The sequence below is a fragment of the Malus domestica genome, chromosome 16 (genome assembly GCF_042453785.1).
Source record: "Malus domestica chromosome 16, GDT2T_hap1".
Taxonomy (NCBI): domain Eukaryota; kingdom Viridiplantae; phylum Streptophyta; class Magnoliopsida; order Rosales; family Rosaceae; genus Malus; species Malus domestica.
Window position 1 is genome coordinate 13015292 of NC_091676.1, and position 121749 is coordinate 13137040.

The window sequence follows — 121749 nt, forward strand, 5'->3', positions numbered from 1 at the left end:
TGCATAATGTAATTAGAAGATATTGAAGCACATTAAACATAATCCCTGTAATATATAGTATATACTAATGAAGATCCATCAGAAACAAATTCATAAGGTGATCCTACTCAACAGTCAACAGAATCAGATCATTCTTTGAAACAACCATGCACCTAACATAATAAAATAAACTTGTCTTTTACCCAACCTAACCTTATATATAGATACAAAGTGAAGACCAAAGCAAAAATTGCCACAACTTCATTGTCATAGCTTCCAGCCACAGAACAAGAAATATGTGATGGGCCCTACAAATGAAAGCATAAAAAAGGACGGTTAAGAATTTGCATTACCATGTCCATATGTTGTAGAGTTAAAAATACCCGCTATTGTAATTTACCATGGCTATAAGAGCTGCAGCTGTTAGTCCAGCACCAGCACCCTTAACTTCCTGAAGAAAGAGACAATTGAACACCATCAAGAAATTGGAGGAAGATAACCAAAATCTACAAAAATAACTAAGGCAAGAATACGATACAAATACAAGTTACTCTCCTTTTGATTACTGAGAAATGTAATTACGAATGATAAAAATTCAAAGTCACAACAGTTAGAACACAACAATTTACAGAATAACACAAAGGTAAACTAATATGAAACACCATTCGGTTCAATAATTCACAAGAGTAAATAATCAATTGTAAAGTTGTATGATTTGCACAATAATATCCATATATATGTACATCAATAGATAAATAATTTCAACACTGATGCCTTTTCCTGCATTTTCTAGGCTGCCAAACAAGCAACACCGGATTTTGACATCAATAAGCAAGAGCTCACATAGAAGAGCCGGATTGAAAATGCGAGAACGCCGATCAGGATGAGGATGAAGAAGGAAATGACATTTCCGAAAGCATGCCTCAAGGTCGTCCCGTTAGGCTGCCATTGACGGCCAAATCAAGTTGCGAGCTTCTGGAAGAGCGATGAAGGAGACTGAGGTCTGAGGAGAGGAAGGGCTTTTGCGGGGGCAGTAACGAAACCAAGTAGGGGAGAAGGCCTAGAGGCTTAAGCTGGGATTGAAGTTTCAGGTCTGGTTCTGCATGGGTTTTGCGAGAGGGCGTGCGAGAGTGGAAGTGTGAGGAAGGCTGGAGAAAAGAGGGCAATGTTGGTAAATTGAAAAATTCATTAATGAATTTACTGTTCATTTGGTTTTTCAAATAAGCTGGTTTTTGGATTTTTTTTCATCCTAAACTTTGAAAAAAAAAAAGCTGGTTTTGGGTGTTTACCAAACACCAAAAACTCTTCCAACTTTCTTTGATACCTATTTTTTTTTTTAAATCACCTCAGTAATAAATTAGGGCTCAATAACATGATTTATCAACCATTTTCTTGAAATATCATCTATGTCCTTATATTTCTTGTTTGTATCCTCAATTGCACTAAATTAATCATAACCTTTACCCAGCCTTAAATGATGATTCCAAATTAGTACTAACATTTACATAATAAGAAGGCGTTACACCCTTGTTGGAGTTGATTCAGCCTCATATACTCGATCGCTCAAATATTAGGATTTACTTAACATCCACACAAATGTATGTGTTCAATTTTGAGTTTGGTCGTGTCAAAATGGTCACGTAATCTTTCTTTTGCCTTTTGAGGTTATTTGAGCTCATTCAATTGCGATAAAACTAGTATCAACAATGAAAACTTAGCGCAATGATATTTTTAATGTTTTTACCACCAAATTTATTTTCCTTTTCCAGCTGCCCAGGACAAATATGAAAATTGCATTATATGACTTTAATTGTCACACAAATTTCACGAGGATGCAAATAAAGCCAATAGAGTGTTCAAGTATTGATTGACAGACGTAACTATTAAGCGAATAATATCATCACTCTGATAACAATTGTGTGGAACGCACTACGCCATTGTAACGCTCATATGTAATTTTTTAAATAAAAAATCAATGTATTTTGTCGAGCGTATCAAAGATTAAATCTCAACCGTCAAATTATCATTGGCCCACTCATCATCCATACAACTCAAAAATGTTCAAACGTTGTCTAAAAGCACACCAAGCCGTGTCAATCACCCCCATAGACTCGACCACAGGAAATCAATTCCTCTTTTAATTTGCATTGATAAAACAAGTTACCGTACGTAAACGCTGGAGAAAACCCAAATCGGTTCAATTTTTGCTCCCTTCAGAGTTTTTCCCACCTCTGCTTTTTCTGCTCCTCTTTACGTAATCTCTCTCTCTCTCTCCCTCTCTCTCTCTCTCTCTCTCTCTAGCAGAGCGTAAATGGATTCTCCAACATCGTCCGTTTTGTCATCGCCCTCAGCCGTGAAATGCTCCATCTGCATGGAGGGTGTCTCCGACGACTGTGGCCGCACTGTCGTCAAGCTTCAGTGCTCTGACTTGTTTCACCTTGGTGAGCTGATTTTCACACCCTTTTTTTCTTCGCATGCATGCGCGCATTATTTCTGGCCATTCAGTCGAACTGAGTTTGAAGAATCAATGAACAAAAAGAAACCACGATGTGTTGTAGAAAGAGAAAAAAAGCGTACAAAAGTCACTTTCCTTAATTTGATATCCTGTAATTCATAAAAAAGGCTATCTGTGTTGTTTGAATAAGGATTAGGAGAACACTGGAGGGTTTCGAAAAATCGGGATGTCTAAAATTTGTCTTGTGACTCTGTGTGCCTAGGCTGTTCGACGAACTAGCTGTTTTAACAGCATTGATGTAAATAATAGAACTTAAAGTAGTTTAAATTGAGTTAATTAGAAATTATAAGATTTAACATTTTTCTTGGTGGAGCTATAGATTGCATTGGTTCTGCATTCAATGTAAAGGGTATCATGGAATGCCCTATCTGCGGCGAGATTGAGGATGGCGTATGGAGGTATTTTATATCTGGTAGCCCTGACCGCGAGCTCAACGTATCTGAGGAAGAGATGGATTATGAGGACAGTCCTATGGAGTTCTTTGACATGGTAAAAGCAATGACAACAATTTTGAAAATTCTTTTTTTCACATCGAACAAGCTTCACGGAAGGTTGTTAAATTTTTCATGAAGCACGAGTGTCGCCAATATAAAATACGATGTGCGCACACCTGCACAACAAGATGTAATAGCTAATGTGCGTAGTTTATAGATCTGTAAATGGATAAAACCATTTTATGTTGTAGACTGTAAAATTCATCCATTTTTTAGTTCATAAATACGTTTGTGACTGTTTCAGGGGTTACAGGGAACCATGTTACGCCATTTTCATCATGGTGAATGGTAAGCATTGTTTCTACTGTGCAAGCTCCTTACTTTCCTTCTGCTGCATTTGTGTTAGATTGCCCTCATACGATCTTAAGTGTCCTCTGACTATACAAAATCGTTCTGTTTCATTGACGTGAAAAATGTGTAAGTTTGTGTTGTTTAGGCTGTTTATTTAATAGGTAAGATTGATATGTTAACTCGTGTCCCGTTACTTTAGTAAGCGGTTGCTAGTTGTGCTTCAATTCTTTCCTTTTGATAGCTTTTATATGAAACAGCAATGATCAAATTGATGATATTCTGATTCTTCTCCAGAGACTATGGTCCAAGAGGTAGGAACATAAAGAGAGATAGTTTCCGTTTGCACTTTGAGCGAAAACAGAACTACCGGAAAAAAGTTGACGTATGTAGAAAACCTCGATTGTCCTAGGATTTGAACAATCGTAAAACTCATATCTATTTCCAGGCAGTTTATTGAACTTCACAGCATGATTAGTGCCTCTATTGGTCTTTGTCTTACATCTGTATGTTTCAAAACTTGCAGGGAAATGGGATGGTTACCGCCTACCCATCGCGGTAAGTTCATCTTTTTTTTTTTTCACCTGAAATTCAAATTACCAGTTGATGTAAAACTAGTTTCATGACAGGCTCAGAACCTCATTTTGGAGGGAATTTGCTTGCCCCCTATTCGGTCTTTCCTGGCTATCCTTATACCAACAATCGATGGAATGGCCCTCCCATACCCAGCGAGGTATTGCCTTCGAATCCTTCCCAGATTTTCTGGAGACCCGAACCTTTACTTTGTGATGGCTATGCCAATTTGTTTTCAACGGGCAGCTATACTGGTGGTGCTAATTGGTCTTCAGTTCCTTCCGCAACCTTGAGTTCCGGGGTTGATTTTACTGGCATGCCAAATGCACCATTTGTTCCTCAAATTGCTGACTGCGGGTAAGCTTTTGATAAACTTAAAGCCCCCCGAATCATTTTGAAAGCTGGATTTTGTTCGTTGTTCTTCATTTTTCTTAAATAGCGTATTGAATCTTCAATCGCATGCTCATTTTCTGTGTCGCATGCGTGTTCAAACCAGTTATGAATCTCCATTTGGTCTTGCTTATCAAGGAAGCAATGATCCACTTCATCCCAACTTCCAAATGATGCAGCAGTCGCCAACCAATTTCCCTTCACAAGCGGCGCAAGCTTCCATGGGAAGATCAAATGACGCGCCTTCACTTGGAAGTTGGGCAGGGCAGCCTAGCTTGATGGAAGTTGGAGTGTCCGTGCAAGTGCAACCTAGCTTGATGGACTGGCTTCGGGCAGGGCAGCCAGCACCTTCACTTGAACAGGCTGCAGACTCCAATTCATTTTTCGTCAACATGAACTCTGGCCTGTCGGAATCAGCAACCGACGGCCATCGCCTTGTGCAGGAAGGAAACGAGGTCCAACCATTCCATCTTTTTCCAGAAGACAGCGGTCCTTTGACTTATTTTTTCCCTGACGTGAATCAGTAAGCCGATATCGTAGCAGAAAACGCCTGAGTTGCAACCCCGTCAAAAATTTATTACCGCAGCCGCATTGCCTCTTTCTATGAGAAGCATAAACTTCAATGATGAACTGAAAAACTATAGATATAGTTTATGAAGTTGTTATTTCATGCTTGTTTTATGCAAGCAACCAAAGTGAAATTAGTATATGTTGAAATATCTCTCAAAATCTCGAACTTCAACCCCAAATCAATCCTTTTGTTTTTTTTTTGGATACGAACGATATCGAAGGACGGCCAAACAAAGATGGAACTTCGGATCCTTCCGCCAAGGGCCACGGATTCGGCATGTTTAGCCTATAACTAGACGAATGACGATCCTCTCTGAATCCTCCCCTTTGTGAGGATCATCTCTGGATTCTTCAATCATATTCGTTCATCGTGCAATCAGTTTTCCTCAGGTATTGTTTATATTTAATTTTAAATATAAAGATTTACAATGATTTCTGACCGCACGATATACGATGAATAGATGTAATTGAAGGATCCTTGAGACCCCCACAAAAAAGAATCCAGAGAGAATCCTCATTCACTTGTAGGAAAATTTTTTTTAGTGCCAATGTGGGATTTAGTAAGGAGTGAAGAGTCATTCAACCCTCTTAAGTAGCTCACGGTTGTTCACATGATAAATGTAGATGAAATAATAGATGAAAATTTAAAAATCTAAATGAGCATCTCCAAAGGCTAGGCAAATGAGAACGGTGCGTAAAATTTTTCCCACGTGATAAATTCGGCAAAATGTCATATCAGTCCTCACTGTTACCATTGCCATTATAGAACGGTACATAAAATTTTCGCTTTATACGGCTTCTTGGGTCAAAAATAAAGGGAAGAGATTTCCTCCGGATCTCTCCCACCAAATCCACATAATCAATTAATCCGGACCTTTAAAATTTGATTCAACGATTATAAACAGAGAGTTCCTTTAAAGTTATAATAATTTTAACCATTATATCAAATTTTAAGGGTCCGTGTTAATTGATTATGTGGCTTTGGTGGAAGAGATTCGAAGAGGATCTCTTCCCAAAAATAAATATAGGGACCACGTCAATATTCTTTTTTTAATCTAGTTATGTATGTAGGATGAATAACTATCGGCTAGAAGTTAAATTGGTTTCAAGATGTATAATTTATGTTGAATCACTGTTTAGCAACGCTACTAGGCCTTGATTCTCTTTCTTGGACAGCTCGAAAGTACAACATTCCCTCAAACAATTGCCTAGCCTTTGGAGATGATTAGATTTTATTTTTTTTATTTTAACAAACGATATTATTAACATTAAGGAAGATGTGGATGAGCTTAGCCTCCCAATGACTAATAATAATATGATTCAAATTTGTCTTTGGCGACAATTGAACCTAAAACCTCTTACAAAGTAAAGAGAAAAATATCACTAAACTGTAGTATTAAGTAGCTGAAGATGATGAGATTTGACTATGGTTAAAAAATTAAGAAAATTAATGAAAAGACTTGAAAAATTTGAGTTTTAACGATAAAAATAAGATAAAAGATAAAGTGAATAATATTATGATTGAATTTTTAATGTAAAAATATAATTTTCATTAAAATAAATAGTAGATTAAGTTTTTCGTTAAAGTTTCTTGAAAAATTAGATAGTAATTAGGAGTAAATAAGGAAATAAATAAAAAGGCCAAAAAACAGTTCGCTTTCAGTTTTATTTTCCCGAGGAAAACGAAGACCAAATTAAGCGGGAAACCCAAAATTTGAAAATCAGGTCCAACCAGAGAGAGAAGGGACCAATTTTCTTCAGACACCTCCACACCAAAGCAGCCATGGAGGAAACCATAACCCGAATAGTCACGGAGCTCGAAGAACTCCGCCGCTCCGACAACCCCTCCGACCCCCAAATCCAACCCATATCCGATTCCACCCTCTCCGACCTCCAAACCCTCTTAGACATTGCCCTCTCCGACGATGACCCCGAACTCATGGACCGCCTCTACCACGAGCTCTCTTCCAAGTCCATCTCTCTGTCCAATCTCGTCCGTCCGATCACCTCCGCCATGGATTTGGGCCGTGCCCATCTGGCCCTATCGGCTTCCAGTGTCTACCTCTCTCTTCTCCTTTCTCCCAATTCCCCCGTCTGCACTCTCTTCACTCCCATGGCCTTTCTCTCTCTCCTCCAGTCAATTCGCCGGTCGCTCAAGCACCGTCCTGCCGGTCAATCGAGCCATGGGTCCCACGTTGCCGGTAATAAGAAGAGAAAGGGCCGGTCCATAAATCAGGGTTCGAAGAATTGTGCCAAGAATGCTATTGATGAGGATTGTGAAGGCGAAGAGACGGAATTCGATATTCGGGTCTTGTTTACTGTTCTTGAAAGGTTAGAACTTGTAATTGGTTTGATTCATTTGGACCGGTTTCCAGATAGTTTGAAGTCTCTGGTTCAAACTGTGGCTGAAATTCCAGTAATGGGGCTCGAAGTCTGCGGTAATTCAGGTAGCTATAACAAACTAACCGATTTGTGCTCACGGATTTTGCTTAAAGTGTTCATACCTGAGCATGGCGACCAAGCTAACATTGCAGCCGAGGTGTTGAAGTCATTGTCTCCAATGATTCTTCAGTATAAGTTGCAGGTTCGGTTTTTTGCATTGGGGTTTGTGACAAATCAGATGATGAGTGCGGCTAAAACACTTGAAGGCGTCAAGAAAGCAGTAGTGAATTTTCCAAGGTATTTGGTACAGAAGTCGCCGGAGAAGTCAGAGCCTCGGGCTTTGGCTGTGGAGTCTATAATGGAGGTTGTAAGAGTAATGGAGTTTGAGGACCAAATTGGATTTGTGGATTATGTAGTGAAGATGACTCAAGGTAAGGCGAGCTTGAGGCTTTTGGCGGTTGACCTTATTCTGGCGCTAGTGACATCATTGAGAGATACATTGGGATTGAATTCGGAAATTGAAGTGATTGATTCATTGGGGTTCAAATGCTTGGAGGCTTTGATTCAACGCTGTTCGGATTCAACCGCTGGAATTCGAGGTCGTGCTTTATCAAACTTGTCACATCTCGTGGGCTTGTTGTCAAGTGATGAGAGGGGCCGTGATGTGCTGAAACAAGTTATGGGGCTTGGCAATGCAAGTGACCAGAGGCCTGACGGTTGGGTAGATGAAATTTTGATGAAGAGGTGCATGGATGAGAAGGCAGGTGTGAGGAAGGCTGCACTTCTTTTGATTACCAAGTTGATAGCCATTCTAGGCAGTGGCTTTGATGGAGCCTTGCTCAAGACAATGGGAATGGCTTGTTCTGATCCACTTGTTAGCATACGCAAGACGGCAATTTCAGCTCTTTCAGTGGTAAGTTTCCCATTGTTCTTCATCAACCAAATGTTTTGGTTATGGTTTCTAATTGGTTTATATATTTTGTGTAGTTAGTTAATGTTCAAAATTATGAGCATGTAATTGGCTTGGAATGCTTTGTTTAGCTTCCCATGTCCCATAAACCATTCAAAAAATGTGTATACTTTTGGGAACTTATCTTGAGTTTATCAAAAGGATTGCCATGTTAACTTCTTACCAGCCCCAGGACCACAATTTCTAACTCACAATGGTTCTCTTAGTATATAAAGTTTCATAAATCCGAATTTTTATTTGACGGAAAAATCTCAATTAAATTTCTGTCAACCACTTTGTAGAAGCACATCTGTATTTGCTGACAATTTTTTATCAAGTCGTTATAATATTCTTTTAGTGTACACTTTTGGCTGATGGGTAAGCTAAACAAATGAGATATTATTGATTTCAATGAGATACATAACTTCTGAACTAAAGACCAAATCAGATAAATAAAGGGAAATATGCTTCATTAAGTTTCTCTTCGTGGAAATTATTTGGTTTGAAAAACCACATGGATGCCTGCCTTGGAGTTAGTGCATATGCTCGTGATCACTTTACATGTTCTTTTTGACTTGTAAATGTAATGGACTTATTTTTGTGCAACTCCTGATATTATTTGTTGGACCTCTGCATTGACCTCTTAGGCCTTCAGAACATTCCTGGATGAAAGGGTGGCAACTGAGTGGCTACATTCTGTTCCACGTTTAATAGCTGATAATGAGTCTAGCATTCAAGAAGAATGTGAGAACTTGTTTCTAGAGCTGGTATTAGAACGGGTATCTACTGTTGATTCTGTTAGTTCACTTCACAATGAATCTGTAGCAAAAGGCACTGAAATGGATGTTGATTCGGTGTTTCCTGGAGGTGTTTTGTGTATATTGAAAGAGATTTGCAATGGAGAGGTGACACCTTGGGTGAAGAAAATTTGCACAAACCTGGGAAAGAAGAAACTGATGAAGCCCAAATTTGCTATTTCACTTCAAAATATCATACGAACATCTGAGTCTCTCTGGCTGAGTCAATCCTTGCCAATAGAGAAATGGACAGCCCCACCTGGTTCTTGGTTTCTTCTATCAGAGGTGTCAGCATACCTTGCAAAAGCAGTGGACTGGGAGTTTCTTAATCATCATTGGCAGCTCTTTGACAAGTATGGAGTGGGAGGAGAGGTTCAAAGGCCTACAGCGCAAGGATATGCACATGAAGAGGAAGAGGGTATTGATTCCAATTCCGTTGCTTGGGCGGGGGATCGTGTTTTTCTCCTGCAGACAATTTCTAATGTTTCTGTTGAGCTGCCCTCTGAACTTGCAGCAGACTTAGCTCACAACATGCTTAAAAGAATTCATGAGTTCAACATGCATTCAACAGAGGTAATATCTGCTGGTGTGAGCATATTGTTAAAATGTGCTCTTTTATTTAGTTGCTTTATGTAATGACAGGTTAATGCTCATGTAAAAGCACTTAGAACATTGTGCAAGCGGAAGGCTTCAAACCCAGTAGAGGCTGATGCCCTTGTTGAGAAATGGGTGGACAGGCTCATCACAGAAGCTTCTACGATTTTAGAGAAGTATATTTCGGGTGATTCAGATGCAGTCGGAAAAGCTGACTTCTTTACGCCACCTAGAAGCGAGACTAGAAAGGGCAAGAGAGTATTGGCCATGTCCAGGTCATTGTCAAAAGCAGTCACAGCAGTTTACACCATTGGGTCCGTGGTTATCATTTACCCATCTGCTGATATGACCACCGTCATTCCACTACTGTACACTATCATCACTTCCGGAAATCCTGATCCAAAAGTTAATAAATTAACCGGGCCTGAAGTCTCTCTAAAGCAGACAGCCCCTTCGTTATACATTCAAGCATGGCTTACTTTGGGGAAGATCTGCCTTGCAGATGGAAAAATTGCAAAGAGTTATATTCCGCTGTTTGTGCAGGTTTGTTCATTGACTTTGCATTTTTTCTGTTGTACAGTCTTTAAATGCTTTCTGGAAAGAGCTATGCTTCAGATTTCTAGGGTACTTAAAACCTAGAAACTGTTTTGCTAACAATTGTACTCACCTGCAGCCTACCAGTTTTACACCCTTATCAATTATTCTGACATACGTGCACTTACATATATGTATATTAGTCATATCTGCGTGTGTCAGCAGTTTCAAAACTGTTCATTCTTAAATTCTTTGCTTCTTGTGTCTATATAAGTAATTGAGTTCCAAACCTCACAACATTCTATAGGAACTTCAAAAGAGTGATTGTGCTGCACTCCGCAACAACCTGGTAGTGGTGATGGCAGATTTTTGTGTTCGCTACACTGCTTTAGTTGATAGGTAAGACCTGTGAAACTGTACCTTAAAAAACTTGAGTTGAGTAATATCTTTGACATTTACCTTTGTAACTTTATTGTTTGCTTTATAAGTTTCTCAATAGTTTTTCTTGAATCAACAGTTATATACCAAAGATCACAAAGTGTCTCCGTGATCCATGTGAACTTGTAAGAAGGCAGACATTTATACTTCTCTCGAGATTATTGCAGGTATATGTTGGTTCTGCGTCCTACATTTCCATTTTGATTGAAATCTAGGCATATAACTAATTCTGTGTTTTATTCTGTGCTGGCATATTCAGAGGGATTACGTGAAGTGGAGAGGTGTTATGTTCCTCAGATTTCTCTTGTCAATTGTTGATGAGTCAGAAAAGATAAGGCAGCTTTCCAGTTTTCTGTTTAACAATATTCTGAAAGGTTAAAGGGCATTCTCTTGCTAATCAAATTTCCAGTTGTGAAATTGCGGATGTCTTTGTTAATGAGATTTGACCGTTCTGTTTGATTTTTTGTCTTTCAGTGAAGGCACCTCTTCTAGGATATAACAGTTTCGTAGAAGCAATTTTTGTTCTGAATGATTGCCATGCCCACAATGGACACAGTAATGCTCAGGTATCACGAGCAGAGGGCCGACTTTTTGCCATCAGGTAAGGTGTGTCTATCATCAATTGAAAGTCAGCAAGTATGAAAAAGAGATTATTATCTTACATATAGTTTATGTGATTGTCCCCAGGGGCAATGATGAAAATTCGAGGTCTAAAAGAATGCAGATCTATGTTACTTTGCTAAAACAAATGGCTCCAGAGCACTTATTGGCTACCTTTGCAAAGTTATGCGCAGAGATTCTCGCTGCAGCATCTGACGGTATGCTCAATATAGATGATGTTACCGGACAATCTGTTCTGAAGGTATTTGCTGCCTCACATGTTCAAAATCTTCTTTCAATATTTCTCTGTATGTCTGTGGAATATGTACAACTGTAATACGTTATACTGACACATTTGTGTATGTAATGGAACTTATACAATCTGTGTCCTTCCAGCTTAACCTTTTGAGTCTTTTTATTGAGTTTCTTAGTAAACATATTTCTAGATTTCTGATTGATCTCCTTTTTTATACGTGCTTTCTTAATTTTGAGAGCAGGATGCTTTCCAAATTCTTGCCTGCAAGGAGATCCGAATCCCATCCAACCGCGGATCACCAACTGACACTGGAGAAATGGACGAAGATGGTGGTGATAACAGCGGGGCATCTGCTAAGGGAAGGATAACTCAAGCAGTCAAAAAGGGGCTCATCCAAAACACAGTACCCATCTTTATAGAGCTGAAACGGCTACTGGAAAGCAAAAACAGCCCCCTTATCGGCTCTCTCATGGAATGCCTCCGAATCATTCTCAAGGATTACAAAAATGAGATCGAAGACATATTAGTCGCTGACAAGCAGCTCCAGAAGGAGCTCGTATATGATATGCAGAAGTATGAAGCATCAAAGGCCAAAACAACAGCTGCAGAGGCTGTTGCCATCAGCAAAAAAGCAATCAGCTTCAACTCCCCCGGCATGTCTAAGATTGCTAGCTTGAGACATGCACAAAACAAGTTCAGCAGCAAAATGCAAGGTGACACACAACTGGCTTCAGCAATGGCAGATGCTGCAGCTGAAGCCACCGCACGGTCAGTGCTGAAGGAAGTGAACAGGGGGCTGCAGTCGCCCCCTCTTAGCGCGCTGAGCGTGCCTAAACTCAAGACATGCGAAGGAGGACGCAGCGCTCGCAGTGACCGGCCCTTAGATGTGTTAGAATCTGTGAGGAGAAGGCAGAATTTTGACCTTGATGAAGTGAACTAAATTAGGATACCAGCCCATGAAATAAAAGGCTGCTAAAGTTGAATTCTTTGTACTTCAATGTAAATATAAACAAAATCAACGTAAATTCAGTTTTTCATCCCACTTGTGAATTGCTTCCGGTTGACTGCTAGTTTGTTATGTACTTATTTCATAACAAAAATGTGAGGAATTTTTAGCAATGTTTTTGAAATGACTAAAAGCGTTGTTTTTTTTTTTTTTTTTTGTAATACCAAACTAATCCTAAGTGCTTGCAGTGTTTTCAAATGAGTATTGATAAAAATGTTAGACGTGCATATAAGAAAAAGTGCTTCTTATGCATCTTGTCATGACTCATAGTCAATTAAGCTTGTATGTTGCCCGAATCATGATTTTAATCCCTGTGATTTCACCCTCACATTATGACACTCATGAGCTAATTTTTGAAATATTGAAATATTGTTCAAATAAAAAATTGTGACGATTAAAATCTTTTTTCTTTGGATAAATTGTAGCAATGGTCTCTTAATTTAATCAAATTGAAACAATGGTCCCTCAACTAGAAATCTATTACCATTGGAGTACAAAGACCAAAAACCACATAATATATCACTCATAATAAATTGATTCTCAACCGTTTGTTTGAATTCTCTCTCTCGTTTCTCATCTTCTCGATGTGCAAGTTGAATCAAACCTAGACGATACCAAGCCAGCTACCACCATCACTCTATTGCCATTCTCCTCTCATTCTAAACGACGGGTCAACTACTACCACTCTGTCTACTCCATTCATAGATCAACCACCACCGCTGCACCAACACCACTTTCTATTTCTCTCTCAATCTCCAACCTATTCCTCCATCTCTAAAACCAAACAAATCCTGGTTTGGGAGGAAATTCACCTCAAAATCCAATTTTTCACCTTCAATTACATCAAGGATTCAAGATAAGTGTTTGAAATTGTGAAATTTCAAATTAGAGTGTTTGATTGTCGAATTAGGGGTATGAATTTGTCTAATTGAGGATCAAAATTCCCTGAGAGCGAGTTAATTTTTTATATTACCGAATTTTGGGATCTGAAAATTTTAATTCGATATCGATATATAATTTGTTTGAACTGAAAATTTCGATTCATTTTGATTTTTGGAAGAATGATTTTGGTTTGGTTATCGAACCAAACCGAACCCTAGACTTGGTCAAAAAAGAAAGGGATCTTTTGATACAGGCGCCTCAGTTTTAAATTTTTTAAATCAAACATCCATGCATTTTAGTGAGTTGATTAAACTTTTTTTGTCATAATTTTGGTGCTATATGCACGTTATATTGTAACAAATTTCCTATAATCTAGCCTTTTAATTGTAACATCCCAAATCGCCCAGGAGAGTGGATCCTGTAAGCCTTATATGTATATTCCAATCTTTACCTAATACGAGGCCTTTTGGGAGCTCATTGGCTTCGGGTTCCGTAGGAACTCCGAAGTTAAGCGAGTAGCGTGCGAGAGCAATCTCGGTTACCTACTGGGAAGTTCTCGTGTGAGTTCCTAGAAACAAAATTGTGAGGGCGTGGTCGGGGCCCAAAGTGGACAATATCGTCCTACGGTGGATCGAGCTCGGAATGTGGTAGGGGCCCGGGCCGGGATGTGACAATTTGGTATCAGAGCCAATCCCTGACCGGAAATGTGCCGACGAGGACGTCGGGCCCCTAAGGGGGGTGGATTGTAACATCCCACATCGCCCAGGGGAGTGGATCATGTAAGCCTTATATGTATATTCTCATCTTTACCTAGCACGAGGCTTTTTGGGAGCTCACTGGATTCCAATTCCATTGGAACTCCGAAGTTAAGTGAGTTCGCGTGAGAGCATTCCCAGGATGGGTGACCCACTGGGAAGTTCTAGTGTGAGTTCCCAGAAACAAAACCGTGAGGGCTTGGTCGGGGCCCAAAGCGAACAATATCGTTCTACGGTGGAGTCGAGTCCGGGATGTGGTAGGGGCCCAGGCCGGGATGTGACAATAATTACACTCTCCTCCGTTAGAGATAATTGTAAAAAACAAAGAAAGTTGGTTAGATTCAATTTATTTTCACAATAATGCTACAATTTAGCAATAATTATCTACGATTTAAGATATTTTCTTTCCAAATTTGTTTAAAATATTTTTAAATCCCACAAAATCAAACGTACTGAAATAAGTTTTTCTTTTAGTATGTTAAGAGAAAATAGGATTGAGAATAATATAAACGTACCAATACACAATGTGTAGGGCTGGGTTCGGTTTGTTTCGGTTCGGTTTTTTGCCAAAACCGAAACCAAACCGAAATTTCGGTTCGGTTCGGTTCGGCCCAAATTTTTTTCGGTTTTTTTCGGTTCGGTTTCGGTTTTTTTTTTTTTTTTCCTCCAAAAAATGCAAAACAACCCCAACATAAGATATCATGCATCTTTTCTGCAAAGAAACAGCCACTACTTGCTAGTATTTGAAGTTTTGAAATTGTAACTTAATCTGTATTTAACTCCCATTTCTTTGTTTATAGAACCACAGACCAACTCAAACTGTTGAGGATATACAAGAAAACATGTCCATTTAGGTTTAGCTTGCCATCAAATCAGGCAAAGGGATTTTTACTTTAGTAAGCATTATTTCGCAATTATGCCCGTCTTAGCTCAATCTGCAAGAGCCAGTAAATTTCTCATTAGAATTGAGGTGGCAAAGGAAGACTATATTCAATTAATTCAAAACAACAACAAAAAGGTAAAACCAAAAACACCCTAGACAGATCCTCATTTCAAGCCAGTTAACTGGCAATAACACATTTACCAGATTTTTTAGATACTTTGGGGGATGCAGCCTTCCCTTCCACGAAAAGGAAAAAGTTTGTTACTCCAATAACCTTATGATAAAAGATCCATGGCAAAGTTTGCTCTAAACCAGCTGAAGTGCTTGTTTGAATGGATATCTGGCACACACAAAAATACAGACGGGTCATGAGATGGCTCCAATGTCATGGTTGTATAAATTTATAAACATACAGCATGGCAATCAATGCAAAATCAAAGATCTAAGACCAATTGGAAACACGATTCCATATCATTTATACAAATAGCAAACTGGAAACACGATTTCATTAATAACAAATATTCTTAAGTCTGACAACCAATTCAAGTTCAACAGCAGATCAGCTAAAACAAAAATATCTTCTTAAAAGTTTATGAGAACTCAGAAACCACTACTACTAGTACTCATCTTGGGCCAAATCATCGACTCCTGCAATGTTTGAATATCAGCCACTTAACGGTACTGCAAACAAAAAGTTCGAAAAATGAAACCCAATTACATTGTGGAAACGGTGTAATCTCAGCTCAGTAAACGGAATCAGAACACAATCAGTAGCTAAGGGTTCTCGAAGCCTTTACCTTGATGAAGCCGATTTCCTTGGCATTGCTGCGGAAGCACTGCCTGCAGCACATGAGGCCGTACTTCCTGATCAAACCATGAGGGTTTCCACACACGCAACTTGCAGGTCGCTGTGAAGGAAGAAGACGAAGCAGGAGAGCGGCGGAGTTGGGAAGGAAGGAGAGAGGGTCCAGACTCCAGAGTACAGAGAAGAGGGATAAGGGAAAAGGGTCGCGCCGCCGTGGGTTAGGGTTACACTGGAGGAGAAGAGGCAGGGAACGAGAGAGACAGAGCGAGAGAGAGAGGAGGCTCGGCTGAGGCAGGGAACAAGAGAGAGGAAGGGAATGAAACATCAATCTGAAAAGGTATGGCTGCTAGTGGCTAGGGTTAAAGGGTTTTGTTAAGTTCTCCAAAAAAATTAAAAAACATCTCAGACATCTGGAGGTTCGAACCCGTGCGCTGGGGTTTTAAAAGGTTCACCGAAACCAACTTAGCAACAAGGTGTGTTTTATTATGATTGTATGACTAAACTATTTATAATATTTTAAAAAATAATTAAATATATATATATCGGTTCGGTTCGGTTCGATTCGGTTTCCGAACCTCAAAAACCGAAACCGAACCGGTCAGATTCGGTTCGGTTCGGTTTGACAGTTTCGGTTCGGTGTTTTTTCGGTTCGGTTTTTTTCGGCATCGGTTCGGTTTGGTTTTCGGTTTTTTTCGGTTTTCGGTTTTTTGAACCCACCCTGTGTACAAAATAAAAATAATGTACCAATATTAACAATATGTATCAAATCAAACGTACCAAAATTGCAAATAACATACCAATTAATGATTTTTGTAAATTCAAACGTACTCGCTGATAATATATACGTAATGTATTATACATAATAATAATTCGTCAACAACTATACTTAAAAAAAACAGCAAAAAATAAAAAATAAAATAATTTGACAAAAAAATGAAAAAATTACACGGAGGTTTTATGTTGATCGCCAACTATTTGAAAAAAAAAACCATTGGGAAAAAGAAATAATATTAAATGTTTGCATAACAAAAAAAAAATTGTGATCGAAAAAACATATCTGGAACAAGAGAAAATATTGGTTAATTACTACTATCTACACTAAATAAGAAAAAGTGCATCATGAAGATAAAATGATAAATTTAAAAAGCACAAATGTTTAATCTAAATGATATACAAAAATTGTAGAGAATTCTAATTTTCTCAACAAAAAAAAAAAGAAAGAAAAAAAAAGAAAGAGGAAGACCCTATTTAACCCAACCCAACCCTGGCCCCCTAAAAAAAAGAAAAAAAGAAAGAGGAAGACCCAATTCAAGTCCTTGTGCACCATGTGCCTGCGTGGCGTAGTCCAATTGGACGGAGATCAAATGAGACTCGCTGTTGAGTCCCTTGACGCACCACTCCTCTGCTGTTGTGTTGGTACCGCTTGTTCGTGTCCCAAACTCGAAACCTTGTCTCTCACACGAATTCAAGCACTCACCTTTCGAGGTTTCGATCCATTTATCAGGTGATTTTTTCATCAATTAAAACCTTAATTTTGTTTCAATCTCTGTATATGTATGTCTGCATCAGAATCTAATCTGCATTATTCCCTTTAATTAGGACGAATTGAATTCACGGACTGGATAATCGGAACCGAAAGCCCCATTTGTGGATTCGAATCGAGATTGGAATTTGCTCAATTCGAGCGCTGGTTTGTCCATGCTGGCATTTATTGTTCTTGTTATCGAGTTTTGGGAATTGGGTTTGTTGAATTGTTGAATTAGCAGTAGGTTTTTGACAATGGAAGGTAATAAGGATGAAGCTTTAAGGTGTGTTCGGATCGCCAAAGAAGCAATTGCTTCCGGCAACAAAGGGCGTGCCTTGAAATTTATTAAGATTGCACAACGGCTTAATCATAATTTGCAAGTTGATGAACTTTTGGCTGCGTGTGAGGCAATTAATTCGGGGTCTTCCGCGTCTTCTGTTGATGAGAAGGGTGCTGGTGAGATTAGGAATGAGCCGGGCGTGGAGAAATTGGGCTGCGGTTTGAATGGGGAAGTTAGTTATACCGAAGAGCATGTTCAGTTGGTTAGGAAGATTAAGAGAAACAAAGACTATTACGGAATTCTTGGTGTGGAGAAGGCTTGCTCGGTCGAGGACATTAGGAAGGCTTATAGGAAGTTGTCATTGAAGGTTCATCCTGATAAGAACAAGGCTCCCGGTTCAGAAGAAGCGTTTAAGATAGTAAGCAAGGCTTTCAAGTGTTTGAGTGATGGGGATTTGAGGAGGCAGTATGATCAGACTGGATTGGTTGATGAATTTGAGTACAATCAGCAGCACAATAATACGAGGAGAAGGAGGAGGAGAGGTGGGAATGACTTTTTTGACGATGATTTTGACCCCGATGACATATTCAGGGCGTTCTTTGGTCAATCAGACATGTTTCGGTCAAGTCATGTTTATAGGACTAGTAGAACAGCTGGTCATCAGAGGGAGGAGTCTCAGGGAGGGGGACCTAACATCATGCTTCTTCTTCAAATAATACCTTTCTTGGTAATTTTGTTGTTGGCATATCTGCCCTTTTCAGAGCCCGTCTACTCTTTGCAGAAGAATTATAACTACCAGATTCCCAAGACGACAGAGAAATATGGAGTGGAATTTTTTGTTAAATCGCAAGCATTTGATGAGAGTTATCCCATTGGAAGTGCTGGTCGAGTTAACGTTGAGAGCAGTGTTATCAAGGATTACAAAAATGTGCTTGCACACTACTGTCGGGTTGAGCTTCAAAGGCGCCACTGGAGTAAGAATCTGCCTACTCCTCACTGCGACAAACTAAATAAGCTTGGAGTAGCATGAAGGTAAGCTGTGATATTTTCTTTTTCAAAAAAAGAGATCTGTAACTTTTACTTGTTCGTTGTGTCAAATGGTGCCAATGTTTTCTGTTCATTGTGTCCTTGATTAGAACGTGTCTTCCACTTTCCTAACCTTAGCTTTTCCTAACCTATTGTATGAATTGCATGATCCTGTACGGGAGTTTAATGTTGCTCTTTCCTTTTGGTGCTATGTGTGTTTTCAGCACAAATTCATATTAAGCACAAGTTACTGACCCCTACTTATTTCTCAGCAACTGTAAAGTTGTCAAATTTAAGTCCTTTGAAGCATAAGTTGTGGACAATACCTAAGTTGCAGGGCCAAACACGAAAAGCAGTTTTCCGTGTTTGAGTACTCTTTGAGTGCTTTCATTTTAGTGTAGAACTGTATATGCTTCCCAGCCTTGTTTCTACCCATGGCCAAAAAAGTTAATTTGAATCCATGTGTCCTGTTTCTTTGTTGGTTGGCAATATGGTATCATATTTCAAGTTAACCATTTTAACTGACATTCCGTGTTTTGACTTTTTATCAAGCAGAGGCTATATGGCTGAAGTGGATGTTTAGTGCCACAATGTTGAGCCTGGACTTCAAAGTACAGTGGGTTGATATTGTAAATGCTCCAGTCGACTTCTTTGGAAGTAACCCAGGATTGCTTATCCTCTCCAATATGACTGGCTGGCCATACAGCTGTTCGGGAATGTCATCCAGGATAGTGGTAGCGAGGGTTTTCAGCACCCTAATGGCATATCATTTGGCTAGAAATAATAGTGGTAGCGAGGGTTTTCAGCACCCTAATGGTAATACTAGTTACGAAAGTTTATGAAAAGTTGAGCAAGAGGTTTGTGATAGTGATTATTTTCGCTTTATAACACTACATTTTCTATGTATTCTTTTTATCAGACTATGCGGTTGCTGTTTAAAGTTTTGTTTTATTTGGTTCAGATATTAAGCATGCATATATGCAAGTAGCGAGCCGGGCAGCTTAAGCATCAGCCCTTATCGTTCGTTATTTGTTGTTTTGAAGAATTTATATCGTTTCTTAGCTGACTGTTAAGCATATCTTGTCCTTGACCAATGCATATAGTATGGAGGAAACTATGTTGCTTTGATTTAGCTCTTTTGTCTTATGCCAGTGTCTTGATTTTCAATAGAGTTGTTAGAGAACAGTTTAATCCTCAGTGTTGCAGACTCCCAGCTCCATGTACCGCATAGACAAGTCCTCGTCCTCCGAGGATACATGTGATGTATAGCGCAAGAGTCTGCTTGCCTCGGAGTCGTTCAGGGTATCGAAACAGAAGGACACTGGTGTCCTATGGATGAGTTAAAGAACATCTCTAACGGGAATGTAGGATATCTTTACAGTTTTAGTTCTGAATGAAAATGCATGGTTGCTCCTGTTCATTGCAACTTCATGAGATGTTCAATATCAGAAATTGAGATACCTCCCTAACTGACTTCTTTTACTGTGCTCGGGTCATCCGTCCAAGTAGGGGCGGACGCACGTTAAGGCAAGAAAGGGCAGCTTCCGGTTCGGAGGCCGAAGTTCGACCATTCATTCGATTAAGGGTCTTTGGGTCTGAATTTCTATCACATGCCTTTGTAATGTTTATATGATACATTCCTAATCTTTCACATATAACATTTTGTGAGCTGTTCATTATTAACACGACATCAATCCCTTGGCACTTGAAAATTTGTCACTCAAATATGTCATCGTCATAACGCAAAAGGGGAAGCGAGCCATGAGGAGCGAGAGGTGGCATTGCCCTCGGGGGCGGCTGTTCTTTATGTTTTTTTCAGTTTAAAAAAAAAAAGTTTTATGATTAAGCCACGTGTCACCGTTTGATTAGATAAGTGAATTCACTTGTGTGTCACATCAGCACTCTAACAAAATAAAATTGACATAAGGTTAACAGAAGGACCAGAATAATTTGGAGAGTCATTTTTCAAGACCAAATTGATGAATTCCCTATTTGAGAGACTATTTTAATTGGAATGGTCAATTTTAGAGACCAACTGTAAAACTCACTTAATTATAATTGGGTTTTTATCACAAATAGTCTTTGAAATTGACTCTCACTATTAAGATGGTCCCTGAAATTGAAAACCAATCAACGTAGTCCTTAAAAATAAGTGTCGCAAATCAATATGGTCATTTTTTCACAATTTTGTTAAAAATTCCATTAAGTGCTGGTCTGACATATAAATGAGTCCCATAAGTCATTTTTTCTCACAAATGGTCATTGAAATTGACCTGTGATATCAAAATAGTCCCTGAAATTGACTTGTGACATCAAATGGTCATTGAAATTGAAAATCAATCAATGTATTCCCTCAAGTAATTGTCCCAAATCAATTTAGTTATTATGTCACAATTCTGTCACAAATTTTATTATGTGCTGATGTGACACATAAATGGATCACACAAGTCTAATTAAATTAAATAAAAATTACAAATATGTTTAATAATTTAATAGTTAATAAAAAGTTATGAACCAAAAAACCCAGTCCTGCAATCACCTCCGATCCCAGTCCACATTTCTCTACCTTCTTCATTGTCTATTCTCTAAAAAAAATCTCAATACACTCATCTTTACACATTTCGACACCCTTCACCGAATTGAATCTAGATCGAGATCACCATTGGTGAGGGTCAATTTCATTGTGCATCCTAGATCGACACACTTTGACACTCTATTCAGAGTAGGTCCTACTATAAGAAAAAAAAATTCTATTGTGCAAAAAGGTATTTGGACATCTCTTTTAATTAATTATTAAATCTACATCAACACATAACAAATTTTTTTATAGAATTGTGGCGGAATGATCATATTGATTTGCGACACATATTTTCAAGGACTACATTAATCGATTTTTAATTTAGTGACCATCTTGATGGCGTGGGTCAATTTCAGGGACTATCTTGACAGTGTGAGTCAATTTCAGAGACCATTTGTGATTAAAAAAAAAACCTGTAAATCTTGTGGGACCCATTTATGTGCTACTTCAGCACTTAACATAATTTTTAATAGCATTGTGAAGGAAGAACCATATTGATTTGCGACACCTATTTTCAAGGACTACACTGACCGATTTTTTACTTTAGAAACCATCTTGACGATGAGGGTATTTTCTAAGAATCATTTTTGATAAAACCCCATTATAATTTTGTTCAAAGAAGGAAGGATCTTTTGCTTCTTTCTCCACCAATTTTGAATTTCGTATCATGTTCCACTTCACTTTCTTCAGGATCTCAGATTCGCAAAGATCCCCATTTCTTCACTACTTCATTTATTGATATAATTACAGACTAATGAACTTAAAAAAGAAAATCATCAATCTTGAGCCCAATGCATTCAAAACTAAAAGAGATGAGATCAAAAGGAGCGTCCACGTGCACTCGTGAAAGAAAGAACAATTGACGTAATTTCTTTCCATCATTTTTCACTTTTGAACACAATTTTTTAGCCGAGCGATTGAACAAATCTAATAAAAATCAAGAACCAAAATTAAAAAGGCGTGCGAAACGTAAAAATGAATGTACAGAAATTACTTCCTTCAACACAAAAGTACAAGTCGCAAAGAGACCGCAGGCAACACCGCGTCTCGCACCGGCACTGTCCCTCAACTATTTTCAATGACCAAAATATCCTCATATTATCACCCCTTTCCATTTGTCACCTGGTTATTCCCTCTAATTACAATTCAACCCCACTCCATGTTTATTCATACATGATAAGAAGTTCAAGTACGTATCCCAATACTAGTACTCCTGTATCCCTTCCAAGCTGTATAATTCTCTGTAAATAAATACACACTTACAAGCATTAAAACTCGGCAGAATCCACGCCGTAACTACTCCTCCCCTTCGTCGTCGCCGCCGCCGCCAAAGATCGAAACCTTGTTGTAAAGAAGGAATAAAACGAGGCAGAGAAACAATGCAACCCCAACCGGCGACGGCGAGCCACTAATGCTGTGGGTGGTGTAGGGATCCCCGGTCGAGAACGAGGAGACGAAGGAGCCGCTGGAAGACAGGAACTGAATGATGATCACGAGGAGAATAATGGGGAGAAGGAGAAAACCCAACTGACTCAAAAGCTCGCTGAAGGCTTCGATTATGGCCCCCCCTTGTTCACCTAAATAGGACGGCACCACGAACAAGGCCACGACCACCAACGCTAGTAGAATCCCGTGGGGGGCAGTTCCGGCGTGCCTCTCCTGATGTATCATTTTGTGTGTTGTGTTTTTTTGGTAAGACTTTTGTGTTTTGGTTGGGCGGGTTGGAGGGATTAAAATAGGGTGGCTGTGATGCGTTTGGCTGAGGTTGCGACTTGTGAAGTGGTTTTCTAAGGAGTGACTGGAGACTGATAAAATTGATGTGGATGGCATGTGTTATTATATGTTTGCTATTTGGGTGACTCTTAGATCTAAATTTGAGTTTTTTATTTGGGTTGATGATGATGATGGATTGGAACAATCAAAATTCAAATGGAACTTTCTTTTTGTCTTTGGTTATAAAAAGAAAAGAAAAGGACTGAATTAGGTTAGCAATTTTGTTTTGCTCCGGTGATTTGTTTGTGTCGCTTATGCGATTTATGTGGCCTCATTGTCGATGGTTTTATGTCAGGTACCAGTGTTAGGATTGTCGCGTCTGCCTTCTTTGTGACAGTTTTATCCGGGGCTTCTGTTCGTGGTGGTCTATTGTGTAGACGTATAGGGGTTTAAAATTATTTGTATCTTTTGCAAACTATTTCCAGATCAAGAAATTCATCACTGGAGAAATTGTACCCATCTGGCACCTCTTGTGTTTGGTTGTTGATAGTAATTAAACACTCTATTGCTTATGTCAAAAAATAAAAAATAAAAGAAAAGAAAATGATTGAATTATTATTTTGGCCCCTGTAGTTTCAGTTTTCACGATTTGGAAATTACAAAATGATAGTTGTAGCAATTCAAGGACAATAACTTGTATTTTATTTTAAAGAAAAAAGGTCGTACCCAGTGCACAAGGCTCCCGCTTTAGGCAGGGTCTGGGAGAGGTGAATGTCGGCTAGCCTTACCCCCATTTATGGAGAGGCTGCTCCCAAGTCTCGAACCCGAGACCTACCGCTCATGGGCGAAGGCACTTGCCATCGCACCAAGTGCGACCTCTTATTTTATTTTAAAGAAACTATAAAAAAAATGGGCACATAAAAGGTGTTATCTACATGTAAAAGTTTATCTTATCCTCACGCATGCTCTAATTTTATCGGAAATTAATTTATTGTCCTTAAATTACAATATTAGTAAGCAACATGCATCATGAAAACGATATGGATGAAAGTAAAACTCCGCCCAAACTAAAGCGACCAAAACCATAATTTAGCAAAAGAGAAATATCAAATAAAAGAGGCATATGGTGTGGAAGAAGAAAATTACATTCCTTTCCAATTTTCAAACAAATGCTAAGGGACATATTTGTTTCTTGTCAATTGGTAATTAAGTGACATGGTTTTAGACTGCTTTTTTTGTGTGGGAAGAAATTCTCAGAAAATGTAATGGATTGTATTTTGATTTTACTCGCCTGACCGAGTAACCGAGTGACGAGTCCGCGTATGGAATTGTGAAATTACACAGAAGGTTCACACCGTTTAGGACCAGACTAAGAAGGTACCTGCAGAATGCAGGTTGCAGCCATTACCACAAATGTTGGAGTCACATTCAAACAAAAGATCTGGGAATTGGGAAGTGAATGCGGGAATCAAAAGCATCAAACATTGGGATTTCAAGGGTATTAGCAAGGAGGTGGAGCTTCACATCTTGGACTCATTTGAGACAGTTTCTTCCAGAGACCTCTAAAGCAGTAAGGTCGAGTTTGTTCAAATTCGACATATCCATGTCACAAATTGACAAAATTGTGGTTAGTGCAATGGAGACAAAATTTATCAATCCATTCATGTAGGAGTAGAACATTCAGGATCTATTAGACATGTGTTGGTTTAAATTTTCATGAAAAACTTAGGGTTTTTCATGGGTGCAATGTTTTAAGAAAACATCGGGTTTTCAAGCACATTCAAAAACTTCGGGTTTGAAAAATATATGAACTTCAGGTTCATGGGTTTCTGCAAGCAAACACAATATATACATAAAAGTATGCAACAGATAAATGCACGTAGGTCTTCAGGGCCTACGACAATAATTTTATGAATTGATGATTTTTCGTTATTGAGCTTCGGGCCAATAAAGAGTGATGATCAATAAGTAATAAAACCCAATAGTCCTCAACCTGTGAGGTCTTGTTCGACGATCTGCTTAAGATGTTGAACTGCTTGTGGAACCCATGTAAGGGTGAAAGTGGGAAATGTAGTGAGCTACTCCCAAACATTCTTCAAGTATTGCGCCATCCTTGGATGATCTGTCATGTGCTCTTTTGAGGCTTAGTTGGTGGCCAGCTGAAAATCTAAATGGATTGCAAGTTTCTTCATCGCTAAGTCTGTTGCTAGCCAAGGGGGTTGCTGGTTAAAACCTTATGTTTTGCTTCGTCATTGAATGTTTTGAAGCCTAGAGTGTCATAGGCCTGGTTGGCGCAGCTGGGAGTTGCGGAGCATGAGTCCACGCGATGGGGAGCCGTAAAGCATGATCTAGCATGACAAGGAGCCGATGTGCATGATTGGCACGGCTGGGAGCTGTGGTGCAAGATCGAGGGCATCCAGGAATTATAGAGCAGGTAGGCACGACTGTGATGGTTTTTCCCTGTGCATTTAGGGTTTGTACGCGCATCAAAAGTTTACCAAAAATTGGTGGAAATTAAGGTATTTATAAGATGAGGTGACCGACCATAGTGTTAGAGTTTTGCCCACACATGGCGACATCCTATTGGCCAAGGTGTGTCAGTCATTGGATGAATGAGGAAAGAATATTCCCAATATATTAATTAGGAGGTAATATCTTGGGATAATGGTGGAAGTATCCTTGATTGGTTATAAGGAGGATTCCTTACTTCATGTGGTTGATCTTCAACTAGGAATGTATAAAAGATAAGATTTGGTGATTAATCCTATCTTTAATGTCTTTGACTTTTCCATGCCATTAGCAGAGGAGCTTTGAACAATCGTAGTCTATTGCTTGAACTTCCAAGGATGTTGAGCTGCATGTGGGACTATTTGTGTGTCTGCCCATTTATTGAGGGCAATCTTGTCTTCTCGGAGATAAAGTCCACATGTCGTCTTTTGGATTTTTGACATTTTTTTTACTCCACAATAGCCACGGGCTGGTGTTTAGAGCAACTCCACCGTTGCAAAAGCCTTATATGGCTATTCACTATTTAATCCACCCAGTGAACAGTAACTGTCTTTTGATTCTCCATCCTACACTGAATAGCCCTGGCAATAGACAATAAAATATTAGTATTTTATTTATTTATAAAATAATACAAAATAATTTTATTTGTAATTTTGAATAATATTTTTAATTGTTCTCATTGCGTCACGTGTCATTATCCGAAAAGACAATTATTGGTGATGGATTTCGATAAGATTTTTATCCAATGTCGTCGTGCCACGTGTCATTACCTTTTCAAAATCATTAAGGATAGATTTCTGATAAGATTTTTAACCAATCACGTCGTGCCATGTGTCACAATCTGTTTACAATATTTGAAGATAGATTTCGATAAGATTTTTAACCAATGACAGCATGCCACGTGGCATTATCTACAACCTAATCCTTTATGAATCCTCCACATAATCCACTGTCCATCCTCATAAATCTCACACCAATTTTCTCAAGATCTCTATCATTATTCATAGTTTTTGCTTCTTTCTTCACCAAAATCAAAATTTGTATCATTATTCATGGTTTCTTATTCCTTCTTACAATGTCTTATTCTTCAAGGATGATGTGGGAAATCAATCAGTAAGAGGAATAATTGTTTAACCAATCAGAAGGAATGTTCAATCTCCAGGTGGCCCAAAATGAGATGGAAGATGATGAGAAGTGTAGAAGGAGATATGACAAAGCAAGAATGGCCAGACCTTACATTCCCGTCGAGTCATCCAAGCTGTGGCTCAGATCTGCAGGCCCAGCGGTTCCACAAACCTTGATAGAAGCAGACAACGATGAGGTACGGATCTTTTGGATGATTATTTTGTCCGTAATAGTGCATTCCTTGATACGTACTTTAGACGTTGCTTTTGAATGGAACAACATTTGTTCAACAAAATCATGATTGCTGTTTGCAACCATGATTCTTACTTTATGCAAAAGAATGATGCTTTTGGTGTTATGGGTTTCCTTCCTAAGCAAAAAATAAATGATGTCTTGCAGATGCTTGCATATGGAGCATCTGCAGACTAAGTGGATGAGATAATAAGGATGGGGAAATCAACCATTCTTAAGTCCTTGATGAGGTTTTGTGGAGCAATCGAATCCATCTACACTGCAAAGTACCTCTAGAAACCTACTGAGATGGACTTGCAAAGGCTTCTGAAGAATGGCGAGATGCAAGGTTTTCCTGGGATGATTGGAAGCATTGACTGTATGCACTGGACCTGGAAAAATTGTCCAAGTGCATGGCAAGGCGCTTATGAGGACAAAAACAATGAGCAAAAAATATCATTTTGGAGGCGGTGACATCTTTTGATACATGGATTTGGCATGCCTTTTTCGGGGTTCCTGTAGCTTAAAATGACCTCAATATCCTTGCCAATCCCCAGTATTCAACGATGTCCTGCAAGGAAAAGCACCAAGAGTCATGTACTAGGTCAACATACATAAGTACCACATGCCATACCACCTAGCAGACGACATTTATCCAAGGTGGTCATTGTTTGTCAAAATAGTGCCACGTCCGCGAAGTGCAAAGGAAAAACACTTTGCAACCTATCAAGAGGGGTGCAGGAAAGATGTGGAGCATTGTTTTAGTATCCTCCAAGCTCACTGGGCGATTGTCAGGGATGTTGCCAGAATGTTTGATTTAGAGTCGCTTCGATCCATCATGATGATGTGCATCATTCTTCACAATATGAGTACGATTATGATGCCGTTGATGAATATAAGCCAAACACTTTGCAAGCTATCAAGATGGGTGCAGGAAAGATGTGGAGCATTGTTTTAGTATCCTCCAAGCTCACTAGGTGATTGTCAGGGGTGTTGCCAGAATGTTTGATTTAGAGTCGCTTCAATCCATCATGATGATGTGCATCATTCTTCACAATATGATTATGGAAGATGAGTACGATTATGATGCCGTTGATGAATATGAGCCAAACACGATAAACAATTCCAGAACACAAATATATTGTGTTCATGACGCCATCGAAGAACCCGTGCAACATTAGCCATTAGAAAGGGATGGACGTTACAATGAAAGACTCATTCAATGATATACTGCACTTCAGGAGTCATATATGCATAATGCCCGTCAAATTGACTTGATAGATCACCAGTGAGAAGTCAAACAAGCTCAAGATACTTAAGTTCATTTAGTGTGTTTGTTTTTATTTGGTGTGTTTATTTAATTTTATTTGGTATATTTTTTAAGTTCATTTAGTGATTTTTTTATTATTTGGTATGTTTATGTAATTTTATTTGGTGTGTTTATATCCTTTGAATAAAGATTGTCTTAGTTTAAATAAATTACCAAATTAAATAAATATACTCTTAGTTTAAATAAAGTACTCTATTCAATAAATAAGAAATTACAACCCAAAGTGATTGGAAAATTATGAGCTCCGATTACAAACAAAGTGATTGGAAAATTATGGGCTCATGAATGGAAAATCATCACCTAAGCAATTTGTGGTGCTAGGATCATCTCCTCTTGCTCTCGCTTCTCTTGCACGCCTCCTTCACACCACGTTCGCTTTCTCCGAATTCCAAAAATATTTAGATTTCAAAGACTTCCCTTCTAAAGGCGTGTTCATAATGTCACTATCTCGTTGAGCCCTTCTTTCTTCTCTAATCTCTCCCATTTCTTGCCTAAGTAGCTATCTTTCTCTCTCATTAACTTGAAATTCTCTCTCAACAGCTGCAGCTTTTGCCTCATCTCTAGCCTTATCAACCTCAAATTTAGCCATTTCCCGCGCCAAAGTCAATTCACTTTGGCGAGCAAGTTCTTCTACTTTGCATAATCATTCTTGGAAGCACACCATTTTCTCTTTAAAGCCTTCTTACCTTGAGGCCTAATTGGATAATGGGTAGACCTCGACGCTTGTTCAGGGGGGCATATCCGGCACTTCTTCTGCGTCATCTTCATGAACATGCGAGGCATGATCGGGCGTAGAGTGTAGAGGGGTGTTGTTCATGACAACATCTGAACCGACATGCACAACTCTGAATTTAGGACAATCTTTAACAACATTCCAACATTCCCACAGGGTGAATGATTGCTTTTTGTTTTTGGATTTGGCATTATACCAAACTTGTGCTTGAAGTGTCTGCACAATGCAGAAGAAGAAATAATTATAATCAAAGTAGCTAATGTAAATTTGGGTATAGTACAAACAAATAAATAAAATATTGTTACCTGATCTGCTAAATTTTCCCCACTTCGAAGATTACTGCTCGCTTATGCCAAGGCGTCTCTCCACATACTAAACGATTGGCTGAGTATTCTCCAACGACTGGACATCGATTCTTTAGTTCTTTTCCCACCAATTTTCTCAAGATATTTGGTATGAATAAGACTCCACATTTCTCGCAACTGCATCTCTTTACCCGTAATCGGATCATGAGTAACTTCAACCCAGCTAGTGCACAACGTAACATCTTCAATAAGCGTCCAATTCGTACCTGCATCATTAGTCATTTTGTTAGGAAAAAAATTGGATTGAAACTTTGAGAGAAAGATAGGGATGTGGTTGGAAGTAGTTGAGAAAATATGAAATTGTGGTGTAAGGTAGAAGATAATGAGAAGGTATTTATAGAAAAGTAAAATCAATTTTTTTTCTTCGGATTTTTATTAATTTTTTACATTTTAAATTTTTTTTATTCACATAATTAATCTATGCTGTTGGATTAAAAAAATTGAAATCCAACACTCCAGATTGTGCCATGTGGCACAATGGTAAGATTTCAGAATTTTAAACAGCTTTTTCTTTTTCTTTTTTAATTTATAAAGGCAAATAACGTGGACCGTTGATCTCAGATACAACGGCTGAAATTAAATAAGGTTTTAAAAAAATTTACCAATGGAAATCCAACAGTCCATAAAATGTTGCCGTTGAAATCCAACGGACATGGGGAAGCCATGTGGCCTCCCCAACGGTAACATATCAGAAAAGTGCCATGGGCCCCACGTCTAAAACCGTGTCGGACGACACATGCCAATGCGTGCTTGAAGCGCATGCGCCTGATGCAAAAAAGAGAGAAAACATGGCTGACGTCGCCGACGTCAGCCTTGCGTCACCTGGCCATCGGGCTCTCGGGCCAACTACTCTCGCCGGGCCTCTCCCTCAGGTCCCCTCGAGCTCAATCGCCAACTTGGGCTGGACCTTCTTGCTCGGGTGTTTTAGCACTGTTTGATAGCCAGCCCATCGGGCTATCAGTTCTGGTGGAGCTGCTCTTATGGGCTGAGCAAAAGAGATGCAGCGGGCCGCTACAAGCGAGCTCAATAATATTTTTTTTTAATTATAGCTGCTGCAGGCAGAGGTACCATGCCTAGTTTTGGGCTCGGGCTGACTAGAAAAACACCCTAGCACATGTTGGGTGAGTTCACCAGAAAAAAAAAAGACCGGTGCCGCCGCTATAGGTGGCCGTGTTTTTTTTTTTTTTTGTTTGACTTTTGTGTTTTGGTTTGGTGGGTTGGAGGATTAAACTAGGGGTGGATGACGAGTTTGGCTGAGGGTGTGAAGAGCTTTTCTAAGAAGTGATTGGAGAATGAGAAAGTTGATGTGGATGGCATGTGTTATTATATGTTTGCTATTTGGGTGACTCTTGATTCTACGTTTGAGTTTTTAAATGGGTTAATGATGATGATGATGGAACTTTCTTTTTGTCTTTATTTGGTCGATTTTGTCTTCTGGTTATAAAAAGAAAAGGACCAAATTATAATATGTCTTTTGGTTAGACAAAGAAAAAGACTTTAGATTTATTATTTTGGTCAATGTAGTTTCAGGTTTCACGATTTTAAAATTACAAAATCATAATTATTGCAATTAAAGGACAATAATTCATTATTTTATTTACAAAATTATCACAGGTGGGCACATATTTGTTGTATACATGTAAAAGTTTATTTTATTCCGACGCATGCTCTAGTTTTATCAGAAATTAATTTATTGTCTTTAAATTGTACTATAGTACGCAGTATGTATCATGAAAATTATATGAATAAAAATCAAACTTGGTCCAAACTAAAGAGACTAAAACCATAATCTAGCAAAAGGAGAAAACATCAAATAAAAGAGCATATGGTACGCAAGAAGAAAATTACATTCGATTCCAAATTTTCAATAAATGTTACGTGACATATTTGTCTCTGGTAAATTATTAATTAAGTGACATGGTTTCTCAGAAAAAGTATTGCATGAACTTGTTACTTCCAGACTAAGAAGGTACCTGCAGAACGCAGGCTGCAGCCATTACCACAAATGTTGGCGTCAAGTTCAAACGAAATAGCTGGGAATTGGGATGTGAACGTGAGAATCAGAAGCATCAAACTTTGGGCTTTGCAAGGTTGTACCGTTGGTCATAATCGGTATTTTATTTTATACAAGCGAAACTTATGGTTGAGGAATCGAACATGAGAATTGGCATAAAATTAAAAGGGCATATTTTTATTTAACTGAGCTGTTAACATTAATGTTCCAACCAAACCCAAACATATAATATCCATTATATGCCGCTTTCATGTGTTATGTAGTATTTTGAAAGAAATTGATGTTCTATTATAAAACTAATTGACAATATTGAGAATGATGCACTTATAATCTCAAAGCAAGGTTTCTCTTTTCGCCGATGTGAGATTCTTTTACCTTTGCATCCTCACACGTCCTCTCATGTGTGGTGAATTTTCAAGTCAAACACGTAGACAACACACACATGGATAACACAAATTGGCGAATTGGAGCACATGTAGCCATTGGGATTCACACATGGGCCAACTTGGCTTTGACACTATGAAGGAAGTTGAAGTTCTACCATGAAACCAATTGGCAATATGAGGAGTAACTCAACTTACTTATAAGTTCATACAAGATTTCTCTTTTCTCGGATGTGAGACTTTTTTACTTTCACTTCCTCATAGTGTCACTAATTCAAAAAGTTTCACATAATTAGGGTTTTGCTTACTTGAAAATAAAACAAACGTTTGGCTTTCACTACTTAGTAATAAACCCTAACCACATAGTGCATATTAGGATCAGCAGAAGTGCAGCTATTATTATCACATCATATGTATTTGATCTCTCTAGCATTTTTTGTATATTTTTACTTGTGCAGGAACTTCCTCAAACACAGGAAGGTCAATAATTTTGAATCAAAATAGAATAAGAATAGTGTTCAAAGCAGCATGTGCAACCGCAGCATAGTGACAGTGGGATCATCAATATATGGAAAATCAAATGCCAATTACACTGGCCATGTTACATCACATAAAATAATTAGAATTTAGATCAACAAGGCAATTCTAAATTCTTTAATTACAAAAACAAGCTTGTGATGATTACGATGAGATCGGTATGAATTTGTGCTCATAGAATTTGATTAATTTGACTTTTTAAATCACAATTACAACCTATTATTGAGCAAGATAATACAATTTTAAACAATGGTGCAACTTTGCTTAGTTTCACCTTGCACCATCCTAGTTAGGGGTGGGTTCGGTTTAAATCGGTTCGGTTTTTTGCCAAAACCGAAACCAAACCGAAATTTTGGTTCGGTTCGGTTCATTTTTTTTTTCGGTTCGGTTTCGGTTTTTTGTTTTTTTTTCTTTCAAAAAATGAAAAACATTGAAATTTTAAATTTTAACATATCCAACACAATCATAACATAAGCATTCTAACTAGAATCAAAGACAATGAAAATAAACATTTAAAGTTGAACTAAAATCATCAATCAAGTCTTCCAAAGTCCAAACTAACAACCTCACAACACAAAAATCGTACAAATGACTTAGAAAAGTTAAATTGTATGATGTTGTTCAAATATCAAGGTTGTTTGCTTGTAACTGCATGTTGACAACTTGATTAGTAAAAGTAATGTGTGGGTGGATTTATTTAGTGTGTGTTGGATTCTTTTCCATCACAAATTACCCAAGTAATCTACCCGAAATAAATGTTTATGGATTCTGTTACATGTTATATGAGAGTAGATTTGGAAAAGAAAGCTATGGCAGAAGTAGACAATGCTATGGAGATGGATGTAGGCACTTCAGGATGAGGTTTGATTCCGGAACCTTATATGGGGGATAAATAATAGGTTAGGGTTTAGAGTTTTTATAGGCCTTTTTTTAATATTTTGAGCTTAAAGTTTGGCAACACATTGGGTTTAGCACATTTTAACTTACAAATTGGGTTTAGAAAATAATACCCAAAACAAATAATTAAATAAAAAATTTAATTTAATTAATTTGGTTCGGTTCGGTTTCTAGATCACTAAAACCAAACCGAACCAAAAGAATTCGGTTCGGTTCGGTTTTTTCAATTCGGTTCGGTTTTTTCTTTCGGTTCGGTTTTTTCGGTTTCGGTTTAGTTTGGTTTTCGGTTTTTTGAACCCACCCCTAATCCTAGTTTAGGCTTTTAGTACGTAGCAATAGTTTGGTTTCTGTCTTTTTTTTTTCTTTTTCTAAATGACAATTCATTATACAAAAATTACGAATTCTTACACTATTGGTTCCTCCATTAGTGTAACAGAAAGCTAGCTATATTGTATCACTTCTTTTTTTTCAAAAGGGAAGATAACTGGTGGCAATCCACAGTTATCCATCCCTTCTGAATCCAAAGAGGTCATGTGGAGAATTTCATCTTACTTGTAGCAACAGTCAAGCAAAAATATATTGTATGGTATCACTTAGCTTGGCCCTTTTTTTCTTGTATAAAGTCATATAGAAGAAAAATAACAAAATTTTCCCATAAAATTTCAGCTTTATTTGGATTCCCGCGCGCTGTTGCCATCGACAAAGGAAAGTTGGAGCGCGTCGACTTAAAAAGTTTAATCTTGCACGAGAATTTATTTCTTGCGCGATACCTTGATCATCCATCCATCACAATCTCTCGAAAACCAAGGCCCCATGCGAATAGCAGTCCCTTTTTGCAGCCATTAATTCAGTTGCACGAGAGCTTAGATGTCATCGGCTTGGTTCCTTCCTTCCACCTAGCTTTTCATATGACCAGGTTATAGACTGAAGTTTCTGATACTATCCTAGTCCAGCAGAGGTCCAACTGAAAAAGGTCAGAGCCCATCCTAGCCTGGCTACATATACTGGTGCATTTGTTACACTAGATTATTTCGGACTAGACTAGTTTCAGAGATTAAGTTCGATTGGCTTGACATGAACTAAGTAATATAAGAATGAAACGTATGATGCAGTATCAGCCTAAGTCACAGACTAACTTATTTTTAGAACTTAAATATATATTTTTGTTACTTTTTAGTCATCTTATCAATATTTTATAAATTTTAACCCAAATATTTTCACTTCATTTAACCCGATTTCAACTCCGCTTGCGCACACGCGTTCGTAGTGACAAATACTACACGAATACGCTAAAATAATAGCTCATACGTGTCACGACATGAGGGTCAACCAAAGTCAACATTCTCGCCTATAAGGGATTTTGGTAAATTCCCACCTTTCAAAATAAAATACCATATAGTTAGAGATGGGTCCTAACAAGGTACTTTCTGGAGGTAATAGCTTCATGGCTTCAAATGGAGTTACTGAAATCCTATACTGTCTTGCAAAATGCATCACGACTTTAGGGAGCATGCCAACATGTTAGGGTTGTAACTTTTAAAATATTGGATTCTACTGTGTTATACATAGTAAGGTAAACAAAAGCTGGGTGAAATATATATGCAATCTTTCTGGCAGATGTTCGCATTTTTTTCTTTCCAAGTTTTCCTGTTGATGTGCTTCTGGCAGCTTTTCAATTTCGGTGATTCTATATTCTCAAAACAAACATTGATGTAATGATGCTGCTGCAAGAGTTCTATTTGCAACTCATATGTATCCCTTTTCATAATTTCTCAACTTCCAAAGGTGCTTGCATTGACTAAATACTTGCAGATGCAGGTTGAGAGTTTCAAATTTGTCTCAGCTGCAGGATGTCAAGGAAACCGAACCGGGTTGTAATAGCAGCATTAAGTTCAGTAACAGTTATTCAGGAGAACAAACGGTGCTTGAATATAGTGCTTTGCCGATTATTCCAGTTACTTGGTTCAGTTGAGAAATGCAGATGTGTGTTGGAGTTGATGAGCCTCACAAAAGATATCAACTTGAAAATAAGAATGCTTGAACACAGTGCAGTTTGTAAGCTCAACTCAGTTAACAATGAGTGATGCCAACGTATTCCATTTATAGGGATTACAAGGTATTCAGTTACAAGGAGATTTATCTCCTATATCAAAACATTTACAAGACAAACATATTTGATAATTATCATGATCAAAATTGCGCAACATACTTGATAGAGAAGAGGTTGATGTTTATCTAAACTCTACTTGCAGGTTTGAATGTTATACGTGGGAAATGGTGTTGCTGTTAACAAGTTTGGCTGACTGGATTGCTAATGTGGATTGGACTGTTGACATGGTTTATCACGGCCCCTCAAGTTAAGCGGGCGGGAATAGATAGGAAGCTTGGATACCAGAAACAGAAATTGTTGGGATGATAAGCCGTGAAAAGATCAGCGAGCTGATCGGTGGAAGCAACATAACCAACAACAATTTCTTTTCGAGTAACTTTTTCACTCACATAATGGTAATGAACTTCGACATGGCGCATCCTAGCTTGATAGACTGGATTAGAGGCAACAACAATAACACTTATATTATCACACCAGAGACGTGGAAGAGAAAGATGAAGATGAAGATGAAGATCACGGAAAATGTTTCTGAACTAAGAAAGAGTTGCTGAAGTGTAAGTAAGTTGACGGTATTCCGCTTCTGTGCTAGAGTGAGAGACCCCTTTTTGTTTCTTAGAACTCCACGAAATGAGATTGCTGCCAAGGAATATACAGTAGCCTCCAGTGCATTGTCGATCATCTAGGTCCCCAGCGTAATCAGCGTCGGCATACGCAGTAAGAGTGAGGGGACTGGCAGTGTAGACAAGGCCATGATCATGCATTGCTTTTAAGTATCGAAGGATACGTTTGACAGCAGCCTAATGAGTGGTTGTCGATGAATGCATATATTGGCAAACTTGGTTAACTGCAAAAGCAATGTCAAGGCGTGTGACGAGAAGGTATTGAAGAGCACCAACAACACTTTTGAATTTTGTCACATTAGAAAGAGGTTCCCCTTCATGAAGACTAAGACATCAACCAGTAAGAGCAGGAGTTGAAGTTGGCTTGCAATCGGTCATCTTGGTGCGACGGAGAAAAAATTAAGTAGCCCAAGATCCTTCATAGAGAATAGTCTTCCAAGTTGAGCAATGAAACTTGAAATTTGAGCAGCATAATTCCCAGTGACTAAAATGTCATCAACATAAATCAAAAGATAAATGATAGTGGGACCATTGAAGAATGTAAACAGGGAGGAGTCAGCAGTGGAAGCAATAAAGCCTAAGTCCTCAAAGTGATGAAAGAAACACTGAAACCACACCCAAGGTGCTTGTTTAAGGCCGTGTAAAGAACGACAAAGCTTGCAAACATGAGTAGGGTATTGAGGATCTACAAAGCCTGATGGTTGTCTCATAAACATTTCTTTAACCAGTGTGCCATGAAGAAATGCATTTTGGACGTCAAGTTAACGAATAGGCCTATTGAAGTGAAGAGCAATGGACAGTATGAGACGGATTGTTGCATGAGTCACAACGAGACTAAAAGTTTCCCCATAATCGAGACCTTCATGTTGATGAAAAACATTGGCAACAAGACGTGCTTTGAACCGTTCCGTTCAATGAAATCATCAGACTTACGCTTGATGCGATACACCCATTTGTTTGGAAGAACATTGAAATGTGGCTGACAAGGAATGAGAGTCCAGGTACCTGTGCGTTGGAGTGCATTAAACTCATCTGCCATTGCTTACCGCCACTCAGGATACTTGTTTGTTTGACTGAAACATGTAGGTTCAACCAGCTTATCAACATTAGTAGCAAGTAAAACATACTTAGGATTGGGTTGTTGAATCCCATCCTTACCACGTGTGACCATAGAGTGAGAGGAAGTAGTTAGTGGTTGGTGCTGACTTGTTGAAGACTGCCTTATATTCGAACTTGGGAAAAAGTTGGTGGGTGTGGGACCTAACAGGGATGGGTCTAATGTAGTGGTGATAAGATTGGATGAAAGGGTAGGAAGATGAGGAGCCTGAGGACTGGTGTGGCAGGATATGAGAATGGCAGTGAGAGTAGAAGTGGTGAGGTTAGTAGGTAGAATAGGGGGAGTGAGGTGTGGATTGATGGGATAACCTGAACTAGGATAGTGTGGCCCTATTTCAATCGTGGCAGGAAGTGTATCAGAGGAAGAAGACGGGACAATAGGAATGGAGTCTTTGTATGGAAAAGAATTTTCATAAAAAACAACATGACGAGATAAAAATATGTGACCTGTAGATGGATCTAAACAACAATAACCTTGTTGGTTCAATGAATACCCGAGGAATATGCACTTTTTGGAATGAAATTGCAACTTGTTATTGTTGTAGGGACGTAAGTATGTAAAACATGCACAACCAAATACTTTAAGAAAATCATATTGTGGAGATTTGGAAAATAATTTGTGATATGGAGAATCATTTTGTAATACTTTTGTAGGCAACCAATTTATAAGGTAATTAGTGGTATGAAAGACTTCAACCAAAAAAGATGCAGGCAAAAAAGCATGGGCAAGAAGTGTAAGTCCGATTTCGACCAAATGTCGGTGTTTTCTTTCGGCTAAGCTGTTTTGTTCCAGATGATGTGGGCAAGTGAAACGATGATGTATGCCATGAGTAGCCAAAAAAATTTGAAAATTATTATTGATATATTTTCCACCTCCATCCATTTGAAATGATTTGATTGTGGTACTGAACATGTTTTCCACTAATTTTTTAAGAGTAACAAACGTTGCAAAGACTTCAGATTTTAATTTTAAAGGGTAAATCCAAGAATAACGAGAGAAATCATCGATAAAAATAACATAATATTTGAATCCATTAATAGAATGGGACGGTGACGTCCATACATCAGAGTGTATCAATTATAAAGGAAACGACGACAAAGAAGTAGATAATGAAAATGGTAATTTATGACTCTTGCCAAGTGGACACGAGTGACACACTTCATTGGTGACTTTACCAAAAATGGGCAATTTATTCCTAGCTACAAGAAATTTAAATAGAACTTGATGGATGTCCTAAACGAGAATGCCAAATACTATATGACACACGAGCACCGATACATGCAAAAACGCCATTAATGTTTGAGATGGAAAGACTGGAAAAAGGAGAGAATCCATTCCTACTCTGGCCGTGCAAAAGGATCTTCCCCGTTTGCATGTCTTGAACATGATAAGAGGTAGGAGACAAAGTTAGAGAACACTTGTTATTGGTGGTAAAACGATTGATGGAAATGACATTAGTTGTGGTAGTAGGGCAATATAGGGTGTTTGATAATTTAAAGGTTTGATTAAGTGTTCGAATATAGGAATGTCCAACTTTTGAAATATGCAAACTTGTGCCAGCAACTACTCCATTCACATGATCAGTTCCATGATAGTCACGAGCATTAGGGACTTGAGCTAAGTCGTTGGTGATGTGGGTGTTGGCGCCAGAATCAAAGAGCCAGTTCTGAACAGTAGGGGCACTGCCAGTGCCTGAGGATGGATCAGCTGTAGCAAAAGCTTGAAGATGATAGCCACAAACATGTCCCTCGTATGCCATATTCAGATGATTGAAACAGTTAATGGCAGCATGGCCGTGACGATGACAAATTTGGCATTGAACTCTCCCAGAAGAATAAAAACCATTACTTCCAGAACCACCATTGGAAGGTACAACGCCAATGACTCCATCATTGTTGGACCAGTGTTGAGGAGCTGAGGGATAAGCAAACTTGATCTTCTAGGTTTATGGTAATTCCCAGAGTCAAAATTACAACCACCAGAAGAAGATCCATGTCCACCTTGATAGGAAGAACCACAGCCCTGGAAACCACCACCGAAACATTCTTCTCGCTAAGCAACAAGAACAGTCGGTGTAGCTTCAGGAGGAAGAATGTGTTGACTCTTTTGGCATCGCTTAATGCTGAGAAGAAGGAACTCTAATGCAGCATATAAAATGGCTTCCTCTCGAGCCTGTGCAGATGCAATAGTACTCTCATAAGCCGGGCCAACGTTATTAAGAACAATGGCCACTAAGTCCGCATTAGAGATAGGATAACTGGAGAGGAAGAGAGTATCGGTGATATAATTGACATGATCCAAAAAATCAGCAATGGATAAGGCGATAGGTGTTCATTAACTCACTTCGAAGCTGAAGGAAACAGCCAGTAGACGGGGAAACATATCATTCCTTAAGAGAGGTCCAGGTAAAGTAGTAGCTAGTCTTACCAATGAGAGTGGCAAGAACTGTAGGATGGACAGAACTATTTAACTAAGACATCACCATGGCGTCTTGTTGGATCCAGGCCTTGTAGGCCGGATTAACTTCAGCAGTAAGGTTGACGGCAATATCTTTGAGGAAGGCAGAAGGGCAAACATTGGTTCCATTGACAAAAGGAACCAAGTTCCAGCTACGAAGAAAAGGCAACATATGTGCTTGCCACATAGGATAGTTACTACAGTCTAACTTGATAGTGAGGAGATTGGAGACATTGGGAATGACTGGGGAATGGATAGGTGAAGGGGATCCAGTTTCAAAGGCCATTGAAGAAAAAAAAAATTAGGGTGTTTTGAAGTTGTCGTTAGACTGGGCTCAGTGATACCATAAAAGATATCAACTTGAAAATAAGAATGCTTGAACACAGTGCAATTTGAAGGTTCAACTCAGTTAACAATGAGTGATGCCTTCCATTTATAAGGATTACAAGGTATTCAGTTACAAGTAGATTTATCTCCTATATCAAAACATTTACAAGATAAACATATTTGATAATTATCATGATCAAAACTATGCAGCAGACTTTACAAAGAAGAGGTTGATGTTTATCCAAACTCTACTTGCAGGTTTGAATGTTATACACGAGAAATGGTGTTGTTGTTATCAAGTTTGGCTGACTGGATTATTGATGTGGATTGGACAGCTGACATGGTTTATCACCTCACTGGTGGACGCCGGTCTCCCCAATCATTAGAGGACCTTTATTGTTTATACAGTAGATGATATCAAACTCTTGACCTAGAGAACAAATTTTTTTGTTGTATGGAAAATTGCCTATGTTGGATATAGTTGTTGGGTGCCCATCTTCTATAATTTAATTTAAATCTTAGTGGTGAATAATCACACCTTTTCACTTCATAAACCCTACCTCAAGTGGCAACTAAGTAGAATATGCACTAGTGGAGCTAAGGTGGGTGCAATGGAATTCATTGACCCCAATAAGTTTGTTGGGCCACTCTGTTTTTTTTTTTGGGTGGAAAGAAGAAAAAAATGGGAAGAGGCATTGCTTTGGTTTTTCGAAGAATAAGAAAAAGAAAGGTTGATGAGTTTGGTTTTATAATGGGAGAGAAGGCATATCCTTTTGTTTTGGCAACATCCAATATATATTAAGGCATTTGCTTTGCCCAGGGCCGGTCCAGAGATTTTTGAGGCTTGGGGCGACGTAAAAAAAAGTGCCCTAACTTCATGTAAGAAAATTATTTATTTTCACACATAAGACATCGAAAAAAATATACTTAGAAAAACACTTCAAACTCAATAATTTAGAAACATAGAAGGACTAATTTATTTTGTATTGAAAGAGGGAAACAAAAAAACTTACAGGCTTACAAGTAGATAGATGATGAGTTTTGTTTTCCATTTGAACTTTGAATGTGTTTTTGAATAAATCGTGAGGTGTTTTTTTTCTTATTTACTAACCTTGTCAATATGGGACTAAAAAATAATGATGTTTTTGAGTCTTTAATTGATATGTATTATTAATGAATGGGCACTAAATTAAACATTTTGATGACACGTCATATAATTTGCAAATTTGGTCTACATATTATTCTTTGTTGAAGATTAGACTTGAATTAAAACGAATATTTAAAAATAACAACCCTACCTACTAGATAGTAACTAAAAATAAATTAACAACCAAACAAAAATTTGTAAAAATTGAAAAGAATAAACATGTACATAACATTTCGAACTTAGGACCTCTTGTTAATGTTAAACAACAAAAATCATTGTTTCTAATTAAACTTCTTGATCCTTTAACCAAATTTTATAAATTTATACTCTTATAAAAAGAAATTTGTAAAAAATAGAAAGTAAATAAGCACACATGGTGTTTTGAACCTAAGACCTTCTCATTATTTTCAAATGACAAACCACCATTTCTAGTTAAATTTATGTGTCTTTGAACCAAATTTTATAAATTTATACTTTTATAAAAACATATATAAATATACCGCCCTAATAATTTTGGTGCCCCTAATTTTTTTGGGCCCTGGACGGTCACCCTGCCTGGACTGGGCCTGGGCCGACCCTGGCTATGCCTTTTGGTTTTGAACAACAACAGAAGAGAGAAGAGCTATCTATCGACAGCTCCAATTTGTGAGCAAAGAAAAGAGATGAGAGCCACACCAGGGAGAGCATTCAGCTCTCCCATTTGAAAAAAAAAGCTCATGGGCCTACCATTTTGAGAGAGAAGCAGATGCAAAGAGTGAGAAAAACATGGGGCACTATTTAAAGAAGGCAGCAATTGCTGATTTAGTGTTCTCGTTGGATTACTTCATTTTTTGCTCTCCTTTGAGTAATCACTCATATTGGTGCTAGAGAAACTTGTTATGTATTTTTGTATTCTTTACTTGTTCTTTGTATGAGTGAGAGCTATTGGTGTATGTGGGATTTCATATTTGAGTTTGAAATCTATTTTTAAATGAAAGTATGATCGATTTTTGAAAGCTATTTTTTTGACCGCATTATTGTAAATTCCTAGCTCCGCCACTGAAAATATGGTCACTTTTTTCGCAACTCGTCATGTGTGGCCTAAGAGGTTGGGCCTTACATGCGAGATGGTCTATTGTCCAAACACCAAACAAAAGCAAAGACATGAGGTAAGACAAGAGAGTATGCCATGGTGGATCTGAAAATTTCTCCTTCTTGCAAAGGTAGAATTAAGGAACTTTTTGTATCTAAGTCAGAGGAATATGTTGATTCGACCGTCAGACGTCAGAATTTCTTCTTACCCTAAGCCCCCAAACGTTAATAACCTTTCTCGTGAGTACATTTTTGCTCACCACCCTCAAATGGTAATAATGCTCACCACCATATTTATCACCGTTAGATAAGTTTGAATTTCGATATTTGTGTGGTGGTGAGCATACACCATAGTGTATGGTGATGGGCAAAAATGCTCCCTTTCTCATAAGAACTTCCATAGTAGAAAACATCACCTTCATGCCACGTGCCTTAATACAGCAGACTCACCATAGAGTGTGATCTGCTTTGTTGAATGTAACCGTTACAAAAGGGACGGCCCAACGGATCTTTCTACGGCTTTTCAAAATTTAAAATTAGAAATTAAAAAGGTGAACAACAATTTATTCCCTACTTTCGTTATCTCCATCACGCTATCTCTCATTCATCATCGAAAACCCAAAGATTTTCAGTCTCACATCTCTTTCTCTCTCTCTCCCCCATCATTGCCGTGTCCATCTCCGATTTCAATGGCTATGGCTCTCAGACCCATCGACAATGCTCTCCCAACCACACCGGAAAGACCCAAAAAGCAAACCAAAGTTGCTGTTCCAATCCAGAAGCAGAAACCCGAATTCGGCCTCATAAATGACGAAAACCAGGCTCCGCTTCCTGCAACCGCTGATGCCGCCATCGACTACATCTCTTCCGAGAATCTCAAACCCATCTCAGACCCTGATCTCAAGATTCAGGTAATTCTCCATCTCATTGGTATTTTTCCCTTTCTGTTACTTTGAGTAAAACCCGATTGGTGTCGCCCCTTGTACTCGAGTTCGATTCTCCTTACTGGTGTATTAATGTCGCAGTAAAATTTTAATAATTTTTGAAAATTTTCAGAGCTTGAATGAGGGATTGGAATCCAAGGATTGGGTGAAGGTGTGTGAGTCTCTGAACAATGTCAGGCGTTTTGCACTCTACCACTCTGCCCTTCTGGCTCCTACTCTGTAAGTGCTTTTCTTCCCAGTTTCAACTTCCGATTCTGTGCTGTGAAGTCACTAAAACGACGTCATTTTTGTATGTACAGAGAGAAAGTTATGGTGGTGCTGGTCAAGGCAATGAAGAATCCGAGAAGTGCCTTAATCAAGACCTCGATTATGGCTTCTTCCGACATCTTCACCGCCTTTGGCGATGGTTTACTTGAGTCCGCGGCCTCTAATGCATTTGATCAATTGGTGTGTAACCCAGACGGTTTTTTTCTTCTTCTTAAATTTAAGGATCGTTTGACAACCATTTCGTTTAGTTTTCAATTTTTTTATGTTCTGATGAACGGCTTGGATTGTTCGATGCGTTCTTCACAGCTGCTGCAATTGCTGTTGAAGTCATCTCAAGACAAACGTTTTGTGTGTGAAGAAGCAGACAGGGCACTGAGCTCAATGGTGCAGTCCTTGACCCCTCTTCCTCTGCTTCAGAAGCTTCGAGCCTACGCTTCCCATGGCAACCCTAGAGTCAGAGCCAAAGCTGCCATTTCCGTCGCATCTTGCGTCGCCAAGATGGTATTTACTATGAAACCAAAATGTTCTCTTGGGCTATGACTTTGAACAATACCATTTTTCTTGTTAACCTTGTTACGAAAAATGGGATTTTGGTACCGATTTTCAGGGGCTTGAAGGAATGAAGGATTATGGGGTGGTTTCTTTGGTGAAAATGGCTGCAGATTTGTTGAATGATAGGCTGCCTGAGGCGAGAGAAGCAGCGCGGGGAATTGTGATGTCGGTATACAATGCCTATACAGAGAATGAAGAGGAGAAGCTGCGGGAGAATGAAGAGGAGACGCCAGAGAAGCAGGAGATTTGGCTAAGCTTTTGCCAGTCTAATTTGTCAACAATCCATGCGCAGTCCATGGTCAAAATTACTTCTTCTCAGTAGAAAGAAGACTATGATTAGGGTTGTGTTTTACTGGTAGTAGAAGCTACAGTTTGGTTTGTGATTCTGCTGGTAGCCTTATAGCAGCATATATAGTTTGAGAGTGCCATGAGTTTACATCTTCCAGCTTCGTCTAAAAGCTGTTTTTACATAATTTTATGTTGATGAAGTTCATCGTTTAATAAAATTTTCGTTGTTGATAATGGAAGAGTTGACGAAAGAGCTACAGAACCGTAATATACCAGCAATGCAAGTAACCAAACCAACCCCTCTGAAAATTCGGAAAAATATCTTTGAGATGGCAGCAATCTTACGGTAATATCTTTAGGGTTTAGATCTCTTTCTGAGCCGGCGTGCCATACACATACGGACAGTGAAACAATCCGGTGGTTAATACAACTAGTTTTCAGCTGTGTTCTGGTGTCTGCAACTAGAACATGCCACATAAATAACATGTATACAATTTGAAGATCAATACAACTAATTTTATGCTCTATTCCCACCATATCTTGTCTATCAGTACGAACGAATACATGGATTCCTACCTTCGAACTATTTCCCTCGCATCTACCAAAACCACGAGGAGACCTTCAGTTGAGATAACGGAGACCCAAGCCAAAAGCAATCCTGATTGGAGGAAGAACTCGAAAAAGGAAAGAAGTCAATTTTCAAGCACTTCAATCTTGTTCAACAAGAGAGCACAGCGCCGTCCCAACTTCTTCAAAAGGTTGCCCGGCATACAGCTGAATCTGCGCTTTCTTCACAAAATCACCCTCATGTTATCTGATTTTATGGCGTCGCCAAGTTCCTGCAAAACATAAAGTCCCTTTATCATCTTAACACTGATGACTTGAACGAAGGAAAATACATAACAATTTCATGGTTGGTTGGAGACAAAACCCAAACCAAATAAGACACAGAAAGAAGATCTCTTAAATGGAAACAGAAAACAGAATGCGATGAAGTTGCATATAGTTGTTCCATTAAAAAGCAAATGGAAGACGTGATGAATAAAAATGAACAAAAAAAAAAGTTTTGGTTTCTGTAAGAGTTAGAATCCCACATCGCCCGCGTGAGAGAAGTGAGCAAGCAAACAAACCTATAAAAGCCACCTTCCAAAGCTGAGAGAAGCATACCTTTCTCGGCCTTTTGGCTAAGATCAAGTGTAGTATCTGTTCTTATCAGTTTAATATCTGATACGTGGACCAATGGTTCACATGATATTAAATTAATTTTTTTAGGGGGAGGATCCGCTACAGTAGCTTGCTACTGGGATCCTTGCGTGTCGCTCAAGCGTTGCACTACTGCTCGGGCAGGCGCACCCTACCAATTGAGTTCAAATTTGAATTATTTTAAGTTATTAATTGCTAAGAAGAGACTTAAAATTATAATTTAATGTTTTAGTTAGTGGATATAACGAAAATAAATGTTGTATCTGATAAAAATAAAGAAACTAAAATTTAGAGCTTATTACTAAATTTGGGGTCTGAATTTATTTATTTGAGTAAGATAAGAAAATGTCAAAAGTTAACATCATAATATTTAAGCTAAGTGATTGAATTTGTTATTCATAAAACTGCGATTAAAATGTTTGATGTGTTTGGACTAGGCCACTAATCGGAAATGTTCAGTATCCTTATTCATCGTAACAAATTCGAGTTTATATTCTCTCGTCACTCGTTGCACTACGCTAGTACCCATTAAAGCTAGCCATTGCTCACTAGCTTGTGAGGTGCAATTAACCATCAGAAGTTCTAATTCACTATTGTGGCTGCCCACATTTTGAGTCACAATTTTTTCGGTTTTTTCTTGCAGACGAAGTGATGACGACAATTTCTTCAGTTTTTCTTGCAGACGAAGTGGTTTTCCTTTCAAATTTACGCTCAGATGGTGTTTGAATGGTTAATTTAGATGTTAGGAATTTAGGTTATTATCAACGAACCCGTTTGGTAAGCTGAGGGGTATACAGATTATGCCAGGTTAGGGCTCTACATCTTTTCCCAAATTGCTAGCAGCCATGCTTTTGCTGTTTACAAACATCTTCAGCAACTATTTGGATTGTGGTCCAATTTTTTATTTTCCATTCAGGGTGAGCCCATTCTAATTACTAAACCTAACCAACAAGAGGACGAAAGGACGAAAAAGAACCAAATAGAGAACTCACTTTGTCAACTAAAGAGAGTGAAATATCAGTTGCACACTTTTTAACATTAAAAAGGTTGTATCAATAGTGAGTTTGTAACCAATTTTTTTAATACAACGATATATTTTTACACTAAAGGGAGGGGGAGTTCGGCTAAAGTCACACAATGGGCAACCTAATTTGGCATCGAATTCACCATCCACGAATTCGTAACCAAATTATTCGTTCACCCCATTAGTGTAGATATATTATTGCATGAAAACATTAAAAAGGATGAATAATAAATTTTAGAACTGGGCAATAAACTAATTACACTCCATGCAAAATATATGTGACTCCTTCTAGTATCCTTGAACTAAATAAATAGCTACTATCAAAGTTTGATAATTGTTAAAGAGAACATTAGAAGAATATTTTATTATGTCGTGTATGAAAATAATCAGGGATGAAACCAGAAATTTAACTAAGAGGGGCATCTTAAAAAATTGAAGCTTTTTTTTTTTTTTTTTTTGTGACAAATAAAGCTAATTTTTTTACGAATGCTGAAAAAATAGTTACAAAATGCCTAATTTTATTACTCTATTGTCTAATTTTGATTTAAGTGTTGTATTAACAATTTAATGCTCATTTGTACAACTAAATATATACAACTCGACAAGATTGGGGCACTTAAGATCTAAGGGAGGAATTTTCACTATTTTATGATTAATACAATTACAAGGATAAATGCATATTCAGCATCTCTAATAGTAAATACTATATTTGGGTACCATAATATATTTTAAGCCAAATGCGAGATGTCTAAATGAACTAATGCAAGATATGATCAAATTGCTTAGGGTATCAGAAAATAGGAAGTGAATAAAATGATAGAATATTGTACCGAATTTTGCACTTCCAACTTTTAAGGCATTAGGGTGCATTGTAGACGTTCAAAACTTCAAGTTCCATCTTACAGCATAGCAATTAACAACCCGAAAATCGACACATTGGAGAAGACCTAACATTAATCTGGGTGCTAGTGATGTTTTTTCAAGTTTGTATAAAGTAAATGTCAAATTTTTTATGTATTTTGAAATTATATCTAGCGCAAGGACTTGTATCATCATAAACAATTTTTCTGTTGATAGGAAGCTGAGGGATTGTACCTTTTTATTTGCCAAGTTGTAGAAATTATCTTTGTTTGGTCAATTAACATTTGATCACTGTCCACAAATATATATATAACCCCAAATTTAATCTGGCTATAATGGAGTTCAAGTCAGAGATGATTCACATGTAGCAGCTCTCGCGGCAAGACGTTTTGCTTTTTGTAAAGTTAGAATCCCACATCGGCTGCGCAAGAGAAGTGAGCAAGCAAACACGCCTATAAAAGCCACATTCCAATCCTAAGGAAGGAAAACTATTCTCAACCTTTTGGTTAATATCAAGTGTAGTGTATGTTATTATCAGTTCTATGTCTTACACGCAGGATAATCCCTCACCAGAAAATGTTTGTGCTGGCGCACCCTTCCAAAACAAGATTAAATTTTAGTTAGACGTATAGACAGGTCTGAACCGTAAATAAATTATTTAAATTTTTGTGCTAACGGGATATCAAACATTAATAAAGTGGTGTTCTGCAATGTGTTTAGCAGGCTAATTTCCAAGATCTGATTCACTTGGCTGCCTCAATTTGTGTCACAATTTTCGTTTCTTCTTGGTCTTCTTGCAGACCAAGAAGAGATGACTACAACTGGTTTTCGTTGCGAACTTATTGAGTGATGGGGTTGAATGGTTAATTTAGACACTAGGAATTTAGGTCAGTGTCAAGGAACCCGTTTGATAATCTGAGGGGCTACCTCGTCCCCCTAATTGTAAGCAGCCATGCTTGTTTTATAATTCGGTGTATGGGTTTAATTTCTAACGTCTTAACATTGTAGACAAATTGATGTATCTATCTACAGCCTAATTTCTTCATGCTGGTTGTTAGTTCGAGAGTCACAGATTCAATGGTTCAGCTATTTGGACTCGGCCCTTTTAGTAATTTTTGCTGCTTACAAACAAGCGTCTTCAGTCCCATATCGACGGAAGGAAGAAAGCGTGGAAGTAAATGCTTGCTGTTTACAAACAACTGTCTTTTTCATCAGTCACAATTTGTTACTGGAGTAGCTTGGTAGGTCGATGTAACTATACGATGAGGACGATACTCACCAAAATTAGGCGTGTGCCCATTGCGGCTTTAAGCTAATTAGCCTTGCTCGCAAGGTCACACAATTTAAAAACATAGAAATTGTCGATAGAAAAGAAAACACGAATAACACATTGAAAAGTCGTTGAGGGAAAGAAAAAGATAAATCCAAATTTCTAAAACCCAACAAGCAAAACCCTTTTGGCTTTTGGCAGCTGCTGAATCTTCCTTCGGTTTTGCTTTTTGCAAGCGCAGAAGCTCGGATCTATGGACTCCTCAAAGCCTTCTGTCCGTCTTTCCGCAGCACAAGGGACTCTGGTATCCACCCAATCCAGCAACCCGCCGCCGCACAAGCTTGCTCTTTCCCGCACCTCTTCACTCTCAGGTTCTCTCTCTATCCGAGCTCCTCCTACCCCTGATTCCGATTCCGATTACGGTTCCCAGTTCCAAGAATTGGGTTATAGCTCTAGTGGTAATATTAGTAGCAGTGAATCTGATTCCGAGGCCTTCGTGACTGGGGAGGAGTTCGAAACGGCGTCGGAGAGGCCGCTGTTGGCCGACCCAGATGAGGAATTTCTCGGTCCTGTCGAAAGATACGAGCTTTCGTGGCCTTTTGTGGCTGACCCGGATGATGGGTTTGAGCCTGTTGTTGAGAAAGTTATGGTGGGTGACTCTGGGAGGGTTATGCCCGTTGCTCAGTTGTCATGGGAGAGTGATGATGATGGTGTGGTGGGTAGTGATGGGGTTTTGAGTGAAGTGGAAGACGGGGAGTTTTCGGTTCGGGTTAAGGTTCCGGGTAATGGGGTTGTGGAGAAGCTTAGTGTTGCGCCGAGGGTCAAGGTTTTCGAGATTGAAGAAGGAGAAGAAGAAGATGAGTTAGTGAAATCGAAAGAGTCTTTGGTGGTTGAACAAGCTGAACCTGTTGCAAAGGTAAAGGGTTTTAAAGCTGATGAGGGTTTGGATTTGAATAATTTTTTCGAAGCCAAAAATGGGATTGAAAATAATGGTGTTGCTGCTGCTGAGATTGAAGATAACCGTCGAAATTCTGCGGAATTGAGCGTTAGTGTATCGGAAAAAGGGGAGAAAGGCAAGTATGTGGCAGAAGAATGCTTTGTGCATTGCCCGAATAGCGAGAGGAGTAATCGTGTTGATTTGGGTGTTGAGGGGAATGAAAATCAGAATGTGGACTTGACAACCAATTCACACCCGAATCTAGTTCCCGAGAGTTTGTATTTGGAAAATTGTAATTTATCTGAACTTACCAAGGATGATGAATTTGAAAATGCACTGTGTAGTGATATACTTAAATCAATCACACTGAGTTCGCTATCTGTACCTCTCTTATGCGACAATGGGGCGGAAAATGTAGGTGCTGTGCAATTTCAAGGTGATACAGCAGCATATGGAGCCAAAGTGGAAGTGCTTTTCAAGGAGAAGGAATTCCCTATAGAGAAAGAACAAATCAGTTTCGGTCTGTTTGGGGAGAAGATTATTATCACACCTAGAGTTTCAGTTCTTGAAGGGGAAGAATCGGGGCCGGTGCTGTCGAAAGAGTCCTCGGTCATTGAACGGTCTATTCAAGCGCAAAGGATTGAAGATAATGGTCTTCCTGCTGCTGAGATCAACAAGGGACTTGGAAGAGGACCAGAGAAAGGCAAGTATGCGGCAGATGAATCAGTTGTGCATTGCCCTAATGGCAAAAGGAGTGGTGTTGATTCTAGTGGAAGTTCTGAGGCACCCGAAAGAGGAAAGCATTCAAGAACTGATTTTGGTGTTGAGGGGAATAAAGATCAAATTGGAGACTCAACGACATATTCAGAGCCAAATCCAGTTCAGGAGATTGTATGTTTGGGTAATGGCGATTTGTCTGAAGCTACTAAGTGTGATAGATTTGAATATGCACTGTGTAGGGATTTCCTTAAATTGATCACGCCAAGTTCCTCCACGACACGCAATCACATCTTTAGGGATGAGACCAAAGTCAAAAGTTTCAGCGTAAATGGAACAGCAGCTGAGGTAACTGTAACTCTTTCAGATGAAAATATGGTCACCGGACTCAAGTTTGAGGACCAGTTGGCTATTGGGGAGCGATTGGTTTTGGCCGGAAGTGCTGGAGCTTTGCAATTTGAAGGTGATACAGCACATGGAGCCAAATTGGAGGTGCGTCTCAACGACAAGGATTTCCCTAGAAGGCAGGACCCAACCAGCTTGGGTTTGTCTCTGATGAAATGGGGAGGTGGTCTTGTTCTAACAGCCGACATACTGTCTCTGTTCTCTGTCCGGAATTCTCAAATGGCTGTTCATGTTGTACTGGACAGCAAGCAAAGGGGCAAAATTGCTATAAAGACGGGCAGTTCAAACCAACTCCAAGTTGCAATTGTTGGGATTCTTTCAGTTGCGGCTTCAATCTTTGGGATTTTTCGCCCGAGATTCGGTGTTCAAAACTCAAGATAATAGGTGTAGTTTTCCTTTTGCTGTTGGTTGTACTTGTCACTAAATTTCAATGTCCAGCACTCTATGTTTATGAAACCAAAACTACGTATTGAAGTTGTTGTACATCATGTCTGAGTTCAGTCATTCCCAAAATTATCTACTCTGTCGTCTCTTCGAGGACATCTGATAGAACTGAAACGACAGAGAAAAGATTAGCATGGTCCATGCGCGAGGATGATACACATAAATCATTTCAATTGAACTTTCAAAAGTAAAGGGGTCAAAGTTATTCTGCCTTGCACTCCAAGTTTCTATTTGTTTGCCCTATTTTTCAGACTTGCACCCCAAGTAATTAATGTGCCCTTTTTCTTAATTAAAAATGATTGAAATGAACAAGCTCTCTGTTTATATAAACCAATCTTTAATGCACCATTGTTTATGTTGAAAAGCTTTAAAGATTCAAATCCCAATTCCCAATCATAAAAGTGTAAGAATTCTTCTTCTTAATTATTCAAATTCTCATTTAATTGTTGGTTCCTTTTGCAAATTCTTCTAAATTCTCTTAGCACTTGGCACACAAGTTGGTATCGTATCATATCGTGTAGATCGATTCTCATTATGCAATTGGGTTTAATATTTTATGTAAGTTATGAATCACTTCCGCTCATAAATACAATAAAAATTTATATATATATATATATATATATTTTTTTTTTTTTTTTTGTCAAACTTGCCTCAAGCTAACGACTTCCGTGAAAGACACGACAACCACTCAATTTTTCTTTAAGAAGTTAAATGTTTAAATTTTTATAAACAGACTCAAGCGTAGCCAAATTGATATGTAATCTATAACCATATTTAAATTTCTCTTCTCATAATATAGATTAATTTAGTATAGAATATTGTTTGTATTAAAAGACACTTTTATGAAGCTAGGAGAATAGAACCATACCCATGTTAATTTTTGTCTCATGATTTTTAATTACTTTGTGATTTATATAATACAACGATATATTTACATTGCGTGTTGTATGTATTTTATTCAAGTAGCATAATAGGTCAACAATAATAATTTTGTTTGAACTCGCCATGAACGAAAACAAAATTTAACTTTTCATGAAAAGAAATATCTTTAAATCGTACTACTAATTACTTGATTTATTTAATTCAAAAGCCAAAAATAAGAAAAGCTATAAGGGGGAAAAAAGCATACTACTACTAAGAAACAATATGTGAGGTGAAAAAAAGAAAGAGAAAGAATACGTGAGAAATTAAAAATTAAAAATAAAATGGGTTGAGCCGTCCACCCTACCCGTTTCTTTGACGGGTTCGAACCGGAAAAAAACAAACGGCTGTAACTTTTGGCTGGTTTTATCCGCATTCCGGATGGTGTTTCCCTCTTTCTGCTAACACTCCTCAGTCCCAGTCCCCAAAAATGGAGAAGAAGCTGCTCTTCCAATGAACTTCAAATCCTTCGCCGCCCACTCTTGGGCGCTCCAACCCAGGGAAGCCGCCATGGCTGTGATTCAGACCTCCCCCTACAGGGTATATACATATACACGCACGAGACATATATATACATATCTGTATTGGATAAAATGCGCACACACGCAAACACTTGTTTTGAGTTCGCAGTTGCGTTTCCAATTTCTGTTTGTTTCCCGAGAAAGTGTTGGGAAAAATTAGAGAGACTTGGAAGTTTGGTTTGACATTTCAAGCTTTGTGTGTTGTTCCAACATTTCTTTTCGAACCAAGTTCTGAAGTAGTTGAAAAGGGTTTCCCGATCAGTAACAATCAAAAGCGTCTTGTTTTTGTGTTTCCTTTTTGAAGTTGTAATTTTTGCTTGTCAAATGGTTCTGGTTATGAAGTGATAATGTGCTTGAATTCGGATTTTTTTAGTTTGAGTTGTGCCCGAAAGTGGATTACGATTCCGGTGTGTTTGTTTGCATAAAGTTAATATTTTTACCGGCATATGGGATTATGAGGCATTTTTGGGCTCTTTTCTTGTGGTGTGCACCAGTTGCTTGATGGAATGTCACAGAGAGACGTCTCGATTGTGTTCTCTATGGTTGGAGTTTTGAGTGAATTTTGATGCAAATAGAAGAAAAGATTATGAAATTTCTGCTGTTCGTAGCTATAATTCAAAAAATAAAAGCAGACAGAACTGATTCTCCTAAATCTGGAAACTGGCTCTTTTTTTTTCTTTCTATATGACAAAGTGCAAAGACACTATAAATTCTCTTAGCTTCTAATTGGAATTCGATAACCGAACTGAATCACTGGTGCCAATAACTAACTGTGAACTAAATTGTGACTTAATATTAACAAAGAAATTTAGATTTCCTTCCACACGTCTTACATGACCTTCAGAGTTCTGAATTGTTCTTTTCTTTTCTTCTTCTGAACTTCTTTCGACGTAGTTATACTTGAATAAACTGTTTGATTCATAATTGAGTTCAATTGGTCATTTGAACATTGGATTTGTATCTCATCTAACTCCATCTTAAATTGTGTTGTACGTGATCAGGTTCTGTCACAAAGAACTTGCTCATCTTTTAGGAGCACAGCTTCTGTTGGCTTATTTTATTTCAGAGACAGGTCTTCAGTTAAAGTTTTCTCTCTCTTTAACATGGCGCACTACTCTGCTTTTTCCAATGATGAGTTTGGTTCTTCCTCAAAGCGAAGATCTCGAGGACCTGTTATGGCCGCAAAGAAAGTAGCTGAAGGTGTTTTGTGTGTTATTATTCGTTTTTTGAAATTGGGTGCTTATAGTGTTGATATATCACATGATTTCAGAGAATTCCTTTTCAAATATTTAAATTTTTTGTCTGAAAACCGAACTAGTTGTAAATTTTGTCTGAAAGCCAAACACAATACTCCTTTTTTTGTTTAGGGAAAAAGCAAGAAGAGGGAAAATACAAGCACACGGTTGAACTGCCAAAGACATCATTTAGCATGAGAGCGAACTCTTTCACACGAGAGCCTGAAATCCAAAAAATATGGGATGACAATCAAGTTTTCAAGAGAGTTGTTGGTAAAAATACAGGGGTGAGTTTCATACCATGCCTTTCTTGGATTTAGGTATTTTTGACCTGGCATGACTTAATGGCAAACTTTTACTTTCTTGGTCAGGAAAATTTCATTCTTCATGATGGTCCTCCGTATGCCAATGGAGATCTTCACATAGGCCATGCTTTAAATAAGATTTTAAAGGATTTTATCAATCGTTATAAGGTATATATTCCTCCTCTACTTATCCATTCACTATGATACGTTTACATATATTTGGCATTTCATCACAAACAAAACAACCTTTTTAGTAAACAAAGGGGGTGGGAACACCCAACAGAAAGAAAATTACCTTGTTAACAGCTTGGAAACTGAATAGTATTGGTAAACCAAGTTCTAATTAATAAATAATGATTGTTCCAGATCACCAATTGCTTGCTAGCTTTTCGTATTCATGCTAATGTTCTAGCACTCTTGAGTCTTGAACAACAAAATGAATTGAGGGCTTGCACAACAATTTTAGCTCTCATTTGAATAACATGATGATATCTGGATTTCATTTGTTCTACAGTTCTTTTTAAGTATCAGAATAGGTCTATACATTTCTACTTTGGGTGGTGGTTAAGAAAATAAAAAAGCATGAGAATTTCATGCTGCTTTACAGTTATTTATTCAACTAATATTTTGATGAATTACTCTCTTAACATACTAAAAGAAATAAAACAAAACAGCTTTAGTTACGTAAACCCAGCTCCTGTCCTCTTTAAACATGCAAACTAAGCTACATTTGATTGGCTGTCAAACTCAACGACCCTTTCACAAAAATAAGTAAAGTTCATTCCTGTATTCTTTTTCTGTGGGCAGCTTCTTCAAAATTATAAAGTTCATTATGTGCCTGGTTGGGATTGTCATGGCTTACCAATTGAGTTGAAAGGCAAGTACTGCTTCGTTCATATTCATTTCTGTATCATGAAAACCACTTTTAGAGGGAAAACAAGTTGAAGAAGCGTAAAATCCTCTCGGTTTCTCTTAAACTTGCCTTCATTGGTAGAAACCAAGGTTTTTATTTTTTATTTTATATTTGAAAGAGAAGTAGAAAAATCCAGTTAAGTACAATAGGTTTACTTTCCTGGGTGCATGTGATGATTGACTTTAGCATCATTTCGATCATTTCAGTTCTTCAATCACTTGATCAAGCTGCTCGAAAGGATCTAACACCAATAAAGTTGAGAGCAAAGGCAGCCAAATTTGCTAAGCAAACCGTTAAAACTCAGATGGAATCATTTAAGGTAAATACCCTTTATTGTGTCTCATATTATTTGTGTGTGTTTTGGCTCTATTAGAGTGATTCTTTGGAGATGATTCTCTTGCCCTTTCAGGATAAATTGCAATTTAGTTATGTTGTTAGGATGTTGAATTTTCATTTTGAAAAGGAAAAAGAATAATAAAGGATTTAGTATTTAAACAGAGTGGAATATTCTTGAAGATTAATTGTTTCATCTGATTGCAGCGTTATGGAGTGTGGGCAGATTGGAATAATCCCTACCTCACTCTTGATCCAGAATATGAAGCTGCTCAGGTAGTCACAATGCTCATGCTTTGTTTGTAGACAATTAAACTGAATGTAACTTGTAGAAGATTGTCAACAATCCTATACTATGGTAAAGTGATTTCGAGACTTCATATAGCATTTCTTTTAGTAATAGAAATTACAAAAAAAGAAGAAGAAATATATGAAAAACGACCTAAACTTGCTCATCATTCTGTTAAGGATATTGATCCTATATGTTGCTGAGTCCGTACAAGTTTATCTCACCTGTGTCATATCATTTCCTAGATAGAAGTGTTTGGCCAGATGGTCCTTCAAGGTTTTATCTACAGAGGCAAGAAACCAGTTCACTGGAGCCCCTCATCACGAACTGCTCTTGCAGAGGCTGAGTTGGAGGTAAATCCACTTTTTCTGTGATCCTTGTGTAAAAGGACGTCACTTATCATGTATTATCTGATTTTGCTTTCTACATTGTATTGGTATAGTTCCTATTACTTGACTGAAACTTTTATATACAGTATCCGGAGGGGCATGTTTCGAGAAGCATATACGCCATTTTCAAATTGGTCAGTGCCTCTCCTACTTCAGGTGGCTTATTAAATGAGTATTTCCCAGATGTGTGCTTGGCCATTTGGACAACTACTCCCTGGACTATTCCAGCCAATGCTGGTGAGTTTCTTTGCTGCCTTTTTCAAATTGCTAAAATATTGGTAGCAGCATATTATTACAGTTTTTATTCATTATAGTAGTTTCTTTTTTTATTTTTATGGATTTCAAGGCGATAACAGCCTACTAAAGCATAAGTATTTGTTAAAACTCATCAGAAAAGTACCACAACTGTGGTATATCATTGTGTGTGAATAAGGCTCTACAAATAGAAAGCGCTATGTTTATGTTCATCTCTATTCTCTATAAATAAGCTGTTTACTGAAGCTGCCTGTAGTTATTTTGCTAAAATTTATTCAGCCTTGATTTTGCAGTACAAACTTCTTGATCTTAGTCATTATTAATCAGTCAATTTTTTTTTTTAATCTGTTTACATTATGCCTTGTGTATGGGACAAGGTTAACTGTTTGTAATTAAGCCTTAGCTTGATTTGGAATATTGGATGAACCGACTTTGAAGAGAATGTACCATTATAATCTTTGCCACTTCTCATTTATAATAGAACTTGCTAGTTGCTACATAATTAAGAATTCTCATCTTGCTAGTAATTCGTAATAATTAATATTTGTTTTCTTTCCTACATAATAAAGCATTCTCACTTGTAGATATGAGCAACTGCCTTGATCATTCTAAGTAATAATTTGCTCCCTGTTTCATTTCACAGCTGTTGCAGTGAATGCCAAGCTTTTATATGCCATTGTTGAAGTACAGTCACTCCCAGAAGATTCTTTATCTGATGGAAATAAAAAGGGAAGGCCTGGAAATTTTTTGAAGGAAGAAAAGAAGCCTTTCCTAATTGTCGCTTCAGATCTTGTGCCAGTGTTAGAAGCAAAATGGCGTGTGAAGCTTCTTGTTAGGAAAAGGGTGTCAGGTTCAGATCTGGAAAACTGCAGGTTACGAATTTAAAAAGATACCTATGAAGAAGATGTATATAACATAGTTATCTCCCTGTTTCCGTCACAGATGAAACTGAAAACTATTGACTGAGGTGTGATATCTAATTTTCATTTCAGGTATGTCCATCCGATATTTAATAGGGAATGCCCGGTTGTCATTGGAGGAGATTATATTACAACGGACTCAGGAACAGGACTGGTCCATACAGCTCCTGGACATGGTCAGGAGGATTATGTCACTGGCCAGAAGTACGGACTACCTATGCTTTCTCCTGTAGATGATGATGGAAAGTTCACTGAAGAAGCTGGAAAGTTATGTGGGCTTGATGTGCTTGCGGATGGTAATATTGCTGTTGTGAAATACTTGGATGAACATTTATCAATTATCATGGAAGAATCCTACAGTAAGTTTCTTTCCTTCCACTTGAGCGGATAATTAGGGAACTTTCCTATTATTTTTTCTTCCGGGTTATACCAACCTGAGTCAGTGACAAGCTCTTCCTTCTGCTATGCAGAACATAAGTATCCATACGATTGGAGAACAAAAAAGCCAACAATATTTAGGGCAACTGAGCAATGGTTTGCTTCAGTAGAAGGGTTTCGCGACGCTGTTATGGATGCAATTGGTCATGTAAAATGGATTCCACCTAAGGTATTGGTCAGGACGGCATAATGGACTAGTCTTCTTTGACTATTTATTAGATAAATAATAAGGTCATATTAATTATCTTGGACTCTTACATAATTAATTGTGCCCTTTGCTAGCTGCTTGTTTTCAACATTGCTTCATCATCTAGCAGAATTTGAATCCTTGTATTTGCAGTGTTTCTCAGTACTGATATGACAACTTCAACTGCATTTCCTCAACTTACACTAAGTTTAATAAATATTTCACTCATATTTAGGACAAGTAACCCGATTCACCTTCATTAAACTTAATAATTGATCCAGTTCCACCTGCCCAGATGGAAAATGTGCTTGGAAATATGAAGCTTATGCATTATGTTTTCCTAGGAGTTTTACTGATTTAACAGTTGTAGAATTAAACATTATTCATAGTTCTGGATTTACATTAGTTTGCATGGCCATTGTTTGTTCAGGCAGAAAACAGAATATCTGCAATGACTTCTAGCCGCTCTGATTGGTGTATATCGCGGCAGAGGACATGGGGTGTTCCAATTCCAGTCTTTTATCATGTCGATTCAAAGGAACCTCTGATGAATGAAGAGACTATTGAGTATATCAAGTGTAAGAGCCATATAGATATCACTTCCACTTTCTGTCTACTCATTGCCAAAAATATTGTCTAATGAAGATCTTAAAGAAGTTAATATTTGCTTTAGTTGAGCATCAGTTGGGGTTTATCTAACTGCATATGATACGAGGGTTTCTCACTTTAGCTAATGCATGTCTGTCCGTCTGTGCCCACACGGGTCTGTATTTGTGTTTTTTTTGTACTTATAAGGATATAGCTAGATAGATCAATCAATCAATATCCATATAAACAGACTGCTCAATTGATTAGCTTACTTTTAATTTTAAAGATGAATGGTGTATTTTGATTCTGTCAAGTCACCTATTTTTGCAGCTATAATATCCGAAAAGGGTAGTGATGCGTGGTGGTACATGAAGGTGGAGGATCTCCTCCCCGATAAATATCGTGATAAAGCATCTGAATATGAAAAGGGGACTGATACAATGGATGTATGGTTTGATTCAGGTATTATTGTTGTAATTATTTAACCTATGTCAACTCTATCTTCTGCTGCTTTATAAGAATATTCTTTATTGCTTGCTATGAATACATATAGATAATTTCATCATTGGTGTTTTTATTTTCCTTACAGAAGGGCAGTCTTGAAATATCTCATTTTGCATCTAATCCATTTGTATCGCCATGGTCATTTTTATAATGCTCATGTATGTAGTTATACTTGTTTGGTTGAAACACAATTGATTGTTTTGCTGGTATGTGGTACATATAATGGTTAGTTGTCGGTTTTGATGTATAATTGCCTTGCCTATTTGTGAACATATTTTTTTTAGGGTCAAATATTCCAGAATATAATTGAACTTTGCCTTTTCCCTTACCATAGTCTATATTGGGATCGGTAAGTGTTTACTACTTTGGATGTATGTGCATAACTTGCGTTTAACCTTTTCAGTGCTATAATTTAATTTAATTTTTTATGTTTCTTTACATGGATTTAAGTTAATGGATACGTTCTATTTTCAGGCTCTTCTTGGGCTGCAGTATTGGGAAAAAGAAATAGCCATAGTCTTCCGGCGGATTTGTACCTTGAGGGTATGGATCAGCATCGTGGGTGGTTTCAGAGTTCTTTGTTAACAAGTATTGCTACTAAAGGTAATGAGAATCAGGATATATTCATTTATCTTCACTATGCAATATAACAATGAATCTGGCTGTTTAATTTTTAGTTTTATTTTGTGTAAATAGCACATTTGTGCATTACTCCTTGTGTTTGAATTGTTATTAATTTTGGGGATAAGTCACACACATTTTCATTGGAAGTAGTGTTCTTTATTTAAGACAAAACATCCTGTGGTTCTGTCTGTCACCCATACCTGATGTAGTTTGTACTGTTATGTAAAGCAGTTGAATCTTTTGACAGAAAAAAGAATCACATATGTTGTAGGAAACATATGCGATTTTTTTTGGGTGCACGATTTATGTAGGATAAATATGGTTAAAAGGCCACATTAATCCTTCCATTGCATTATCTTCATACCCTTGCTCTTTCAGCATTGGCATCATAGTTGAATAAGAATAGTACATTGTTAATGCAAACCAGACTTAGATTGGTTGCTAGGTTATATCTTTGGAATTAAATATCTTGACTGCAGCATTGTAGTGACTACAATGTAGCCTTTAGTCTCTAACAACAGTAGTTGAACGTAGAGGGAAATGGTATATAATTTGAAAGGGTTCAGCAATGCATATACTTGTTTATGCGCAGGTGTTCATTCTTATGTATGGATTCTAAGCCACGGAGGCTGATTTCATTTTACAGAGAAGTATTTGTTTCAAACAGTGACACCACATGAATTTGTTACTTTTCTTTGTTACAGGAAAGGCTCCATATTCCAGTGTTATAACACATGGATTTGTATTGGATGAGAAAGGTTTGAAAATGAGCAAATCTTTGGGTAACGTAGTAGATCCACGGACTGTGATTGAAGGAGGGAAGAACCAAAAGGTCAGTAAAGTAAATTTAAACCAACTCAGTAACCACCTGAACCAATCTTCAACTGTATCTGGATACTAAAGTCTTGGTTCTTCTTCTGGCAGGATGGCTATGGAGCTGATGTCCTGCGTCTCTGGGTTTCTAGTGTAGATTATACAGGCGATGTAACAATTGGCCCCCAAATTCTCCGTCAAATGTCAGATATTTATAGGAAGATGCGAGGAACATTGAGATACCTTTTGGGAAATCTTCATGATTGGAATGTATGTTCAACATTCACTATTAATGCTTTTGAATTAACAAGTTTCACTCAATTAAAAGTTCTACACTTTTGTTATCTTAAGACTTTCAATCTTTTCTACCTTTTTCTGGATAAATATATGGGAATTTTAATGAAAAGCTCCCGATACTGTTCACTTTAACGAAAAACCATATTTTTATACTAAAAAGTCAATCCTGGTACTATTCACTTTACCCTTTATTTTGTCCTTATTGTTAAAATGCAAAGTTTTCAAACCTTTTTCATTAGTTTTCCTTAAATATATTTCATTGAAATATTGTAATTGTCCTCTCTCTCCCTCTCTCTCTTATTTAAAAGATGTTTATTTCTTTTTGTATGTTTATGCTGCAAGTAAGAATTCAGTTTCAGACAGTTTTATCTTAGTCTGTTGTTTTCACTTATATATAATTACATCCTCTTGGCAGGCTGATAATGCTATCGCATACCATGATCTTCCCATGATTGATCAGTACGTGCTGTTTCAGCTCGAAAATTTTGTGAAGAACAGTAGAGAGTGCTATGAAAACTATCAATTCTTCAAGATATTTCAGGTTAACTTTTTGTTTTTCTTGTTGGTTTGATTTAGTTGTGTTTCTGTTTAAAGCATACATTTTTATGCTCAATTAGATGATAGCATTGTTAGTGAGACTTTGTTTCTCAAAATGGCTCCTAGAATATTATACTCATGTATGTAGCAACTTTAGAGATCATCCCTCTCTGAAAATTGGGAGTTGAATGAGAAAGGATAAATCACAGAGATTTACTGAAACTGAGATTGTGCCAATTCATAAAAGCAGCATACAATTGCCAGTATGGCTGACAGTTTGGTACATAAACCAAATAATTTGAAGAAAAGCTTGTAAATATATGGTGGGTTATGTCCCCTTTGAAAGAAAGCTTAGAAATAAATCCACCATTCTTGGTTTCATACTGAGATGCCAATCTGAGCCACTGGAAAATTCATTTAAAAAGCACAGCACTAGATAGTCTCTCAGGGGTTGTTGCTACTGATTCCTGATTCTGTGTCAACTTAGCCCTTAATTTAGCTGGAGAACTTTTCTTGCAACTATTTACTTAGTTTTCTGCTTATTTTCAGATCATACAGCGGTTTGTCGTTGTTGACCTCTCAAATTTCTATTTTGATGTCGCCAAAGATCGCCTTTATGTTGGGTAATTCTTCCCTTGCTCAATGTACTAGTTCTATGCATGTGCATAACTCCTGCATCCTCATTCTGTGACCCTCGTGATATTCATATGCTTTTACATTGCAAGTTTTCATTTTCTGTAGACTTACTCATCTCTAAATTTCAAACATTGGCTTGCGATCTTGTAGTTTTAATCCCAGAATAAGTGAGGCGCATGGTTTATCATTTTCAGGGGCACAACAAGTTTTACTAGGAGAAGTTGTCAAACAGTTCTTTCAGCACTTCTCCTATCTGTAGTGAGAGTGATTGCTCCAATATTACCTCATTTGGCTGAAGATGTATGGCAAAACCTTCCGTTCCAGTACACTGATGAAGGTGGCTCTGCTGCTGAATTTGTTTTTGAATCAAGATGGCCAGCTTTGAACAACACATGGCTCTCTCTTTCGAAAGAGGAAACTGATTTCTGGGAAAAAGTTCTTGAGGTAATCACCATTCTGTTTAATGATCACACATTAGTACAATTTGGGGTTCGTACTATGCATGGCCTTGTGCTATATTACAACTGAATTGTTTAAAGGGAAACCTTGAAAAATTTAAACTATTGTGCCTATTGGTTTTCTTTCAAAATATAATCAATATTGTAAACTTAGATCTTCTTATTCGTTTATTTTATAGAAAGCATGTATTCACCTGTGAAATAATGCCAGATAAATCTAGATTCTTAAGTTCGAAGACGGCTCTTAGAACATTGAAAAAAATGACATGTTGATATCTGTCTCAACGTGTTTCACTTGTTTCTAATGCGTATGCACTTGTGACCAGTTGAGAACTGAGGTGAATAAAGTTCTGGAGGTTGCTCGTACGGAAAAGCAAATTGGCTCTAGTTTAGATGCCAAGGTCTACCTCCACACTTCTGATTCCAGTCTGGCCTCTAGATTAGTTGAAATTTCTGCAGCCGACAACGATGCAGACACATTGAATCGGATTTTCATTACATCTCAAGTAAGTATTTTGATGTTTTCAGCATACAATGGGTTCTCGTGATGGTCAAGAACAAAATAATTACGTTGTTGAGGAACTCAATTATAACTTATGTGCATATTCGAAATATATGTTTATATGCTTGCAGGCAGAGGTTCTCCCGTCCTTGGAGGAGGAGCTGATTGCGAATATACCGCACAAAGGAGAGTACCTCATCGAAGAAAACATCAAAGTCTGGATTGGAGTGTCTCGCGCTGGGGGCCTAAAGTGCGAAAGATGCTGGAATTATTCACCTCAAGTTGGCTCCTTTCCAGAGCACAACACTCTTTGCAGCCGCTGTTATAATGTGGTTGATATTCAACAGTCTCAATCTCCAGCTGTAGCTGTGGTCAGTTGATATTCAACCGCAAAATCTGAAACGTTCCAACCAACATAAGTCGATACGATATGCATAAGAATTATATTCACCACAAGTTGATTTGTTCTCTGTGTAGTATTCCGGCATTACGATATTTGCTCCGATTCCGTTTCTTTTCGGGTTGAGCAGACAAGTAGCTTTTGTACAGCATATTGTTGGAGCTGCATTTGTGCAGAGCACCAATTGAAGATTTTGATGAATATTTCAACCCATGGTAATTTCCCAACCTTTTTGAAGAAACTATGGGCTCCGGCTATAATCGTACTTTCTATGTGAGATTAAACTAACCGTTGCAAAGATCCATTTGATCTATACGCAACATCTGATTGTTAATTTTTCAAGCAGGGCGCAGCGGATAGAAACAAATTAAAATGAAATGAGAACATAAACGAAATAAAATGATAAATATGATGGATAGGTAGGGTCCACTATCTCCTAGTGCGAGGAGAGGCCTGAAAATCCTATAAACTTTGGGTCTAGTACCAGCCTACAATGTAGACACTAGAAAAAACAAAGCAACAGATTCTTAAACAAGAGAAAGACACGTAAAAATGAGTTTACAACTCAAATATCAATATGATAATTCAAACAACTTCTCCCCTTCTTCTTTACAAATACAAGTATTTATAGGCTTACAACTTAAAGTGAAAAATATGAAAGGTCATAAAAAATAAAGGCTTACAATATAACTCCTAAAACTAAATGATTTCATAAAATGTCGTTAACCTATGAATTCCATAAGCCACAAATTTAAAGCTAGATACATGCATTATAACTCTAAAAAATGCGTGTATTATATTATAAAACTTAAATCCCAGCTACCTGTAATTTTATGTAATAACACCTTTAGTCCTTGGCCTACATCATTCTCGTGGGGTTGGAGAGAATTCGTCCTCAAATTCGGATCATCATCTGATTTGGAGCGATAAAATTGAACACTACCGGTCCAAACAAATAGATATTTGGAGCATTTAATATTGACTGTTGAAGTGTGAAAAGCACCCTTAATAGCATACCTCGCAACCTTGACATTCTCTTTCATTTGATTTATAATGTCAACCAAAACTTTGGAAATTCTGAAGTAGAAGACATCAACCCCAATTAAATCAACATATCCAGAAGTTTCCAATGAACTCATTAAATCATGAAACTCCAACTTCACAAATTCTTTGTAATCAGCTTTTTTAATAATTAGACAAGATTCCATATCAACATTTCGTTGAACCACACAAGAACTTTGACAGCAAACGTGATAAGTACCATATGGAGAACGATCAAACTCGGGAGGAAGATCAAGATTTACGAGACAATCACCTGAATAATTTTCACAATATATTGGACATGAACTCTCCAAGCAATGATCAAATATTGGAGAAAGGTCCAGATTAAGATCTTCATCTAATGGCATCTGCGACATGGTGAATATAGCGTCACCTTTGGATCGAGCTGACGCTGTGATACCAACTGATGCAGGGTGCAGCGGATAAAAACGAATAAAATGACAGATAGGATTGATAGGTAGGGTCCAGTATCTTCTTATGCGAGGAGAGGCCTGAATACCCTATAAACTTTGGTTCTAGCCTACAACGTAGACACTAGAAAGAAGAAAGCAACAAACTCTTAAGCAAGAGAAAGGCACATAAAAATGAGATGGCTAAAAGTTTTTAATATTGATGCATTCTGTTCATATCCTGACGCTATAGTTCGATTCTAAGAGAAGGCTAACCTCTGTATATTCTATGCAAAGAATATGTATGTAAGCGTGAAAAAGAAAACAAAGCAAGGCAAGGCAAAATGGTTGCAGCACCTTGCGGTTTGGATACTTGTTCTTACAAACAAAACTCGAGGACGAGTTTTGTTCGAAAAGGGGAGAATGATGCAGGATGGGAAATAAAAGATTCATTTGGCATGGAGCACAATAAAGTATTGGAAGATAAATTTATTTGGTGGAATAAAGAGGGTGGTTTAATACATATAGGCTAATCAGTTTACTTCCAGGATGTTTTATGGCTGATATCATTACTTTAGTTATGTAATTTTCAGTTTTATGTGACTTTAATTCAGTTTTATGTCAATTTAATCATATTGTCTTTCAATTTCTAAATGTAAATTACAAAATGGTTATAAAAACCATTTCTTGCTGTAAGATGAGGGTTGGGCATTTTTGTTGGTGAATGAAATATTCAAAGAGATTTGGTTCTCAGTTTGTGCCTTTCTCTTTGTAAGATTGTTATGCTTTGTTCTTCTAGTGTCTACGTTGTAAGCTGGTACTAGAGACGAGATTTGGGAATTTCAGGTCTCTCCTTGCACTAGGAGATAATGGACCCCATATATCAGTTTTCCTTTCCGTTTTATTTCGTTTCTATCCGCTGCGCCCTGCATCAATAAGTGATACGTACCATGAAATTAAATTGGTACGTAAGCATGCATCCTTAATTTTTCGAGTCTATGACCTAACGTTGAACAAACTATGTTCGGGGAAGCAGCCATAGTGGATAGAACAGGTTGTCCGAGCCTTCAACTCGCAACGGAGCCACTCCTGGTGCCTCGGCATTTCAAATTGACATAACCGGTTAGGAAGCGTATCTGCAGGTGGTCGATCGCCTAGAAAACAGACCCGAGTCTCATTCATAAGCTGGTGAAAGCAAGATAAATTTGCATAACTCTGCTGCACAAGCCACTCAAATGAATATCTAATTTACAGGGGTTAACACTAGGACATGGAGGAAGTGAGATACCAGTTAAACGGGATGCGGTGGACGACTGACAGGGATCCCTAGCACTTGCTAGAGTTAAAACAGTTTATGTTACAAACAAACAGAGATCAAACGTTCTTCCAAGCCCCCGCAGATTTGGCAAACTCTTCCAGTAAGATCTTTGTCCCTGAAGTTGGTGATGGTGGTTGTGGAAAAAATTCAGAATCATCCAAATCCTGGGAATGAATGGGTATATCCTGTAACAACATAAACTGCGTTAGCATTCGCTCTTGACATGCAGAGCAACGGCGTTTTTTCTAGTAAACGTTTGCAGGACAAAACCTGGTATGTATACTTTTTTATGTGCACATAGAGGCCCTGGTGATTTAGTTAATCATTATGCTTTAACCCGAAAAACAATAATTCAAATAAATCGGAAGGATAGGGTCCAGTTGGCAGTGATAGCCCCTTACCTGCGTCTGTATTTGCTGATGTGGTTGCGGATCTTGGGCAATTGTGTACGCTTGCGGTTGGGACATTCTATAGTAGGGCTCTTTGAGATCAAGTTTACAAGAAGATTGCTGAATTATTCCTCCTTGCTCGGCACCAGGGCCCCACATTTTAGCTGAAGAGTGAAACCATAAACTCGTTAGAAAACTGGAAAAAAGAAATCCGAAGCCAAAGCAAGTGTTATATTAGACATTGACCTGCCAATGTGAGATACATTGTGTAACTTTGAGCATTGTGGGCAACCATGTGGAGTCGGCCAGTGATTTCTTGTCCTGCCATCACATAAATTGGCTGAGCGAGAACGCAACGTAATTGGTACCAATGGGTGGTTGGTGCACCAGGCGCGGTGGTAAGCCACCTTTGTACGGTACTGTAAGTAAGCAATGTTAAAGCAGTTATGAGACCAACAAATCTGTAGTTGTAAATGAAATGCAGAAGATTATATTGATTCCACAAGATCATTGATTCATTACCTCCCATCAAACAAGACATCGAACCAGCATGCTAACCCATGCACTCTAGTGCCTACTGCAGCTGTAAACCGTAGCGGTATATCAATTTCATACAAGTCCTCTTCGCTTATTTTGGTAAAGTCAATCACATGAGACATTGAAGGAGCCACCAGTAATCTTGGATCAAAAGCATCTACCACTGGCTGTACCAGAATAAAACAGAATAATTCAGCACATCACCAAATCAGAGCAACCAAAACAACCACCAATCAAACATTTTGTAGACATAATCTTAAAACATTGAAGTGCTAAACGGCCACCCAACAAGGCAACTCAGCCATATCAGTCTAAGGGAATTGGAAAAGCCTTGGTCATACAAATACCGATGTGCCATATGTCCATTGGATTCATAAACCCGTCGCTCCAAGGCCTAAGCAAATCCATACATTATACCAATCAACTAAAAAGGAACAAGGTACTTTAATTGTGATGGCATAGGGTTGTAGCTACCCCTTATTTCACAAGATCATGGACAGTGAAGAGCGTGCCAAGAGTTTAACCGGATAAGAAAGAATGGGAAATGCAGAGAGTTTAACATGTCAAGTTTAACATGTGAAGAGCATGCCAAGAGTTTAACACGTTAAGTTTGACTTGGTTTGTCCTCTAAGGGTTTGGTTAAACAAACCGGACAAGAACTGGGATCGGGTTATTTTACCCCAATCTAAGTTGGGCCAAACTAGGTGCTATTTAAGAACTGGATTAATTACCATTACACCTTCACTAACAGGGCTCATTTTAAGCCATTTAAAAGGTGGGCCATAAATAAGCCCAATCCAAAACAAGCCAAGCCTATCCAGACCAGTCCCTACAATTGGTCCAAAACAAGCCTATCGCAAGCAACAAATGCCCCCCTAAGGGTTCAATTTGTTTTCTCTCAGAAAAGAATAAAAAAAAACAAAAGCAATGTTCATTTCAAAATCCTCTTTTCTTCAAAAGCCTAATTTCGTGGAATAGGAGATAGGAAGATACCAGGAAATCCTACAACAAAATTTTGATATAAATTTCGAAAGTAAATCTAAAAAAAGGATAAACTTCTATTACTCGAGACCTTATTTACCCTAGACATGTGAATCACGGTTGCAAAACCAGATCAATATCTCAATGTGCGCACATAATATCTGTTGCAGACAATACGCTTTCGTCAACCAATAAATGAATGCAATATTTTTTAGGAATCTATAAGAAATATTAGACCTGTGAAAAATATCCCTGGAATGCAGATCCATACAATGGTTGCAAATCAACACCATAATAATTTGGTTGCTGCCAGAAGAGGGCCTGTATACATGCAAAACAAGAACATTAATATACATCAAACAAGGGAGGAAAGTGAGTGTGCTATACGTTCATAACACCGATCTAATATTCTTTTAGACCAGCTGCACTATACATGGCTCGTAGGTTACATGTTAATGGTTATCCATGCATAATGTCATTCCTTGTATAAATTAACGGAAAATGATGACGACATACGCACCTTATTTGCAATTTCAACAAACAAATATTCATCACTGAAAGGTGCCATGTGAATCCTGCAGGAGTAATCAACTTGAATTTATGAGAAAAACAAAAGGAAAAGATATAAATGAAAGAATCTCATATTGCATCACCAAACCCAAGAGAAAAATAACATGATCAGGCAACATGTAGGTATATAGAATATTTTGTCATGAATAGTGACTAAAGCACTGCAAGAATTTAGTCCTGATCTGAACTGATAAAATTTTTATTGCTGGGAACAGATCTATTGTCTAAGAAAATAAAAAGGCGAAAGCTGATTTTTTTTTTTTTTTCCGGATAAACTAAAGTTGATATTTTGATGTAGGCACCAATCAATTTCACTGCTTCATGGTGGAATTAGAGTTCAGTATGTAAGCTGTAAAAAATATAGGTTTTTACCTTCCCAATGTGGGGAACATTTTTCCATTTGGCTGAAGAAACCGATCCCTTGCAATCACATAGGTTTCCAGCATTCTTTCATTAATTAACAAGGTGCCTAAAGCCATGACAGACAAAATGTTATATTAGGTATAGTATCATTAGAGCAGATGTTGCCAAAAATAGAACAAAAGCAGAGGTAGAAAAATATGAGTTTAACATCAACAAGAGCAGGACAACATGCTCGTGAATGTCTAAAGAAAATATATAAAGGCTTACCCATTGGCTCCGAGATAAGGATATCTGCTTTCTCAGGCAATTCAACCTCCTCGACTTTACCTTTGATTACCTATATGTAGATGACATATGGCCCCATTAGAAGACAGGAATAATAAGTAAAGAGGACAGGAAAGTTAAAAATGACATCAAAAGTCTCACAGTTATCCTTTGACCCAGTAATGGGTTCCCTGCAATTAGCTTGCGTGCATATTCTGCCATTTCAGATGCTTCCACAGCATAAACATGTTTAGCACCAGCCTATATGGGGCAGAAAATAAATAGAAGACTGTTAATGAGGAGAAAATACGTATGCCAGAACAAAAAGCGAACGATTTCTATAAATATCCAGTTAATCAAAGAGCAGAGTGTACCTGAGCAGCAAATAATGACAAAATACCACTACCAGCACCAACATCAACAACCACACGACCATTAAAATCCACACGATTTTCTATGACTGCAGCATAATAGGTTCCTGAAGAAAGATAAATAGGACATCACAAACATATTCAACATCAGCCCATATCACTTTTTACTGCAAACTAACAAATTTGGTATAAATTTACAGTGTTGATTTTAAAGCTCAAGAGAACTTCGATGATCCAAATTCAAATAACCATGAAGTTGAAAATGATCAAGAGAGTATATCTAGTGAACGAACCTGTCCTCACATAATCTTGTAACATGTTCTGTTGATGCAGCAATTGTCCATAGTAATGGAAATACATTTTAGCAGAAGATGGCTCTATTTTGTCGTCAAACTTGCTTTTGGTAGATGATAGTTCTCCATTTGGTAATTTTTGTCCTGCAAGAGTAAACAAAAGCAGAGTAATTGACAAGCATGCAACGCTGCACGACAAGGAGCAAGACAGTCAAAGTATACGAGTATTTGTATGGAAGGACTCATAAGACAAACTTAAATCATGCCACAACAGTATAGCTATGTTCTAGATGTGCAACGATATTCATTTCGTACTTCTTCGGTCAGTTAATCCATAAACAAAAGAAATAGTTAAAATAGTCGTAAGTAAACTTCTGGAACAGCACCTTGATCAACAAGGTCCTTCTTCCATTGCTCAAATGCATGATGGAAGGCTCCACTGTCCACCTCATTATTAAAATGAATAGTGACTCCCCTTGAATACGATTTCTGGTTCAAGAAAAGCAATGTTAACGGAAACAAACATCTGACAGAAATTTAATGAACCGTATAACAATTTTGCACATAAAAGTACAACCAACGTACAATGTTGCACAGAAAAGTACAATCAACGTACAATGTTGCACAAAAAAGTACAATCAACGTGAAAATCCGCTATGATACATATTTGGCACCGTGAAAGTTTGCAAAGTAAAATAATCAAAATGCAAACGCGTAAAGATGAATTATTTCGATTACCTCTTTGTCGGTATCAGAACCTTCCGTTATGCAAACTGACTGCACCGGACCTAACTTGAATAGCTGCAGACGGAAAAACACATACCAAAATCAAACAACAGACCGAGTTACAACATTGTATCAAATATTCTACTACGGAGAAAAATCAGCATACTCATATATCTATGTATGATTAAATCTTCAAAGCAGTAAGCACACACCACGTACAGAGTAAACTGTGACTAGATTTTCTTTTTCATGTGATTTTATTTTCCTTCACTTTCTCGGCATCCAAACAAAACTTAATACTTTTTTTTTTATGAGATTTTATCTTCCTTCACTTCTCGGCAACCAAAAAAAAAACTTAATACTTCTTAACTTAGAAAGCTAAACTAAAACAGCATACTCCAAATCAAAACCAAACCTTAGCAGTTAGGAGATCGACATTGAGACGAGCAACGGACTCGGCCTCCTGCTGAAACCGAAGCTCTGCAACTCCGTCTTCGGCGCTGAACCGAGCCAGCGCCGGCGCAAGAGTAGAAGAAGACGACGACGAAGCGAGCTCGGAGGCGGATGCCAAAGCAAACACCTGCTGCTTCTTCGCCGTTTCTGCTACAGAGCCCTCCATTATCGCCTTCTCCAAGCTCAATCGGAATATTAATTAAACTAAATAATTTAAATTAAAAAAAAAGAAAAAAAAAAGGAAAAAAAGAAGGGGCAGCGACTGGTTATTCGAAGACAGTGGAGGAAGAGTGAGAAAATTAGGGTTTACTAGAGAGAGAAAGTGAAGGGAGGAAGGGATTGGAGAATTTGGAGAGCCGCCAGAGCAAAAAAGGAGGAGGAGAAAGATAAAGAGCTGTTGGGCTTTTATAGTGAGAGAGCGAGATTTGAGGAGAGTCGAGCTTTGAGAGGGAGAGCTCACACACACTATTGACTCTTCAGTGAAAGGTTCCAACGGGGAACACGTCCTGACGTCTTCGTTGTGCTGGTGATGACGTGGGGTGTTTGAGAGGTTTGGATTCGGTTGTCGACCCAAGGGATGTCCGTGGGCTGGACCCACCGCCACTAAAACAATACATTGTATCGGGCCGGGTCGGGAATGATAGCCCAAAAACTTTGAATAAGTAAAGTTAAGCACGTAAATTTAAAGCAATTGGTGTTTTGAAAAAGGGAGATTCTCTATTTGGTAAATTTTGTTTGTGTCACTGTTAAAATTGTTACGAACTTGTTGCAAATTAGGGTAATTGGTGTTTTGAATAAGGGAGATTCTTTACTTGATAAATTTTGTTCGTAACTGTAAAGCCGCAACATGGTGTTACCAGTTCATTTAAGAACGAATATGCATATTTTATGCGTGTAATACATTATCAAACACCAAAAACTGAAACTCAACTCCCTACCTCTCTACATCAAAAGACACAACCAAACCTACAATACAGAAGATGGCTTCTGTGCCTAATCCATATTAGTGTGCCATTGACTTGAATTGCTATCACAATAACGTTCATGTTGCATAGAAATTCTCACTATAACGGTGTACGTTTGTTTGCATTATACTCTTTTAAGTGTAAATTTGCCTGTCACTCACTTATAACATGTGAATTATTAGATTTAGGACACTGCATTTATGAAGTATTAAAATTGCTAAACAAACACTACTTCGTTCACATAATCTCTATATAGATGCATTCCTCCCAAAAATACACGAATCAATCCGATACCAAAAGTTCAAAGTTTAATATTCCTTCTAACACAAAATAATTAACAAAAACCATCAAAAGTGAATTACAAATTAACTGTGTTATTAACTTAATCCCAACAAATATTAAAAAAAAACAAAAATTAAGCAAAAAAAAAAAAAAAAAACATCAGGAAGATGATGATGATGGCTTGATAGCTTTGAAAGCAGGGTGCAGCAATCCAAGCTTATCCTTCACCTCCAGGGGATTACTACTCTCATTCCTCACCCTCTTCACTCTCCTACTCCCCAGCGACTTATGCTCGAACCCGTACATCTGCAGCACCTGATTATCCCCAAAATTATATGCCCGGTCCATCTGCTTCAAGCACCGCTCCACCGGGTAATCCCCGAACTTCCCGCACGGCTTGCACCCGACGAAATGCGTCACCAGCGGCCACCGGTGGTCGCCCAGCCCCGGGTGGTGGTTCTCAATCATCTCCTCGTATTTGTCCACCAGAATCCCCCAATAACCGTGGAGATAATACCCGTTTTCCAAATACACCTTCTTCCCCCAAGTGTCCCTCCCTTTCGCTAATATATAAACCATGGCGGACTGATCGTCGGCCTCGAAAACGGGTCGGCCTTTGAGCTCCCGGGTTAGGACCTTACCCGCCTCGTCCCGGATCTTCCCCTTCGGACCCATCGGCGCCCAGACGTCCAGAATGTCGAGCGACCACTGGCAATTTCTGAGCAGGAACGACCCGGTGTTCAACCCGATCCAGTTCTTGTCATCGTACACCATCTCGTTCCATCCGTGCATAACGAAATTGTGATCCTTGTATCGCTCCCAGGGGACCTCGAACGCCATGTCGGTGAACATGGCGTCGGAATCCATCCACCAGAGGAACTCCACCTCCGGGTGGGACAGGAGGAGCTTCCGGATCAGTGGCAGCTTGGCCCAAAACCCGGCCATTTCCGCGTCCAGAAGGGCAAAATTGTAAAATACCTCGATCCCGTGGAGGCGGCAGTAGTCGATTTTGTTCTTGATCGATTTCAATAGGTAGTGGTCGCCGACCGGGTTTTCGCACGGTTTGGGCGACGACCCGGTTACGAGCAGGACCCGGGGCTTATTGGGTCCGACAAAATTGGGGAAACCCGGGTTTTTCTTCAGCCAATCGGACCTCTGCTCGTCCCAGTCCGATATTTTGGGGCCGAGACTGTAGGGCTGGTTCGGGTCCCGCTTCTCGTCGTCAGTTGCCGGTTCGTCTTTGAGGATTTTGGATATGTCGAACTCGGCATAGTTGTTGGACTGGCCGGCCGGGTCGGCGTCTTTTTGGTTGGTTTCGGGGGTGGCTTCCTCGAGCACTCGGTGGGGCTCCACGCGCCGGTTGTGAGTGTAGAAGCGTTCGCGGATATCGTTGAAGTCCTGCTCTGGCGTTCCGAACTTCCCGGCGCCGATTGTGCCGCGCAGGACGACGACGGTTAAGAACAAGCACAGAAAAGTCACCGTTCCGTGCCGTAGCGCCCTCTGGATCTGACGGGCCCGGCGAGGCCCTAAGAACCGGTCCAGCATTCTGACTCGCCCAAGTTGAACTGGAAGGTCGATCGGGAGAAACTGGAGCTTTTGAGGCTGCCCGATTTCAGCCCGCAGGATTTTGTAATTTTGAAGGAGGTTAGGGTTGTAAATATGGGGGAAATGGTGGGCGTTTAGAGGGGTGAGCTTTTAAAGAAGTGACTAGTGAGAACGACAAACGTCGGTGCTCGTCTGGGGGAAAGAACATCAGAAATGTATGGCTTCTGACAAGTTTCCTTATTTTCTGAAATTATTTGTAATTTTTTTATTTACGCTCTTCTCGCATTTCATCACGTTGGAGGGAAAAATACTCTGCGGTCGACTTGGTCGGGACTCGTTATATTCAACATTCTATGTGTAAAAATCCTCATATTCTAATTCGCGAAGCTTTAATATTTTCTTGAGAAATGGAGTTTTTGTATCTTTGGAGCGCCCTCGTATTCCTTTGAGTTTGGTTATTCTCGTGCATTTCTCATCCTTTGATCCACTTGTACGATGAAAATTAGTTTAGCCAAATTAACCTTTTATGTTGTGTTTAAGTTTTATGGAATTAAGAAGCTTTAAATATAGGGAACTTTAACGACAAGCACCCGGTACTGTTCACTTTAACGAAAAACCACATTTTTATACTAAAAAGTCAATCATGGTACTATTCACTTTACCCTTTATTTTGTCATTATCATTAAAACTCAAAGTTTTCAAGCCTTTTTCATTAGTTTTCCTTTAAATATACTCTTTGATATTTGTGTCAATATTATAATCAAACCGGATCGTTTCGTATAGAAATAAAGTTCCAATGATTTCTTGTTTAATTTAATGATAGGAATTTAATTAATATTTATATCATGTAATAAGCTGTTTTCCCACTTAAGATGTCTTATGCTTAGTGAGTTTCATATTAAATTATTATAATCGACTCATACTGTGACTTAAATCGTATTTCTTTCTCATTTTTCAACAATGTAGTATATACATATATAAGAAAACCACTATATATAGTACCTAAAAAATTGCCATAAATTAAGTTTATCAAAAGAGAAGCATCAAATTGGGTGATCATTATTGATTTCATAAGTTGCATTAAATCTAACAATTAAATGCACTTCCACTTTTGGCGTGGTTGAATTAAATCTAACAATTACTGTCTTTTTTTTTAAAGCGAAACGACTGTGTTTTCTTGTTTTTGTTGGACAGTACACTTTATAATTTCATATTTTTCTTACTTTTGTTAGGTGCTGAGCAAAAATAAAATACTCTATTTTCCGTTTTGGTGATTTGAATACTATATATTTTAATAGAGCAATACACATTCTTTAGGTTTATATTTCAATAGATGAATATATTATATGTTTTTTTAGTATAATGGTATGCTTTTATAAAATATAAAAAATATCTTTCGAAAATATCCACTATTTAAAACCTTGCATGTAACCACTCAAAATATCTGTTATTTAAAAAGAAAATTAATGAAAAGCGCTTGAAAACTTTGAGTTTTAATGATAAGGACAAAATAAAGGGTAAAGTGAATAGTATCATGATTGACTTTTTAGTGTAAAAATGTGGTTTTTCGTTAAAGTAAACAGTACCAGGTATTTTTCGTTAAAGTTCCCTTATTTAAAATCTTGTATGCAACCACAAGAAATATCCATTATTTAAAATCTTGTAATTAACCATGAAAGCGAGACTCAGCGAAAGAAATCATGAGGCCACATTTGTTTACGTAGAGATCACGAGGGTTCAGTTGACAATTTGACAGAATGTGATGCAAATCAAACTCCAAATTAAGTGAAGAAAACCAAAGCATGTGTTGTGAGCCACTCGAGTTTGACATCACGTAGATGGAATTCGATCTTATTCGGATTCATTTTGTGCAGATCTAAGAGATTTTCACATCTTAGTCATTCATCGTGTATTTTACAGTCAGAAATCATTTGATTTTTTTTATTTAAAATTTAACACAAATAATATCTGACAAAACTGACGACACGATGTACGATTAACGATTAGAATATAATTTCTTAGGATTCTCGTAAAGTGGATTTGGAAAAAAAATCCTCTTCTCACGTAGATATATAGATTAATCACATCACATCACATGGATGTCCGCGTGTGTCGTTCTAATAACAGCTAATAATACACGAGTTAACAGCTAAATATGTGTCTGATGTGAGAAATACACGGCCTGCCCTCCACCCATCTTAATGGAGCCGGATCCATTCCCTCGGATCCTAGGGATCCCATAATCTTGTTCGTTCATCGTATATCGTGCTGTCAGAAATTATTTAAATTTTAAATTTTAAAATTCAAAAGTAAATAGTACCTAACGAAAATGGACCCGCACGATATACAATGAACAGATAAAATTACGGGATCCCTAGGGAATGGATCCGGCGAGGATCCTGGTGCCATCTTAATGAAGACAAAACCGAGTTTTCACATTGATCATTCATTATTCCATTGCATATCTACATCTGGCAGCTGCCAAGCACTACGCGACTTCACTCACTTTCTAACTTAGATAATTAAGATAATTCTAGTCTTGCAAGCGCTGAATTGTTTTGATGATTAGGTTTTATTTTTTAATTCAACCTCGACGTCTGTATTTAAATTTCTTCTATAATATAAAATAGTATAAAGTAATGCAATAAAATAATTATATAAATTCTAGTGGAAGTTTCTTATTACCTGTTATTAAGAGTTGGCACTTTTTAATCATCTTTTCTCTTCACTAATCTTTTTACTCAATTCATGTTTTTATTATATTGAAAAATCTTTTGGCATTGGATGTAGAAACCTCAGGTGAGGGTACCCACAATATCGAAGTGGGAATAGATCTGTGACATTATGTTTTTTATACAATTTTTTACACATACTTTATGAGGATCACTCCATAAAGTAATTATACGATCCAAAACGTTTATCTTTTAGGTCATCTCTTAAAGATCAGGTCTACGAAAAATCACCCAAATTTGAAATCATATAATTATTTGATTAAGGATTTACGATTTCTTTTTAGGACCGTATTCATTAAATTTTTTCAATGCAAATGAATGTTTTAATGATTTTAAATTTATCTTTTGTTTTTCAAGAATGATCTATAAATATTGTTCTAAAATATAAATAACTCGGATCGTTAAAATACATTTATGAAATAAGGCACACAAAACCTTTTTAAAAAATTATATAGAAAAATAATGTCACGGATCTGCTCCCTTTATACATTCCCAATATTAAAAATAAGGAATTGAGCGTAGGAGTTATGGGGTAGCATTTAATATATTTTTAATGTCTTGAGCTATGAATTGAATTAGTTGTCACACTACTTCGTTTGTTAATGTGGTTTAAGATCGAAGTTACTCCCTCTCCCTCTGAATTATTCTAATTAAAAAAACGTTCATGTACTCTGGGGAAGTGAGCTGTGGCATCGACGTACAGAAAACCTTTAAATTTTCTTCCAAAATTTTTACAACATTGATAATTTCATAAAAAAAAAAATTATGGACAAATATTAGAGTACATGTTCTCATAAAAGCGAGGGTGGTTCTATTGCACAATTCTCTCAATTTTCAATCGTTAAATCGGATAAATTGAAGATATTCAAATGACAAATATTGTGTAGACGGTAAAAATTAATGTGTGGACAACACACCAAAAAACTAATGGTTAAAAACCCCAGAGTATTGCCTAGTTCGGAGCACCAAGTTTTATTAAAACAAAGTTTACACTTTGTTGTGTTGCAAACTACAGTAAATACACGAATTTGTATATGCGTTATTTTACACCTGTTAGGATCATGGTCTAAAATATCCATAATATCCTGATATTTCCATCGAAATTTCCATGTTTTTGGATTACCGATATTTCCGATATCATCGATATTTTAGACCTTGCTAAGTCACTCATGTATCTTACCATGCAATGTATAAAGGGTAAAATATTATACTAATTCATTATATATAAATGATTATGGTGTGTTTAAACTTCTTTCATTAATTACTACATATTTTCTACACTCACAATGTTTGCTAGCTAGCTATATAATCAACTTAAATCAGTTATATCTATCATGCAATGCATTTCCTTCCAATTTTTTGTGATAAACTAATAGATAATTGACTAAATAAACATCCTGCAAAGTTTCAATAAAAATTTCCAAGTTTTTCTTACAATTTCCGTGGTTTTTATTCAATTTTTATCGATATCAATAATATCTCGATATTTCCATCGAAATTTTCGTGTTTTTGAACTACCGATATTTCCGATATCATCGATATTTTATACCTTAGTTAGGATAGATATATTCTTGCATACAACCATTGTATACAACATGTATCTAACAAAGTTTAAGCGACTAGCATATAAAAGATTATGCGACTAGCTTTCTTATATACGACGATTTTGGACAAGATATCTTCCCGAGGGCACCATAGAGTTTTTCCCATTGTATCGCGTAATTAAGCCAGCCGCATATTTATATACGACGATTCATGACAAGATTTCTTCCCCAAAATCCTAAAACCTAACCATGATCATAATTTGGTGTGTACAAATCAAAATCCAAGACACCCAAGCCACCCAAGGTTTTACAACATCTTTGGCAAATGGATTCACACGCCGAAAGCACTTTATAGCAGACGAAAAGAACTCCAAAATGCACCAAACAAAGGAATTGTCCAAGCCAAGCAGCCCCAATCCGGAGCACAACAGGATCCCACAAAATGCTCAATGAATTTTGAGCAACGCATTGGACTGTGCATGGAATCCGCCGTCGGCCCAAACAAGCCATGCTGAGAGTCCCATGAGGAATGAGGAGGACAATGAGGGCAGGTTTGAGATTGCATTCAAGGGGCTAAAATTAATTTCCTACAACCAAAAGGGTTGTTGATATGTTTGATATAAAAGTTTAAAAGTGATTTTAGGTCCTATAAGTGTTTTCTGGAAAAGTACTTTTGGGAAGCATTTAGGTATTTATTTTATTTTTTTCCTAACATGTTTATAGTAAAACGCATTTCTAGCAGAAACACTTATTAGCATAAGTGGTTTCTACTTTACTCTACACATTTTGAATTAAATAATTCCATACATCAGCCTAGGGGTGGGCTCAAAAAACCGAAAAACGAAAAAAATGGGACCAAACAATGAATCGAAACCGAAAAATCGAAAATTGAAATAAAAATTGAACCAAACCTTATTGGTTTAGTTTCGGTTTTGGAGGTTCGGAACCGAATCAAACCGAACCAAACTAAATCCCTTTACACTTTATGAATGTATGCCCATGATGTTTCTTTTGTGAAACTTTGTTGCCAAATTTGAAACCAAGCCTAAGGCTTTATCAAGGAGCATACTTGGTTCAATTAGGGAGGATATTTTATTGGTTATAAAGGAAAGTTTTGGAAAAGTTTATCTATTTGTTCGTTTTTTGAATGGATACAGTGATCATCTTTCTTTGCAATTAAGGTTGTTGATAGAATAGAATTGGTTTATATGATCTTGTATACGTACAACTACCTTCCCACATTCCCACTTTCCCCATTTTCTTATTATTAGTCTACTAATGCAAACCTCTTTTCTAAATTCCATATTAAAAAAATCAAGGTTTATAAAACAAAAAAAACCCTAAACCGTACAGAAACCGAACCGAATAAAACCAAATCGAAAAAAAACCGAATCGAAAAAAATTGAAAAAAAATTGAACCGAACCAAATGAAACCGAACTCACCCCTACGTTAGCCTATATAAAAATACTTATACTAAGGGGATGAGATGGACTTAGCCTCACAATAAACTAGTAATAATGTAGTTCAAATTCGCCATTTGACTAAAATTGAACCTAAGACCTCTCACTTACAAGTGGAAAGGAATACTATTATACTGTAGTACTAAATGACTACATTTACTTGAATTAAAATGGTTATTTTCACTTGAGCATAAAATTTTTTGCTTTTCTTTTTCTTTGCTATTTTTACAAAGAAAAATACCACTAGTAAAATTCGCCCCGGATAAAAAAAAAAAAAAAAAAACTGAATAATAAGCAGTAGGGACAAAATGGTAATTTGGTAGCTTCACAAGGCTTGTGTTCCAGTTCCCCTCCTCTTCCAAGTTGCGAGTTGCAACCAAAAATACCACACACAGTATACACACACCTTTCTCCACTCTGTATACTCACTGCCCTGCACAACCGAGGGTCTCCAAAACCTTCGCAACAGAGACTTCGAACATGGTAATTTCCCTTTTACTCGTCAAATTTTATCCCCACGAATTGTGTATTTTTCACTGATTTTGATCATATGCAGATTGAATCCCTTAGGGTTTTGAAAATTATATTATTATTTACCAGAACATACCTTGCTAATGAACTCCGATCTGTTATTCGATGCTGTATATTTCAATTTTAGTAAGCTTGTTCTGTTTCACTGCCTTGAAACTTTGAACTTTTTCGATTTTTCGAGTCTTTTTTGTTTCTTATTCAGTATTCTGTTTGGTTGCTGAGAAAATTCGAGAAAATTAGTGAAGATAATAACTTATGTTGTGTTTTGAAATATCTGCATTGTTTCTGAAATCTTTAATTTGAAGATTCATTTTGTATAGTATAGCAATTCCAGTCCTCGAAGGAGGGTCTTGGAAGCAGCACTGATGTTATGCTTCTGATTATTTTCTCTTTTTGTTATGCACCAATTTGTACTTCGACTTTCGCTAGCATGTCTATATGCTGTGATGAAGTTCACTTTCAGCTGCCCACTATCAGTTCATCAAACGTACATTTGGCATTCCTTGATGATGCGAAATTACAATGTTAAATTGAAATAATATGGTAGTGCTTAACTATAGGAACCTAATACTATATGGTGTTTCGTTGGATCGTTTGGGTTTGTCTCAATCTTACTAGCTTATCGGGTATTCATTGAATTGTAACTAGTAGAAGACTTGTTAAGTGGTGTTGGGGGGGGGGGGGTCCCAAAAGTAATGAGAGAAGCTCAGTAGTGTCTTGCACACGTCTTTAACTACTTTAGTAAGGAGGACCTGGTAAAGGCTGGATGACCCTACAATGGTGTGGGTCAATGGCTTGAGATACACCATTGTCTTCCTCAGAGTGTTGATACAGATTCTGCAAACTTATTCATAATGCATGCATGTGTATGGAGAAAATAATGGATGTTCATTGTGGAAGCTTGACACATAAGGACCAGAGAACCGTGAAACAAGTACTTTTACCATGTTATGGTTAAAGACAATTGCATTGATATGCATGTTGACAAGAATTTCAATATTCTTTGTAAGAGTATAAATGTATTCTTTGGTCGTCGAATCCGGAAGGAAGAAGTGGTTGTAGCTTTGAAGAAGATGAAGCATAGAAAAGCAATAGGCCCAGATGATATACCAATCGAAGTGTGGAAAGTTTTGGGAGAGACAGGTATAACATGGCTCACTGACCTTTTCAATAGGATTTTGAAAACGAAGAAGATGCCAAATGAGTGGCGAACGAGCACTTTGGTGCCTATCTACAAGAATAAGGGCGACGTACAAAATTGCATGAACTATAGGGGTATTAAGTTAATGAGTCATACAATGAAGCTCTGGGAGAGAGTCATTGAGCATAGATTGAGGCAAGAGACACGGGTTTCGGACAACCAATTCGGGTTCATGTCAGGGCGCTCAACCATGGAGGCAATCTATCTCTTACGAAGATTGATGGAAAGATATAGAGATGGGAAAAAGGATTTACACATGGTCTTTATAGATTTGGAAAAAGCGTATGATAGGGTCCCAAGAGACATTCTTTGGAGGATCTTAGAGAAGAAAGGAGTACGAGTAGCATATATCCAAGCTATAAAGGATATGTATGAAGGAGCAAAGACTGCCGTAAGAACTCATGAAGGACAAACCGAAAGCTTTCCCATAACTGTAGGATTACACTCATCCTTAAGTCCTTACCTTTTTGCGTTGGTAATGGATGAGTTAACAGGACATATTCAAGATGATATTCCTTGGTGTATGCTTTTCGCAGACGATATAGTGTTGATAGATGAAACTCAGGAAGGGGTAAATGCAAAGCTTAACCTTTGGAGAGAAGTGTTGGAATCTAAAGGTCTTCGCCTAAGCCGATCAAAGACAGAATATATGGAGTGCAAGTTCAGTGCAGATGGAGGCCAAAACGAGTTAGGGGTGAGGATCGGAGATCAAGAAATACCAAAGAGCGACCGTTTTCGTTACCTAGGATCTATCTTGCAAAAGAACGGAGAATTAGATGGAGATCTCAACCATAGAATACAAGCTGGATGGATGAAGTGGAAGAGTGCATCTGGCGTGTTGTGTGACCGCCGTATGCCACTGAAGCTCAAGGGAAAATTTTATAGGACGGCAATAAGGCCGGCGATGCTGTATGGCACAGAATGTTGGGCGGTGAAGCATCAACACGTACACAAAATGGGTGTAGCGGAGATGAGGATGATTCGTTGGATGTGTGGGCACACGAGAAAGGATAAGATTAGGAATGAGGATATCCGGGGTAAAGTAGGAGTAGCCGAAATTGAAGGAAAGATGAGAGAAAATCGGTTACGGTGGTTTGGACATGTGCAAAGAAGGCCTACTGACGCTCCGATTAGAAGATGCGACTATGGGACAGAGGTTCAGGGCCGAAGGGGTAGAGGAAGACCTAGGAAAACTTTGGAAGAGACTCTAAAAAAAGACTTAGAGTACTTGGATCTAACGAAGGACATGACACAGGACCGAGCACAATGGCGTTCTAAGATTCATATAGCCGATCCCACTCAGTGACTTGGATTTTCCAAGTCTCCAACCGAGAAGTTTTCCTCACTCGAAAAATTAAGGGAACACTACCCCAACCTACATGCTCCACTCAGAAAGCTTCAACATACAAGCTTCAACAAAAGAAAATTCAAAGAACTTAGTGAAGAAGGCTTTGGTGTATTTAACACAATACGTTGAAATGAAGGAAAACTTATTTATTGATATCCCCGATAAGCTACAAATATGTACATATACATGAGTCAAAATAAACAAACAAGATGGAGCCTTCACAAAGGTTGCTTAGGAGAAGTCTCAGCAGTCGGTAGAGCCCCAGAAAGAGAAGGCATCGGAGGGGGATCATTCGGAGTCTCAGTACTGGACAGAACCCTAGAAGGAGGAGGCATCAGAGGTTGATCATTTGGAGCTTCATTACGCGGTACAGCCCCAGAAGACGAAGGCAATAAATGCCTTTGGAACAAACCCACAAATCTCTGATGATCAAGTAAAACCTGACCATCAGTTTCCTTCATCTGGTCAAGCTTCCTCTTCATGTTTGTAGTATAGTCATGTGCGAGCCGGTGCAACTGTTTATTCTCATGCTTGAGCCCTCTAATCTCCTGTTTGAGACTCATCACTTCGGCCGCCAATGATTCAACTTGGCGGGTTCGAGCAAATAGGCGTTCGGCCATATTAGACACAGAACCTGCACACTGAACACTGAGAGCCAGTGAATCCTTAACAGTTAACTCATCAGACCGTTTGGAAAGTAGTCTGTTATCTTTGGGAGTGAGAAGGTTCCTGGCCACCACCGCATCGGTCATATCATTCTTCATCACGGAATCCCCAACGGTAAGAGGACCAGTAGGGGAGACGAAGGATGGGCGCCATATGTTGTCTGGAGAAGGCGGGGCTGCCTCTTCAACAAGGTTCAAGTCAAAACGACGGTCGGAGGGGCCAGACATTTTCAAAGGTATTGAAGAGAGAAGAGGTCGGACAAATCAAGATCTTAGAAGTGCAAGAATGGAGCTTCTACTGGTGGAGATTCAAGTGTGCTTTGGAACTTAATGCCAGCCCCTATAAAAAGCTGCACTCGACGGAGCTTCAGACATCGAAGAGGCGCCTGCTCAGAAATCGAAGAGGCGTTTGCTTTCTCAAAAGCTGGGCTGCTTAGAGACCACGAGGGTTGATCTCATAAATCGAAGAGGTGTTTGCTTTCTCAAAAGTTGGGCTGCTCAAAGACCACGAAAACCGATCTCAGAAATCGAAGAGGCGCTCGCTTCCTCAAAAGCTGGGCTCCTCAGAGACCACGAGGGCCGATCTCAGAAATCGAAGAGGCACCTACTTTTCCAGCCTTGTCAGCACCTGTCACACGCACACTCAGCTTTGCGGAAATTATGGGTATTCTGTCGAAGACTTCTGGGGAAGTAGAAAACACATGAATCTTACTGTCCAATCACCCACTTCCCACACGCAGCAATAGCTCATGGGTACCACAGATAACTTTGCCAAAGTTCTCTGCCAAAGTTGAGCACGTGAAGCTTGCAGCTCCCACTACATCGCTCTGACCAAGAAGGGTAAAAGAATAGCAAAGAAACAGCACTAACAAAGTTTAGACCCATAAATTTTGAAGGTCTAGCTACCATATTATTACCCACAAGGGTAAAGGAACAGTACCACTGTTGGATAATTGGAAAGTCCCTGTGTGTCAACCTATGTGCCTCGTGGCAAGGTAGACTAGCAAACATGCCCAACCTTTACTCACATTCGAGAAAACACTCCCAATAAGATTGCTTGCTCCAAAATCGAAGAGGCACCGTCCTCCGAATCTCGAGAGCCAGACTCCCAACATGACTACTTTCTCAAAAATCGAAGAGAGGGTAAAGGAACAGTACCATTGCTGGATAATTGGAAAGTCCCTGTGTGTCAACCTCTGTGCTTCGTGGCAAGGTAGACTAGCAAACATGCCCAACCTTTACTCACATTCGAGAAAACACTCCCAACAAGATTGCTTGCTCCAAAATCGAAGAGGCACCGCCCTCCGAATCTCGAGAGCCAGACTCCCAACATGATTACTTTCTCAAAAATCGAAGAGACACTGCTCCCCGAATCTCGAGAGCCAGACCCCCAGCATGATTGCTTTCTCAAAAATCGAAGAGGCATCGTTCTCCGAATCAATTGAAGAGGCGCTCGCTTTCTCAAAAGCTGGGCTGCTCAGAGACCACGAGGGCCGATCTCAGAAATCGAAGAGGCACCTTCTTTTCTAGCCTTGTCAGCACCTGTCACACGCACACTCAGCTTTGCGGAAATTATGGGCATTCTGTCGAAGACTTCTGGTGAAGTAGAAAGCACATGAATCTTACTGTTCAATCACCCACTTCCCACACGCAACAATAGCTCATGGGTACCACAGATAACTTTGTCAAAGTCTGCCAAAGTTGAGCACGTGAAGCTTGCAGCTCCCACTACATCGCTCTGACCAAGAAAGGTAAAAGAATAGCAAAGAAACAGCACTAACAAAGTTTAGACACATAAATTTTGAAGGTCTAGCTACCATATTATTACCCACAAGGGTAAAGGAACAGTACCACTGCTGGATAATTGGAAAGTCCCTGTGTGTCAACCTCCGTGCTTCGTGGCAAGGTAGACTAGCAAACATGCCCAACCTTTACTCACATCCGAGAAAACACTCCCAACAAGATTGCTTACTCCAAAATCGAAGAGGCATCGCCTTCCGAATCTCGAGAGCCAGACTCCCAACATGATTACTTTCTCAAAAATCGAAGAGACACTGCTCCCCGAATCTCGAGAGCCAGACCCCCACCATGATTGCTTTCTCAAAAATCGAAGAAGCATCGTTCTCCGAATCTCAAGAGCCAGATACCACATACCACTTTTTCAAAGTGCTCTGACAGAGTTAAAACATGTGAAGCTGGCATCTCCCACTACCGTGCTATGACCAAGCAGGGTAAAGGAATAGCATTACTACTTGTTGTTAGGGAGACTCCTATATATGTTGACCTCCATCCCCAACGGACAGGCAGACCTGCAAAAATGCTCAACCCTTCCTCATATCTGAGAGGGCACTCCCAACGAAGCCTTTCGAAATATTCAGCTTTCTTTCCCCCCGATAATACCTCTGCAAACAAGCTATACTAGAGCAAGAATATCTCATATCATCAGGGTTAAAAGCAAGAGTATCCCATATCATGCTTTTTCCCTGTCTTTTCCTTTGGCCTTGTTTTTACCTGCAAGACAAGGAGAAAGAGAGCAATCAGTCAACACTTGAAATCAAGCTCCCAGCCAGGAACTGACAGCCTGGAACCCCTTACCTGATTACTTACCTGGCATTGCTTTCGAGTACTCATCTTCAACATCTTATGTTGCCAGGGAAGATACTGTATCTGCTTGAGGAACAGATAGGGCAAGTGCGAAGGATACAAGGAAGCATGTGGAGACAAGCGTAACAGCACACGTGCCGATCCATCCATTACTCTGTCAAAAGCAAAAGTATCCCATATCAGCAGGGTCGAACGTACTCTAGATTTGATGGACTTGTTTTGACCCTCAAATTCTTCAGTCGGCCTTATACTCTGGAGGAAACCAGAAAGCCCTCCAGCTCAGTTCAAGAATAAGCCTGTGGAAAGTTACTTCTTCAAAAGCAAAAGTATCCCATATCATCTCTTCTCATTTTTCTTCTCTTTATCCTTCATGCTGCTGCAAGATGGGGAGAAGGTGAACAATCAGCCGGAGCTCTGATTGCTTACCTTGTCTGTCACCTCTTTCAGCAAATCCCCTAGCTCGGCGACTTGGGGGACTCCTACTACATGGTTTGTATCGCGCTTGACCAAGCCTGAAACTACAAGTAAGCTTCAAGTGAAATTGATACATTACCTTGTGCATCTCCACCAGTTAAAGATACCACCCCTGGATGGAGGAAGAGTACTTCCAGAGAAGCTGCCACATCTACCTATGAGACAGATAAGGCAAGTCAAGATGATACCACACTCCGATACTTAGAAGTTTCGTGATTACGAGATCATTCTCCCACAATATTTCCTAATGTCATTTGTACTCTAATGTCATTTGTACTAAATCATTCACTTGTACTCACTAAAGGAGAGCTTGAACCTATGTACTTGTGTAAACCCTTCACAATTAATGAGAACTCTTCTATTTCGTGGACGTAGCCAATCTGGGTGAACCACGTACATCTTGTGTTTGCTTTCCTATCTCTATCCATTTATATACTTATCCACACTAATGACCGGAGCAATTTAGCGAAGATCACAAAAAGCACCGTTTTCGCTACCTAGGATCTATCTTACAAGAGAACGGAGAATTAGATGGAGATCTCAACCATAGAATACGAGCTGGATGGATGAAGTGTAAGAGTGCATCCAGCATGTTGTGTGACCGTCGTAGGCCACTGAAGCTCAAGGGAAAATTTTATAAGACGGCAATAAGGCCAGCGATGTTGTATGGCACATAATGTTGGACGGTGAAACATCAACACGTACACAAAATGGGTGTAGCAGAGATGAGGATGCTTCGTGAGATGTGTGGGCACACGAGAAAGGATAAGATTGAGAATGAGGATATCCGAGATAAAGTAGGAGTAGCCGAAATTGAAGGAAAGATGAGAAAATCGGTTCCGGTGATTTGGACATGTGCAAAGAAGACCGCTGACGCTCCGGTTCGAAGATGTGACTACGGGACAGAGGTTCAGGGCCGAAGGGGTAGAGGAAGACCTAGGAAAACTTTGGAAGAGACTCTAAGAAAAGGCTTAGAGTACTTGGATCTAACGGAGGACATGACACAAAACCGAGCGCAATGACGTTCTAGGATTCATATAGCCGACCCCACTTAGTGGGAAAAGGCTTTGTTGTTGTTGTTGTTGTTGGTTGACGGAGATTTGGAGCATGTGTGCCTTTGGTGAATTTTGGAATGTTATACAAGGGTGGAGTTGAGTAAGGACTAGAGAGTCGTGAAACTAAGTTTACCATGTTATGGTTTAAGACGATTGCATTGATATGCATGTTGGTAAGAATTTCAGTAATCTTTGTAAGAGTTTCAGTACACAAATGTATTCTTTGGTTGACGGAGATTTTTTTGGTGAATTTTGGAATGTTATACAAAGGTGGAGTTGAGCTCGTCTTTCTTTTGGTACATGGGATGTCAAGGTCACATTCGTCAACTTGTTGGATGAAGATGAAATATAATATGCACAATATATGATGTGAAGGTGTGTTTGGAGCGAGATTTAGGCTTGCATGTCAATGACATGTCCAGTTGGGCATAAAAGAGCCCATACCATGCAGCCCTTTTGTTGCCTTTGGGGATCAAAATAGAAGCAGTTAAACTACAGTCCCTTCACATTTGTCAGCTGAGAATGGTTTCTTCCTGATAAAATTGCTTTCATATGAACTTACTATATATTTCATCTAATTTAGCACCATAATATGTACAATTGTTATACTATTGATGACAATTTGATGAAGTAGCTCATCCATTTCTTTTTGGCAGGATGATACAGATGACCCAAAACAAAGCACTGCTGATATGACTGCTTTTGTGAGTTCTGGTTCTACTTTCTTTTGTTTATTCATGTTAATTTGTACTACTTCTAATTGCCCATATGGATGAGTATTGAGCATGTTGAGGCTGATGAGTATGTGGCTCTAAGTAATGGGAATCTTGACGGCAGAAATATATTTAGAATTGAATGATGAAGATATTTTCAGTTAGTTAATATGATTAATTTGTTGGTTTTCCCACTATTCATAAAACTATCATATGTTACAATGTTAAGGGTTTATTTTTTTTTTGGTTTCTCAATTATTGCGTTTACTCCATATACTTGGTGGCTTTGATGGCCATATGTGTACATTAATATTGTCAATCCATTTGCGTAGTAGTATGATAGCAGAATTTTATACTGCAATTGAAGTCCCACCCTTTGCTGAAGCTTTCGTTTTTTTTTTCAGGTACAAAATCTTCTTCAACAGATGGTGAGTTTGTTATTCATTTGTGATGTTTTTTATTTGAAATGAAGTTCAATGGACTGTGTGGCTTATGTTTTGAGATTTGCAGCAATCCAGGTTCCAGACAATGTCCGACTCCATCATTACAAAGAATATCCTTTTGTTCTTTGGCTTACTAATTTCAAAATTGATCATTATATTATTGTACTCTGATTTTACAAAGTATTTTATTGTAGCTTTGTTTTATGATATTAGAGAGCAAAATTATTAAGTTGGTGCTGGCATTTGAATTTGGTCCATTTGGCTGTCCTAGATTTCTGTTCTGCTTGCTTGGTAGCGTATGAGAACATCACATAAGAATCTTGAGGAATGTTTTAGATTATGATTAATCCAATCATCTTTAGTTTTTTTCTGTCAAATTATTCAGTTGGTGGACTTTGTGATTGGTGATACCTGTCATATTTAGACTTGATTAGTAAGGTAAGATATGTTCTTTTAATTGTTGTGGGAAGCATGTTTGTTTGACCCTTATCCATTTGTTTATCACATATGACTTATTCTATGCACATTGCGCGGGACTTGTAACTTCATAGATCGCATTGCTTTGGATTAAGCTGGTTCTTGTTTCCTTGACATTGATGCACTTGATGAGATGGGCAGCAGGATCGACGAGCTGGAGCAGAGCATCAATGACCTCAGAGCTGAGATGGGAGTGGAAGGATCGCCATCTCCTTCAGCCTCGTTGAAGCCAAATATAGAGCCCAAGTCAGCGGATGATTCAGCCAAGGAGTAACTATGTCATGCTGTGTTGTTACTTGTTTTTTAAATGATAGGATGTGTCTGCTGCCTCATTTTAAGTGTTCGCTTTGCTGTTTTTGGTTCGAAACCATACTCCATGGATTTGTGAACAAGACCAAATTTGATTCTCATTTTCTGACAGCAATGTAGGATTCCCTTTTTACTACTATCCGTCTTCAAATTTCGAATTCCTGGTTCGTTTGCCTGAATTTTCCCCATTTATATTTGAAAACCCTGGCTTGAGGTGTCTAGCGCAATTCTTAGTACTTGACCTAGTTGTGCTTCACACGATCGAATCCCCCTTATTATAATACTATTGGACTATCCTCTTTTCTAACACACAACTTGTAGGACTTATCCAGACGTGGTATGTTACTGTGACAGTATTCTAAACGAATAATGTAATCTTGGTTTTTAACTTTTCAACCATAACGTAATTGATTATTGTGGTCCTGATACCCAAATGCTGATACTTAAAGAAAATTGTAGCAATGATATCTCAACTTTAACCCAATTGGAGCAATAGTCTATTGACTAAAAATTCATGATTATTGGTCCATTAACTCGTTAAAACGTGTAACTATGATCGTTTTTGTCAACTTCGTCAAAACTTTCATCAAAATAAGTCACATGTCATGCACATGAGGTTAGAATCAAGGAGCAAATAAGAAAAACTAAATGAAAATTGTAAAATTGGTCCCTCAACTTTAATCCAATTGGAGAAATGGTCCATCAACTTTAATCCAACTGAAGCAATGTTTCCTGAACTTTTAACCCAATTGCAGTAATTATTCTTCTAACACGACTCATTTTGACAGAAGTTTTGAGGGAGTTGACGAAAATGACCATAACTGCACGTTTTAAGGAATTAAGAGATTAATAATCATGAATTTTTAATTGAGGGACCATTACTCTAATTAGGTTAACATTAAAGTACCATTGCTACTATTTCCTCTTATGCTTATGGTGGTTTATGGAAGGCTAATGCGACAAAGACATATGAGGTGTCGATTTGATTAGATTGTAGGAGTGTGCTATCCACACACCCCAAATTACTTCTCACACACTCCTTGTTAATTTCTGTCAGTTGATTTTCTTCAATTCATCCGATCCGACGGTCGAAAATTAGAAGGATGTGTGAGAAGTAAAATTGGGTGTATGAATATCACACCCCTAGATTCTATTGCATCTCACAAATGGCTTAAAACATCGCCATAATTGACAATTGTGTGCTCTCACTATCACCGAGTTCGACCTCCCTCGAGTGCTTTTACTGCATGTGGATGGCAATGAGATTTCCATACCATCGTATTAAAATGCCAATTAGAATGCGCTGGCTTTGTGACCGTTGGCAAACACTATCATCATATGATTAATGCTTTGACAATAACAATTTTAATTGTGATCCAGTTTTCTTCAATGGAGCGTATAATTATTTAAAAGTCGTGGAAATCAAATTTAATGATTTAAACATCCTTTAGTATTACTGAGCATTAAAGCTACAACGTCCAGTTGTTGCCCTACTTTTGAAATTTAATGGATAAAAAGAAATGTTATTAATAGTTCAAAATACGGGATAGTTATTTTAGAGTGCTGATAACAGTTGTTTATATTAAATGTTTGTTTGTTTGTTTTTGAAAGAAAACATTTCTCTTGATAACTAACTAGATGAATAAATGAAGTCAAATTGTCTGGTATAAACAAATAAATTCATTTTGGTGAAGGTTTCATCACCTTTCATACTAACATTTTCCCAACAAATAAAGTACCTACCTTTTAATTAATATCCAACCAAATTTGGTAATTTCCCATCATTTCTTTTTTTTTTGTTTCTTACAAAAATAAGTTTAGGGCAAGATTTGGCTATTCTCACTGCCAACGCTATAACATACACACAATCTCAAGGCAAAAAGACTTACGTGTAACATCTAATTTTAAGTATGAATTTATAGATTGTGCACAAATGAAAATTGCTATCAGCAAAAATCAAACTTGGATTAAGAATTAACCACAAGCAAGCCCTTACCAACAGAATCGACTCTCGTCCGGTGTAAAAAAGAGAAATCTACTATATATAGTATCACCAGTAATCTATAATATTATTCGACACGTGGCACTCAGAAAATATGCCACTAAAAAAACCACAGCCGAAATTGAAGATTTGAATCAAAGTCTCATTTGCTTTTATGAAAAATCCAATCATGTTGTTAGATTCTTGTCTGCACCATACCAGGACAGTTGTACACTGCAAGATACACATCACACACCGCGTTATTGCCTTCCAAAAAGTCACATCCCGCAAATGCCCTTTACAACCCATTACGCGTTTACTTGAATCCGAGTTTTTATCACAAATAATATCATTATTTTCTCTAATTTTCATCACACATAATCACCTGGGTACCAATAAAAATGCGAAAACGAAAAACCAATTAAAATATAAAAATAGATGACCAACAATGCACACATAAATAATTAAATAAATAAAAATGAGTGGCAAATTGGTATTTCAACATTACAATAAAACAATAATCTCTTCATGTATTTAACACACAATCACCAACTAAACCCATTAATTATATCATTTTAAAAAAAAATAATAACAAAAAAAAAAAGGTGGAAATTAAATTATAAAAAATAAAAATTGAAATTAGCGCCTGCAGCGAGTAATGGAGCTACAGCCGCGACGGTAGGGATTGGCCGGAGCCCCAGGTCGGCAGTTGTAGTAGGACGCGCCACGTCGCGAGCAGGGGATAGTGTTCCTCCTCAACGCACCGTAGCTAATGTACCTGCTCGTGGCTAAGATGCGCCGGTTGATCTCCGAGTCCATCTGCATCTCCGCATCCTCGTCCTCGTCAGTTATTAGTCCCCCCGCCGCCGATCTCGTCGAAGCCCAGCTCAGGTCGCCCAGCTGGTGGCCCCCGCTGAAATCAACGGCCGAAGCTGAAGCAATCACTACCAAATGGGCGGCCAGGACTGCGCAGATGAAGATGCAGCCAAAGAGTGATGGAGTTCTTGAGCTTGAGCTTCCCATTATTTTTTTTTTTCGGTTTTTGTCTAAAATCTCAAGTTTCTGAGAGGCAGTGGTTTTGCAGAGTGGTTTGGGGGTTTTAAACTTAGTGACCGTTGGAGAGAAAATGCCACTGGGTTTGGGAGTAATTACGGGGCAATGCCACTCTGCTGACCGTCTTTGTAAGAATGTCAATGACTTTATGGCCGCCCATTAATCACGCTTCTTTTGACTTTATTTGTACATTTAATTTGGAAAATTAATAAAACTGCCTTTTATATTCTTCTTAATTTGGGTTGGTGGACACATTTATATTCCTTTTAGATATCGTTTGGTATGCAGACGAGACGAGACAGAACAGAATGGGACGGAACAGGATAGGACAGAACAGGACGGAACAGAGAGGGAGCAAAGATGCTCTCGGATGGAAATAAGGAGGAAGAAGAAGGAGACGGAGAGGTTATAATTTTGTGTCCCACAGATGTGGAACGAGTCGTTCCAGGGGGTACGGTGGAAAGAAAATTTACCCAAAATTCATCGTGTAGAACAGCTTCCACTCTTTTTAGGCGCACCCAACGTGGGACGGAACGTCTCGTCTGACTCTGTTCCGTCTCATCTCACGTACCAAACGGTACCTTAGGTATCGTTTGGTATGCAGACGAGACGGAACAGGACGGGACGGGACGGAAAGGGAGCAAAGATGTCATTGGATGGAAATAAGGAGAAAGAAGTAGACGACGGAGATGTTATAATTTTGTGTTCCACGGATGTGGAACGAGTCGTTCCAGGGGGTGAGGTGGAACGAAAATTCACCTAAAACTCGTCCCATGGAACAGCTCGTTCCACCCGTTTTAGTTTCACCCATGGTCTAAAATATCCATAATATCTTGATATTTCCATTGAAATTTCCGTGTTTTTGGACTACCGATATTTTTTTGGACTATCGATATTTCCGATATCATCGATATTTTAGACCTTGCTAAGTCACTCATGTATCTTACCATGCAATGTATAAAGTGTAAAATATTGTACTAATTCATTATATATAAATGATTATGGTGTGTTTAAACTTCTTTCATTAATTACTACATATTTTATACACTCACAATGTTTGCCAGTTCGTTATATAATCAACTTAAATCAGTTATATCTATCATGCAATGCATTTCCTTCCAATTTTTTGTGATAAACTAATAGATAATTGACTAAATAAATATCCTGCAAAGTTTCAATAAAAATTTCCAAGTTTTTCTTACAATTTCCGTGGTTTTTATTCAATTTTTATCGATATCGATAATATCCCGATATTTCCATCGAAATTTTCGTGTTTTTGGACTACCGATATTTCCGATATCATCGATATTTGACACCAAACGTGGAACAGAACGCCTCGTCCCATTTCATTTCGTCCCGTCCCATGTACCAAACGATACCTTAATTAACAACAGCATCGTAATGAATGGAGTGTTCAAAGGGACGAAAATACACGCTTCAACGTTAAAAAAAAAACACGTGAAAAAATATGTTGAAAACGTCATATGTCAGACGATGAAATGATGATGAAATATTACGTGGGTTAAAAGATGTGTATAACCATTTTCAAATGAGTTTGGGTTGTTGGAGAATATATAAAATCTGTCAAGTGATTAGATTGATTTGCTGCAATAACTGATAGAAAGAATGGAGTCATAATATTGAATTCAAACATTCAAATCAAAAGACTGAAGCCAACAAATTTGTTTGAGAAATACTAAGGAGATTCTCTCAAAGTGGAACTTTTTATGAATTTTCTATTACCTTACAGTTTAACGTTAATTTCTATACCAATATTATAAAACACTATACAAAAAATATAATGTGACAGAGAGTAATAGTTATATTTTGGGTAAATTACATAGTAGCCCCTCAGGTTTGAGGTCTATTACAACCTCATACAACAACTTTAAAAAATTTCACTTTCATACATCCAATATCATTTTATTTCAAAATAACACCTCCGTTAGATTTTTCATCCATTAGTCTGTTAAATGCTGACGTGACTGCCACATTTGTGCTTATGTGGCTGCCACGTGGAAAAAAAAAATAATTTTTATAAAAAAAAACCTAAATCTTCTAAATATTAAAATTAAAAAAAAAAAAAAAAAAAAAAAACTGAAACCTTCCCTCATCCTCCTCTCTTCTCCCCGCAACCCTACATCCCACCTCCACCCCCTCACCTCTCTGCAACCCACATGAAAACCCACATCCCACCTTCACCCCCTCACCTCCCCGCAACCCAGATCCCTTTCTTTGTACGACCTACCTGAAAACCCACACGACCTACTACCTCCCCCCCCGCGACGACCCACATCAGATCGAGGTCCCCATCCAAACAACAATCCCGACCCTAACCCTAAACTCAAATCGAGGTCCAAACCCTCCATACCCACATCGCAATTCGACTCAATAACCCCAAAACTACGATCCTCGTCGTCAATATCTTTATAAACCAAAAGAGATTGAGGATGAGGGGTTGGGTCGGAATGGGCTCAACGTTCAGGTCGTGGCGGTGAATTTGGGTCCTGCGCTGCATCGCGGCCTGTACCGCAGAGCTCTCTCTCTGATCCCTCTGCTCCTCATGGAGGTCCTTCGTCACCACCTGATCTCGCCATCGACCGGGATTTCTCATCGTCGCCCTGCTGCTCCTGCTCGTTGTCGTCTTCGACGACGAAGATGATGCAGGTGAGGATGACGTCCTTGCAGTTCGGGGGGGATATGGGTTTCGCGCCGGAGGGGTGGTAATGGGATCTGGGTTAGGTTTCGCGCCGGGGGGGGGGCGTGGTAATAGGATCTGGGTTGGGGGGTGGTCGTATGGGGTATGGGTTTCGCGGGGATATGGGATCTGGGTTGTTCTTTGGTGCAGGTATGGGGTGTGGGAAGATGGGAGCAGGGAAGAAGAAGGCTGAGGGGGGTTCACGGGGGTGGGGTTTTGTTCAGCTTCTGGGTTTTTTTTTTTTATTTTTTATTTTTTTTTAAATTTAGAAGATTTAGGTTTTTTTTTTAAAAAATTAAAAAATTATTATTTTTGCCACGTGGCACACATTTGGCAGCCACATCAGCACAAATGTGGCAGCCACGTCAGCATTTAACAGATTAATGGACGAAAAATTTAACGGATGTATTATTTTGAAATAAAATGGTACATGATGTATGAAAGTGAAATGTTTTAAAGACGTTGTATGAGATTGTAATAGACCTCAAACCTGAGGGGCTACTATGTAATTTACCCTTATATTTTTGAGAAAATCTCTTTATCATCTCTCAACTTGTAAATCAAGATTTAATAAGTTCGGAAATCTCCAGCACAAGTCTTAAATGGCAAAAACTCCGTACAAGGCTTAAATATAAGGTAATGAATAAGTAATGATCCATGGTAAATTCCATGCTTACCATGCTTATAAGAAATTTACGTCAAGGGTTAAAAACTTTTTGATCACTATGTTTTGGATTGAAATCGAAATCTATATTGGTCATTGTATACCGAATTTAGTTAATTTGGTCATTTGAAATGTCAAATTGGTAATGTTTGACAACAAAATGATGAAATTGGTTTAAAAACACACACACCATTTTTTTTTGTTTCAAAACAAGGCAGATTTTGAGGTTTCGCCCGTCAGACTACGTGTATGTCCAGATTTTTCTTTGGATGTAGGTCATAGTGTAAAAACTCAAAACTTTTTTTAAGACTGATCGAGTTTAGTTTATTATTGTGAAGTTCTGTCACTGAGGCATTTTGTCAAGAATTTGGTGTCCCTATCGACTTTTGTCGAGCTATGTTGTCGAGCCTTGCTAACATATGTTGAATAATGATGTTGAGGCCCATCAAGTATCACGTTTCAAGCCTTGTCGATATATGCTAAACATGTATTTTATCGAGTACTTGGTGGGTACTACCAAGTCTCATGCTAAACTAACATGGAGTTCATGAAAGACCTTTTGAGTTACTTCCCGTATTTTAGGGTCATGGGAGACTAGAACCCAACTGGTCCCTTAATGGAACCGCCATTGTCCCACCTAATTTTAGAGAGACGACATTGTACACACGATTATCTTCCAGGGTGGTGCTATTCACATACCATTTTTACTTTCCACACACCCTATGTTTTCCGTCCGTTGACCATCTTCATTCATTCAATTTGCCGACAAAAAATTAAGAGAGATGTTTGAAGTAAAAAATGGTGTGTGGATAGCATCACCCATCTTCTAAAATACAATGCCTACAAAGATTTTTAATCGCCGATTTTTGGGCCAATAGGATTTCGTCTGATAGGCCCAGTTTATAGTTATCACTGTCGCACTCCTCCTCGGCATATAACGAACGCAGATTTTTGTTTTGGGATTGGGAGTTGAGGGTTTTGGATTAAATTTAGTGGTGTTTGTGTGTGGATGCAGCTCGGCGACGAACAGGCTGATCACCTCCAAGGACCACGCTTCTGTTCAGATCAACGTTGGGCATTTGGATGAGCATGGCATCTACACCGGCCAAATCTCACATGTTGAATGACTGGCTGCGGTCGAAAATCCTAAACTATGCCAAAACAATGACCATTTTTTCAGCTATGATTTTCTTCATTACATCAGGATACATCGCACTTGGTGCGATGGCAAGTGCCTTCGCCCATGAGCGGTAGGTCTCGGGTTCGAGACTTGGGAGCAGCCTCTCCATAAATGGGGGTAAGGCTAGCCGACATTCACCTCTCCCAGACCCTGCGTAAAGCGGGAGCCTTGTGCACTGGGTACGACCTTTTTTTTTTTTTTTACTGAGAAATTTAAACTAAGTATGAAGTTGTTCGATTATTCTGATATTGGGTTACGGCAAGTTTGTTTGATTAGGTTTTCATTCGAAAAGGAAAAAGAAACACAAAAAAATATAGGCACTACTTCTAAGATAGGATAACAATAACAAGAATTGCTTAAGAAACGATAACGCCTTCTTCCACTCCAAGCTTTCTTCGAGTCTCGGCTCTCCCTCTTGACTTTACTTTCTTTTTCACCATGTTAATTAGTGTGTATTTTTATTTTTGAATCCGTCATTCGCAATTTGGCATTCCATTTGTTCTGCTCTGATTTCCTTTGCACACTTTCTCCTGGCAGAAGAAGAAAACCCAAGTTAAACAACAGTAGAAGGAGATGATGATTTTTCTTGCTTCCTCGAACCTTCGGTTCTTGGGGATGGAAGTAAGGGGTGGATATTTTTGCCAAATTGCCGTACCAACCGAATTGCCAACCGTGTCATACTGATTTTGTGCCAATCGGTAATGGTACGGTATTGTACCGTACCAAATCTTCATGGTATGGTATTAGTAATAGATACCATTACCACGGCGTTACCATACCATACCGAAAATATAATATAATATATAATTATATTAACACATATTTGTAATATTCCATTGCTTGCTTGATTCCTATAATGAGTATAGGAGATTAAAAAATGGTTGCTTGATTTGTATAATGAGTGTAGGAGGGGTTCTTCTACAACTATTGGGGCTCCCTTGGAATATGTGGAACTAAATGAGGAGTTCATAATTCAAGCTTGTGGGGGTGATGAGAACAAAATTGAAATGATGAGGGAGCTTATACATAAAAAAAGACCTGTTTATGAAACTTATTATCTGGATGGGAATCAAGAACAAGAAAATTCAAAGTTAGAAATATTAAAAAAAAGAAAAAAAAATAAAAAAAATGAATACATAAGATACATACACTAAAAGATAAGATAGCTTATATGCCATGGGAAGGTTACAATTTTGAAGATGCGGTACTCATTAGTGAGCGTCTGGTATATGGAGATATTTATACTTCTTTTCATATACGGAAATATGAAATTCAGACTCATGTAACAAGCAATGGCCCTGAAAGAATCACTAACGAAATACGGCATCTAGAAGCCCATTTACTTTGCAATTTAGACAAAAATGGAATTGTGAGGTTGGGATATTGGTTAAAGACATGTGATATTTTAGTAGGCAAATTAACACCTCAAATGGCGAAAGAATCGTTGTATGCTCCGGCAGATAGATTATTAAGAGCCATACTTGGCATTCATGTATCCACTTCAAAGGAAACTTATCTAAAATCGAAACTTAATAAGGGATGAAGGATAAACCTATATACATACATATAGTACTGAAATACTATCTCAAAATGATTAATGACGACCCAAATCTGTATTTTTTTTATATTTATATGAAAAATGAAAGACTTGTTGTGAATCAATTAAAAATTGAAAAAAGAAGTGAATATTCATTGATCAAATCATTCACTCCACCGTAGTCTGATAGATCTTTTTAATAATTGATTAATCGGACGAGAATAAAGATAGAGTCCCATTATACATGTTAATATCGACAACAATGAAATTTATAGTAAGACGAAAATCCATTGACTTTAGAAATCGTGATGGTTCAAGTCCCTCTATCCCCAAAACGACCTGGTTGACTCCGTAACCTTCATTATTTGTAAAAGTTCTTTACTTGGGAGGTTGGAATATATCTATTCCGGACATATATGTTTTTGAGCTTTTTGAAATAAATAAAACATGTCTTTTGTGAACAGAGACATCTTTCTTTGTATCATTTCAAAAAAAGTTATTAAACTGGCTGGGTACGTAAAAGATATTCTTTTTTTCCATCACTTTGACATGTAGAAAAAATATATTGTGACATTTCATTTCTTATAGACTTTTCAAATCGATTGTTTTTATATATCGCAACAGACAATTCCAATGTTTATAGTCGAAAAGAATAGTCACAATAGGTTTTTCAAACCAGAAGATATCTCATTTTTTTAATATTTCTAACTTTGAATTTTCTTGTTCTTGATTCCTATCCAGATAATAAGTTTCATAAACGGGTCTTTTTTATACCGTGTTTCATTAAAGTGGAATTGATCCACTGTTTTTTCCTTTCAATTCACTCGGATCTCTTTCGTTTCATCAATTTTGTCCGTGTCCGCCTTTTCTTCCGAAAAAAGGGAAGGGGAAGGATCTTCTTCAGTGGATCCCTCTTGTTCCTGTTTAGTCCCCTTCGTTTCAGAAGTTGTTTCTATTTCTACATCTGTTTCTTCCTCACTTCCCCCTTTCACCGCTCCTAATATTAGCATTGTTGTTAGTGGCTTTGATCTCTTGAGTTGGTGGAAATCAAACACAAAGATTTCTCAATTCTTTCACAAATAGCCAATGATATCTTTACAATCTCCACTTCTACTGTTGCTAGTGAAAATGCATTTAGCCTAGGAAGAAGGTTGTGGACCCTTTTAGGGCATCTTTGACTCCTAGAATGGTAGAGGCACTAGTGTGTACTAGTCATTGACTTAGGACAGATGAAGTAAACTTCTACAATGAACCAATGAAGATATGCTTCAATTTTACAAGGAAATAGAAGTGGAAACAAGTAATCTATGCTTAATTTTTCTAGTAAATTTGTTATTAAATGGTTTTCAACGTTAATTCTTCTTGCTATTAATATGTTTTCTTTGTTTGTAATGTAGGGTTGACACAAGCTCAATCTTCTACAAGTTCAATGTCTCCTTCAAAAGTTTCGACATCTCAAACTTGAAGAATTGATCAATGGAGTTTACTTTTTGAAATTTAGTTCTAATTTTCATTTGGTTTGAAACTTTAACTTCTATTTGTTTTGGTTCATAACTTTTATTTGGATTGTAAGCTTAATTTTCATCATGAATCTTGATGCATCATTTGAATTATTGTGTGTGTGAATTGTGAATGATGAATAATAGATGAATTTAGGCTACAATGTATGAGATAAAGGTACAAAAAAAAGTTTTGCCCTTGAATTGAGTTAAAAAAAAAACAAAAACAGATTTTGTCCCAAAACAAAGTGGCACTTACCATTGCCATACCATCCCAACCGAACTTCGGTATACTGAAAGATTGGTACAGTAATGGTAATAGATTTTGTCACACCGAAAGTTTGGTATGATAATTGATATGAGAGTTTTGGTATGGTAATTGTACCAACCCACCTATAGATGGAAGTGTTTAATTTCTGAAGTAAAATGTGACGTTGAGGGTTTTTCTTATTCAATTAGTACTGCTTGTTGCAAGTAGTTCCCGATGTTTTGGTGTTCTTGAATTGGACTCCTTTTGATGGAAGGGATCCTCTCTAGATCCCTTCCACCAAATCCATCTCATCAATCAATTTGTACATTTGAAATTTGATCCAACGGTTAAGAATAAGGAACCCCTTTAAAAGTTATAGTAACTTTAGCCGTTAGATTAAATTTCAAGAGCTTGGATTGATTGATGAGGTGGATTTGGTGGAAGAGATCCAGAGAAGATCTCTTTCCTCTTTTGACAGTTAATTTGTCAAACTTCTACTCATTTGAGTACTTTAAATATATTCCTGGTTTCTTGAAATGATTTATACTCGTAATGTATGATTATCTTATACCCATGGCTATATACGTTGTAGTGACCTCGATGTGCCTCGACTCTTCTGAGTATCAACAAAGATTATGTCATGTCAGTTACAAGTGAAAAGTATCTCGAGGATTCGCCTCTTTAAAACAAAGTTTCAATTATCGAAAAGGTTGCTAGCAAGCAACGCAAGTTTACATCCGCCATGTATGTTATCACTTGTAGAAAACTTCAAACATGAATATGAATGTTTGCAAACGTACATTTAAGGAATTAAACACTTATGATTAAAATTAAAAACCGTAATTAAGCACTTAATAAACAAAAGAAATTATTTACAAAATACAAATCCGATGAGACTTAAATCTCAAAATTCCAAGTACAATCTAATCATAATTTGTATGCCTACAACTTAATATATCACAAAATATATTTACTTCTTGATGCCATCTGCATGAATTACAGCTACTGAATTTATTATGGTCATCGAAATCCCATCCTTGTTTGATTGTGTACGGACCTTGTGGATCTCCACAGTCGTTGCATGCTTTCATGGCAGCGTTCTCATCGTGCGCTTCTACAATTCTACCTATTACTTCCCTATTAACCCACATTGTGTTCCAAATCAATTCCTTAATCCTCTCTCGGCATTCTGTCACGCTTAACCCTCTCAATTTGTGGCAGTTGAGTGAGTACAGAAGCTCGAGTCCTTTCTGCCTTGAATCGCCCCCGCAACACACCAAGATCGCTCCGTACACGTATGTTGCTTCTACGTGACCCTTTGAGGCCGCCCTCTTCAGAGACTCGATCCCCGCAGGTTCTATCCTCTTGCTTGTGAAGAGGTCGCACATCCCTTGCCTGTACAAGGCCTCCGCATTGCCAAGATCCCTGCACCGCTTCAGAAACCTCGTGCGTTTTTCACTTGCGCGCCAAGAAACCAGCGGGAACTTGCTAATGTCGACATGCTCGAATATGTGATCATCTTGAGCACTTTCGTTGAAATTCTTGCAACTTAACTTGGCTGAATAAAGATCATCAAAAGAGCGTGAAGCGACCCTTGCGAGTACTTGGACCAGAACCTCGTTCGGAAGAGATTGTATGGACAATGAGGCGTTTCGAGGTTTCTTCTTCTTCTTGATCTTGTGATAGGCGTTGTTGACGATGCCTGAAATAAGAACAAAAGAGCGAACCATGGAGAACTTGGGAAGGAGAAGACGAAATCAGTTTGCTTTGCTGCCGGTACAAGAAGCAATTATATAATGTTAAGCGCGATTATATATAGTCAAACAGATGCGGTCTTCATCCCTGTAGGAAGAGGACAAGAAACAACCGAAGCCAAACCGGAATTGGATTTGTTACTAATATTACTTGGATTTGTTATTAACAACCGGTTAACTTGTCTAAATCGGGATTTAGATTTCTTTCATGCTAATACAGAATCTTTTGCCCTACTACTAACTAACTAAGAAAAATTACTGCATAGCGAAGTATGTTGTATATGGTAAAAAAGAAATACGGGGTCGGATTTCAACATTATAGTGTTTGGATGCTCAATATCGCAAAATATTTCAAATTCAAGTCGCTGTGAACCAATATGAATTAATGGGCTAAACTGCGTCACACTTCAACACCAAGTAGACTTGTAAACGGGTCGGGTTTATTGGGTTTGGGTCGGGTTGAACCCGACCCGTTAAGCTAACGGGTCATCTGAACCCAACCCGTTAAGCTTAACGGGTCACCCGAACCCAACCCGTTAAGTTAACAGGTCACCCGTTTCAACCTGTTTCACCCGTTAACCTTTTTTTTTTTTTACACATTTCATCCAAATCAATTACACCCGTTCTTAGCATCCTAGTGCTTGTGCTAGCCACCTCCTTCCTTCATTCGGTTTGTGTGCATATGCAAGTCATTGAGTGATTTGATGAACACCTGGAGCTTTATTACGATGCACAAGAATACAAACAATAATTAAACGTTCCATCGAAAAATTGATAAATAAATTCGAATGCCACTTATAATAGTTTCATTCTCCACACACACAAAAGGTCCTATACCAAAATTACATTTTATTTTGGAACCTGGAAAACCAACTCCCTTTCAATATTTCAGAAAAATCGGGAAAATTCATACTTCGAAACTAAAACGAACCCAAATCGAATAACCAAAACGAACCCAAATCAAAACATTTATGGCTAACATTTTGACAAATTCAAAGCGAGCAGTTGGGAAGGGGAAAGAAGCTCCCTTTAAGCTCATACATAACAAATGAGACTGCAATTCAACATATTTACGACAAAACAAATCAACCCATATTAGCAAATAATGTAACCTCATTGATTCATACGCAAAATGGCCTACAAAATCCAGAAAACAATAAGGGTCTACCGAAAATTGCAACAATCTTCCATAAGAACTCTAAAGCAAAGAAATGAGAGATAGAGAGAGACTTACCTGATTAGAAATAACATGAACTGATTAGCAGAAACGTCGAAGATGAAGGTTTTGTAGGGAGAGGGAGAGAGAGAGAGGTGGGGAAGAAATGGAAAAGGAGCCATGGGGTTAAAGTTTTGAAGAACGTTGGGAGGAATTGCCAGTACCGACGACAATGGCAACACTTGCGGAGAGCAAAGCCGTGTGACGACGGTGCGAGAGAGAGAGACGTGAGGAACCTGAGGGTTTTCTATTAGAACAGTTGAAATTACACAAAAGTCCTCCATAATGGGTCTTAATAGGTGGTTAACGGGTTTCGCGGGTTCACCCAAAATGACCTGTTATTTAACGGGTGATTAACGGGTTGACCCGTTAACCACCCGACCCGTTTATCACCCATCCGAATACTAATTTTAACGGGTTGGGTCGGGTCAGGTTAACGAGTCGGGTGAAAAATGCCAAGTCTATTTATAAGTAATAGACTTTTATAGATGTATCCTCAGGGGTGGAGTTAGCTAAAAGGTATATAAAAAAGAATTATTTTAAAAAAAATAACTACACGTTAATCTTGTAAGTAAAGCTTGTCTAATTATTTTGTGTTGATCGACCTTTGATATGACAAATACATATAAAAATAAACAGAAAAGGCTAACAAATTGTAAAACCTTTTGAAATAGATAAAATTCATACATAAAATAATTCAAAAACTGAAACATGCAATGAGTTGCTTTGGAAAAGAATTAAAGGTACCATTAACGTAAGTAATTATTGTCAAGGTAAAATTTAGTTATTTAGGAAATAAATGTAATAACTAGTGACGTAAATAAATAAAAAAGATACATGAGCTAATGGTGAGATGCATCTAAAATAGATAGAATGTTTTTTTTTTTGATCAAAAGATGGAAATTTATTGAATTTAAGTGCGAACAGTTACATTTGCATTTTCTCTTAAAATATTAAAAAAAAACTTCAAACCTAACTCATCTCAATCAAAACTCCCGCCATACTTAGCTATGTGTGCATCCACCAAATGAGATGCACGATTGCATGGCCAAGCGTAAAGCAAAACTTCACCGACTAGAACAAGCTTGTCATCCTCCAAATATCGTGGAGATAAAGATGAAGTGCCATATCAGCCGTGAGCTCCTTGTTAATCATTTGGATCAACCCCTTTTGAGTCCGCCATAACATCACTAGCAATAATAATCTCCATCCCTTTCCTAATCGCCTCAGCCTCCGCCATGATAACAGTACCAAAACATGGCAGCGGCGGCGGCTCAGTTTCCAAGTCGGCATGAAGCTCCAATCCACCGCCACATTGCTATCCTTATCTAAAGTCAGTTGCTTTTCACTTCACACTCTTCAATCCTTTCCTTTCTGGTCTGTTTGTTTCCTGAGAAAAACCTACAAGAAAATAAATGCAATCCCTAATTGGATTCCAGCTTGTTACAATTTGATAAGGTTAATTCTATGGAAGAAGAGAAGATGAATAGTTTTTGGAATGAAACAGGGAGAGAAGAATGAGGTTGTTCTTTTCTCTGCAAAGTCACAGAGGAATAACTGATTTCATTAATTGTCTCTTACTATTGCATACATCGTGCAAAGAGAGATATAATGCCTTTTATAAAACTGAGCTGGATCAGTACAATTTGAAATAGATCTCAGCCACACATTCAGCTAATAGCTAAGATCATCACACATGGCACTCATGGCCTTTTATACCTATATACCCTCTCACTTAGTATTTAACATAAGTGCATACACATTAACATCACAACTTATTTCTAATCAGATTTTGGACTTATACTTCAACACTCCCCTTTAAGTCCAAAGCTGATATAACTCCTAGCTTGTCCCTGAGATAGTTAAACCTGTCCTTTGGTAATGCCTTGGTGAAAATGTCTGCCACTTGTTCTTTGGTAGGACAGTAAACCAAGTCAATTATCCCTTGCTGCAAAGCATCCTTGATGAAGTGATATCTCCTGTCAATGTGTTTTGTCTTCTGGTGAAACACAGGGTTCTTGGATATTGAGATTGCAGATGTGTTATCACACTGCAGAGGGGTTGCATCAACTTGTAACTCTCCAAAATCTTCCAGAACAAATCTGAGCCATATGGCCTGAGCTGTGGCTTCAGAAGCACTGATATACTCGGCTTCTGCAGTAGAAAGAGCAACACAGTGTTGTTTCACAGAGGCCCATGAGAACACTCCACTTCCAAAAGAAAATGCATAGCCTGAGGTGCTTTTGCTGTCTTCAAGAGATCCTCCCCAGTCACTATCGCAAAAACCAACCAAGACTGTCTTCTTGCCTTTCTCATACTTCAAACCATAATCCAGTGTCCCTTTGACATATCTGAGCACTCTCTTGGCTGTTCCATAGTGCTTATTTGTAGGACAATGCATATATCTAGCTAGTAAACTAGCTGCATACATCACATCCGGCCTTGTAGCAGTAAGATACAGTAAACTGCCTACAAGCTTTCTGTATTTCTCTTCATCTGCTGCACCACTGCCATCTTCTTTACTCAACTTTTCAGTAGCCACAAGAGGTATAGAGACAGATTTACATTCTTTCAATCCAAACTTATCCAACAGGGAAGAGGCATACTTCTTTTGATGAATGAAGATGCTAGATTCTGTTTGAATTATCCCCATCCCCAGAAAATGGTGAAGAAGGCCCAAGTCTGACATCTCATACTTCTCCTTCATATCTTCTTTGAACTCATCCAGCATGTCTTGATTGTTTCCAGTATACACAATATCATCCACATATATGGAGACTATTAGTATATCCTTTTCTCCCCTTGTCTTAGTGTAGAGAGTTGCTTCACTTAAGCTTTTCTCAAACCCACACTTAGCAAAATAACTGTCAATTTCTCCATACCAGGCTCTAGGTGCCTGTTTTAACCCATAAAGAGCCTTATGCAATTTGTAGACCTTGTCCTCCCTGCCATTAACTACAAACCCCTCAGGTTGATCTACATATACTTCTTCCTGCAATTCTCCATTCAGAAAAGCAGATTTAACATCTAGTTGATATAATTTCCAGCTTCTCTGTGCAGCAAGAGCTATCAAGGTTCGGATTGTGTCCAATCTTGCAACCGGGGCAAAAGTCTCATTGTAGTCAATTCCTGGTTTCTGCACATACCCCTTGGCAACTAGTCTTGCCTTGTTCTTTTGGACTGAACCATCTAAGTTCAACTTAGTTTTGAACACCCATTTAACTCCAATCACCTGCTTATCACTTGGTCTGTCAACAAGCTCCCAAGTTCCATTCTTCTCAATCATTTGCAGTTCTTCTTCCATTGCCTTTATCCAAGCCTGATCTTGTGCAGCTTCTTCGAATTTTTCAGGTTCCACAATACAGAGATTGCACTGTGCCATAATATCATTTATGCTTCTCCATTTCACTGGAGTATGATCATAAGACTGAGGGATCTCAACAGATTCGTGAGTGCTGCTTTCTTGTTCTTCAGTATGAGAGGAGGTATAGGAACTGGAGGCACTGTCTTGAATCTCACCCAACTCATGTGAATTCTGAATGTGGGTCACAGCAACAGAATTCTCTGAATGTTTCTTCCAATTCCAGGTTATAGTTTCATCAAAGACTACATCTCTTGAAAGAATTAACTTCTTAGTGCATGGATCAAACACTCTGTATCCCTTCTCACATGTAGCATATCCAACAAACACACCTTTGACACTCTTAGCATCTAGCTTCTGTCTTATTTCAGATGGTATATGCACATAGCATACTGATCCAAACACCTTTAAATGGCCAACCCCTGGTTTTCTGCCACTGTAAGCCTCAAATGGTGTTAAATTATTGAGTGCCTTTGTAGGTGATCTGTTCAAAATGTACACAGCTGTGTGTACTGCTTCTGCCCACAGAAAGTATGGCATGCTTTTATCATGAAGCATTGCCTTAGCCATTTCTACAACCGTTCTATTCTTCCTCTCCACTACTCCATTTTGTTGTGGAGTGTAGGCCATAGATAACTGTCTTTGAATCCCTGCATCTTCACACAGTTTGTTGAATTCACAAGATGTGAATTCTCCCCCTCTGTCACTCCTCAAACATTTTATCTTAAAGTCACTTTGTAATTCCACCATGGACTTGAATTTTCTAAAACATATCAATGCATCTGACTTGTATTTCAGAAAATAAACCCACATCATTCTTGTACAGTCATCTACAAGAAGCATGAAATATTTGTTGCCCGCAAGTGAATCATTCTGCATAGGACCACACAAATCCACATGCACTAGTTCTAGAGGTTTACTTGCTCTCCATGCTTGATTCTTTGGAAACCACTCTCTATGTTGTTTCCCAAACTGACAACCTTCACAAACTTCATCCATTTCTTCTAAAACTGGGAGACCATGCACCATTTCTTTGTTTTTAAGCTGCTGAAGACCCCTAAAATGCAGATGGCCTAGTCTCTTGTGCCATATCCAAGTAGACTTAGAAATACCTGCCCTCAGTACAACCTGATCATTTGGTATCAGTGTCAAGGGGTAACACCTGTTCTTTTTCATTTCAACTTTGAGTACAAGACAATCCAATGAAGGTCCATCAAAAATACTGCACATCTTTCCCCCAAATAACAGGTAGTAACCGTGTTCATCCATCTGCCCCACACTTAACAGATTTTCCTTCAACCCAGGTAGATACATTACATCTTTGACATATTTTCTGCCTTTGCTAGTATCTATCATAAGTGTTCCAAAACCTGCCACATTCATGAGTTCCCCTGTGGGCATTTGAACCTTGCCAACCACATTTGTCTTCATGTCTATTAACAACTTAGAATCCCCTGTCATATGGTTGCTACAACCACTATCTACATACCATTCTCCATTCACTTTTGATTCAGTGATTGTGCTATTTGCATAAAACAGGTTCCCTGTCACTTCTACCTGATTAGCACTATTTGCCTTTTGCACTAATTTACCTACTGTGCACTCTCTAGCCCAGTGACCAAACTTTTCACAGTTATAGCATTTAGGTTTCCCTTTATACCTACACTCTCCAAAGTGAAACTTAGAACATACCCTGCACTGTGGTTTTGTACCTATCTGCCCCATTGACTGTGCATTATGTGCAGGACTAGCAGAAAATTTCTGCTGAAACTTAGGTTTTGAACCCCATTTCTTGCCCTTATTATTCCAATTTTTCTGGAACTGAGATGAACCAGATTGACCTTCACCCCTATTCTGCTCTTTTGAATTCACTGAGAAAGATGAGAATGCTTTCCCAGTAGTATCAACAGTATGCAGATCAAACCGTTGTTCTTGACTCTTCAAGATTGCAACTACTTCCTGCAACTCTACAGTCTCTAGACACTTTGTGTTTTCTATAACCAAACAGATAGAATCATAAGGTTTACTAAGACTAATCAGAACCTTCTGCACAAGTCTCTCATTCGACAGAGATTCACCAAATGTTCTCATTTGATTAATTAGCTCATTCAGCCGTGTAAGATAGCTAGATAAAGACTCATCATCTCTCATCCTAGCATATTCAAACTCTCTCCTAAGATTCTGCAATTTCACAGATCGTACCTGATCACCACCGTGATACTCCCCGTACAACAAATCCCATGCCATCTTAGCTGATTCGGCATTGGCGATTCGTGGGAAGATCTGATCCGAGACTGCATTTTGAATGATTCCTAGAGCCTTCGCATCCTTCATGAACACAGCAGCCATTTCTTCATCGACTGCATCGTCCGATGACCCTTCAACTTCCTTCTTCTTCTTCGAGTCAGGGGTTGTAATCCCTTTGTCAACCAGCTTCCATAACCCAAGCGATTTGAATATCGTTACCATCTTAATCCTCCAGAACTCGTAGTTCTCACCGGAGAAGATTGGGGTTCTCACCTCCGAGCTTCCAGATCCAGACATCTTGGTCCGTCTGTTGCTTTCTCGCCTCAAATGAAAACTCCGGCGACTTTCACCGAGCTTTGACTTAGCTCAGTGATTTCACAGCTTCACGCCCAGATTCAATTGATCGAAAATCGGCTCTGAGGCCATGTTACAATTTGATAAGGTTAATTCTATGGAAGAAGAGAAGATGAATAGTTTTTGGAATGAAACAGGGAGAGAAGAATGAGGTTGTTCTTTTCTCTGCAAAGTCACAGAGGAATAACTGATTTCATTAATTGTCTCTTACTATTGCATACATCGTGCAAAGAGAGATATAATGCCTTTTATAAAACTGAGCTGGATCAGTACAATTTGAAATAGATCTCAGCCACACATTCAGCTAATAGCTAAGATCATCACACATGGCACTCATGGCCTTTTATACCTATATACCCTCTCACTTAGTATTTAACATAAGTGCATACACATTAACATCACAACTTATTTCTAATCAGATTTTGGACTTATACTTCAACGCTTTGCCGTTTGAAAGGGCGATGATGGACGAGCGCTTTGGTAGTATTCAGGCGTCATCGCCGTTGCCGATTCCGGCATCAAATTCGTAGCCGAAGATGTGCGGTCCAACCGTCCAAAGACGGCATAGTAAGTAATCAAATTGTTGATAAGTGGATATTATTGTTCTTTAATCTTCAAATGTTTGCTAAGAAAATAAAAAATTCATGTTTTTTTATTGGTGTTTCACTCAAATTAGGTTTTCCACTACGGTTTCGTTGAGAATTCCGGCGAGGAAGCGGAGGCGAAATTCGAGAAAGGGAAAGAGGGTGGTGTTGTGTGTGGATGAGTCTAGCACAAGCTAATTACGCATATACTCGAAGAAATCGACTCATTTGATTGTTTAAGTTTATCATTTAAGTTGCTGTGCGTGTTCTTTGATTAAACTAATATTGTACGACCAATTCCAAGTTCGATTTTCGGCCAAAAAACTCCGAAGCTCATTTGCTTACTCGTTGTTTCATATTTCATATTTTGATGATTCTGGAATTGTTCTTGTGCAGGCTTCGCTCGGCCGGGCGTTTGCTGGATACATACATGTATGAGGTATGACTTATTACTGCTTTATTGCTTTAAATCTAGATTAGAAAGTGTAGGCATCTTTCTTGTTGCAAAATCTTCTGTTATTATCAGGGAACTAAGCGATTAGTCGACATTGCAAGAACCTTGTTTTTATTTGTGTCCTCAATCCTCGTTCCTTGGTGATTGAGTTTCTTTGTTATGCAATTTATAACTAAGAAGTTCCTAGTTGTTTCAAAATAAAATAACCAAGAAATTTTCCACATAACAGCACAATGATCCGTCCCTTTGATTGTAGTAAGTATAACAGCCCAATAACAGCACAATGATCCGTCCTTTTGATTGTGGCAAACAGCACAATGATCGTTCCCCTTGAGCTTTAAAGTGAAAACTTAATACCATTTCTGTAAGTTAACACTAGAAACTTTTATATTGTTGATGCGTGAATTTAGATCGATATATTTAGACGGCCAAATAACAGTCACACATGTAAACACAAGGATTTGAGTGTAGCCTAGCCCACACCCACCGAATTGGCTTGGGCAGCAGCTGCCTTAGTAGACCTCCAAACCTTCTCCATAAAGTCTCCGGTATGTTATGTGGTCCTTGTGGAAAGGGTTGTGTCTCCCGAAATAAGCCACCAAATAGATAAGCCATACAAAAGAACCAGCAGTGGCATAATGCTTCAGATTGGAGCAACATATCCTTCACCAGTTTTTCTCAAATTCATATGAGTTCATTACCGGCCTTAGTATTCTGAGATGTGAACAATTTTTGCTCTTTTATAGACATGATGTTGTTGTTCGCATATCCTTATGATTTAGTACTTATAAATTTATAATGTACTTATTTCCAGGCCATATGTGCAATATAAAAGCACGGTTCCACAAAGAGATATAGCAAGTAAGCAAAAGGAGTTGGACGTACAAGCTAATGCATTAATATCAAGAGGAGGAAAAGTGAGTTGCAATATTTATCTGATCTGAGGTTGCATGCTTGATATGGTTTGTTAGATCTAATACGTTACCATATTTTTCTTAGGTTTCTGCTGCCTTGTTACCATTTGAAGAAGCGTGTAAGCTGTGTGGTGATTGCCTTCCGGATTATATTGCAAAGGTTATTTTAGTGCTTAAAGTAGTCCAGTACTAACTATGAACCGCAATTATTTTATTTATTTATTTGTAAGTTAAATATTTTAAATTTATTTCTCGCCAATACAAGTTTTAACCAAATTATTATGACTGACTCATTACTTAATATAATATCTCGTTGTATTCAACGAATAAATAAAGGATCTTCGACACATCTTACAGACCATGAAAGAATACAAAGCAAATTAAGCGAGTAGGCGTTGCCCCTTCCTCTCTTAGTCCAGTCAACAAGGCATTCATCAAAGCCAAGAATGCTACATATATATGCCAAATGAAATTCCACATCACTTCCAACCTTTTAGATCAATCTTTTTCATCCGCAAGATATTTGTGGAACATATAGTTATTTTGAATATTTAGGATTAATCTAGCTCTTTTATGTACAAACAATATTATAATATTATGGGAAGGAGGAATTAAACCTATGACTTGATATACAAGAATAAATGCTCTTAATCTACAAACTCCATGCATGCAAACGCGATCGGCGATTGCAGGGGGTGACCAAGAGAAGCCAAAGCATCTTCTGTGGACTTTACCTCTCTAAAAACATTACTGAAATTCGCCTATCTTTTTGGTAAAGGTTTATTCTGTCTGTTTTGATTTTCTCCCAAGGAAACAAGAGGGAGCTGTGGAACAAAGAACACAACACAACAGTCAAGACCCAATTTTTATTGCATAATGATAACAATTTATACAAACTGTCAGAGTATTATCCAACAGTCAATCACCAAACAAACCCTTCGACTACTTTAATTAATTAGCTTTCCCTAACCCCTAACCAAACCAAACCAAAAATCAACCTGCAGAAACATACAAACGCACACAAATGAACACAGAATCAAAGTCATCACAAACACTTCCAGCACGCTGCACAAACTAGTCCAAGGACTACGTGTCCCTCACTTCAAACACATTACGGTTTTTAACAACGATGTCATACATGTGCATGGACTTGAAATTGTTGAAATCCATGGGGAGAGAGATGAGTTCGAGGGTGGATCGTTTGTGGGACTGAAGAAGGTCCGGTCGTTGTAGTATCGCTCCCAACCGAGCGTGGACAGCTTGCATTCGAGCATGGCGTAAGAGCTGATGACCTCGTCAGTTGGAGTGTGGACGAGCACCTTACGCGCCCGGGCGTTGGAGCCTTGCAAGGAATTCGCCCCGTCCACCAACCGGACGACGCCATTATTGAAAACCCAAACCCAAGACATGTTTGGTGATCAGAAGGTTAAACAACTAAGTAGGCAAAAGCTTGTAGGGAGGAGTGAGAATGTGTTGTTTGTATGAGTTTGGGATGTAGAGTATGTGTATATATAGGTAAAATGAAGTGTCGTGAGGTTAAATTTTGGAGAGATGAAATTATATATGGGCATGTCTGGATGTGGGTATAGTAGTGTAGGTTCCACTTGATTGTGGGGGAGTCTTTGTAAGGAAACCGGATCCCCTCCGGACCCAAAGGAACTGAGCTCAAGAATCAAATGATCTGGGTCATTGAAAATTGATCCAACGGCTACAATTATTATAACTTTTGGAGGACCTCCTGTTTGTAGTTGTTGGATCAAATTTTAATGGCCTGGATCATTTGATGAATAGGCTCAGTTCCTTTGGATCGGTTCCCTTTGTAAGGATTCAATAAGGATCATGGTGTTTGGGACATGCAGCCATGGACCAGTAGCAATCACCTATCTAAGCGTGGGCATTTCATATATCCGATAGGAGAATCCTTGTGTTTTATTTCTTTAATTTTTTTTCCTCCCTAAGGCTTTAACCCCACATTGGGAATCTTTGTTTTGCTTGTGGAAAAATATTAGGATGGAGACTTATTCTCGAGAAAGCTTATTAGCAAGCTATACCGATATAATAGAAAATGATCATGATTTGAACATTTTGGCTTTGTGGGCATAAATACATGGAGATAACAATATTTGTATTAAATACCAAGTTGAGCATATGTTTTAAGAACGTTGTTCCAGACGGTCTTGCCAATTTGAGTTATAATATGAATCTTGGGTGCTATTATTTTGAAAATTCATGTAAATGATTTGGAGCTCATTTATTTGATTATATGATCGAAGTCTCTAGGACTCGAACTGTTTGTAATGATTTATTGAGTTAGTTTTGGGTTATATACCACCTTATGTTGCAAACAAAAAAAAAAAAAAAACAAAAAAAAAAAAAACAACGAAACAAAACAAAACAAACCTATAACTAAATAAAAGACATGGAAGATTACCATCTTATCCTCGAGAGCTTATATTTTTTAGATTTTATAAGGCCCCTTAGGGCCCGTTTGTTTGACCGGATTAGACAGGATTGGACTGGACTAGACTGTAGTCCGTTGTTTGGTGTGCTCCAGGATTAGGTTTAATGAGCTTAGGTCGGACTCGCTCGGATTAAAAACCTCCTTACGCGTTCTTAACGGGGATCCCCAATTTCGGGCGGACTCGGAAGCCCTTCGCCGTTTTGATAGAGAGAGTCGCTGGTCCTCATCTCTGCGTCTTCCTTCATCGTCAACCTTGCCTCCCTCATCGTCGTCGTCCTGACCCTCATCTCTACGTCTTCCCTCATCTGCATCTGCTCGCCCTTATCTGCTCGAAGTTGTCAGGTAAACTTCGAAACTTCGATTTATTTCTTCGATTTGTTTGCAGATTGTGATGTTACTGACCTTTATTTGATTTTGTTGTTATGGGTTTGAGAAATTTTCATTCATAGACCCTTGCACTTGAACAAATTAGGGTTTTGATGTTCATACAACTGGGGTGAGAAAACTTGTTCCCTGCAATTCAAATTTTACGCACATACTAGTAACTTCTGCAACTCTGCCTTGGAATTATATCTTGCATAATATAACTGCTTTCATATCTGGCACAAGTGAAATACTTTATGTATGCTTGTGGAAGAAGTTGGGTGATAAGATTCCGTACGGTTTTCTCTGTGCATGTCTAAAATTCAGTCTCTATATCATAATAGAAATACATGAACTTTTTGTTCTCGTCATTGGTCGATGATGGTTTTCCCTTTCCACGGTCTGATCTCCATTCATTCACAATTGACTAGATCATTGATGGAATGCAATAATATGCAAATTCTGAATTTTCCCTCTATGAAACCTACATTAGAAGAAGCTCTTGGGAAGATAACAGAAAGATCTCTCTTCTTTATTATCATTAAGTGCCTTCACATTTGGTGTGGTTACATTTATTCCAAATTTGCCTTCTGTGAAACCTACAGTAGAAGAAACTGTTGGGAAGATCAAATAGAGACTCTCATCTTTATTATCATAAAGTGCCCATCCATTCAGTATGGTTATATTTCTCAAGGTGTTATTTGTAGGTTTCATCTTCCACAAATGAGACATTGGATGCTGTGAGGCGTGCCCAAGATTCAGTCAAGTCTGAAAACATTACGATCTCGTCTGCAAACGCTTCAAATCCTGGGATACCTCCATCCTCCTTGATGACTTTTCTGAGAAAGGTATGTAACAGTACAGTCCCTTACTCTTTTCAGTTAATTTTTAATTCTGACTTCCTTCATCTACATGATTACATCAACAAAGAGCATGTAATGTTGTAGCTGGCCTAGGGTTTGATAGCCACACCTCTCCCGTAAAAAGTAGGTGCATAATTCATTAAAAAAAATGATGAATTTGTGATTTAAAAGAGAACTTTGGTTTGATAGCAACATAAACTACTCTTGTGAAATGTCCCCTTGAATTTATCCCTAGCGCATTCATCATCCGGAGGTATTGGATGTCTCATTCCATGTGGAAGTTTTATTTTATTGAATCCACACAACCTTGAACTCAGGAAGGATTAATTTTTTTTTTTTTTTTTGGGTAGTGTTGTTCCTGGGCCGTATATTTATGCATTTTTTTCCTTTTATTTAGCTTTTTGTTCTCTTTGTAGATATTGAATGCTCAAGAAAATAGAAATCGTTTTTCATTGTTGATTTCATGGAACTCTCAATAGCTTTTTTACTCTTAACAGAACTCTTTGACCTCTGGAATTGTGTTAGAAGATTTTGATAATGTCTTCACCAACAAGTTCTACCACAGTCACCTTGATGAATTTGGGGTTTTCATATTTCAACTTTTCTTTCAAATCCGAACTCAGAAACCATGCTTGGCCATAAAATCGACAAGTTTCTTTTGCAGAAGGAACACATACTTCCATCTCTGTTATATTAGCATAAATCTGTGTGGTTTTTCGTTTTTATGTTCTTGGTTCACGAATCTTTACTAGTTTCGCTTTTTTATTTTATTAAATTTCATGTAGGGTTGGATTTTTGTGAATTGTTTGGATGAGAATTTATGTGAGTTGAAGAAATTTTTGTTATGCACTCTTTATATGAGATTCTGAGAAACTTAGGTGTTAGTCTGAAGGCATATATAAGGAGATCTGTATTACCAGGCATGTTTGACATTAAAATCCTGACCTATTTTATAGGGCTTATGGAGTTTGGATTACAGTGGAAACTCTGGAATATCTTCATTCAGCTTTTAGAGAAACTTTTGCAAGAATTTTCGTCTTTGGTCTCATTTTATTTGTTTGTTTGATTCTCTGGAAGAGGCGTAAAGATTTCTTCTGATAACAAGGAGAGATGACTAGTGAAAGGATTGTCTTTACTGGTGCATGGGCCAAGAATTAGACATTTTTAGTTGGCATAAAATTTACTCTACTTTTGTGCCACTGGGAAGTATATGAAAGTGGGAGCAATTGCATACAAGTCGAGTAATAACGTGCACCCAATGAATTTCCATAGTTGTTCTTATAAGCAGCTAATCTGAAAATTTCGTGTCCTTTCATACTTTGGACTTTCTATATGGTAGGAGGGTTAACTAGCATGCATCCTGAATGCATTTGTATTCATATACCTACCTCCCGCCCACCCCTCCTTTTAAAGTGAATAAAAAACACTCACAACTCTGTTCATTCATAGGAAAATACTACTTGTTAACTATGATGGCTTTATAATTAAGCCTTACGACCATGGCTTTACAACTAAGCCTTGCTATATTTCACGTGACAAGTGATGAAAGAATCTGGTTTGTGGTTATGTTCGAAGTCGTATCATCTGTTTGGTTTTGTTTCTGCATTTTTTGATTTCCTTTTACCTTCCTCGGACCACCTTGTTTGAATGGCATTGGAGATAGGCAGGAAGCAATTCCATATGTCCTGTCAATGCCCAACCATGATATTACAATGTGAATGTTTTGTACCGTGTGGGGTTGATGCTGAACTGCAATATTCTGTGGTTGTTGGTTGCAGAGAAGATGAGCATAAACGGAAGTGGCCAGTGCTCAGAACCCAAGGGAAAACAAGTAGCAAACGACTGAAAACCCTCAAGTCTAGAAGAAGGTATAATTCCTAAACCCATAGATCAATTTTCGACATGGATCTATTGAATGTAGTCCTTGGATGTGTGAAAGTTTGCGTTGCATCTCTGTGAATATGACTTCTGTGATATTATAGAAAAACCAAACTGTTTAGGCAATATAAAAAAGGACCCACCATTTTGTAAAACTTCATGGCTGTTTGATATTTGATCGTATGAATTTAACTTTAGAAATACACTTCTGTAATTAGGTGGTAAAGATCCCCAATTCCAGTGTCCTACATGTTTAATTGGATGACAATATCTTCAAAGGAGTGTACTACAAGTTTGAACTATGTTTAATTGGATGACAATAGCTTCTTTTCCTGTTGAATGCTATGTTTCCGATGAATAGTTTGAACTACAAGTTTTTTTCCTAGATAGCAATTTCAATAAAGGAGGTGGTCTTCTTGTGGTTTTTATCACACAAACTGATTGTTCATAGTGAAGTCTATATGCACTATGATTGCTACCTTAAGATTGTAATTTAATGTACCATTTCCATAGTTGATGTTGTGAAGTTGACAAAGGATTGGCGTATTTATGATGTTGTTGTGTTGACAGTACAAGAACATGTTTACTTGATAAGGGATGTCATTCAAATAGAAAGAATAACATGGTTCTCTTTTTCTCTAAGTATTGTCTCTGACATTTCATGAAATGAACTAGAGGCATTAGGTAGGATTTTGTAAATTATGGAGATCTACTTTGGAATGCTATACTATAGTTAACTGGCATTTTGTAAATTATGGAGATCTTCTTTCTCTCCAGATTTAGTCCAAGAGCCAGTTACCCTCGGGACCATACCATGGTCACTTCTATGTCTGCTGCTGCCCACTGGTTGTTGTTACACTGAGTCGTATTCGACTCATTTGCTTGGACCCCTGCTGAGTTGTTATTCTGTGTTGCACGAGTTGAAAATTGTGGGAAGGTGAAGAAGTCAGCCAAAGGCTGTTGCTTGCTCCTCTTGTTGCTGTTCATGGACTGAAAAATCTGCTCTAGCTCCTTCACAAAGTTTATGGCACCCCCAACAATTGATGCTTGGTCCCCCTGTAACAAATATTTATAACAATATTAATTTGGTCCAATCCCAAAAAAAAATTCCGTTTAAAAGAACATATGGGTAGAAATCCATGTGAGTTTTTTGGGTTAATCCCAAAAACATTTCAATCTAAAGAAAATGGAGATGCAAGGGACTTCTAGTTGTACTGCCTCCTTTAATAGTGGTTAAGCCAGTTTACCCTCGAAGTTCTGTGTTTGTGCATCTCCCTCCCGTAATATGACTTTTGTAAAATAAAAACAAAAATAAAAACATATGTAGCTCGATGAAATTTTTTGGCCCTTTTTGTACCTCTTGATTTGTTTCTTGTTTTCTTGTTTAAACTTGGAATACTTGTAGAGCCTGCTCTGTGTTCTAAGAGAATTGAGATTGTTTTTGTAACTAGACAAAATATTGGAGGGAAAATAAGTGGTAAAACCGTTTTATACACCAAGCCCAAATTTCATTTGAATTAGGATATGTATTTATCTTTTCATTTATATTAGCAGGTACTAAAAACAAAACAATTGTTCTCTATTTTTAAGATTCATAATATACTTGGTAAAAATATGCTCCAATTAACCCAGATCATGAGATTTGTAGCATTATTCTATTACACAATGGCAAAAATTTTAGGGTGTTGGGCACAGGTTTTTGAGCTATTAAAATAGAACAATAATGTAGTTCTAGTCTAAGCAAACACAAATCTGGTGAACAGTACTGTTTTCATTATCCTGCTTCTTAGTCCAACACTGCACCAAACGCTTCACTAAGTTAGTCCAACTTAGTCTAGTCTAAGCTAGTCCAGCTTAGTCCCTGCAGCTAGTCCAGTCCGAGACAGTCCGGTGCAACAAACGCACCCTTATAGTCCATAGTTGATTTTGAGGGTTTAGGGTTTTAGAAGTTGCATAATTTTGTGTTTAGGATTTAGAATGTTCTTAGGAGGACCTTAGGGCTTGGGGTGTATGTCTCAGGTTTTGGATGGAGCCCAAAATCTGAGAACTAGACTCTACGCCCTAAGAGATTAATAGTCAATTTTTTTTCCGCTTATGCATGCATATGTCCGAACTCATTGGAAAGGTTAATGGCTATGGCCTTATGATGGTAGGGTTGGACAGTATTGTCAATTACACTAGCAAATTTAGTTTGACTTTTCAACTAGTACGTAAACTGAAAATACGGGTTTCTAGCTTAAAATTCTTATGAATTTTGTATTTAAACTAAAACCTCCTTATTTTGTACGGGGATCGGCTAAACGCGATTGGATGTTGATGGGTTTTGAGGGAGAGTTCACGCATGGTGTTATATTCGCTTGGCTATGTAAGCTACCTCATATACCTTTAAGTGGAATATTTTGAATCTAGGTATCAATTCACTTTGTGACACTTATATTCCATTTTCAACGATATTGAATGATTTGATGCTTTCTTGTCAGACTTGTATAACCACCTGATTGGTAATTTGTATTATTGCATATTGATCGATCAATTTATAGTCTAACAAGATAAACATCTAACTAATGTCATTATAGACAATACAATAAGAGTATGTTTTATAGTTGAACTGAATTGTCACATCCATATACATGAAGGGTCTGATTTTATATACGTATTTGAAGAATCATCTCAAATAGAATAATCGAGGGAAGTGTCTCTCGGTTTCAATATATTGGAGTTGGATGACCATGGATTAAAACTGCTTTATGAGGAAGAATTTGAGATGCTCAAGGCATTGTGTCTTCCAAATATGTGAATGGTCGTGGCAAAGATATGAGCTGTGAGGATGGGACCAAATGAAAAGGATTCTAAATTCTAGTTGTTGGAGAGAGGTGATAGAGATTTTTACCACCCCAAACTTATATCACACATTGTTCTCAAGGTGTGAAAAATAGAAAAAAAGTAAAAATAAACTAAAACATCAAAATAAAAATAAACAACCACCTTATACTACAAAAAAAGTAGTCATTACCGACGAAGAAGCACATATTTTATGGTCGCAAAAGTGCATTTCCGACGAAACTTGAGCATTTCTGTCGTAAAAAACACATTTTGCGACCATAAAATATGGGTCGTCGGAAACATGCCATGAACCAAATTTTTATTACCAACTCACATAATGCCCTCAGAAAAAGGCTCAAGTTTCGTTCGAAATGCACTTTTGTTTTGTGGAAGAATTGGCTCCAGTTGTATTAACGACGAGTAAAGTTCTTATCAGAAATAGAATGGTTATTTATGAAGGTTTACTCATGTTGACGAAATTGATTTAGTATTTTCGAGGGAAAAAAAGTCCTCTCGGTAATGTTTTAATATTTTTGAGGGAAAAAAAAGTCTTCTTGGTAATGCTTTTATATTTTTGAGGGTGATTAGTTGTTGTTGGAAGTAATCATATTTTTTCCAACAAATTTTTTTCAACAAACACTTGGAGTTTATTTTATACTTCCATTAACTAGTGCAATATTTTTAATTGAAGATCGAATTCGTTCATCGTACTCTTATAAGGTTGAGGAGTGTATTTGTAAAAAATCATCAAAATTGGAGTTAAAATAACCGTTAAATCGTGAGTTTTCGTTTATAACTGTCGAAAGGTTTCGTCCCATTACCTAATATCTGAATGTCCGTTTTTTGTGATTTTTTACGTATGTGATCTTAGAGCATTTATAAACAAGTTTGACGGTTCGATCGTTGAAACTAGTTTTGTAGAATATGTATTCCTTCAAAACGATAGATTCAACAAACACTTGGAGTTTATTTTATACTTCCATTAAGTAGGTATCCACTTATGCAAATATTTTAAATTGAAGATCGAATTCATTCATCGTACTCTTATAGGGTTGAGGAGTGTATTTGTAAAAAATCATCAAAATCGGAGTTAAAATAACCGTTAAATCGTGAGTTTTTTTTTATAACCATTGAAAGGTTTCGTCATGTTACCTAATATCCAAATGTTTTTTGCAATTTTTTACGTATGCGATCTTGGAGCATATACAAACGAGTTTGATGGTTAGATCGTTGAAACTAATTTTGTAGAATGTTTATTCCTTCAAAACGATAGATTCAACAAACATTTTGAGTTTATTTTATACTTTCATTAAGTAGAACATAATATTTTGTGGTATCCACTAGTGCAAATATTTTAAATTGAAGATCAAATTCATTCATTGTACTCTTATAGGGTCGAGCTTGATATTACGAGCGATTATATATATATATATATATTTGTTTTATTTTTTATTTTTTATTTTTTACATTCTACAACAATAGTTAAATTTTAATCTATGGTTTATGAGATTATAGTAACAAATTTCGAAATTGACCTCTTCACAAAAGTTGTTGAGGTTGATATTACGAGCGTTTGTATACTTTTTTTGTACTTCTACATTAATTAAAAAACTATTAAAATCTTAACTACAATAATAGCTATAAGATTTAATCTTATAAGTATGAGATTAAATCCTTATCGCTGTTCTAAAAATCCCCGCCTAGCGCCGCCTAGGCGTTAGACGGCTGGTCACCGTCCCGATTAATGCCTAGGCGTTTGAAAATTAAGAAAGGGCACCTAGACCTGCTAAGGCGTCCGCCTAGACCGCCTAGGCACCCGCCTAGCTTGCCCAAACCTACCTAGGTCGCGACTCACTTAAACAGAAAATAGATAACTTTCATTTTGCATTTTATTTTTTTCAATAAATTGTAAGATAATTGTTGCATACTTAAATGAACACACATTATATCATTGTTCCACATGTTTTCATTATGTTCCAACACTTCATAATATATATGTTACTCTATTTTGTAGTTTATGATGAAATTATATATATTTAAAGTATATGCAGACACTTATTTACATGAAATATAATATATTTACTTAAATCCACCTAGTCCGCCTAGGCCCCGCCTAGCCGCCCGACTAGCGCCTAGCGTCTTTTAGAACCTTGATCCTTACCGTTGAATTTAATCTAGCAATTAAATCATAAAAGTGTTTTTGGCGAGCTGCCAAAATTTTGGCGAGTTGCCAAAATTTTGGCATGGCGCCCAAAAACTAAATCGTATTTCCAAAGAGAACGCCATTTAGCGCTCTCTCCTCATTTTCATTTCTCTCTCACAACTTCTTTGCCTTTCCTTTTTCAGAAACAAAACCCTAGCCTCCATCCTTCATTTCTCAAACTCTCTCGTAGCTTCTCTCTCTCCATCGCTTTGTCGCAATCCATGGTCTCCTTTCCATGTCGCTTGCTGTCCACCACCGAAAATTCAAGAACCCAAGAGATCCATTCCAACAAAACTAAAATCCACACCTAATCCTCATCTCCTAGACTCACGAGACCACCGTTTTTCGGCCAATGTTCTAAGGTTGAATATGTTTCATATTTTTATCATTTTTCTTTATAAATTTGGATTTGAATTTGCAGGTACTTGCCTCTAATACCCATCCACCTGCACATCCGCACTCCACCACCTATAATTTGGGTAAACTTTAGTTCAAACTCTTCTAGATTGATATGTATTTGTCTCTTCAAAACTGCCATCAAAAGCTTTGTTTTTGGAGCAAATTTCCCCAATTTCATTGAAAACCT

The 121749-nt window shown here is 38.0% G+C and overlaps 8 protein-coding genes, 3 long non-coding RNA genes, 2 other non-coding genes and 1 pseudogene across 16 annotated transcripts; 9 read left to right on the top strand and 5 right to left on the bottom strand.

The window, feature by feature from the left end:
- The first annotated feature begins 6477 nt into the window (after nt 1–6477).
- LOC103403748 (condensin-2 complex subunit CAP-D3) lies at nt 6478–12478 on the top strand. Its single transcript, XM_008342581.4, has 9 exons — nt 6478–8104; nt 8788–9510; nt 9580–10074; nt 10373–10464; nt 10583–10670; nt 10763–10877; nt 10978–11104; nt 11191–11365; nt 11601–12478. The coding sequence occupies exons 1-9, from the start codon at nt 6593–6595 to the stop codon at nt 12297–12299; spliced, it is 4026 nt and encodes a 1341-aa protein (XP_008340803.3). The 5' UTR covers nt 6478–6592; the 3' UTR covers nt 12300–12478.
- Nucleotides 12479–15349: 2871 nt separating this feature from the next.
- Nucleotides 15350–15825, bottom strand: LOC139192785 (uncharacterized). The gene is made up of 2 exons (XR_011577134.1): nt 15683–15825; nt 15350–15566 (listed from the first exon to the last, which is right to left on the bottom strand). It is a non-coding gene; the product is annotated as an uncharacterized lncRNA (long non-coding RNA).
- A 1144-nt stretch (nt 15826–16969) lies between these two features.
- LOC103403756 (chaperone protein dnaJ 49-like) lies at nt 16970–19532 on the top strand. Its single transcript, XM_008342587.4, has 3 exons — nt 16970–17194; nt 17290–18527; nt 19077–19532. The coding sequence occupies exon 2, from the start codon at nt 17470–17472 to the stop codon at nt 18523–18525; it is 1056 nt and encodes a 351-aa protein (XP_008340809.3). The 5' UTR covers nt 16970–17194; nt 17290–17469; the 3' UTR covers nt 18526–18527; nt 19077–19532.
- A 2863-nt stretch (nt 19533–22395) lies between these two features.
- On the bottom strand, nt 22396–22770 carry LOC139192998 (uncharacterized). Its single transcript, XM_070815953.1, has one exon. The coding sequence runs from the start codon at nt 22768–22770 to the stop codon at nt 22396–22398; it is 375 nt and encodes a 124-aa protein (XP_070672054.1).
- Nucleotides 22771–42304: 19534 nt separating this feature from the next.
- Nucleotides 42305–44069, top strand: LOC103416783 (uncharacterized). Its single transcript, XM_008355005.4, has 5 exons — nt 42305–42695; nt 42841–42947; nt 43028–43175; nt 43302–43496; nt 43603–44069. The coding sequence occupies exons 1-5, from the start codon at nt 42474–42476 to the stop codon at nt 43867–43869; spliced, it is 939 nt and encodes a 312-aa protein (XP_008353227.3). The 5' UTR covers nt 42305–42473; the 3' UTR covers nt 43870–44069.
- A 929-nt stretch (nt 44070–44998) lies between these two features.
- LOC114822354 (U2 spliceosomal RNA) lies at nt 44999–45193 on the top strand. The gene has a single exon (XR_003770431.2). It is a non-coding gene; the product is annotated as a U2 spliceosomal RNA (small nuclear RNA).
- Nucleotides 45194–50776: 5583 nt separating this feature from the next.
- On the top strand, nt 50777–50881 carry LOC114822361 (U6 spliceosomal RNA). Its single transcript, XR_003770437.2, has one exon. It is a non-coding gene; the product is annotated as a U6 spliceosomal RNA (small nuclear RNA).
- A 1046-nt stretch (nt 50882–51927) lies between these two features.
- LOC103403761 (isoleucine--tRNA ligase, chloroplastic/mitochondrial-like) lies at nt 51928–63002 on the top strand. The gene is made up of 22 exons (XM_008342594.4): nt 51928–52157; nt 53140–53338; nt 53506–53660; nt 53745–53846; nt 54486–54555; nt 54798–54910; nt 55132–55200; nt 55459–55566; nt 55689–55839; nt 56501–56729; nt 56850–57136; nt 57248–57384; nt 57833–57980; nt 58321–58452; nt 58969–59097; nt 59823–59950; nt 60043–60201; nt 60644–60769; nt 61315–61388; nt 61596–61845; nt 62186–62365; nt 62493–63002. Exons 1-22 carry the CDS (start codon nt 52071–52073, stop codon nt 62739–62741), a joined length of 3282 nt encoding a protein of 1093 aa, XP_008340816.3. The 5' UTR covers nt 51928–52070; the 3' UTR covers nt 62742–63002.
- A 2042-nt stretch (nt 63003–65044) lies between these two features.
- On the bottom strand, nt 65045–70994 carry LOC103403760 (probable histone-arginine methyltransferase 1.4). Of its 3 annotated transcripts, none has more exons than XR_011577532.1 (15): nt 70440–70994; nt 70037–70099; nt 69685–69787; nt 69299–69442; nt 69009–69112; nt 68797–68895; nt 68638–68707; nt 68380–68476; nt 67958–68012; nt 67675–67758; nt 66442–66623; nt 66166–66338; nt 65932–66083; nt 65501–65715; nt 65045–65366 (listed from the first exon to the last, which is right to left on the bottom strand). XR_011577532.1 is itself a non-coding variant. In XM_008342592.4 (14 exons), the coding sequence occupies exons 1-14, from the start codon at nt 70641–70643 to the stop codon at nt 65587–65589; spliced, it is 1659 nt and encodes a 552-aa protein (XP_008340814.3). In that variant the 5' UTR covers nt 70644–70994; the 3' UTR covers nt 65417–65586. The 3 variants fall into 3 exon arrangements, 1 of the variants encoding a protein (XP_008340814.3); XR_011577533.1 differs by having other exon boundaries at nt 65045–65397; XM_008342592.4 differs by lacking the exon at nt 65045–65366 and having other exon boundaries at nt 65417–65715.
- Nucleotides 70995–71639: 645 nt separating this feature from the next.
- On the bottom strand, nt 71640–73310 carry CAMTA1 (calmodulin binding transcription activator 1). The gene is given in 2 exon segments (NM_001301125.1): nt 71640–71728; nt 71784–73310. A coding segment is annotated over 1 exon segment (1386 nt). The 5' UTR covers nt 73270–73310; the 3' UTR covers nt 71640–71728; nt 71784–71883.
- A 6019-nt stretch (nt 73311–79329) lies between these two features.
- LOC103403758 (heat shock factor-binding protein-like) lies at nt 79330–88962 on the top strand. 2 transcript variants are annotated; one of them, XM_008342590.4, is made up of 6 exons: nt 86917–87057; nt 87155–87409; nt 87541–87588; nt 88002–88025; nt 88108–88150; nt 88643–88962. In XM_008342590.4, exons 2-6 carry the CDS (start codon nt 87407–87409, stop codon nt 88789–88791), a joined length of 267 nt encoding a protein of 88 aa, XP_008340812.1. In that variant the 5' UTR covers nt 86917–87057; nt 87155–87406; the 3' UTR covers nt 88792–88962. The 2 variants fall into 2 exon arrangements, with proteins under 2 accessions (XP_008340811.1, XP_008340812.1); XM_008342589.4 differs by lacking the exons at nt 86917–87057; nt 87155–87409 and adding an exon at nt 79330–79489.
- A 14818-nt stretch (nt 88963–103780) lies between these two features.
- LOC108171283 (uncharacterized) lies at nt 103781–110848 on the top strand. Its single transcript, XR_011577544.1, has 5 exons — nt 103781–103991; nt 109078–109187; nt 109297–109643; nt 110473–110575; nt 110658–110848. It is a non-coding gene; the product is annotated as an uncharacterized lncRNA (long non-coding RNA).
- Nucleotides 110849–111420: 572 nt separating this feature from the next.
- On the bottom strand, nt 111421–112057 carry LOC103416785 (flowering-promoting factor 1-like protein 1; annotated as a pseudogene).
- A 1082-nt stretch (nt 112058–113139) lies between these two features.
- On the top strand, nt 113140–117474 carry LOC108169728 (uncharacterized). Its single transcript, XR_003768594.2, has 4 exons — nt 113140–113375; nt 114104–114244; nt 116038–116127; nt 116915–117474. It is a non-coding gene; the product is annotated as an uncharacterized lncRNA (long non-coding RNA).
- Nucleotides 117475–121749: the final 4275 nt, after the last annotated feature.

Coding starts and splice junctions, on each gene's coding strand:
- LOC103403748 (XM_008342581.4), top strand. CDS start 6,593: ATGGAGGAAACCATAACCCGAATAGTCACGGAGCTCGAAGAACTCCGC. Junction 10,465..10,582: donor TACACTGCTTTAGTTGATAG/GTAAGACCTGTG, acceptor TTGAATCAACAG/TTATATACCAAAGATCACAA. Junction 10,878..10,977: donor GTTTAACAATATTCTGAAAG/GTTAAAGGGCAT, acceptor TTTGTCTTTCAG/TGAAGGCACCTCTTCTAGGA.
- LOC103403756 (XM_008342587.4), top strand. CDS start 17,470: ATGGAAGGTAATAAGGATGAAGCTTTAAGGTGTGTTCGGATCGCCAAA.
- LOC139192998 (XM_070815953.1), bottom strand. CDS start 22,770: ATGATACATCAGGAGAGGCACGCCGGAACTGCCCCCCACGGGATTCTA.
- LOC103416783 (XM_008355005.4), top strand. CDS start 42,474: ATGGCTATGGCTCTCAGACCCATCGACAATGCTCTCCCAACCACACCG. Junction 42,696..42,840: donor ACCCTGATCTCAAGATTCAG/GTAATTCTCCAT, acceptor GAAAATTTTCAG/AGCTTGAATGAGGGATTGGA. Junction 43,497..43,602: donor CATCTTGCGTCGCCAAGATG/GTATTTACTATG, acceptor ACCGATTTTCAG/GGGCTTGAAGGAATGAAGGA.
- LOC103403761 (XM_008342594.4), top strand. CDS start 52,071: ATGAACTTCAAATCCTTCGCCGCCCACTCTTGGGCGCTCCAACCCAGG. Junction 58,453..58,968: donor GGATGTATGGTTTGATTCAG/GTATTATTGTTG, acceptor TTCTATTTTCAG/GCTCTTCTTGGGCTGCAGTA. Junction 61,846..62,185: donor TCTGGGAAAAAGTTCTTGAG/GTAATCACCATT, acceptor ACTTGTGACCAG/TTGAGAACTGAGGTGAATAA.
- LOC103403760 (XM_008342592.4), bottom strand. CDS start 70,643: ATGGAGGGCTCTGTAGCAGAAACGGCGAAGAAGCAGCAGGTGTTTGCT. Junction 68,896..69,008: donor TGTCATTATTTGCTGCTCAG/GTACACTCTGCT, acceptor TGCCCCATATAG/GCTGGTGCTAAACATGTTTA. Junction 67,759..67,957: donor TTGTTGAAATTGCAAATAAG/GTGCGTATGTCG, acceptor GCATGTATACAG/GCCCTCTTCTGGCAGCAACC.
- LOC103403758 (XM_008342589.4), top strand. Junction 88,026..88,107: donor AAAATCTTCTTCAACAGATG/GTGAGTTTGTTA, acceptor TGAGATTTGCAG/CAATCCAGGTTCCAGACAAT. Junction 88,151..88,642: donor CGACTCCATCATTACAAAGA/ATATCCTTTTGT, acceptor ACATTGATGCAC/TTGATGAGATGGGCAGCAGG.